Here is a 144179-nt window from a genome sequence, read left to right as displayed (position 1 = left end):
TGGTTGTGATACCTGTGGAGAAGAATTCGATTTCGCCATCTGGGCGAAGGTTTTTTTAATGTTTTTAGGGTTTTTGGGACATCCGCCGTAGCTGGCTGGATGATCTCCTTTGCAGTTGGTGCAGGTTGCCTTCTGCTCCTGCTTCCTCTCGCATTTGGAAAAGTGGTGCGATCCCTCGCATTTAACGCAACGTGCGTCTGCGAAACAGTTATTTGCAGAGTGTCCAAACTGCTGACAGTTATGGCACTGCGATTGGGAAGTCCTCGGCTTTTGGGACTCGATTTTCACGATCAGGTGGCAGATCGATTTTACATTGTATATGCCGGTTTCGTTTTTCGGCATTAACACCTTCAGTAGTCTGGAGGGCCCGTTCTTCATTTTTATGAAGAAGCACTCTATGGGATGGAAGCCCTGATCCTCAAGGTCTTCCTTTACATCTTCGGGCGCTATACCCTCGAGCCCCCGGATTATAATATTTATGTTCTTCTCTTCTGGGAGAAGATATGTGTGGAATTGAATTCCACTTTCTCTAAAGAATTTAGTGATCTTCCGATGGTCGCTCGGCTGCTCTGGGGTTATTCTCACTCCCAGGTGAATCCTCCTCGCGTGAAGGATATTAATTTTCTTTTTCCGCAATTCCTTCTCAATGGCTGGCCATTTTGATGGCTGCCTTAAGATCACGGGTACCGTGCCCTTTTCGGCTTCTTTAGCCTTAGGACTTTCTTGTCCTGAAGGCTTTGCCTTTTCCGGCGACTTCACTACAGTTTTTTTAAAAAAAATGGGCGGAAGAGTTGGCACTGGTTTCGGTGGCGGCAGAGGTGGAAAGTCTACATCTTCCTCCTCCTCGGTGGCGGTGTTGTCCGTGTTGTCGGTGGACATTTCCTCTTCCGATGACGAGTTGCTTTCCGAGTCCGACACTTGTGGACTCTCGATTCTCAAACGCTTGCCGTTTTCTTTTTTTTCCCTGTTCTGCAGGTCTATTGACTCCTGCAAGCTTTTAATGTGGGCTGTCAGACCCTCGTTCTGCTTCCGCTGTTCCTCTATCTCCATTTTCGCAGCGGCTAGCTGTTTATTGATTTCATCCAGACTGCGTTGCAGACTGGCGATTAGTTTCTCTTGCGATTGGTCCGATATTAATCGGACCTCTGGGGCTTTCTGGGCCCTCGTCTCCATAGCGATTTCTGCTGAAAATTTTTCAAAAAACAAAACTACTTTCTACCCACAAAAACTTAACACTATCCACGCTTATCACTAAAGGGTACCTAAAAGATAACCACTGCTGAAAAAAGAAAAAATCTTGTAATTTATAAATTCTCAAAAAACTTTTAACTCTGCTGCTGTCCAAGGACGTCTGCTGCGTTCGGCTGAACTCTCAAGAATGAGGTTCCTTCTCGGTCACCTCGTATTTATATTTGCTTATAATATACATATGTTCCTTATCTTCTATGAAAATACATAACACATATGGTTCTTATCTACGTAAAATCCTTCTTATCTACGTAAAATCCAATCCTTTTATTAGGGTCATTCTGAGCAGCGAAGATGCGCAAATGCATCTTCGTTTATTATTCAACAACAGGACATGTTGTGAAAGAAAACATTTGACCTGAGTCGGGTAGGACGAGATATGGAAAATTATAAAGACCGAAATATTTATGAGGGTCATACGGAGGAACGAAGATGCGCAGATGCATCTTCGTTTATTATTATTTAGGACCAGGATTTATGCTGGTCATTAAAAGATACCGACGGCGCGGACGGTTCCATAACTCCTCCCTCCTTAAGATTGAAGTTGTCCTCAACTTTGTCTGTTACTGTCTTATTTTTTTATGGTTATTTTTACAGATTTTTTTTTTTACAACCAGATTTTACGAAAAGTATTATCATAATGAAAGCGAATACGATTATGGGTAATGATATGGCTACTGATAAGTTAAAATTATTTTCCTTAAGTGTTTCCAATTTAGTTATGTTTAACAAATTTAATGTCTTATTTTCTAAGTTTTGGATATGATGCATGGAACTTGGTTCCATATAACTTATGTTCGTCATAGGATACAATTGAGGTTCCAAAGTAGGTATATAATTGCTAATTGTTGTTCTTAAGATGAAGTACTTACTAATCGAGAAATTACAGTTATTTGATTGTAATAAGAAATTTTTAGACTCTATGTATACAGATTTTGATTCGTTACAAAATGTTTGTAAATACTTATCTTTAATATTTATTAACTTAAATACTTATCTTAACATTTATTAACATCGTATTTGAAATTTGGGTGATTGATTTTTGTGTGTTTTTAAACCAGAACTGTATCCTTGTAAATATTGTGATGTTTTCTTAGCTTTTTCTGTCGTTGAGGGTGTGTCTTAGAATTATGTTTATCAACTACATATCTCAAATCTAACTTATTCTTTGGAATATTCTTTTTATATTTGTCGTCAAGAGGAACGTGTTTCCTGTTCAGATTGGACCTAGCAATCCATTTTTCCTTCTTGTTTTGGAGGTTTTTTAGTATCTCAGTTTTGCTTAGCTCAGTTTTTCCAAAGAATACTTTGAAAGGTGTTTCGTTAGTTACAGAGTGCTTATTATTATTATAGTAATACAAGTATTGCTCTATTGGATCCAAAAGTTTTAAATTAGAATCTTCGTGCTTTTGCCTTTGCAAGAATACACGCAGTTGTTCGTTAAGTGTTATATGAGCTACTTCTATGTCGGAGTTTCCTGTTTTATGGTACGGGGAAGATAAATGATAAGAAATTCCTTGTTTTTCTAACCATTCTTTAGTTTTTATACTAGTGATAGCACCCTCGTTGTCAAAAACTAAGTATTTAGGAGAGCCTATTCTGTTAAATATTGACTGTAACTCGTTGATAATAGTGTCCCATTGTTTGTTTTCAAGTTGTTGTACTGTAAGAAACTTACTAAATTTATCTATACACGTGAGATATGGGTGTTTATTGTCCCGAAACCAAATGTCTAGGTGGTAGATTTCTCTAATATCTGATGGAGTTAAAGTCATCTTAAATGGTCCCTTTGGAGGATGTCTGTCGTATTTAACAGTCGCACAGATAGTGCACTTATTAATATAATTGGAAATTTTTTGTTTCATTTTGGGATAAAAATACATTTTGCGTAGTTTATCATATAGTTTGTTAATCCCTAAATGGTTTGTTTCTTGATGTTCTTTAGCAATGATCTCTAACATATCTGAGTGTGAACAATCTTTCAAAACATAACTACAATTCTCAATAGTGAGTTGAGGATGATTTAGTTTCCATTTCTTATATTCATTCTGAAAAGTTGATAATATAGTTTTACTGGGAACTTTAAGTCCTACTCTTCCTACATCTGGAATGTGGTTTTCTAGTATGTGCTGAGCTTCTTTCGCAGTGAAACGTTTGTAGTAAAATACTATCCTTTTGCCACTTAACAAGGTTTTGGTACTGCTATGGATACGTTTTCCATTTTCTATAATAATCTGTAATTTAAAACAGTTTAACGGTTTTTCTGAAATGCTTATGAAATTTGTATTATCTTCCTGAGCTGTATGTTGTGTAGCCATGGAATCTGATTTTTTATGTTCAACGTCTATTGCATTTATTTGGATTCTTGACAGAGCATCAGCTACGAAATTAGATTTTCCTTTTATGTATTTGATTTCATAATCGTACTCAGCCAATTTCAATTTCCACCTGAAAAGTTTAGGGGTATCTTCCTTTATACTTTGTAGAAATGTAAGTGGTTTATGATCTGTTTCGAGTACGAATCTTCGTCCATATAAATAAGGTCGGAAATATTTGACGGCCCAAACTATCGCTAAAAGTTCTTTCTCGATAGTTGCAAGTCGCGTCTCAGTATCGTTAAGTGTTCGTGATGCATAGCAGATGGCTTTATCTCCTTGTGATAAAACGGCTCCTAATGCAAAATTTGAAGCATCTGTTGTCACAGTGAACATTTTATTAAAATCAGGATGTGTTAAAATGGGTTCATTCAGAATGTAGTTCTTTAATTTCTCGAATGATTTGATATATTCCGGGTTTGTCGGATTCACTGAGTTTGTTTTCTTCAAAGTGAGCGTCAAAGGTTTAGCTATTAATGCGTAGTCTTTTACAAATTTTCGATAAAAACCAGTTAATCCTAGAAATGACTTTACTTCTTTCGTGGTCCTAGGTATCGGAAAATTGCGAACGGCTTCAACTTTCTTCGGGTTTGGTTTGATACCATCTTTAGTAATAATATGCCCTAAATATTCGGTAGATTTTTTTAAAAATTGAGTTTTGGACATTTGAATCTTTAAATTAGCAGAACGCAGAGTAGATAGTACTTTGCGCAGAGCGACTTCATGTTCTTGCAGTGAAATGCTAAACACTAAAATATCGTCCATATACACAATGCATGTTGAATTAACGTATTCCTGTAAGATTGTGTTCATCAATCTTTGGAAAGTTGCTGGCGAATTTTTTAATCCAAATGGCATTCGGGTGAATTCGAAATGCCCTTCATCAGTCGAAAAGGCCGTCTTATGTCGATCCTTGGGGTCTATTTCGATCTGATGAAATCCCTTCGCGAGATCAATTGTTGTAAAATAGTTAGCATTACCCAATTTTCCTAGAATATCATCAATTTGTGGAATTGGGTATCTGGCTTCGACTGTCACCAAATTGATTTTTCGAAAATCGATAACTAATCGATATGTATCTCAATTTTTGGGTACCACCAATACGGGCGAATTATATGGACTTGAAAATGGCTGTATAATTCCTTGTGCCAAATCTTCTTTAATTTGTTTTTTTATAAAGTCTTTGGTATGAAAAGGCAATCTATAGTTTCTCTGGTAAATTGGCTCACCGGTTTTCAATTTCAAAGTATGTTTTATTTCATGCGTGAATGTTAACTTCTTATTTGAATCGTATTCCAAATCATGAAATTCATTTTTAATTCTCTCTATTAATTCTACCTCTTCAATAGAGTGAGTATTAGGATCTGGTTGTTGATCTATTTGGGTCTCAATGTTATCAATAGCGTTTGAGAATTCCTGAATGATTTGAGTTGGAATATCAGTCCCAAATGGTATTACATTACCATTGATCTTAAGTTCGGAACGAGATATATCAATACTGGCTCCTAATGCTACTAAAATATCCATTCCGATTATAGCATCAAAATTTTGAAAAGAAATATTGGCTATTTTCCAATTCATAATAGCTTTAACACCAAACTCTTCTGGTGCAAATGTCCTGATTAACTCAATGCATTCGATTTTTCCATCAAGTGTATGGAGGTAAGCTGGCTCTCTCAATTTTTCCCTACTAGAATATTGTACTTTTGCGGCTGACATAATACTTGTTGATGATCCAGTATCAATCAAGCAACGAAATAAATGACCATTGATAGTTAATTTAAGAATGGGTAAAATTGTTTTTGACAATCCGAGGCAGGTAAATGAAAATCCTGTATCATGTATATGTAGTGATGTGTTATTTGAATTAACCGTATTCATAGACCTATCAGTTGGTAATGAATGATCTACAGGTTGGTTATGATAGTTTCTCGAACTTGAACCTCTATTTCTTGAAGGATTATTATTAATTTGCGAATTGTTACTAAAACGCGAAATATTGTTTCCCATTTGGTACTGTGGCTGTTGGTTTAACCACTGGGGATTCATAGTATAATTAACAGGCGTACCTGAATTGTGATTTAAATTTCTATTGAAATTTTGGGAATTTGGCTTCCCTCTAAATTTATTCTGTCCAAAATGGAGGTAGCCTGTTTCATGAAGGATTACTCTAATATCCTCCAAAGTAGCAGGATTTCTTGCTAAGAGAACACTTTTGAGTGGTTCTGGGCACTTATTTATATATATGTTTTTCGCCATGAGATATCTACTTTTAATTATTTCATCTTTTTGGCTTATAACGTATGAACTCTCATTTAAAATTTTTTGGCTTATTAAGCAAAGGCACTTACAAAAGTAATCATATAGTCGGCTTGCTGTTGTGAACATCGCACTGCATAGTCGTTCCTGTAGCTGCAATTCCGTCTCTGCTGTATCGAAATGAGTGATGAGCGTCCTTTTCACGTCGTCCCACGAGCTCGGATTATACGTCAATATCGCCTCCCTTGCTCTTCCGGTGATTCGCAATAATATTTGCTGTGTCAGCTGCACTTTAAATTCACTATGATTCAAATCACTTTTGATGGCATCTATCGCCCTGATAAATGGATACAAATCGGACTGACTTCCATCGAACGGAGGGATGGATGAAATAAACGATGATAACTTGTTGTAGTCCATCCTTTCTTTTATTTGAACTGAATCGAATTTTTTGATTAATTCCTCCAGTTTCTCGTCGTCGCACAAAGACCAAAAAAAAAAGGTTTGGAGAAGACTTACGAACGAGATTCTTTTTCACGGTTTTACTGATCTTGCGTAAAAAATGAATTTTCACTTTATCTTTTTAAAACCGCGAACCGACTGCGCCAGTTAAGTAACAACACTTAGTGTCATTGTTACACAGTTGTTTCTTTTAGTACTTCCGCACTGTAATATCGAAACAAGGCTATTGTAATATCGAAACAAGACTGAGGTTCCTTCTCGGTCACCTCGTATTTATACATATTTGCTTATAATATACATATGTTCTTTATCTTCTATGAAAATACATAACACATATGGTTCTTATCTACGTAAAATCCTTCTTATCTACGTAAAATCCAATCCTTTTATTAGGGTCATTCTGAGCAGCGAAGATGCTGGAAGATGCGCAGATGCATCTTCGTTTATTATTATTTAGGACCAGGATTTATGCTGGTCGTTAAAAGATACCGACGGCGCGGACGGTTCCATAACTCACGGGGCCGGTTAGCAATTATACTGCCATTCCTGTATAGGTGTTCTCCATCCTTTTCCTTTCGACTGTACGGAGCTCTTTTCGCACGTTAGTTACGGATGACACTAATTTCTGTCATTTGTTTTTCGGCTGAATCATGCGCTCCACCAGAAGATGCAAGTATTGTATGGTGGTGGTGGCTAAAATAAAAAAAAAAGAAATTGATTTACATTAATCCACAAAACACTATTAAATTCTCAAAAACTTATGCATAATTCTTTTTAATTACAAAGTACGCTTATAACATAGCCCGATCACGAGAGCTCCTGTGCCAGACGCGTGCAAATGCATTCAAGATTACGGCGGTCTGCACGGGGCACTGGAACATAGGGGACCATACCGCTAGGCTCGGCTTACCCTACAACTCGCATTGCCGAAGCTGCGGAGAAGGAAGGTAAACCCTCATGCACTTTCTCTGCGATTGTCCAGCTCTGGCTCGAGTCAGGCTGCGGACACTGGGTAAATCATTCTTTGGGGACCTTAGTGAGATTTCTAGCTGCAGGGTCGGAGAGTTGCTTTCCTTCGTGAATGCTACGGGCTGGCTCTGAAGATCCGAGCCAGCTGGACTCTGCTTCACTGTTCCTATAACAACAGTCACGGTCTTAGGAGTTTGTGGCATCAAAACGGCGCACCAAAGCGCTAATTGGGCTCCTCGGAGCGGCCACTGATACCTACCTACCTACCTACAAAGTACGAAATAAATTTAACATTGATGCGACTTTTGACGGAATTCTTAATTAAAGCGACTAACTAGGACATTTTCTGGAATTTTGTATGTTGAAAATTACGCAATCAGGTAAATGCATAAGTGCAACGTAGCGTCTGCTGATCATCTATTACCTGACACTTGCAGGCAATTTTCTCATGCAGTATCTGCAACGTTTGCATTTACCTCGTTTATGAAACATTTTATTATGTCGGGACGTGGACTCTGATACTTGATTTGCACGCTTGTTATATTGGTCTTCCACGCCGCACAGCGGCTGCAATAGAACACTGCTCTGCGTCTTCTTTCTCGCTTGGGTAGGTTGGGCATGCCGGCGAGTAGTCATGCCCAAACCTGTGTCAATATTTGCGGTGCCCACTGTGACCAGATAGAAATTGCGGTAACTGGTAATAGTAGACTTGGTGGCGACGATTGATCGACATACGGATAATCGGAATCAGCTTATGCGTCCATCGGCCTTTTGTTGAGCTATCCCATCAAATCTGCTATCTGACCAGAGATTATGCCCTTTCCTCGCTCTTGATCAATTGTGCAGCGTCTTAGGTTGTCGTTCTCCTGATGCAGATTCGTGAAAACTCTTCAGCCAATATGTCTACCTAACGCCGCGTCGTGGAGAAGATTGTCGAAAATAAAGCCCCAAGATTAGAAAACATTCCAAATACCGCTCTCTTATTCTCAAAATGGTTCTTTCAAATATTTGCGGCGTGATTCAAAGAAGGGATCTTCTAGGAAAAATGAAGGCAACAGAAGATAATGGTAATTTCGATGACAAATCAGCTTTTGGGCGATCCTTCGTTTTATATGCGTATTGAACGGCATCGGCAGACTTTTCAAACGGGTCATCTATAATAGACTTATGGAATCATAGAAAGGGCGGGTGGTCTCTCAAATAGGCAATTCAGATTCGGAAAGGCGAGATCTACTATCAATGCCATCAGTACGGTGACGAAAATTGCGAAGGCAACAATGGAAGCTTGCTCGGTAGTTACTCTCAATGTAAGGAATACTTTCAATTGGCAGTTCTAATTACCAAAAGAAAGGAGCTATCGATATAGATTAGGATTGGCAAACATACTATACATTCACAAGTAGCGCTGAAACATATGTGAGCCATGATTGACCAAAAACTGAACTTCAATCCACATCTTGAAAATTTGGCGAGAAAGGCATCCGGAGTTACTACATTGTTAGCGAAAATGTGACCAAATACAGATGATCCGTGGCAAAGCCGCCGGCTCATTATCTCGAGAGTTGTTAGCTTGATTTTGCTTTATGCAGTTCCAATCTGGGACATGGCATTAAAGCATATATTAAAAAGGAAAAAAATGCAGGCTCATACTGATCGAGTGCATTGCGGAGATTTCGCCCTTACCGTACAACATCAGAAAAAGTAGCATGTCTGTTAGCAGATATGGTCCGCATAGACATTTCCGTGAACGAGGATCGACACCTCTATGACACAATATATTCAATCGGCGAATCCTATCCCTATCGTCAACAATTGGCACAAAGTGAAGCAATACTTGAGTAACAGAAGAGATTCCTTGCTGCATAAATAACTCTATGCAAACCCCACAGAAAGCTTTTTTGGCTATTCCGAAAGGAGATTTGGAATTTGATTTGAAACTACTATTTCGGCGTAAAAAAACATATAGTCATTTTTTAATACGGGCAGTCTATTCCGAATAATTCTTCCCACTAAAAAATATCTCAAAAAAGTACTTGGAAAGAGGCCTTCTAATGTGGTTTCCCCCCTTAAACGACGCCATGGAAAGGTTAGCTACGATCTAACCTAATTCCTAAGTGGACACAAAGGCTATCATGTATACCTTTACCGTTTCGGGCGTTACGACTCACCATATTGTCCGACATGTGATATGATTGCGGAGGATGTGGACCATATTATATATAAGTGTCTGAGATTCCCGCACACAGGGCGCTGGTAGAAATTGTCATTCGAGCGCCATTGTCACCCGAGAATACCGTGGGCCAAATGCTTGCCTCTGAAACAGAGCCAGACTGAGTTAATGACTCGAGATAGGAACACTCTATTTGGGTCCGCCAATATTTGGCAGCATTCGCATGAGTGCTGCCTTTTTTCGACGTACTTTACATGCATTTTGAATTTGAGTCTATTTTTCGAGCATCACACTTAAGTATTTTACCTTCTCCTTGCTTCTTATACAATATAGAGTCTGGCTTCCAACTCGAATTTTGAAGTATGCCACGGCCTTTCGGCTTGTTTATCAATACGGCTTCTGATTTGTGTTCTGCGAGTACTAGTCCGGCAGTTTCCAGCCAACCCTTGATTTTCCAGCTGCTGGCTTTTCTTTTTTTCTTTCAATCTTTGTCCCGTTCACAAGCGGGTTCAGCTCGTCGTGATCGGTTTCGCCATTTGGCTCTATCAAATGCCTGATCTAAATGCAATCTCTTCTGGTAAATACAGGCGAAAGACTCCATCATACATGATGTTCCACAAGAGTGGACCCAGTACCGGCCCCTGAGGGACTCCAGTTGAGACACGGTGGTAATTTGTACCTCTGTCGCTCTCGTACTTTAGTAGTTAGACACTATCTTTCTTATGTAGCGTGAAGTGTTCATTCGGATGGGGGACGTATTGATGGTCGACCAGTTTACTGAGTTAAAAGCATTCTTTATGTCCAACGTGACCATTGCGCAGTACTCTTTTGACCCCCATCGCTACCTTCTATGAGAGTGGTAGCGGTGTCTACTATCACATTTATTGCATCGATGGTGGAGCGGTCCTTCCTGAATCCAAATTTCACATCGGAAAGAGGAGGGAATATTTGCCAACAGACTGCGCGAGACAATCTATCCCCTCGTATCTATAAGGCATATTGGACGATATGACGACGGATCGCCAGGTTGTCTCCTTTTGGCAAGAAAACCGAAAGCTGCTGTTTCCATTTTTTAGGGAATATACCAGGCAGTTTGTAATTGCTTGTATAAATATGTCTGGTCTCGTCTGGGCGACCGTTTTCACTGCTTTGTTGGGAATACCATCAGGTCCCGGTGCTTTCTTCTTCTTTATTTTTTTTTGCATACCTGGGGCAATTCATCTTCGGTGATATGCGGTATGGTCTCTAAACCAATTGCACCGATTGCTTTGATGACTGTTCGACTCTATAAGCTGTGCCCCAGTGGCTTACGTCAGCTTCGTTCCAGAGGTTTTTAAGGATTCTGTTTTTGCTTTGTTTGATGGCTTTCTGCAAGTCATGTGTCAATTGTTTGAATGTGGGGAGCCGCTCATGGAGGTGCAATCTTCTCCTCCAACGTTGGACGCTTCTTCGGGCTTGCAGGTACTTTGCCCTTAGCGTCTTGGATTGCTCACTCCACCAGTAGTATGGTGAGCTTCTTCTCGTGGGAACTCTCCCCGGCATTGAAGCATCGCACGCGTTCGCAACAAACTGAATTAGCTTTTTTTCTGCTGATCCTTGGTTCATACTAGCTGAGTTCACCGCCAAGTTAAGGCGAGAGAGAAGAGGCCATCCTTCCATTTTGAACCTGTCAGTTTGAGATTCTGTGCCATTTTGTGTTCTTTGATTCCAAACACTACCGCCTGATAATCACTGTGAGTGATTTCTTGGCTAACCCACTACTTCATTTTAGGCAGAAGCGAGAAGCTGGCGAAAGTGATGTCAATAATCGAACCCATATCAACTTTACGATATGTGTTTCCCTCACCGTTATGTGCAATTATTAATTCCAAAGACGCAAACATTTCCAGTAGCCTTCGACCTCTGACGTCTACCATGCTTGCTACTCCTCTCTGTTGCCCACGCGGTGAAATCACTGTCGATAACTAGTAGACCCCCAGTATTTGCGTTTGTCGCCACATTTTCTACCATTGTCTGGAATTGTCTATTGTCCAACCAGGTCTTGCATAGCAACTGTAAAAGTTGATCGCCCTTTGATTTCTAGGAACGCTTGCTTCCCACATGCCCACATAGCGGCCTGTTTGCTCTTGTAATGAATCCATGTATTATTATCTGGGTTTTTTGTGTGGTTCGCTGATTAGAACCACGTCCACCCTTTGGCCTACTACAGTTTGTGCCAGGAGATCCTAAACCGCTTCGTAGTGATTGAGGTTTATCTGTATTACCTTTATGTTGATTTCGTAGTGGGACCCTCCTGAATACCGCACATTCATTACTGCCAGTTATGTAGCTAGCGTCTTTTGTCTGCTCTTTTCTACAGAGCATACATGATCTCCTATTTAGGGTCGAAAGTCATAACCGATAACAGCTATGACGATGAGATCCGCGCACGGTTGTTGGCAGCCAACAGAGCCTATTTCAGCTTACAAAAACTTTTTCGCTCGAAACGTCTCACCATAGGGTCAAAGCTCTTACTGTACAAGACAATGCTCTTGCCAGTCCTCATGTATTCCTCGGAGATTTGGGTTCTTAGCAAGAAAAATTGCGAACTCTTGGCCGCGTTCGAGAGAAGAATCATCCGAAGAATGTTTGCCACTCTACATGAGGATGGACGATTCCGTAGCCTACATAACGACGAAATCTATGAGCGATACCATGACCGTCTGGTTGTAGATAAAATCCGGCTCAACAGGTGGGCGGGTCACTTAATCCGTATGGATGAGGATGATCCAGCCCGAAAAGTTTATAAGGGCAATATCAATGGTAGAAAAGAAAGACTAGGCAGACCCTGCCTGAGATGGAGCGATGGCGTAGGTCAGGACGCCAGATAGTTTTTAGAGATATCGAATTGGTGGACCTCGGCGCAAAACCGGGATGTCTGGAGTTTCTTATTAAGGCAGGCCTAGACCGAATACCAGTTGTTGCGCCGTTGATGATGACGATACATGATGGTGACCTTCGCATCTTCTACCTAGCTTGGAATGATCGTCCTTATTTTTACAATGATTGGCAATGCACGAATTCTATGCATTTAAAACACTTTGCGATCTTCGTCAGTTCCTGGATGTGACAGACAGCCCAACCTACATTTATTTTTCCTGCTTCCAAAAGCTTCTACACGCTCTCTGCTGGAACAACCAGTGCCGCAATTTGTGTGCCGTCGAACGCTTTACGCAAAGATGCCGTCTCTAAGGTTACTGCTTCCTCAATCTCGAACCGAGGGCGATTCGCTTATGTCCGTCCATCTTGATAGTAATCTCATCGATGTCTTTACATTCGATGGTAATACGATGGGTTAGGGTTCTAGTCTCTGTTTGTACGCCCAGGGCTTCTTTGATGCTCCTTGTGAACTCAGCAGATTTTTCTCCTGGAATGAAGTACATAACTTGAATAATAATAGATTCGACGCCTAATATTATATATGATCGAAATTTTAGCTAGTCGAAAACGTAATTACAACGTAAGATCAATTTTTCACATCAGATATAATGAACAAGATGAGATGATATGTACATACATGCATGCCATTGTTGGAAGCAGGAGCAATGTAAGTTCTAGAGTCTCGAATGAAACGACTTCAATTTCGGAATTGAATCTTTTTAAGGTTTTGTGGGAAATAAAACGTTATTAGTATTGTCACACCCGATTTAGTCGGAAATGACTGGATCGATTGTCACGAAAGTTGGTGAGAATGTGCCACGTCGGGGGTACCACAGGGATCCATCCTAGAGCCAGACCTCTGGAACGCTACCTATGATAGTCTACTTAAACTCGACATGCTAAAGAGTCACGCCTGGTCGGTTATGCAGATGATGTCGCGGCTCTTGATGCTGGACGCACTGTCGAAGAGACTCAAAGCATACTTAATATGTTGATGCGACGGAAAAAAAAACACTGGAGAAACACTGGAATAAACGGAAGTAGTCATCCTGACTAAAAAGAGAATTTCGACCCATATTGTTCGGCGAGTCGATAATCGAGTCAAAACCAACGGCAAAGTACCTCGGGCTGATTCTTGACTCAAAGATGAGCTTTTTTGAGCAAACCTAAGCAGCAACGAACAAGGCTGCAGCTGGAGTTTCGGCGTTAAGTAGGCTCATGACAAACATTGCGGGTCCTATGTCTAGCAGGCGACGTCTCCTGATAAATTCAACGCAGTTTGCCCTGCTCTATGGCGCAGGGGTATGGGCTGACACTCTTGGCAAGGAGGTATATCGTAAACGTTTCGCGCAAGTACAGAGACGGGGAGCTTTGCGGGTGGCGCCTGCGTACCGCACTGTCTCTGAACCGGCCGTGATGGTGATCATGGGAGTGATCCCCGTTGCCCTTCTTGCTAAGGAGCGTCAAGCCATATACAAGCGCAAGGGAGATGAGCCAAGGGGTTTAGCCAGCTCAGGCTCAAACTATCGGTTTCTACTGGATATAATTCGCACCCTTGGCGTGTTTTCCTAAACATATAAATGGAGCGTTTTCCATCCGATGCCACTCACGGTCACGCTGCTCCCAGGGCAGAGGTGAGGCAGCGTCTGAAGAGTTGCCTCTGCCCTGGACGAAACCGTTTGTCCTACAATTTTTGAATGCTTGGGTGCCATGCCCCAAACGAGGGATCCGCGGACCAAATAAACGTGGGAGTAAGTTGCTCTCCATTCGGTCCGGTCCAACAACAAGTGGTTGTGGACTTAGGATCCCTCACTTATCCTAAACAATTAATTTAACCAAGGGAGGTTGTTGCTCGTGAAGAACGGTAACGCACTCTAGGCAAGTGGCAGCTCTCTTGGCAAAATGAAACTACAGGCAGATAGATTGCGCGGCTCATCGGTAACTTAGGTGTGTGGCTGAATCGGAAGTATGGTGAGACTGACTATTTCCTTAGGCCCGATCTCCGGATAGTGTGTTTTCCAATAGAGATGCGAACAACGCCCATCACACTTTTTTTCTTGTGGAAGGTGGGATGGGGTTCGTCAGCAGCTCTATTTAAACACAGGGGATCACTCTCCATGAGCGATACCATGACCGTCCGGTTGTGGATAAAATCCGGCTCACTCGGTTACGGTGGGCGGGTCGCTTAATCCGTATGGATGAGGACGATCCAGCCCGGAAAGTCTATAAGGGCAATATCTATGGTAGAAAAGGAAGATGAAGCAGACCCTGCGTAAGATGAAACGATGGCGTAAGTCAGGACGCCAGACAGCTTTTAGGCATATCGAATTGGTGGACCTCGGCGCAAAACCGGGATGTCTGGAGTTCCTTATTAAGGCAGGCCTGGACCGGACACCGGTTGTTGCGCCGTTGATGATGATAATGAAAAAACAACAATTTTCAAAAATGTTATGATGGTTTTAGCCTTTTAAGTGCACCTTTCCAGACCAAGATTCTTTCATTGGGGCTAGTGCAGGGTATTGATATAAATAATGTAATTTGTAAATAATGCTATAATGCTTCCCGTTACCGAGTTTGCGGATCTAAATCCTCAGCTTTGATTCTCTGAACTGCCTTACACATTGTTCAATATGTCTAACGTCCTTGATAAAAATTGAAAAAGTGGTGACCAGCAACTCGTCACATCAAAAACCACAATAGTTTGTTGATTTACTATCTAATATTTCGATTCTCCAATCTATTCTTTATCAATGGAATTTTCGGCTCAGATACAACCCATATTAAAGTCTATTTGCATAATCACGTGAAGAATTAATTCCAGCATGTGAAAGTAAGGAAATAATTCAATTTACATTTTGGCATATTACCTTGGAACTGTGATGAGTCTGGAGCTGGTGTTCGACACCTTTGCTCCCCTTTTCGCTGTGGACATTGTTGTCCATCTTTTCTCTGGTTGGTTATCGTTCCTCTTTTTTTTTTTTTTTTTTTTTTTTTTTTTTCAACAACGTTATAAAACTTATATCTTATACTAGTTATAAATTACTTACAATACTAATAATAATAATAATTTTTTCTTAACTAACTTTTACTTAACTAATTTTATCTTAACTAACAATATTAACAATATTACTTTATAATACTAATTACCTTAAAATACTATACATTCTTATAATACTAATGCCCTTAAGCTAGGATAAGTTTCTTTTTTCTGTTTTTTTGTTTTTAAGATATTTAAAGTTTTATTCTTGTGTGTATCTATTTTTTGGAATAATTTCAGGGCTTTATCTTTAATGTACTTATCTATGGTTTCTAATCTTAGATCGCTATGTATATCTAGGTTTCTTATATAATGCGGGACATTGAAAATTTTTCTTATAGCTATATTCTGACATATTTGCAATTGCTTTTTATATGTCTTACATGTTTGGTAGAAAATACTGCTCCCGTATAGCAGAGATGGGCGAATTAATTGTTTATAAATTAAAAGACGATTCTTAATGTTTAGTTTCTTAGATCTAATTAAAGGGTAAAGGGATTTCAGGGTACCTGTGCATGCATCTCTTTTCAACTTTATGTGTTTTCTCCAATTTAGTCTGCTGTCGAAAGTCAGTCCTAAATATTTCGCGGTTGGTTTCCAATCGATGGGCTGATTTTCGATTTGGATTTTTCCCGGTTTCTGTTCTCTCTTTCTTGTGATGAAGATTGCCTGGGTCTTCTCCGGGTTTATTTTTATCTTCCACTTTTTGAAGTATTCCAACATTGTGTTGGTTGCCTTCTGAAGATTGCTAGTGATGAGGCGTGCCTGTTTCGATGTGTGGAAGAGGCATGTGTCGTCCGCGAATAAGGAGATCCCTGTGAAGCGGTTAAATTTTCTTGGAATGTCCGCCGTGTATACTGTGTATAACAGCGGGGAAAGCGGCGATCCTTGGGGTACTCCTGCCTCAATTCTTTTTTCCGTTGATTGGTGCCCCTCCAGTGCCACCCTAAAACTTCGATCTGCAATAAAGGATTGGATCAGTCTTATCATAGAATCAGAAATTTTAAATTTCTTTAGTTTGGCTACGAGCCCTGCGTGCCAGACTTTATCGAAGGCTTTCGATATATCGAACATTAATAGTCCGGTCGATTTCCGCTTATTCAAACCACTGCGAATGTGCTGGACTACTCTGGCCAGTTGAAGCTCGCATGAATGATCTCGTTGGAATCCGTATTGTTCCTCTGGGATGATGTTGAGCTCGTTGAGTTGATCCTGCAGTCTGCTCCGTATTACCCTCTCTGCAATTTTTCCAATTGTTGGAAGTAGGCTGATGGGTCTCCAGTTCTGTGGGAAGGTTGGGTTCTTTCCCGGTTTCGGCAGAAGGATGATGATGGATTTTTTCCATGCTTTTGGATATGTTCTGAGACGGAGTACTGCGTTTATTACTGCAGTGATTGATTCGGCGATGTTATTCGGTGCATTCTTGATGCATTCGTTTGTAAGCATATCCCATCCTGGGGCTTTTTTGCTGCTTAGTCCATGAATTATGGTTTGGACTTCCGCCTGATCTGTTTGCAGTTCCCAGTCTTCTCTTTGTGTTGAGTCATCTTCTGTCTCTCTTTCTGACTCGTACTCTTCTTCAGATTCGTCGTCCGATGCGGTGTTCTCCCTGAACTGGAGTTCGAGTGAGTCCGCGAACGCTTCGGCCTTTCCCTCTTTATAAAATTCAAGGCCATTGGGACCATGAATTGTAGGCATTTGCCTTCTCGACCCTCTTTTAAAATATTTGCTGAGCCGCCAGAAGTTGTTGCTTCCCGGCTCAAGATTTTGGAGAAAGTATTCCCACTGTTCGTTTCTGAATCGGTCAATGTCATCTCTGATAACATTAGTGAGCCGATTCGCTTCTCTTTTCAGGTTGGGATCTCCTGTCATTCTTCCTCTTTTTCTGATGCGATTTCTCTCCCTTATTCTATCTTTAATATTTCTTGGGAGCCGGAAGTATTGTTGGTCGTTTACTTCTCTCTCCGTTGAGCTCTCCTGCTTGGCTGAAGTTAGTTGGGCGGTTAGGTTTTCAATCTCTATCTCTACCTGCTCCGAAGTTTCTAGTTTTGAGGTTGTGGTGTATTGTCTTAGAATATGGCGGTAGGTGTCCCAGTTGGTGGTTTTTATCATTTTCGGTGGATTTTCAATATACATGTTGTATATTGAAAATAACACCGGTTTGTGGTCCGACGAGAGGTCGTCCAACACGTTGATTGTGATGTGGTTGCTGTAATTCTTTGTAATAGCCACATCGATTATGGTGCCGGTTGTGCTGCGTCCATAATGTGTTGCTTCCTCTGGTGCGTGAATAGTTGCTTCGTTTCCGTTTAGGAAAGCGAGCAGATCTCTCCCCGCTTTGTTGTTTCGGGTTGCTCCCCAGTCTCGATGACGCGCATTCAGATCCCCGGCGAGAAAAGTCGGTCTGTCCCCGTTGAGTAGCAGTTGAAGGTCCTCTGAAAAATTATCTGCTGATGGAGGACGGTAGGCTGATATGATTTTTATATCAGCTGGTCCTGTCCTTGCCTCTATGACTGTCGCTTCCATTCCAGTGATGAGTGGTGTTTCCAGGCGGTGATGCTGGATGCTTCTCTTAATGAGGACTGCGGTTCCTCCTCCACGGCCAGTAAGTCGGTCGTTTCTATATATGTTGTAGTTGGGTACTTTAAGTGGGTCTGTTGGTTTGAGGAACGTTTCCTGGATGAGTAGTATATCTACTTCTGCCTCGTAAAGGAATTCTTTCAATTCTCCCATTTTTCCTTTTACGGAATTTGCGTTCCATGTGATAATGTTAAGCTTAATGCTTACCATGGTGGATCTTAGTTGGGTTGCCTAGAGGGATCTGAGAGCTAAACAGGTTTTGGATCATTTTAGTCATCATTGACTCCATCATGTTTTGTATCTGTGCTTGCATGCTGCTCAGCACTTGATCCATTTGCACAGGCTTCGGGTTCGCTGAGGAAGAGGGAGTTTTCGGTGCTGTTGGAGTTTTTCCTGTCGGCTTATTGATTGGTTGTGATACCTGTGGAGAAGAATTCGATTTCGCCATCTGGGCGAAGGTTTTTTTAATGTTTTTAGGGTTTTTGGGACATCCGCCGTAGCTGGCTGGATGATCTCCTTTGCAGTTGGTGCAGGTTGCCTTCTGCTCCTGCTTCCTCTCGCATTTGGAAAAGTGGTGCGATCCCTCGCATTTAACGCAACGTGCGTCTGCGAAACAGTTATTTGCAGAGTGTCCAAACTGCTGACAGTTATGGCACTGCGATTGTGAAGTCCTCGGCTTTTGGGACTCGATTTTCACGATCAGGTGGCAGATCGATTTTACATTGTATATGCCGGTTTCGTTTTTCGGCATTAACACCTTCAGTAGTCTGGAGGGCCCGTTCTTCATTTTTATGAAGAAGCACTCTATGGGATGGAAGCCCTGATCCTCAAGGTCTTCCTTTACATCTTCGGGCGCTATACCCTCGAGCCCCCGGATTATAATATTTATGTTCTTCTCTTCTGGGAGAAGATATGTGTGGAATTGAATTCCACTTTCTCTAAAGAATTTAGTGATCTTCCGATGGTCGCTCGGCTGCTCTGGGGTTATTCTCACTCCCAGGTGAATCCTCCTCGCGTGAAGGATATTAATTTTCTTTTTCCGCAATTCCTTCTCAATGGCTGGCCATTTTGATGGCTGCCTTAAGATCACGGGTACCGTGCCCTTTTCGGCTTCTTTAGCCTTAGGACTTTCTTGTCCTGAAGGCTTTGCCTTTTCCGGCGACTTCACTACAGTTTTTTTAAAAAAAAAATGGGCGGAAGAGTTGGCACTGGTTTCGGTGGCGGCAGAGGTGGAAAGTCTACATCTTCCTCCTCCTCGGTGGCGGTGTTGTCCGTGTTGTCGGTGGACATTTCCTCTTCCGATGACGAGTTGCTTTCCGAGTCCGACACTTGTGGACTCTCGATTCTCAAACGCTTGCCGTTTTCTTTTTTTTCCCTGTTCTGCAGGTCTATTGACTCCTGCAAACTTTTAATGAGGGCTGTCAGACCCTCGTTTTGCTTCCGCTGCTCCTCTATCTCTATTTTCGCCGCGGCTAGCTGTTTATTAATTTCGTCCAGACTGCGTTGCAGACTGGCGATTAGTTTCTCTTGCGATTGGTCCGATAGTAATCGGACCTCTGGGGCTTTCTGGGCCCTCGTCTCCATGGCGGTTTCTGCTGAAAATTTTTTTTTTTTTTCAAAAAAAACTATTCTCTACCCACAAAAACTTAACACTATCCACGCTTATCACTAAAGGGAACCTAAAAGATAATCACTGCTGAAAAAAGAAAAAATCTTGTAATTTATAAATTCTCAAAAAAACTTTTACCTCTGCTGCTGTCCAAGGACGTCTGCTGCGTTCGGCTGAACTCTCAAGAATCTTGGCATATTAAATGATCATAAATATTTAAATGTGCTCAATTATGTAGACTCGTCTAAGCAAATTTTTACGTATCTGATAAACAAAAGGCATAACAAGTAACTACTCGTGAATGGAGGCAGTCAACTTTCAAGAAGCGCAAAAAATCTTATTACAAATGGAGTCAACTTTTTTCTCGGACTAGATTCTTCAGGTGATTGATAATTTGATACCTACCTGACCTTCGGTGATACCCCACAAAGGTTGCAATCGCGATGTTCTGATAGAATTATCGTTAATAAGGTTTTCGCGATTTTCAAGATTAAGGGAAAGGTCGCACGCACTGGCCTCATTCAATGCTGGAGTAGTTCATATGTAAACGCTTCTATGTGCGTCGTTTTTCTCTAGAATCTTTTAATTAAACAATTCAGCAAAATACTAGTCCCAAACAAGTTGGGTAGAATCGATGGAGATACCTCTGAAGTGCATACAGAGTTGCATTTCTACGTTTCATGCATGTCTAATCTCATTAGCTGAGTTGCTAATGCAGACTAATCGCATTTGAGGTAAGAGACATGCTCGAAGGGAAGGTGATGCAACTTTTTCAGAAAGGTGGGCGGTTAATATTCTGCTAGATTTGCTCCACTGAATGGTGTTATATAGTTAATTCCACAACTCAAATCATTTGAGGGAGTGTAATATGACACGTTATTTGAAAATCAGAACGGAGCCATAATTTTGGCAAACAGCTTTCCACGAGCAAATAAAGGAATGAAGTCGTTTAGTAAAAGATATTCCGACACCACCCCTAATTCACTTTACATTGACTCGATTCGATTAATCGGTCTTTACTATTCATATATGCTAAATATGTTTGTAGAACATTTGAAGGTGGGACAAATGGATTCATTTCATTGCTCTGAATAGCTAATTGCTTGCTTTTATCATCGGCATTAATACGTATAATGCAGTTATGAATTGTTGCCGGTAATATTCATTTGAAGATTTCCATGAATATTTACTTGCACTTCATTTTATTTCATTTGAATATAGTTGGGTGCAGCTTAATGATCTTGATCCCTTATTTCTATATTCTCCCTATTCAAGTCAGGCTGGCATCCCTCAAGGGTCAGTCCTCTCTACTACCCTCTTCTTCCTGTTCACTGCAAACCTACCCAAACCAACCTCACATCGAAATCCAATCCGAATCCTCCAATACGCGGATGACCTCATCCTTTACACTTCCACCAGAAACATCCTGGCCGGTGAAGTCCGCTGAATTCCTATTTGGACGATTTTTACCGGTACTTCACCCGCTCTCCCGCAACTCTCCCTAAAACCACAGAAATGCGAGACGATCCTACTCTTCGATGACGCAAGGTTGATGCCGAAAATAAGGAGTAACATTTCAAACCTATTCTTGAAAATCTACAACGCCACAATCATCATCATCAACGGCGCAACAACTGGTATGCGGTCTAGGCCTGCCTTTATAAGGAACTCCAGACATCCCGGTTTTGTGCCACAATCCTAACCGTAAATGAAGTCACCTACCTTGGGGTAACTATGAATTCTCGTTTATCCCACCTCCCACATATAGTGAAAGCACTAAGCCGTGCAACTGGTGCCTTTAAATCCCTTTAACCAATCCTGAAATACTGCAGCCCAACACCTCCGAAAGTCAAGCTGTTTTGCTATAAACAGCTCATCCGTCATCTCCTTATTGACGGTATCCTCCATGGCGTTGAGAACCTGGGTGAGATTATAATTGACCTCCTCATGCTTTTTCTCCAGCCACTCCTCCATGGACGGGATTAACCTGTAAGTCCAACGACCCTTTTTGTGACTGATCCCATCGCTGTTGCCATCTGCTTCTCTCCCTTTCGACTTTTTTCACCTGCGATAAAGCAGAGATGGACCTAGTGCTATAAATGTTCGTCATTTCGGTTGCCAAGATGTCAATCGGCATCATTCCCGAGATGACGAACGCTGCATCGTCTGAGACGGTCCTGAAAGCAGAACACACCCTTAAGGCTGTTCTTCTGTAAACTGTACTCAGTTCATATGCATTGCCTAAAACTTGCAGCGCTTTTCCCCAAACTGGGACTTCATACAGCATGATAGAACTCACCACCTTGGCTATGAGCAGCCTGCAGGTATGCCGCGGTCCTCCTACGTTCGGTATCCCTTGCCAGAGCCATACTCGTGGTGGATGCTTTTTCGCAAGTATGCTCTATGTGCTGCTTAAAATTAAGTTTTCGGTCTATCATCACCCCTAAGTATTTGATGGCTGGCTTGGAAGTAATGATACCATTACCGCTTCCGTTTTTTCCTCCGCGAGTGCCAGTCCAGCACTCTCTAACCAAGCCTTAACAACACTGATTGCTTGGCTTGCGTACAACTTAGCATCCTCGAGGTGCTTTGCGACCACAACCAGTGCTATATCATCGGCGTAACCCACCACCGTGGCCTCCTCCGGAACCGGAAGGTTAAGTACATCATTATACATGATGTTCCACAGTAGTGGGCCCAGTACAGAGCCCTGTGGGACACCCGCGAGGACAATGTACTCCTTGGGTTCATCATCGGTATTATACCAGAGTGTCCGCTCATGCAAGTAGCTATCGATAATAGCGGTGAGGTAGGTGGGAACACCAATCGCCGCCAGAGACTTTCGTATAAGGTTTCAACTGGCCGAGTTGAATGTGAATTTCATATTGTCTAGAAGACATATGGGTCTATAAGGGGACGGTTCCCCTGGCGGTTTGCCAGCCTCAGGCAGCAGCACCAGCTTCTGCCACTTCCATGGTGCAGGAAAGATACCCTCAGACATGCACGTTTCGAACAGCTCCGCGAACATATCCGGTCTATTCGGTATACCGTCAAGACCCGGGGTTTTGCTGTCGCCTTTTCGACTGCAGATCTTCAACAGCTCGTCCCTGGTGACTGGTGGAATCGGTATCACATTCAGGGGGCCTTGGAAGGTGTAAGTACACCTCTCTTGCTGGGGAAATAACCCCTGGATTATTTCTAACAAGAGTATAGGAGACGTGATCTGCGGAGATGGTTGGCCTCTGAATCGTCCTGTCACGAATTTATAGGCGCTACCCCACGGATGTCTTCCAAACAGAGCTCCTTAAAACATTCCCTCTTACTGCGCTGGATGGTGAGCTTGAGGTTCTTGCAAGCTTCCCTATAGGCATGCTCTTTTTGCCCTTGATTGATCCTACCTATTGCCTTCTGAGCTGTTCGTCTGGCTCTGTGGCAAATCGACGAAAACTAACAAGTTCACTATTCCGCCAATAATTGGGTCTTCTAGTGGGGAATGAGCATCTCCTAGGCACTTGCTTTAGAGATGCTTTGTGTAACATGGAGAGCTCTATCCGTGGAGGTCCCTGCTTTGCTAGGCAGGTCTAGCCACACTTGCATGAATGTTTGCTCATTCATCGCTTTTGCAGACCTTCCTGATATTCTTTTGGATTTCGGCTTCCAGGGTGCGGGTCTCCTACCTTGTGGTTCCGTCCTTAGTTCAAAAGTGATTGCCTGTTGGTCGCTGTACGTGAAGTTCTCGCTAACTTGCCAGGACATGTCACGTGCTAGCGCAGGGCTGACAAAAGTCAGATCTACAATTGAACCAGTTCCCCCCTTTCCGATAAGTGTTTACATCGCCTTCGTTGGCTAGAACTACATCCATTTGGGCAAATGCTTCTAATAAGCACCGCCCCCTTGAGTTAGTCTCTTTGCTGCCCCACTTGATAGCCCTAGGACCTCGTCTGCTTGCGTCGTGAACAAGATCGTCTAACAGATCTTCAAACTCAGGCAGTGTGAAACTCGGTGGGGCGTAGCAGCTGTATACGAATATACCGCTTATTTTTGCCCACACAAAGCCAGTAGCCGCCTGATCCATGCTATATTGTATGGCTTGACGAACGGACGCCCATATCGCCACTTCCCCAGTCGAATCTGTGACCCATACACCACCGTCAAGATTTCTGTACGGTTCACTAATGATAGCAATCTCCATTGCGGATTCGTAAGTGGTCTGCGCAAGCAAATCTTGTGCGACCCTGCAATGATTAAGGTTTATTTGCATTAACCTCATTTTTTCACTGCAGCTAACGCCTTCCTATATTCCGGGCATTTACAACTTCCGGCAATATGCCGCTTATCCCGTCTCTCCTTTCCTTCGCACAATATGTATTTGGAGTTTGCATTGCACTCCTTGGCAATATGTCCTTTCTCCCCACACTTTCGACATCGATCGGACCGATCGATGCCGCAAGTGCATGCCTTCGCGAAGTGTCTGAAAGTTAGACATTTGAAGCACCTCTTTAAAAAGATCTGATCCCTTAGTTGGCAAACAACCCATCGAATCCCCAACCCTCCAGCCAATAACTTCTGCGCTGACTCTACTGGCAGTCGCATTGTGCCCGTTTGAGTACCGCCATAAGCTTTTCTTAGGCTCACGATAAATCCTTCTCTGAATTCCTCCACCTTGAATTGTTGCTTTAAGGCAGTGCAGATCTCTTCTCTGGATGTTACCGAGATCCTTGCACTGGATATTGATCTCATGTTTTTGGGAACAAACCGCGACATTCTCCCCAAGTGAGTTTATAACTTGATTACGAAAGCCGTCTGTTTTCCCCACGCTGGATTTTGTCAGCTCAAACATGAGATCCCCTTTCTGGGCCCTCCGGATTTTGCTGACAGTTCCGTCTATGTCTTTTAGGTCGGGGTCAGATTTCACCTTCTTCAGTATCTCCGCATACATTAGATGTCCTCTGTTGGAGATTACAATTGTCTCCGCACCCTTGGTTTCTTGTTTCTTTTTTTGTTCACGACGTTCGTCCAACCACCACTCTTATTTTCCTTCGGTTTCACTTCGTTAGCCGACATTCCTACTTTGGGCACTTTGGGCCTTCTGAACTTTTAGTTACGTTTGGTGGACTGGTCAAGATCTCTTTTTTCCTTTTTGGTGCCTGTTGATTCCCCAAAGCTTCCCCCTCTTTGTCTCGCACTCTCTTACTTGATTGAAGATCGATGACCTTGTGCTTTGGTGTCACTTGGGTCGCCTGTAACATTGTTTGGGCTGAAATGTCCGGCTTTTCCTTAGGCTTTCTTATTTCCTCCTGCGACCTATTGTAAAGCACCTGATGGCTCTCACCATGTTCTAAATGGCTTCGAGCACGTTGTGCTTGTCCTTAATGAATTCAGACAGCTCAACTATTTGAGTCCCAAGCTGCAAAAAAGATAGTTCTTCTGGGGCAGGGCTCTGCTCCCGGTGAGTCAGGTTACTCCTTTTACTGACTCCTTCACCTTTTTCAATTGCTGAGCTCCCATGAGGTTTCTCTTTTGCCGGCTTTGGTATTGGAGGAGATCGTAAAATTGATGAGCTTCTCCTGAATAGATCTATTTGCTGCTGCTGAAGTACCTCTTGATCAAATCCGATGGGTATCGAAATCGCCTTTTTCGGCTAGCTATCTCTTCCTTCTCCAAATCTAAAACACTTGTAGTATTAGATACCACGGTGGCCAAGTTGTCCACCACCGAAGCACTGCGGTCAAGGGATATCGACGGCCGGGAGCCCGCTTTCTCACTCCTAAAAGCCGCTGGTACTGTGGTTCCGCGCCTCTGCACTATAACTTTACTCCTTCTGAATTCGTCCATGTTGGTTTTATTTTCTGGGTGTCCTGTCTATAGTCATTTTGGTCCACGCACCAGAGATGAGAAAACACTAGCCCATGCACAGTCAGAAAAGAAAAATGAAGGAACACATATTTACAAATCAATAGGTATGCCCCAATCCGCCACCTGAGGTCGCGCCTGATGGGAGATCTGGCAAATCCTCACAGGTCTGTCCGTCTGTCTGTCTGTCTGCCACACGCACTTTTCTCAGAAACAGCTATACCGATTGACACGAAATTTGGTGAGAAAGTGGGAACTGTGAACACCCAGACATGCAGTAAGTGATATCCTTCTACGTTGAGATTTAGGGGAGGTCCCCATACATGTAAAAGTGGGGTGTAAAAATTTTGCTCACCGAATATAGTCATGTTGGGTATCAAATGAAAGGTCTCAATTAGCACTTTTCGAAGCCGGTCTTAGTTTTGGAATTTGTTAGAAAGGCGGGGAAGGGGAGGGTGGAATGCGATGATTTCCTAAACGGACCCATTCTCAGAAACTATCCAACCGAAAAATCTGAAAAAACTCATGAAGCTGCTTCTATATGGTGTCCTGGCCCCAAAATACTCTTCATATCGATATCAGCTCAAATTAAGTTAATAATAGTGTATTACCATATTCTTGGGGAAGTTGAGTAAAAAACACCCTTGAGTTTATGCCAGAGTTATAAAAGTTTGTAGTAGTATAGGATATAATATGAAGCATGTTATTATCAAGTCTGCAACCCAATATATACTCACAGAAGAAGCAAACAAACCCTGTCATACCTGAAGAGCCGAGCTTCTGGTTTCCCGACTTGTTTTCTCTTCTTTTGGAAGAAATGTGGAAGGCAAAACACCACTGATTTGGGTCGTAGTTCGACAGCATTTAACAGACTTCTTCGTCCAGTACAACCAGGAAGCTTCTACCCAACAATCTGTTATCTAGGCAACCGAACGGGGGAAAGGTACGAGGAAGAAAAAGGGACTGATTATTCCGGGTCCAGAGTTTTCTTGGGAGTCCGGAATAGACAGGCTTTAACAAATAAAATTGAATGAGTAATTTTAGAGAGACGAGGACCTGCATTATATTCCCTCGAACCCAGAGTTTCTCTCTATGACCTTTTCTTCTATTCTCGTTACAGATGCCGTATGCGTAAGAACTGTCTATTTCTAATTTTCTTGGATTCTCTAATAACTTATAATTGCGTTTCTTGTTCGATGAAAATATTTAGTTTTTTTTTACATATTTATTAAGACCTGGCCTGTCTCAGAGTATTATCTTCAAAATGCGAATATGCTAGTTGGATAAGTACAATAAAAACCCAAAAACCTGTTATGGTATAGTCTCAACTGAGAATTAATGTATTTCCCATTATCTGATGGGGTTCACCGTCTCAAAGCATTCTGTTTTCAAATTTACATCTCCAGTGAACTAAGTTATATTTTACTAAGCCCACACAAAACAAAAACTATTATTCTTCTGTAATTACAAGTATTCAGCGATTTTACATCATTGTAAATGTTTCTGCGTAAGTGACACAAACGGGTTATTCGACGACACAACTATGTTCCCTCATATCATAGCGTTATAGCCTGTTTTAAACCTAAACTTCGAGGCAGAATCCCATCGGTTATCAGACTCAGCGTCTTGATTCTCAGTAATGAATCACTCTCGATATATTCTGAACACTTCCATAGTTTCTCTGGGTTGCTTGAAAAAAAAACCCGCTTGAGTCGCCAGTTCTTTTCTGTAGTGGACCCCTAAGAAGGGGTAAGAACCAGAATTTACCATTTTATCTGCCCGGAATAGAAGTTTCAATGAACAAAATAGGAGGATAGAGCGGTCGATACAATTTCCACCCTAGTCCCGGATTTCCTCTCTAACGTCCTATTTTTAATGGACGACACCAGGAAAAACGAAGCAAATATACAACATGAGTTTTTTCAATGAATATTCAGTTTGGCTATCAATGTTGAAGCATGACTACGTGGTGCCCATAATTTCCTCTTCTTCGGATCATCGTCTTCTTCTATGAATAAGTAAAATGAGGGTTCAAGGTTTCTCGGCTTAAGTTCCTATGGAACCGAACTTATCTTTTTGATCACTGCTAACGACTTCAAACGATGTAAAATTATCTGTTGGTTTTTTGTTAGTACTTTTCGAGGTCGGTCTTCCGGTCTTGGTTTTGCCATTTGTTGGAAAGGTGGGGAGTGTGGGTTGAAAGTGATCATTCCTTTAAGGGGGCCAATCTCAGAAACTACCCAACCCAAAAATTTGAAAAAAATCAGGAGGCTGCCACCATATGGTGCCTGGGCTCCGAAATACCTTTCATACTGATATCCGTAGAAATAAAGTTAATAATAGTATGTTACTATAATTTTTAGTAATTGGCTGCAAAATCTCCCTTATGTTCATGCTAGCACCAATATAGGATATAACATAGATCATGATCTCACCAAGTTTGGTGAAAATCGCACCATTACTAACAAAGTTATACTAGGTCAAAGCTGTCGCTTCCTTGCAAATTCAAGACTATGAATATCAATATCATCCGAAAGTGGATATTCTCACATAATATATACATATATTATATTACGTGCTACGTACTAAGAAATACACAAAACTTTTCGTACCTGAAGCGTCCAGCTTCCGGTTTCCCGACTTGTTTAGTTTGAATTCCGAAACGGATGGAAATTCTTTCTTTTGACTCGATTCTTGAATTAGGCCAAATTGGTCAAATTATAATGACTTTTCTTTATATTTCTTTCTAATTTGGAAATTGGAAAACTCTTGGTCCTCTTAACTCCGTGCTGAACAACGTTGGAAACAAGGCCTAGAAATGTTAAGGTGGGGCGAAAACCCCAAAGGCAGCAACTCATTACAGCTGTATGTAAAATAGTACTTTATTAAAATCGGTATACTACCTGTCTGTCTCTCCGCTGCTCATTGTCGTTGGTATACTTACGCAGGCTATGGCTGCTTCCCCAATATGGGCTCCTCACTAATTGAAGTTGAAGTCTTTCAGTATGATTTTTATGTCCATACTGGGGCCAGATCTTCGGGGTCCATTCGACTGGCTCATAAAAAGTTTCCTTTTTCCAGTTTCTTTCTGTGGGGACAATGACGCTTATGAGTTTGTTGTTTCGAAATTTGGTTCAAACGCAGAGTGCATAGTCATTAGCTTTTTAAAGCCGAAAAGAGCAGGATTTAGTTCTTTGGCTAAACCTACTTCGAGCACATAACATAATAAATAGCAGCTATAATATATGAAATAATCACTCTCCCGCACGAAACCTACCATTGTTCCGCCCATTTTTCTACCGTAGTAATATCAGACTTATGGCGGGGAAGGGAATTGGCTAGCTACTGTGCAGCTTTCGATTAGCCTAAGAAACGCAAATCCCATAGAAAAATTTGCAAATCGATAGTTCTAAGGCGTCGTTATATTTCCACTTTATTCCCAGATTTCTACCTTGGTTTCCCCAATCTCGACTTTAAAAAATGACTTTCAGCGATCACCACATGAAGGTGAAGCTAGGGTTTGGTAGTAAAGAAATTGTTGTTAGTTCAGTAGGCACTTTCCAGGTTTTGTGTTTTTTTCATGGGTACTAACCTACCCTTTCTCCCTGAGGTCTATAATATCTTGCTCAGCAAAGGGAGGTCCAAGTGCACGAAAAATCCGCATGAGAAAATATCAAATTGCCATAACCAGGTCCGGGAACAGTTCACCAGAAAGGACCTCCACTATTCAAGAAAGGCTTTAAGTACAGTATAAAGAGAAAACCATCCTTAAGAAAGAAATCATCATGAACATTGAAATTAAAGACATCTGCCAACTACTAAAAGGTAATTAATAACAAAATAAAAACCAGATATAATGGAGGTGTTAAAAAATGTTAAATAGGAGGGAAAAGTCAGCTCGTCGCCAGACAAGCCGAATGAAATGATGCGCCCGCTGCGAAGGCATAGATACTGCAAGTTATTGTATTTTTTTGAGAATTGTGGGGTCCTAAGTCCGCATCAACTTAATGCTGGACCAAACCAAATGAGGAGCAACTTACTCCCTCTTTTTTTGGTACACGGACCACTCCCTTAGGGCTTAGCACCCAAACTTTACAAAAATGTCAGGCTTTATGGGTTCTTACCAGGGCAGAGGTAAATCGTCAGACGCTGCCTCACCTCTGCCCTGGGAGCAGCATGGCCGAAGCGGCCATTTGGTCCGGTCCAGCATTAAGTTGATGCGGACTTAGGACCCCATAATTCTCAAAAAAAATATTTTCAGCTCCTTCCAAGCTCTGGTCAATAAGGCGGATTTGCGCTCAATATAATTCGTAGTCATGTCGTGTTCTGCGAATTATTCAAAGGAGCACTCAACATCTGCGAATCGCTTCGGTCACGCTGCTCCCAGGGCAAAGGTGAGGAAGCGTCTGACGATTTGCCTCTGCCCTGGTAAGAAACCGTAAAGCCGTCATCGCTTGACATTTGGCATTGAGATGTTCACCAAAAATCTGCTCCTCTTCAGTATCGGGGAACTCCTTTGGTGTATCTCCTCATCCTGGAGCGAAATTTCGCAGTTAGTATTTTGTCTCATGCTGGTTTCCTGGACAAAGGGGCGGGCCTAGCGGATGCATCAAGCATCTATCGGACACAGGATTCTCATTTATTTGCAGCAGATGTGCCAGAATACAGTAGTCCAGTACCACAAAAAGGAGGATAGTGCTCTCAGAGTCATGTAATTGTACCTCGCTTAACCCCAGAATCTCCAGGCTATTTTGCTGAAATTCTCACTGACGAGAAACGTTAGCACATTTTAAAATCCAGTTTTGATCCGCCTAAGAAAACAGTAGCCGAAAGATCAGTCCAATTCTGAGGCGTGGTAGCGGTTCTCAAAGGATAAAGAAGTTATCGAGATTTGTAGGGTGATTGTCCACAAATATCTATTCCTTTGAGTGAATTTTACAACCTCATCTCACAGGGGAATCTCTGCCTCTCTCTGTAGAGCACCGACTTCCGTCTTAATAGTCTAATAGTCTTAATAGTAAATACCAGTCAATACCCACCTACTTCTTAGGATACCAGCGTGTTACATGGCCATTCAAACTGATTTTCTCTTAAATGGGCTTGGGAACGACAACATTTGCTAATCGCTGCCACCGGGAAGTGGTTAGGGAGAATGCATGGGGAGGTCACTTATAATCTTATCCTGTTCCTCTCAGGACACTCCATAGATTTTAATTAGTTATATCACTTGATTCTCCAAAAAGCACTCGTAGAGCAAACTTTAGTGGAATAGGTACTACCGAAAAATATGATACGGATGATGTTCAAATGTTAGGAGGAAGCGGATGCAATCAGCTCTCTGCTCGAATCTGTCCAAAGAAAATTTAGAGCAGTGGATAAGATGATGAAAGCACTGTTCCTAGAGTCGCGGATGGAAGAAGGAAACCTAGCGGGAGGTTGCGTATCTGAATCTGCCTTGTGCAGGGGAGAGTAGAGAAGGGTTGCAGTGCTTAAAAATGTCTCATAATGACGTGCCCAGTCCAGTCTATTTTGAAAATTTCCTCCCTTTGAAAGAAAATTAAAGGAAGACAGACATTAACAGGTCTTTATAAGGTTTTACTTTATATCTAGGTTCAGAAAGCCAACGAATGCTTAACAGATCATTCCCTAAGCTTCAAATCGCGATTTCTATCTTATACTAAATTTTTTTATGTTCGTCTAAAAGTTTTATTCAATTTCTCTTCAGTTTTCAAGATTTTGTGTAAAACAACACCTTATTAAAATCGGTTTACTGTCTGTATGTCTGTCTACGACCATGGGGTTGATCGCATCCCAGTCTTCTTGACATGCTAACCACCGGATTCTCTGGCACGAGCACCTCTCCTAGAGTCTCCTTTAGGTTCTTCCTTTCCTCCACAAACCTTGGGCAGTGGAAGAATACATGCTCTGGGTCCTCTGGGACTCCATTGCAGTTTGGACAATCGGGTGAGGTGAAGAGGTACTCGCGATCCATGCCGCATGAGAAATCAAGTAAGATTATAATTAATCTCACCGTGCCGTCTCTCCAATCACTCCTTGATCGCAGGGATGAGCCTGTGTGTCCACCGACCGTTTCCCGAGCGTTCCCAACGCTCTTGCCATCGGCGTTCTTCGTTTGCGATAAAGGAGAAATAGACTTCCCATTGTATATATTCGTGATCTCATCTGCCAAAATGTCAATGGGCATCATTCCAGAGCTGACGAATGCGGTATCCTCTCAGACAGTCCTCAATGCGGAGCACACCCTTAGGACTGTTCTTCTGTAGACTGAACTCAGTTTGTTAGCTTTAAATGCAACCTGCAATGCCTTTCCCCAAACTGGAGCTGCATAGAGCAGGATCGAACTCACTACCCACGTTCGGCATCATCCTTGCCAGGGTCACACTTGCAGTGAATGCTTTATCATAAGCATACTGCACGTGTTGCTTATAGCTAAGCTTGCCATCAAATACTTGGGAGTGATGATAGATAGAGGTCTAGAAGTGATGATATGATTCCCAATTTGAATACGGGCAAAATTTCTTCTACATCGCTTGGTGATGAGGACCGCTTCCGTTTTTTCCTCCACATATGTCAGACCAGAACTCTCTAGCCAACCCTTTACCACACTGATCACTTCGCATGAGTATAACTCAGCATCTTCGAGATGCTTTGCGACCACAACCAGCGCTATATCCTCGGCGTAGCCCATCACCGTCGCTTCCTCCTATTACCGTCACATTCAGAAGTCGCTGGAAGCTCTCTATGCCCTCCTCTTTCTGTGGGAATAACCCCTGGATAATTTTTAACAGGAGTGAAGGGCACGTGATCTGCGGAGTTGATCGGCCTCTGAATCGCGCCATCACGATTTTATAGGCGCTCCCCCACGGGCTTACGTCCGCTTCCGAACAGAGCTCCTTAAAACTTTCCATCTTGCATAGGCGCGCTCTTTTTGCGCTTGGTCGATTCTGCCTACCGCTCTCTGAGCCGCTCTTCTGGCTCAGTGACAGGCTGATCGAAGACTGGCCAGTTCAGTATTCCGCCAGTAGTTTGGTCGTCTACTGGGGAATAGGCATGGACGCGTCACACGCTTTGGCGATGCATTGGGCCACATGGGAGAGGCGCCTACTTTATTAGGTTGGTCCAACCACACCTCTATGAAGGTCTGCTCATCCAGAGCTTTAGTAGACCAGCCTGACATCTTTGTCGGTTTCAGGCATGATGGTCTTTTGCCCGGTGACTCCACCCATAGCCCAAAGAAGCGTGCCTGGTGATCGCTGTGGATGTAGTCATTGCTGACGCACCATGACATACCACGTACCAGTGCAGGGCTGACAAAAGTTAAGTCTACGATTGAGGCAGACCCCCCTTTTTAAAAGGTGTTTAAATATCCTTCGTTGGCCAGAATGATACCCAACTGTGCGAAAACGTCTAATAGACTGCGGCCCCTTGCATTTGTCTCTCTGCTACCCCACTCACGTGACCAAGCATTGAAGTCACCAACAATCACGTCGACAACAAGACTGTCAAGCATTTCCTCGAATTCCGGCAGTGTCAGGCTTGGCGGGGCGTAACAGCTGTACACATATACCCCGTTTATTTTCGCCCACAGAAAGCCGCTATATCTCTGACCCCCAGGTGCATTGTATGGCTTGTCGACCACATGCCCATATCGCCGCTCCACCAGTCGAATCTGTAACCCATACCCCACCATGACGGTTTCTATTACATCCTATTACGTCGAATTTAAGGGGGGTCCCCATAAATGCCAAAGGGGGGTATACATTTTTTTTCACCAAATATAGTCATGTGGGATATCAAATGAAAGGTCTCGGTTAGTACTTTCCGAAGCTGTTCTTAGTTTTGACATTTACTGAAAAGGCGGAGAGTGCGGGGGGGGGGACGAAAGTGATCATTTGTTTCATGGGGCCATTCTCAGAAACTGCCCAACCGAAAAATCTGAAAAAAATCAAGAGGCTGCCACTATATGGTGGCTAGGCTCAAATAAAGTTAATAATAGTATATTACTATAATTTTGAGTAATTGGATGCAGAACCTCCGTTGAGTTCATCCTAGCATCACAATTTTGCAGCAATGCAGACTATAATATAGAGCTTGATTCTATCAAGTTTGGTGTAACTCGCACTATTACTAACAAAGTTATAATAGGTCAAAGTTGTCATTTCTTTGGAAATTGAAGATTTTGAATGTCAATACTACCCGAAAGTCAATATTCTCACCTAATATATGAGTATATTACGTGTTAAGTACTAGTGGGACAAATTCACACTTAAATGTCTTTATAAAATAAATACACAAAACCTTTCATACCTGAAGCGTCCAGCTTTCCCGACTTGTTTTATATTCGTCTGAAAGTTCTGTTCAATTTCTCTTTAGATTTTAGTTCCTTCGTTGTTTATAGCATTCGTTGAGATCATGATTCTTATTTTGCCTTTCTTTCCAAACGGAACCAACCTGTATAATGTCTTCGCAAATGGTTTTCAACGCCCCTACCCCCGCCGCATTCAAGTCAATTGCAATTGACCTTATTACCTATCAGAGCTTGGAAACTCCCCCAAATCTGATATGTTATAAATTTTTCAAGGATCGAATAATTCCATCGTTACCGAGTCCTTCAAAAAGGTCACAATACATTAAGTGAATCACCATTAGTTTGATGACCTCTTGTTATTTCTGAATCGATTTCATATTTAGTGGACATCCCACCTGATTAGTTCCCACCCCGCCCAGTTGAAAGACCTGATTATGGATGGTACTATTCCTTCTAACAGTCGGTGATTCCCCCGTCGGTCCCTGTATTTCTTGAGTGCTCCTCCACGCTCATATTGCACTTTGCACTCACTTACACTCATACTAGACTACTAGACGGGCTAGAACCCCATTGATAAAGCTCCACGCCAAGCAATTACTCGTTTACTTACGACGTTGTTCTTACCCGTCAAGTCGCAGTCTAATTTCGAGCCTCAAACGGTTAGAAGCGTATTTAATATCGTTACGGACGTTTGCCAATCGATTTTCCAGTTTACACGAGAATAAAGTCGTAGCTAACAACGGAAAGTGAAACTGACCAGAACATAGTGAACTTGTTTATCATAAAATTGGAAGAATTCCGTTTATCCCGGCCGGAGAGATACTAGTATCTATCGAAAGTGGTTATTTTGCATATTTGAATTATTGAAAAAATGTCCGCCAAAAAGATTCCGCGTCGCCAGGCTATTCCCATCCTATATACCCGTGGGACCCACTATGACGTCGGTTTCGACATGGTGAGTTATTTTCATTCAGATTCCATTATTAGAATAATTTCTTCGGAAGTTCGCGAATTGTTCGATATTTGGTTGAAGAGATGTTTGGAAGCTGATTTGGTCAGGAGTGATTTGTTACACAAGCACATGCAACATTTGAAGTGGTTAGCCTTCCACTTGAACGTAGTGTTTCATGTCACTCTGTTCTGGCGATTCTATCGATTTTCATTCTTGCTAATTATATATTCTAATTAAAACAGAATATTGGAAAAAAACGGTTACTTTCCGGGTTGTTTTTCTAGTCGGTTATATGAACATGATCATCTCATCTCTGAGATTTAACTGGTCTCGCTTTATTGGACGATAAACGTTATCATTAAAACACGTCAATCAAAAAATCTACCAAACAATAGTAACCGAGATACAAGCTCTCCGTGTACATATTTACGCATTTGAAAAGAGAATGCCCCAAAGATATTTGTATGTATCATTGCTAATTAACTGATAACTGCCTTTGATAACATGTCTGGGTGCATAAAATGAAAGAAACATTTGAAAATGGCATAAGTCACTTGGAGATAATAATTCGCTTTCAAGATTTAGATAGATTCACGCCATATGGTAATAGATGCGTAATTTATAAGGCTAGCTCCCAGGCTGATATTAATAACCCCAGCAGAAACTGAAGATTCCAACTTTCAAAGAATTCTCCAACACATGTTATCTCTGCAACGAAGTCTGTAATATGTACACACATCTGTGCTCATGGGTATAATCGCTGAATGAAAAATCCTCCCATAATCTTCAGACTCACTGAATTTTCTTAGCCACACTTCATCATCTGAGCTCTATCTTTTGATGTTTATATATTTAATCTGATAATGTTTGTCGCTTGATATCACTTGGTATATGTCTAATTATTTATGTCTCTTTAACGGTCTACTAACAACTTCTATTTACACTTTTTATTTGAATTTAACGAGGTCAAATGGCGATAGTCATAACACTCATAATTAGCAAAGTATGTACTATGCATGACCAAGATAAATGGATCTTTGGCTGATGTAGATAAGTTCGACCAGGGAATATAAATGAAATCTAAAAATTCTGACCACTTTTGACAACAGATTCGGAGCAACAATTTCTTCACTTTGCCATTTTTTGTCCGGAAGTAAAGCAACTAAATTCAGTATCTCCAATATTGAAGTAATTTAAATAGCATTTATTTGTATTTCGAAGCAATTGATATAACGGAAATAGGATGGATAGTTGTGCAGTCTGCACATAGGAATTCCAACCTCTTCAGTTTGGCCAGAAGCCTTTACTACTATGTATCCCGTCAACAATAAAATTAACGTTGAAAATAATAGTACCAAGGGAAATTGCACTACCTTCTGAATGAAAGAGGGACAATGGCTCGCCTCTTTCATAGTTGTACTGCCATATCCTTCTTCTTCTTCAGTCTGTAATGAAAACTACAAGAAATAGCATGATCAAACCATCATCCTGAGTGGCCGAAGACGACCTAGAGGGAAGAGCTATCCCAGAAATCTAAAAAGTTGGTGAAATTGACCGTGAAGGTTCGTCTGCACGCTTCTGTGCTAGCCAGGCTCGCGAATGTGGGGGGTCCTTTGAGCGCTTTGATCCCTCACGTGTCATACGTACAAAATTAACGTATCTATACCGATTCGTGGGTCCGCACCGGATCTAAAATTAGACAACGAACAAGGAATTAGCGACGGCTTAACAAAATAGACCAGAACGTGAGCTAAACCTCACTCACTACAAGATTGTTCCAGCGAGAAACTGAGGAAATTCACATCAGCGGCGGGAAAGCAATTACGTCCCCTTTGGCTGACTATGTTTTCTTTCGCTTCTTCTCTTTCGCTTTCACTACAAGCTTTCGTCCCTTTTATCCTGGTCGACTCGTCTTGAGTAGCGACGCCATTTTGCTCAGTTAAAGGCCTGATCTGGGTGGTTCTAGTGTGTCATTCCAAGGTTTTTGCGGTCGGCCTTTTGGCCGTTTCTTGTCAACTTCAATGTTCAGACCAATCTTGGTAAGTGAGTTCTCATCAGCGCGAAATGCATGTCCATACTGTTAAAGACACTTCTGTGACAATTTCCCTATGTTTGGTGTGACCCAATATCGCTTGCGGATTGTTCATTTCAGAGTGGTCGTGACGCGTTACACCACTAGCCCAAAATAACATTTTGGTCTCCATCACGGCAAGCCGTTGTTCATTGCCAGGACTACATGCCGATAAGGCGAAAGACACTACCGTCAATTGTAGATTTGAGCCATTCGTGGATAGACCGATCATAAAGAACGCCTGTTGTGAAACCACAATTTATCCAAGCTGCACCAATGTGTGAAGCAACTTCATAACGCAGTTCACCATTGATTAATAACATTGATCTGAGATCTTTAAGTCGTTCAATTCTTGGCAGGTGAATTTCATTGCGGTCGTTGGCATCGTCATTGAGGCTCTACTGTCCACTTTGCGCCTTGGACTTCAGGATGTCCTTTCTCCACCGGTTCCACCGGTCTTAGTCCGTCTGTCCTCTCCTTTTGAATACCCTTTTTGGTATCTGAGTGTCGTCCATGCGTTGAACGTGGCCAGCCCATTGCAACTTCCGTAGTTTTAATTTGGGAATTTCAGGCTCGTAAAATATTTGATGCAATAATACGATAATCGTGGTTGTATCTTATTGTCATTGGTCGTCCTGTCCATTACCCACTATTATTCTTCCCAGAACCCTTCTCTCGAAGATATTGCATGTACTATGCATGACCAAGATAAATGGATTTTTGGCTGGCTTAAGTTAGACAAGGGAATACAAATACAATCTAGAAATTCAGACCACTTTTGACAAGAGGTTAAATTTTGAGATTCGGAGCAATAATTTCTTCATTTCGAACGTTTTTCCTTCGGAAATGAAGAAACTACATTCAGTCTGTCTAATATGTGCAGTGATTGAAGTAACATTTAATTAAGTTTCGATGTAATTGAGATGACGGAAATAGAGGGCGACCCGTCAGCGGAAGAGCCCGCCTGCCAGAACCCTCCCCTTCCTCAAGAGAAAAACTAGTTACCGTGGTGAAACCCATACTGGACGCAACAGACTCTTCGGTCAGCGGTAATGAAAGCGAAAAGCCTAAAACCTTCACACCTGTGGAGGGTAAGGTTTGGTTGTACTCTAGGGCCCATATTCACGCTTTCCGCGGGGATTGGTGTTGCAGAAGGTGATCAAATCAACGGGGATGATCTCGACGAAGCTGATCGCTCCCAAAGGACTACGGACATGAAGGCGGGAAAGGAGAGGATGTATGTGAAAGCTGCCGCTTATTTTCTGTTCGCTGCCGTGGAAGTTTCATCTAAGGAAGGTAAAATGTCAAAGAGACAATTTAACATCCTCCCCCATCCATTGACCAAAAATGTTGAAGCCTGGGACGAAGCTAATATTTAACAATCACGGTTTTGTAATGGGAGAAAAAAAGAAAAAGACTAAATTTATTTATTAAATGCCGAATACAAAGTTTTTATTACTCCCCGGCAGATTTCGCTTTGGACCTCAGCGGAGCGCCTCAGCCTGTCTATCGACCAAGCTTTCGAGATATTCCCTGATGCGTTCCAGGATAATTTCATCTATTACCTTTGCAATGCCAGTTACCACGCAGATAACTCTCCAATTTTCATACTCCAAATGGGCGTTTTCTTTTGGAACCTTGATGATTCTTCCAATCTCTGCAAAAGGCCTCCCATTCCTAAGATTTCCGTACTAGAGGAAGTAGCAGATCTGCGGTAACTGCAGATGCAGCAATGAATAACTCTGCGGGGAAACCGTCAAATCCAGCGGCTTTACTTTGTCTGAGTTCAATTTATGGGCGAAATCAGTTCTCTTCTTATTGGAGGAGCAGTCCGTATCCGCATGTAACGACGACTAGTCATTTCATCCATAAGAGGAGGAACCCCACCAGATGTGATACGGTTAAGAACCATGATGAAGTGTTCTTTCCATTTCTTTAGGTGCTCGTCATCATGGATGAGGAGTCGTCTGTTAACGATCTTTGCAGGTTCATCGAAAGATTTGCTACTACATGCAAGCAGTTTCATGATGCGATATACACTTCCGAAATCGTTCTTCCGCTTCTTCTGCTTTCCTGACCAGCACAATAGCAAATTCTGTCTTGTCATGGCGTACACTATGCTGAACCTCTCGCAATTTCGCTCGATATCGGAGTTCGAGCGGTTCACACCCGCCACCCCTCGCAGTACTCAGTAGAGATTTCAATTCCTTCTGTTCATCGATCTGCTTCCAAAATTCCGCAGTCAGCCAGATTTTATGATGCCTCTTCGGGACGCTGCCGACAACGCATTTTTTAAGGGCGCCCAAACTTCATCAATATTCTTAGACGAGTTATTCAATATACCTTCCGTCCGATCAGCAAGATAGTTCTCCCTCTGTTGAGCGACAACTGGATCCAAGAAGACTGAACATTGGAAAATTAACTCCCAAAGGATTGTTCAAAATTTTATTCTAGAGGAAAATCATTGCGCATGTTCGGCCGTCTACGGTAAATGTGCAAAAAAAATTGTGCATAAGGTTTGGTGTTATTGACGCGTATGTGATTACACACACAGTACAGCAGTACATTGCTGTGCGGTCACGTCGTTGCCAGCACATGACTACGAGCATGTGGCATTGCACAGGTTTTTCTAGCTTATCACACAAGAAAACCATCTGAGCGCCATCGACACAGCGATATAGCAATGCATTAATCATATGGGTCACAGGCCAGTTAGATATCTTATCCATACCAGACCAGTTAGCTATCTTGTCCCAACCCCACGAATACGCAATCATATTCCGTGCCCCACTGCCACTTGATTGGCTCTTCCTGTATTTAGTCTTGTTGGCTGGATCCTACAAACGGTCGATGTTGAACTTGGGGGAGTCGCAGCGCTCGCTATGTTGAAAATCTCCATTAGCGCGTTTCACCCCACAACTGTAATGCTACGTCATTTGGGCTGGAATCTGACAATCAAAGATTCTGCCAGGAATTGGCTTTCAGGTCTTGAGAGTGTGCCTTCCGGTAGTCGTCAGTGACATTCCGGCCGCAGATTTAGGTTTGCTTCCACGAGGTTTTCCAGACTACAGGAGCACAGTACCCCAAGAGGGAAAGGACTACTCTCCATCTGACCCCACTTAGGTCCAGAATATCCAGTTTATATCGTCGGAATTCACGCTCAATTTCGAGAAAGCGAGCATTCTGGAGGATCTCGATATCATTGTCAATAATCCAGAAACCCATTGCAAACTTTTTCGATAGCCACAAATCAATCCCTATCCGAGGTATGGTTAGCGGTGTTGTTGTCTTTTACGACAAGCAGAAAATACATAGGGGTATTCTTAAACCCCCAACTGAGAATAGCCCCTTGAAGTGAGCTTTTTTTGATCCTAATTCCTCATTTTACAATTGATGATCGATACTCGTACATCGTTATATTCGACGAAACAAATTTACGTCTTTCTTTCGTATATGTGGGAACCCTCTTACATAATAATAATAATAATAATAATCGTTGGCGCAACAATCCATATTGGATCAGGGCCTTTAAGTGTGTTAGAGCACTTCATTCAAGACCGTAACGGTACACTAGGAGGCAATGTGGTCAGCATTGCGCTCGCCCGAGATTATTACCCTGATTTGACTCAGGTACTCATTCACAGCTGAGTCGACTGGTATCCGACGTCAAATCACGATGCAAATTCCACTGCCACCAGTGAGATTTGAACCGCGACCTTCCGTATGACAGCCTAGTGCTCTAACCACTGAGCTATCCGGACACAACCCTCTTACACTCAACGAAAAACGGCTCTGTTGGCTGCCAACAACCGTGCGCGGATTTCATCATAGTGGCTGTTATCGGTTGTGATTTTCGACCCCAGATAGGAGAAATTTTCAACGGTCTCAAAGTTGTAGTCTTCTATCTTTATTCTTCCCATTAGACCAGTGCGGTTGGTTGGTTTTTGGTGCTGATGTTGCCGTCATATACTTTGTCTTGCCTTCATTGATGTGCAGCCCAGGATGAAAGCAGTTTGTATGTCTCGGGTGGTCCTTCCCATGATGTCGATATCGTCAGCATAGGCCAGTAGTTGGGTGGACTTGAAGAGGATCGCACCTCTTGCATTTACCTCGGCATCACGGATCACTTTTTCCAGGGCCAGGTTAAAGGGGACGCATGATAGGGCATCTCCTTGTCGTAGACCGTTGTTGATGTCAAATGGTCTTGAGAGTGATCCTGCTGCTTTTATCTAGCCTCGCACATTGGTCAGGGTTTGCCTAGAAATCTTGTTATAAAAAGTGCCTATCATCGAGATTTGAGGGTTGAATCTCAAGAGTACCAAGGCGCGCCATTTCTCATGTATGATACATACCTCTTAAGTTAACAATTTTCAATTTAGAATAATATATGTATATAAATTATAGTTAGTATTTGATAGATTTAAATCTTTTTAAACAAAATGTAGAGTGGTCAATTTATAATCGTTATATTGACATTGCAACATAATATATACATTATGCTCGCGTTTAGTGCTTAATCAAAATTATGCAGTTGCATTATATATCATAGTATAATGTACATGATATGATACATAGATGCATACAAGAAATTTTCTACGTATCTACACTGAACGTGATCAAGTGTTTGCCTGAATCCTTTCACTTTTCATTCGGCTAATTGACAGGTGCATTGAGGAGTTACCTCTGTGTCCTAATAAATTTAAGCAAAAAGACAAAATAGAGGTAAAATGCATACATTGCAGGGCCTTGACCTCAACATTCTAATGTTCAAGAATAAATTGATTAGTGAACGACATTCACACTTGAACAAGAACTTGCTCTAGAGTCGAGGAGCCAGATATCTTTATATAAAGTTTATGTAAAATAGTTGACAATCATGCATGTTCGTGTAAAATTGTATTTTATTTAAATTAGATTATTTTGTTTAAATATTGATATATCCGCGTTTACATGCAAATGCTCCCTTGTTGGAGGGAGAAGAATTTTCATTAAAAATTGAAGATGGCGATGATGGTTGAGGGGGAAACCACATTAGGAGCAGGACACATGACACAGGACAATCAAAAAGTTCAACTTTATAAACCGCACATTAGGGAGTTTTCAGAATCGATTTATTTTTATTGCATAAATTCTTAACTTAGCTATCCCAGAATATCCTGTAAAAATTTCAAAGCGAAAATCGTGTTGCTTTAGATTTTATTAGCGTGTAACCGAGCGTTTATCGCGTACAGCGCCCAGGATGAGGTCACTTTATCTTTTCACGTAATCTTGCAGCGCAATGTAAATAGCGTATTTATAAATAAATATAAATTATCAAGAATATGAACCAACATTTGGGACAATATCATATTTTTAAGGGAGCCTTTTGTTGCATTATTTGTTACAAAAAGTGGTGAAAATTGAAACTGCTGCAAAATTTTTGGTTTTGATTATTTTTCGCCGAATCCTTCATCGGAATAAAGTCGCGTAACTTTTTTATTTTTACCTTAAATTTTTCGAAAAAATCTCAAAAGTTGCTTGGAATATGACTAATATAATACCTAACTTTGGTTGAATCCCTGTTAATTTTTCCTATTAAAAAAATTCCAAAACATGCGTAACAAGTTCTGGACGCTTCCGGTATGAAAGATTTTCTGTATTTCTTGTATGAGTGAACATTTGTCCCATTAGAATCTAGCACATGTGTGTGATACTGACATTCAAAATCTTGAATTTGCGCAGAAACGACTACTTTGACCTATAGCGTACATTACTGCAAAATTTGGTGATTCTGGGATGAACTTAAGGGGGGTTTTACAGCCAATTACTGAAAATTATAGTAATATACCATTATTAACTTTTTTTGAACAAATATATAGTATAGTAATATAGTATAATATAGTGGCAGCTTTCTGATTTTTTCAGATTTTTCGGTTGGGTAGTTTTTAGTTCCATGAAAAAAAGATCCCTCTCGGCTCCCTTTTCAACAGATGACAAAACTAAGTCCGGTTTCGGAAGTACTAAACGAGACCTTTCATTTGATATCCCACATGACTATATTTGGTAAAAAAAAAATGCGGTCTTTCCTCTGATTGAATCAGCATTCTAGTTTAGAATTGTAAAATTAGAATCTACTATTTTGGTTTGTTGTGGGCTTTGTTTCGGGAATATGTGCATTAAGCTTTGAACCCTTTATGGTCATCATCATTTGCATTATAGATGGGAATTGATTTTGGATGTTTGCAAAAATTTGCTCCGTTTGCACTGGGTTTGAGGCCTTTGGCGGATTATTTGGTTTTCTGGGATCTTTTGTGTATTTTTTTTTCGTTGGTTTTGGGTTTGCTGAAGTTTTCGCGGTTTGTGCAAAAGTCCCTTTGTAGTTTATAGGGTTTGGAAGACAACCTCCGTAATTAGCCGGGTGGTCAACCTTCCAGTTTGTACACTTAGCCTTTCTGGTCTCATCCATTTGTTATGTGCGGTCTTCTATTGTTTAGTGTCTAGTGATTTTTGGAACCTTTGATGAGCTCAGTCAGGTTTTCATTTAGTTTCCGTTGTTTTAGAGCTCTTCTTGGATTGCCGTCAGCTGCTTGGTTATCTCCTTTAAGCTTCTTTGAAGGCGGGCTATTATGTTACTATATTATATCCTTGTCATCTGGCTCGTGAGCTTCGGATTTTGCTGAGCACAGTTCTCCATCTTTCCACTTCTTTTGGTTAGATTATTAAATTAAAACTCATTTACCTAAAAACAAGAATTTCTAACTTTGAGAGAGGTGAGTAAGCAGCTCTTCGAAAGGGGAATCGCCAAGGCTGGGCTATACTTATAGTAAAGACTTTAGACACTAGTTGGGACGTAAAAATTGAGTGTTAAATGGAAGCGGCTTTTGAGGGAATGTGGATATTTTCTTTTCTATTTTCTCTATTTTTTTTGCTTAATTATTTACCTTCATTTCTTTTCTAATTTTCTTTTTTTTAATTTTTTTCTTCTTTGTCTTCTTCACTTTTTGCTTCGTTTTCTGTTTTTGCCTTTGAATGGCGTTATTTGAATTTTCTGTGTGCTGAAATATTATTAAAGTATTAATATTATTAGAATATTAATTTATTAAATTTTTTTAAAGTATCGACAATGGATTCTCTTAACTTGAGAAGGATCCTTTTTGTCCACTCGTCCTGCATTAGGTTAGCGGATGCATTGAAGAAGAGAGTAATTTGCCCGAAATGCATGCATATACACAACATAAAGTTAGGTTTTCCCGCAAATTGGAAGTTGGAGTTTCTCTTCGTCAATTTTTTCGCTGAATCATTTTTAAGCTTTTGTGTATTAAGATCGGTTTACTGTCTGTCTGTATTTTTTCTTTTCTTTTGGTTGGGGGAAATCCATCATGGATACGCATCTGGAATCTAGGACCCGCATGTCGGACTCCTACCGACTAAAAACCTCCCATATTTTCTTCACACTTCACTCTAAACGAGCTGCTACCGCTTTGCGTGGTATTAATTGCAGTAGCTTCCCTTCTATGTCTCCGCTGTACTTCTGCTGCTTTTAGTTGCTGGTGGATCGGTTTCACCATTGCAACTATCGCGTCCCATATTGTATTTGATTGCACCATGTACCTTATCAGATTTTCCACCGTTGAACGGGTATTTAGCTCTTTTTCAAGTTTCTCCTTGAGCTTTTACATCTGGGGCAAGCGAAGTAAACGTGTTCTGCATTTTCAGCTGTATCTTCACACGTAGGACAATCAAGCGATTCATCTAGACCGAACCTACAAAGGCAACTCCTGTATCCATAGTGTCCGGTTAAGAACTGAGTCAGATCGTAAGTCGTCGGTCGAGTGCGGGGGGCTGAAAGTGAAAATCTGAAACAAATCAGGAGGCTGGCACTATATGGTGCCTGGGCTCTGAGATACCTTCCATACCGATATCTGTTCAAATAAAGTTAATAACTATAATTTTTTGTAATTGGCTGGAAACCCGCTCTTAAATTCATCCTAGCACCACGTGATGGAGATATAATATAGAGCATGATTTTACCAAGTTTGGTGGGAATCGCACTATTACTAACAAAATTATAATACGTCAAAGTTGCTGCTTCTTTGAAAATTAAAGACTAGGAATGTCAATATCACCCAAAAGTGGATACTCTCCACCTAATATATGCATATATTACGTGCTACGTACTAAGAAATACACAAAACCATTCGTACCTGAAGCGTCCAGTTTCCGGTTTGCCGACTTGTTTTAATGTTTTAATGACCTCAATTTTATTTCTGCTGCATTAGAATTTTATTATGTTTTTTTTAATAATGTTAAATATTCATTAAATTCCGAAATTTACCACATAGTACATTCTAATCACAGTTACATCGAAAATCCGTCTAAGGGTTCTATTAAATGTAATATGTAAAAAGATTAAATAGGTGCAATCTTTTTAGACACAAAAATGCACCTAGTTGCGGACCTTGACCATCAGATTTGAATATCCAAGAAATATCTCGTGAATTTGATTTGCGAACTGCATTCATACTCTAATAGATCCGCTTTCCATACATACATTATATCCCTGTATGTTTCGGTGTTTGGACGGAGTGAATAATGGTTGTAATATAATTTGAATGCGCGACTAATCATGCACGCTTATGCACAAGTGCATTCTTAGTTATATAAACTGAATTGGTAACGGCATTCAAAGAGACGCTATAATATTCGATTTATGATACGCGTGCAGCTTTAACAGGCTTCAGAACATAAATTAGACTCTACACTTACGTCTGAGTATACTTGTTGGATGAATAGTTTCAGTGAAAGTACTTCCAGAACTGTTTGTTGTAAAGTTTGCTACAGATACTTGCTCGTTAGCAAGATACTCTACACTTTGAACACTATGAAAAATGTCCTTTTTACGTCGATGTTTTCGATACACTTTGAATGTTATTGTTGTTGCTTTAAGTGCCTAGCGTTATGCATATATGTATTACCTCCTAATTGAGCCAAAACCACCTACGAATAGCGACAACCTCTTCAAAGTGTTAATATTGTCGTAAACGCGCTGAACTGACGAATCGAGTGGGCACTGACAAGTTTGACAGGTTCAAAAAGACTGCGAGAAAATCCGGCGAATATTCAAGACCAGATTTCGTCACGATTTCGTAAAGTATCCATTTCTAAATAGCGATATAATCTGCGAAGGAAACAGATGGCCGTGTAAAAGCAGGATTTGTGATTGTTCCGAGAGTGCGAAATAAGTATAACCGAAATCAAATAGTGTTTTTAATCAAAAGAAACGAACCCGGAACGCTTATAACATTGGTGTCAGAAGTGGGATTAAAAACAAAAAGTGACTGTGAGTGACTCTGAACTGTGTGAAAAAAAACAGAGCAGTGTAAATAGTCGGAAATGCCGCGAGATATTTATTCGCTTAAGGTGAGTGAGCTAAAGGCTGAGCTCGCGAAACGAGGATTGCCGACGCGAGGTAATAAAGCCAGCCTTTTAGCGGAATTAATAGAAGCCCTCACGAACGAAGGATTCGACCCGGATACCTACGAATTCCCGGAAGCGAAAGAATTATCGGATGACTCGGAAACTGAGCAATCCCCCGAGCAGGCGCCAACCAAAACCGACAAAATAATGGAAATGCTGTCAGCTATGACATCGACGATGAATCAACGATTCGAGGAGCAATCAACATCAATAACAGCATCAATAAATCAACACCTCGAAGAACAAACCGTGTCGATGAATCAACGATTCGAGGAGCAGGCAACAAAGACGACGGTTATTACCGATCAACTGACGAAAATCGATTCGAGGTTCTGCGAAGTCCGCGAGGAAATCCGGAAAACGGAAGAAGGCCTAAATGATAAAATCGAGAAAGTCGACAAACGAACGTTGCAGCTCAAGGAGGAAGTTGATGACAGAATCAAGGAACTAACCCAGCGGCTCGAGGGAATACAGCAGAATGGTAGCGTGACAATTGAACGAGCAGCGGTAAAGAGCCTGAAAGCCCCAATATTCGACGAACAAATTCCATGGGGCGTATACAAAACGCAATTCGAAGCAGCCGCCATTCATAACCGTTGGACCGATGAGGAGCGGGCGACCGCGTTGGTATTGGCATTAAAAGGACCATCTGCCGCTATCCTCCAAACACTTCCTGCAGAGAAACAGAAGCATTATGGTGCTCTTATTACAGCCTTGGAGACTCGATACGGTGACAGCAACCTAATCTCCGTCTATCGATCTCAGCTACGAGGACGAGTGCAGAAGCCTGGTGAAACACTTCAGGAACTTGCCCAGGATATCGAGAGGCTGGCACTTCTTGGCTACCCAGAGAGTCCGGAAAGCCGCACCGTGCAAGGAGTCGACGCTTTCATCAATGCTTTACGAGACCCCGAGCTGAAACATGCCGTGACGATGGCCGAACAGAGAAATTCTGTCCAACAGGCGCTCTCGTACAGCCTACGCTACCTAGCCAGCAGAGAGGAGTGCAAAACCGCTGCAAAAGTTCGAGAGGTAGCTGAAGAACGGGTTCACGACTGCGAGTGTCGACGAGCCGAAATTTTAAAGGAGTCATCGGCAGCAGGAGCACCAAGATGCTGGAATTGTGGAGAAAAGGGTCACCTAAAACGTGACTGTAAAAAGCCACAACGGGCATACTTCTGCCAACATTGTGCAGCTATGCGCAGACGAACGGCGCACAATTCTGCCTCTCCCGCCTCTCCCGTCGAGGAAGCGGGAAACGAGTAAAAGCCAATTTCGTGGGGCAGAAGTTGGCTAATAGAATCTGTGGCCCCGACGACAACACCATCATAATCGCCCGTCTTCACAAAAACGATCATGACTTGAGCTTAAGCGGACGGATCAACGGCGAATGGCGAGTTATAACTATCGACACTGGCGCAATGAAGTCGATTCTGAGGCCAGACATAGCGAATGTGAGGTTATTTGGATCCAGTAACTACGTGCTTAGAACAGCGACAGGGGAAGCAGTACCAGTACTAGGAGAGGTCAACCGAAAGGTTCAGCTTGGCGACCTGGAATTCAGGCACGATTTCCTAGTGGCGAATATTACTGACGAATGCATCATCGGAATGGATTTCCTCAAAGCGCACGGCTTCTCACTCGACTTCAAAGAGCGACTCCTTAAGTGGCAGAACGTCGAAGTTCCGATAGAAATCACACATATGGAAGCTAAAAGGCTGCGAGTGATCATAGACAGCAATACGACCATTTCACCGTTATCGGAAAATTTAATATCTGCAAAAATAGACGGCTATCCGCAAGGCCACAGGTTCTATCTCGTGGAGCCAACGAAAACGCCAGCCGTCAAAAATCTAATGCTGGCAAGAATACTGATCAAACCACGCGACGACAATGTAATACCGATAAGAGTCCTAAACACATCGGAAAGGCCAGTAGCCATAAAACAGGGTGACGTAATCGGTCTCTGCGAACCAGTGGCAACGATAACGAGGCTGGAATCGAGTGAAATGAAAGCTGAGGTGCCATTGCGACAAGTATCTACTGAGGTTCTGGAACCAAACCGGTTGCCAGCTGAAGAATATCAGAAGGCGGCGAATCTGGTGGACGAGTTTTCTGACGTCTTTGCCGAAAGCAGCGATGATCGCGGAAGGACGAAGCTGGTAACTCATCGAATCAACACTGGAGATTCAAAGCCTATCCGGCAGGCACCTCGTCGACTACCACTCGCTAAGCAACCTGAAGTCGACAAAATGATGGCCGACATGGAAAAACAGGGAATCATTGAGCCATCAAATAGTCCATGGAGGTCACCGGTGGTCTTGGTCAAAAAGAAGGACGGAAGCACTCGATTCTGTGTAGACTATCGGCAACTAAATGATGTCACTAAGAAGGATAACTACCCGCTGCCGCGCATCGATGACATTATGGATACACTTGCAGGATCAGTATGGTTTTCGACTCTGGACCTAATAAGTGGATACTGGCAAGTGGGAATCGAGGAAAGCGATCGAGAAAAGACTGCCTTTTCTGTTGGATCGGGGCTATGGCAGTTTGTGGTGATGCCATTCGGTCTATGCAATGCTCCAGCAACGTTCGAAAGGCTGATGGAATGCGTACTTCGAGGACTCAGCTGGCAAATTTGTCTAGTGTATCTCGACGACATAATCGTGATCGGTCGGAGTTTCGAGGAACATCTGAAAAATCTTCGAGAAGTATTCCTAAGGCTACGATCTGCAAACCTAAAACTTAGCCCGAAGAAGTGCACCTTGTTTGCTAAGGAAGTAAAATATCTGGGCCATACAGTTTCTGCCGATGGAATTAAAACCGATCCGGATAAAATCAAGGCAATAAAGAATTGGCCAACACCGAAAGACAAACGTCAGCTACGCAGTTTCCTGGGGCTAGCCACATATTACCGACGATTCGTGAAGGGCTTCGCGCAAATCGCCAAATGTTTACATCAACTGACGGAGAAGCACCGGCCATACAAATGGGACGAGCAATGCCAGAATGCGTTCGATACACTCAAAGCTAAACTGATCGAAGCACCCATGCTGGAATATCCACGACCGGGAGTAACCTTCACCATCGACACCGATGCCAGCAATATCGGGATAGGCGCAGTACTGTCACAGGAAGTGGACGGCGAGGAGAGACCAATTTCATTTTACAGCCGAGTACTGTCAAAGAGTGAAAGGAATTATTGCGTCACCCGCAGGGAATTATTGGCGGTTGTAGAGGCGACCAAACATTACCACAAATACCTGTATGGCCAGAAGTTCATAGTCCGGACCGACCATGGGGCACTACGATGGCTGTTAAATTTTAAAAATCCGGAAGGACAAATTGCCCGATGGATCGAACGATTGCAAGCCTATGACTATGAAATCGTACATCGGAAAGGTCGCACCCACAGCAATGCTGACGCACTATCTCGACGGCCTTGTCCACAGGATTGCAAACATTGTTGGAAGACGGAACACAAGGCGACCGAAATCGAAGTCAACGCGTTAGCGGTAGAACCAGAAATTGGATGGTCTGCGGAAGAAATACGCAAGGCTCAACTGGACGACGAGGACATCGGTTTAATCATTACAACGAAGGAAAAGGGTCAGCGTCCTGCCTGGGCGGATATATCGGACAAAAGCGCCACGTTGAAGAGCTACTGGGCACAATGGGACTCCCTGCATATTGAAAATGGTGTCCTGAAACGGAAATGGGAATCACCGGACGGTCAGCAACATCGGATGCAGCTACTACTTCCACGCTCCAGGGTAAAGGAAGTACTGGCAGAACTGCACGAAGGCGCAACCGGAGGACATTTAGGTGTCAACAAAACTTTGGCGAAGGTCCGTGAGCGCTTCTACTGGATGCACGCGCGAGAAGACGTTGAAGACTGGTGCCGTAAATGCCATGCATGCGCGTCTGTCAAAGGCCCAAAACACAAACCTCGTGGAAAAATGCAGCTCTACAATGTGGGGGTACCCTTCGAGCGTATCGCCATCGATGTCGCAGGACCATTCCCGGAAACAAATGATGGTAACCGTTACACTTTAGTGATCTCGGACTATTTCAGCAAGTGGCCTGAAGTATACGCAATCCCGAACCAAGAAGCAACCACGATTGCCGAACAGCTGGTGTTCAATTGGATAAGCCGTTACGGGGTCCCGAACGAAATCCATTCGGACCAAGGAAGGAATTTCGAGTCGCAGATATTCAGCGAAATGTGCAACTTGTTGGGAATCCGGAAAACTCGTACGACACCGTTACACCCTCAATCGGACGGCATGGTCGAAAGATTCAACAAGACCCTCAAGGACCATCTTGCCAAGGTCGTTAGCGAGAATCAACGCGATTGGGACCGCCATATTCCCATATTCTTGATGGCTTACCGATCAGCAGAACACTCGACAACCGGGGAGTCGCCCGCCACAGTAATTTTTGGAAACAATATTCGGATGCCAGCCGATCTGAAATTCGGAACACCGCCGGGATATTCAGGCATCATGTCGGAGTACGTTAGCGAACTGAAAAACAAATTGAATTATGTACACCACTTGGTAAGGAAACGGTTACGAATTACCAGCGACCGCATGAAGACACGGTACGACAGGCGGGCTAATACCGCAGGTTTCCAGGCTGACGATCTGGTGTGGCTCTACAACCCGAAACGACAAAAAGGTTTATCACCGAAACTACAAGCGGACTGGGAAGGGCCGTACCTGGTGATTACCCGCATCAATGACGTCGTTTATCGTATTCAACGGCACGGAAAACCGAGAGCGAAGATGAAAGTGGTACATATCGACCGTCTGGCACCATATACGGCTAACGACCCAACACATTAGAAGCGGCACCCTTTCGGGGCGAAAGGACTAAAGGGGGGGTAGTGTCGTAAACGCGCTGAACTGACGAATCGAGTGGGCACTGACAAGTTTGACAGGTTCAAAAAGACTGCGAGAAAATCCGGCGAATATTCAAGACCAGATTTCGTCACGATTTCGTAAAGTATCCATTTCTAAATAGCGATATAATCTGCGAAGGAAACAGATGGCCGTGTAAAAGCAGGATTTGTGATTGTTCCGAGAGTGCGAAATAAGTATAACCGAAATCAAATAGTGTTTTTAATCAAAAGAAACGAACCCGGAACGCTTATAACAATATTAACAAGCTATGTTTTTAAATCACCAATTTTTTTCTTCGGTATTAGTATTTTCAACTGTGAAGTACAATGCTAGTTAGGTATTCTTTCCTAGAACATAATTCGTGGGGGAATCTAAGGTATATTGCCAAGAATCTATAGCGATGTCGTGTAGGTGTGGCTGAGGAGCTATGCCCTATATAGGGGCTAGCTATCGAATATCAAACATAGTTGACAGATTTTTCTCCTTTGTTATATAATATATGGGTTGAAACCACTTTTAATTTAATTGATATTAAAATGATAAATAAATATAATATATTTTCATTTTCAGGGACGAACCTTTGGCTCAATGATCAGGAGCTTTCTAGAATTATGTGGCCCACTGAATGAGACTTATTTGCCGCTATATGATCAACCGGAAGGAAGTAAGGATGCAAAACTTAAAGAATTAGAAATATATATATTCCATATGATGATTCCAAAAACATCTATGTTAAGTACAGTTGTGGGTTGTAAAATTTTTAAGGTTTTGTGTTTGCACAAAACCTTATTAAAATCGGTTTACTGTCCGTCCGTCTGTCTGTCTGTCCGTCACGCGCATTTTCTGTACAAAAGGGGGGTGTACATTTTTTTTTTATTAAATAGACTCATGTGGGGTATCAAATTAAAAGTCTCGGTTAGTACTTTTCGAAGCCGTTCTTAGTTTTGGCATTTGTTGGAAAGGTGGGGAGTGCGGGGGGTTGAAAGTGATCATTACTTTAAGTGGGCCATTCTCAGAAACTACCCAACCGAAAAATCGGAAATCAGGAGGCTGCCACTATATGGTGCCTGGGTTCCGAAATACCTTCCATACTAATATCTGTACAAATAAGGTTATAATAGTATATTACTATAATTTTTAGTAATTGGCTGCAAAACCCCCCTTAAGTTCATGCTTGCACCATGAAATAATAATAATAATAATTATCTCACCAAGTTTGGTGGAAATCGCACTATTATTAACAAAGTTATAGTACGTCAAAGTTGTCGCTTCTTTGCAAATTCTAGTCTATGAATGTCAATACCATCCGGAAATGGATATTCTCAAATAATATATGCACGTAATATAGTGTTACGTACTAAGAAATACACTAAACCTTTCGTACGTGAAGTGTCCAGCTTCCGGTTTCTCGACTTGTTTTCAATATTGAAGGTTTTACATATCTAAAACAAAACCTTATTAACTTCGGTTCATTGTCTATCAATTGTCAATTGGCAAGGGTTACATCTTCCGGGTTTAGATTTGTCATTTGCATAACGAAAACTTAATTCCACTCGACTTAATTAGACTCTAAAATGCGATTGGTGCACGATTTTTCGTGGTTATCATGATACCTCATTATCAGATTAACAGCAGCATATTTTTATTATCTTTATTAACTCTTTGTGCGCCCGCCTCTATGAATCTTTTCCTAATTGTATTTCAACTCAGAACTGCGACAACGCACCATAGGCAACCTTTAGAAAATAAATTTTTAGCTAAGTAAAAAGGGGAAACAATCGATTTTTAAATTTTAATTGTTGCCACTTTCTATAATCTAGACTATACGTATTTATTAAACTTTATTTTAGTAAATTTAATTATTTCAAACCAAAAAAAAACTTATAATTTTCAGTTGTTCTTGTACGAAGCATATTCCAATTTTTGGATTATTTAAATTAATAACTTTTAATAACTTTTTTAATAATTAACAACTTTTTTAGGGGAAATTTATAATCAAACTTTGGAAAGTGTGAAGAGATCATTTCCACAGTACATTCGTGAGCTTGAAGGAGTCGCAGATGGAGCACAAGTGGAATTTCATAAAGTAAGTAGACTTTTTTCCATTGTACACACCTACATACATAACTATATTTTTTTCTTGATGATGGGACCTACCAATAAGGACTGTCTTTTCAAATTTTCTTGAAGCATGTCCTCAGCGACCAGATGTCGATCATTTATTACAACATTTTTTAGCATATTTCACGGATGATGCCTACGATATTGGCTCTGGGTTTCGGCTCAATGGCGCTGACTCAAATGATCTTAACCAGTTGTCATCATCTCTCCGTGAAATAAGATGACAGTTAAGTGCGGTCGCCGCTTTACAATGCTGCAAATTTATTTGGGAAATGTGGCACCTCATCTACGTTTCAGATGAAGATGCCGAGGGCTGCATGTCCCCTTCAATGGTTTTAGAAGCCGACACTTGTAACGTGACGTTCCCCAGCCCATAGTAGAGCCGGCAGCCCGATTTTTCCCGAGCCTTCTTAACATCGGGTTCGGGAACGCTGATAGTGAGAAAAGTTCCCGGCCTATCGGCTCTCTCCCCTGTTTTGCTGCCTAGCAGCAACCAGGTGAAAGTGTTGAGGTTGTTCTGCAGTGCAAGTTGTTCCAGAACCCCAACACCATTTCGCTCTTCTTCTGGAAGCCAGAGAAAGCACTTTTTGATCGATGGAAGCTCAGAGACCCTTTTCAAGGTTAGTCGCGCACCCTCCCACACATCGTTGAAGGAGGAGCAGTACTGACTGAGCCACTCGTTCGTGTCTTCGTCGGCAAAGTTTAGCCGTAACATTTTACGGTATACACCTACCGACTCAAAGCAAAGCTTAATGCCTTGCGCGGACGCAGTCCTTACAGCTTGGAGGAGTTTCCTCCTAAGCTGTTCACACTGCACAGTATCGTAGCCGGATGGATTAGAGTCGTCATACAGGACCCATCCATTGGCTTCGATAGCCTTGGCTGCAAATCGGTTTCCCCTTAGCCGCAGGTGCCCCGAACGCTCCTTTCCCCTCAACCTTGGCACAGCTCTTGGGTTGTGCGTTGCCTGGGGGCGGTTTGCCTGGAGGCGGTTTGCCCGTGGGAGGTTTGCCCGAAGGCGATTTGCCGGAGGCTGTTTGCCCGAAGACGGTTGCCCAAAGGCTGTTTGCTGTCCGTGGACAGGTGCTTACCCATGGACAAGACTTTAGCGTTAGCAGGTGACACCGACTGGAGCCTGGAGTCAGGAGTGCTGACAAAAGGGGCCTGCTTCGGCTCGTCCGTTAAGGACTGGGTCCCAATTGGATTGGTTCCCACTTGAGTAAGTGGGGAATCTGAGTCTAGACTCAAGCTCTCCATCAATGAGCTTAGGGTTGCCCCTTCACTCGGGGTTGGATCGCCACGATCGAAGTTTATTTGTGTTTGCTTAATAGGTTTATGTTTTTGTTTTTTTGTTTTTTTCATAATTGGCTGCCATGGCCTCAATTTTATCGCGGAAAGTGGATCTCGGCAGAGCCCCTTTTTGCCGAGACAAGGCTAGTTGAAACTGGGGGTCGCCTGGTACCCAAAGTTCACCGTTTACGGCCACATCTTAACCCCTGTGACCATTCAGCCCTCGGAACGGTAGTCACACCTTGGCTTGGGGTTTTGATTACCGCTTGGCTTCAGATGTCAACTGGAGGATCTTCCTTACTGAACTCCCTCACCACGACAAGGTAGGTAATCATCGAGGGAGACATACCCGAGCTCTTTAAGAGTGCAGCATTGCCCGGTATGCAGCATTCTTCCGTTCCGTTGCTAGCTTATATTCATCGTCGAACCAGCCGTTACGACTCCTTGCGGCTGAGGCCAAGTATCTTTGTGGCCGTATCAATAGTACCGTTCTCCAGGTGGTTGTGAAAATCGTTTGTTGATGCTTCGTCTCTAGGACATCTGTTAGCTGCGGTTATTGCGGCATCCATTTTCCCCTTATAGGTGTTACGGAGGGCTTTGTTGTGTATGGTTTCATTATTTACTCTCACCTGATTGTCAGAGGGGATTGTAGGCGATGTTATAATTCGAGCCCAGAGCACTATGCCAACGAGATAATGATCCGAATGTATATTGGCCCGTCTACATGTTCTGGCATTCATCAATTTGGTTGAAAGTGGTTCCATGTGGAGAGGCTCATGTATGTCTGTGGAACGCTTTCCGCGCAAACCAGGTATTGATATTTATTATTTATTTATCACTGGCATCCTTATATAAGCTATTCGAGCTGACGTATCGCTTAAATAGAGGGTCGTCCCTACTTGACTGTTAAAATCTCCAAGTACGATTTTAATATCATACTTGGGGCAGGATTCGAGGGTCCGCTGAACAGCCTCGTAGAAGATATCCTTCCGATAACAGTAGGCTTCATTTTTTGGCTGACTAGAAAACGTACTCCGAGCACATGGTTTACTGGATGGCCGTTATAATATATGTTATAGTGGCTCTTCTCCAGGAAACCGGTTTCTGCCCAACCTATTCCCTGTAACACCGTTACATCAGCCCTATATTGGGACAGGATATCGGCAACCTGCTGAGACATATTGGGTCTGTACCGTCTATCCTGTCCGAGGTTCCTTCCGTGGCTTCGTAACATCGTTTTTCCGTATAGGATTTTCAGCCCTACCCAACCTCAAACCTGGGGGACCAGTTGGGACAATTTGTCCCCTTTTTAGGCACGGGAGGCTCGCCTTCATCCTTCTTCGTCTGCAGTTTCTCATTGAGAAAGAACTCCCAGCAATCACCATTTGGAGATAGTGATAGGGTTTGGTAGCAGAGCTGTTGGTGTTGGTTCAGCAGGCGTTTCTCAGGTTTTATTCTCAGTCTTGGGCACCAACCCAAGTTTCGCCCTGGGACCTATACTACTCTTTGACCGCCTTGGGTTGGATTATACTTCTTCTCATAATATCGTGAAATGATAATATCATTGGGAAGATTCTTGTGCATTGAAACCAGATCCTTTGGAAATACTGCGAAAAGAATTACCACTACTAACCATAAACATATGTAAAAGTAATCCAGTATGCAATATTGTTTAGCACTATTTTTATTGCCATTAGCAACCTTTAAACTTGAAATTTCAGTAATACGTTTCCAATAAATTTTGGTTTCGTCGAAAGCGTGCCAATAAAAAAGAGTTGCATTAAAACACTAGAAAAGCAGTAGTGTATAATCGTGCATACCCATATAGGAGTGGAACGTAGAACTATTGAATTTTCATGATTCGTAGCCAATTAACGCGATAATACGTATGCACTTTAGTTTGTATACATTATGGGCACCGAAATGCAAATTGCTAATAATATCATTAGTTGGTTGTGTGGTAATAACATTGTATGCTAAGCTTGTAATGGGTTTTAATTGAATTTTTAAAACTTTTACGAAACTGTTGGAACATTTAATCATGTTAAGAAGAGAAGCCTTGATTGCTCAAAAATTCCTGATACAAAGTTGCAAAAGCACCAAGTATTACATGTGCACATATTAACATATAATTTCAACTTTTTATTGGTTAAGAAAACGTTTTCGATCTAAGGTGGACGTGGCGCAAACAGCTTTCAGATCAAATCCCATAATCAGTTTGTTTCCACCGATATGGGGCCGTCCTATCTTGATTTCATGGCTTATAATTGGGGACTGTTACAAAGTAGCTGGAATAAATTATTTTATGAAGCATAGCAAAAATATGGCAAAGAACAAGCAAGGGTAATGAACTTTGTAAGGTTACAGAAGGACCGATGATAAGAGGAGAAATCAACTACCAAAGTCAGTGAAAAATTCGCTAATACGATTCCACGGGCTAGCTAGCATCTAAGTCTAATTGGGTCGGGCATTGGTGGGTTTACTTGATGTGCTCTTCTCCAGAACCTGAGTAAATTGATTTCTTAGTATGTCTAGCTTTATCAACACGAAACATTGAACCTAAAGGAAATGACATAAAGTGCAACAGTTTTGTGAAATTGGAAGCTGGGCGTTTAAAAAAAAATTTCCATCTGGTGGAAGCCTTCTTCTTCATTGTCGGCTTCATATCGAATGAAAATATGCGACTACGATCCCCTTCGCAACTGATGTCAGTACCTCTTTTATTACAAACAACCGCCAACTTCTTTGTTGAAATACAAATAATATCAGGGAGGAAGACGGCTTACGGTTTCGTCCAAGGCAAAAGCAACTCATCAGGCCCTGCCTCACCTCTGCTTTGGAAGCATCGTGACAGAAGCAAAACAAAACATGACTGCGAATTATAACAAGCGTAAATCCGCCATAGTTCGACCAAGGCTTGGTAAAAGCTAAATTTTCTTTGAGGATTGAGCCGTCTTTGTCCCTGATTTTTGAACTTTTGGTACTAAGCTCGAAACGAGGGGTCCGCAGACCAAAAAGATGGGAGTAAGTTGCTCTCCATTTGATCTAGCTTACATCAAATGGATAAATATTTATGTTACAACCCCTCAATCTATAGAATTTTATCGGTTCAGAATTTGAGTCAAATCAGGGTAATAATCTCGGGCGAGCACAATGCTATTCCCATTGCCTCCTGCAGCGTACTGTAGTCTACTGTTATGGTCTTGAATAAAGTGCTCTAACACACTTGGCGCCCTGACCCAATTGGATTGTGGCGCCAACGATTATATATGGACAACACATCTATGAACTTTTGTCATGCCCTGGTGGAAGAGCACTTTTTCCACAACTAGATGTGATTGTTTTTAAGGTTTTATATAAAACAAAACCTTATTCAATGTCTGTCTTTTCGCAGCTAACCCTGATTCGATGCGATCATCGAATGATCATCCTGGCATGCTAGCATTCTCCACACGAAATTTTCCAGTGATAGTATTTCACCTAGAGATTGGTTTCTCCTTGCTTCCACGAATCTCGGATATTGGGAAAATACGTGCGCAGTGCACTACGAAACCCTTTTGCAGTTTGAACATCGGGTGATGTGCCATTATAAACCTGTACTGGTGCTGATGGTATCCTCCATGACCCGTGAGAAATTGCGTGAGATTATATAATTGATTTTCCCATGCTTTCCTCCAGCCACTTCCCAATGCTTGGGATTAACCTTTTTCTTAAATGATGCTTTTTTTTCAATTTGAGATCTCATCGCTGTTGCACTTACTTATAGATGTTAAAGAAGAGCAATAAACTCAGTACGAATACTTTGGAATACTCGCGAAAACTACGTTCTTCTGGTATACATCGTCGGTATCATACTAGAGACTCCGTTCTTACAAATAGTTAAACTTTCGTATAAGGCTCTAATTAGCCAAATTGAAAACATTTCTCCCGTTCAGAGTCATTATGATGCAATATTTGCTATACATTTCGTCGTCGTTTCTAATGACTGCGGAATTATCGTTACATTCAGAGGTCGCTGGAAGTAACAGTGCCCCCTCTTGTGGCCGAAATGACCCTTGGATGCTTCTCAACAAGACGGAAAGGCACTTGATCTGTGAAGATGAGCGGCTTCTTAATCGTCCACTCTTGATTTTATAGAGTCTCTCCCACGAGTTTAAATCCGCCCACGAACGGAGCTTCTTAAAATGTTCTCTCGTGCTTCGCTGGATGACCAACTTGAGGTTTTTGCGGACCCCATTTTAAGTGAACTCTTTTTGTTCCTGATTGATTCTATCTACCGCCCCCTGAGCCGTTCGTCTTATTCGGTAGCAAATCGATCGCAGGCTGTCCAATTCAATATTTCACCAGTAGTTGGGTTTTCTCATGGGAAATGTTCATCCCCTAGGCACAAATGCATCATTTGCTTTGCGATTCATTGCCTGCTATAGATAGCTTCATCCATGGGGGTGCTTTCCTGATTAGACTGATCTAGCCACACCATCCATTAATCCACTCCCCCACTTTTCACTTTTGGCTTTTGACGTGCAGCTTTTTTGCCCTCTCTCCAAAGTTAAACAAGTCGAAATACCGCAAGTTCAGCGCTTCAGGTACAAAGGTTTTAGGTTCATCTCTGTGGGCAACCCTCTAAGCACGTTTTTCCACTCGTACATAGGAAAGAAGGATGAAGACGAGTCTCTAACCAAATTGACCACGTGTTGATCGAACGCCGCCACCTCTCAGCCTTGATAAAGTCATAACATACAAGGGGGGCCAATATAGACTCGGATCACTATTTCGTTGGCATGGCTCCGAGCTCGAATAAAAACAACACCCAGAATCCCCTCTGACAATCAGGTGAGAGTTAACATTGAAGCCATCCACAACACAGCCCTCCGCAATACCCATAAGAGGGAAATGGATGCCGCAATAACTGCAGTCAACAGAGATCCTGGAGGTGAAGCATCAACAAATGATATTCACAATAACCTGAAGAACGTTATCATAAATACGGCCAAAAAGATACTTGGCCCCAGCCGTAAAAAGAGACGGAACGGTCGGTTCGACGATGAATGTAAGTTAGCAAAGTAACGGAAGAATGCTGCACACCGAGTAATGTTACATTCTCAAAGAACGTGGGCACACGCAGAGAGAACCAACAAGTCTGTGAATTCGAAAAGTACAGGGAACAACCGCACCAGGCGCGCAAGTTTTACCAACAAGTCAGCAGGATGAAGCCTTACACACCTCGACGATTATCCTGCCTAGACAAAGAGGGAAATCTGATTTCCGGCAGAATGGGTATATTGGAGCGATGGGTTGAGTACTTTGACGAACTATTGAACTACCATAACTTCGGCCAGTTGTAGGTCCCGCCACCAAGTATAGAAGAAACAGTGCGTGCAACTCATCGGCTAAAAGATCATAAGTCGTCAGGAGCCGATGGAATTACAGACGAATTGGTTAAATATGGAGGCGACCAATTACACCAAGTGGTTCATCAACTAATGCTCAATGTGTGAGACTGCGAATCAATGCCTGGCTACTGGCAAAGAGGTTTTATCGGTCTCATACATAAAAAGGGAGATATCACACAGGCAGCAATTATAGAGGTGTCACGTTGTGGAGTACCATCTATAAGATATTCTCCGCTATCTTGCTAGGCCGGATAACCCCATACGTCCAGAACATCATTAGCCCATACCAAAGAAGCTTCACTCTAGGCAAATTAGCAACAGATCAGAATTTCTCTGTGCGGCAAGCGATGGAAAAACTGTTGGAATATTGACATCAGTTGTTCCATCTCTTCATCGAAATTGATAAGACTGACTAGGCTGACCCTGACCAATGTGCGAGGCCAGATAAAAGCATCAGGTTCGCTCTCAAGATTATTCGACATCAACAGCGGTCTACGACAAGGGGATGCCCTATCATGCGTCCTCTTCAACCTGACCCTCGAGAAAGTCATTCGCGATGCCGATGTAAATGCGAGAGACACCATCCTCTTCAAGTCCACCCAACTACTGGCCTACGCTATCGATATCGACATCATGAGAAGAACAACCCGAGACGTAGTCTACCTTCATCCAGATCGAGCAGGCGGCGATTGGCGCGAGATCTTGGGCTGCACATCGATGAAGACAAGGCAAAGTATATGGTGGCCACGTCAGCGCCAAAAACCAACTAACCAAAAACATCAAACCGCACTGGTCAAACGGGAAGAATAAAGATAGGAGACTACAACTTTGAGACCGTCGATAATTTTTCCTATCTAAGGTCGAAAATCACAATCGATAACAGCTGCGATGATGAAATCCGTGCACGGCTGTTGTCAGCCAACAGAGCCTATTTCAGTTTACAAAAACTGTTTCTCTCAAAACGTCTCACCATCGAGTCAAAGCTCTTACTGTACAAGACAATGATCTTGTCACTCCTCATGTATTCCTCGGAGACTTGGGTTCTTAGCAAGAAAAATTGCGAACACTTGGCCACGTTCGAGGGAAAAATCCGCCGAAGAATTTTGGCACCCTACATAAGGATGGATGATTCCATAGCCTACATAACGACGAAATCTATGAGCGACACCATGACCGTTTGGTTGTGAATAAAATCCGGCTCAATAGGTTACGGTGGATGGGTCACTTAATCCGTATGGATGAGGATGATGCAGCCCGGAAATACTATAAGGGCAATATCTATGGTAGAAAAAGAAGACCAGGCGGACTCTGCCTCAGATGCAGCGATGGCATAGGTCAGGACGCCAGTCAGCTTTTAGGGATATCGAATTGGTGGACCTCGGCGCAAAACCGGGATGTCTGGAGTTCCTTATTAAGGCAGGCCTAGACCGGCTACCGGTTGTTGCGCCGTTGATGATGATGTTGAGTTCGAGTCGGAGGCCAGCAAACAACAGATTCTCCAGAGGAGGCAGTTACCCGGACGACCGCGTATGTAAGTTAGTGCCCGGATGGGGCCTGAGGTTCTCGGGAGCCCCCGTGTAGTCTAAATCGGTCTTGATAAGAAATTCTAAACGTCCTGGCTTTGCGCCAAAATCCACCAATTTGATATCCCTAAAAAATGTTCGGCGTCCTGCCTTTCGCTCCACCTATAACCCTTATACACTTTCCAGACTAGATCATGTTCTGCCATACGTATTACGTTGGCTTTTATAAGTTGAAATTGACTCTGTTGTCTGCTAGGAACAAATTTCATCATCACGGCTGTTACCGACTAAATGCGTGGCTTTATTTGATTACCGAAATAATCTCTTTTTGCTGGAGAATTTATGTACATTGTACCTCTAGGATTTAAGGACTAGATATTGCCTTCGGGGGAGAGGATCCTCCATAGTATCCCTACCCTTCACAACCTTTGATCACAATGAAGTATATGGAGCCGCAATCATTCTATTGGCGTTTTTTAACACTTTGTATCCTCATCTAACAGCCCAGTTCAATTTTATGATGTTTTCTACCATTTGATTGATGCTGGATGCAGATGTACCTTATCTGACGGACGGTCTGAGGATTATGCTGATAGTTTGATAACTGAGAGGTAGATTTGAACCCTCATTTCATTTTACACTGACTGACGATTACTACAGCTCAGCAGAAATCTAACCCACCTTACTTAAACGAACAGACTAGTAACTGCCGTACAAATATCAAAAAGAGTGGGTACACCGCAGAAGGTATATTTTGTCCTTATACTATAGTTGAAGGTCGAACCTCTAAACCTCACCTGAGGCGTGAATGGAGAACGCATTCGTTAGCAAGTCTCGCATTGAAAGTAACTTTGAAAAGCAAAAGTCATACTACGAGTATCGTATATTAGGTCTCAAGAGCACTAGCTTTGGTTAAGGTTAAGATCGATTTACCTTACTACCACTAACCGATTTTAATTATAACCGAAAAGATCTCATAAAACCAGTCGATATTTCGACATTGCTGCATTTATTAAGATGTCATTCCTATTAAGCACTAATCATTGCAAAACACCATAAGATATGATCCGGCTGCTAGGAACTGCCAAACTGCTAAGGTAGTAGCCACTTTTAGCCGGTTCTAAATGTCGACTAACTGCAAAGAAATCTTGCGTGTGAAATTCCGCGTCGATGCATGATAGTTCGCTACTCGTCTATGATGGTTTGCCATTTCAGAAACGCATTGGCCAGTCAGCACCGATGGATTAATTAGATGCAACAGCGTGTCGACAACTTGAAATTTTGTCCTTTTTCAATTAAGCCATGGTCTTCGGGGTAATTACAAAACACACGCTTTTCCGTATCGCACTTGATTACACGAAACATTCGATGTTCGTTTTTCCTGCATTATGTTTTCTGATCAGTTCAAGGAAAATTGATGGAATCGTATCGAAATAGGAGAAAATTTCATGCAATTATTTCATTTGTGATGTCGACTTAGAAGGAACCTCAGCACTTACATATCGCACCTGTGAAAATTATGATGTAATTAATATGATCAGCGCATGTGCTTCAATGTCAATAACGATAATTATGACAATAATGCAAATATGCATGTAATAATTAACACATAATATCTTTGCTATGCTGGAGACCATTGCACCAGCATTTATCATGCAAAGGCTGGATAAGCCCAATGTTAACAGCCTAGAGGACAATTATTCAACAGCCACATCGTGAGGGATAATTAACTGCAATTCATATTTCTTGACAGAATAGATAGATACTTACGTGTAAAGATTTGATACCTGGAGAATTCAAAAAATTCATACCTAATAATGTGCGTGTCAGATTTCATCACGCATTGCATACCAAAGGATTAGTATAATAGCAGCAAATAAAAGATTTCAAAAATTAATGGTCGGTATTTCGGTATTATTTCTTTAGACTTAGTGTTATTTTAGCATATTAACTACTCATGGTATGAAGGGTCCCAACTTAAACTTTGCGAAATTTCTCTATTATAATTTTTCAGATTTTTTGTATGAATTAATGAATGTGCTTTATGTTTTGAGTAAATTAGAACCCTGTCAAACATGGTTAAAACGCTGTCTGATTTTTTTCTTTTCTATACAGATGGAAAGCATTGAATGTCACAGTGCAAGACATCCCTTCCCACTAAGTAATTCAGCAGAACCATCGTAGGACATTATTGCAAGAAGTTGGAAATATTAGTTCCTCTTCAATATTGTCATTACGAATGAGAGCGCTATAAACTCTTTTCAATTCGGGGAAATACACTCTTCCTTAGTGTGCCCTCTTTGTCTCGGTTCTGTCTCCTGCAGTCCAGTATAAATGTATCTAAAAACCCTACTTATCACATCCCAAACTTGCATTTCTACGATCTAATCAGGGATCGATCTTTGGAAATCGTCAGGAGCGGATGGAATTACAGTCGAACTGGTTAAATATGAAGGCGATCAATTATACCGAGCAGTTCATCAACTTAAACTCAATGTTTGGGGCAGCGAATCAATCAGCCTGATGACTGGCAACGAGGCACTATCTGCCCCATACCTAAAAGGGGAAACATCACACAGTGCAGCAATTATAAAGATATCACGTTACCGATTACCATCTGTATCTATCTTGCTAGACCGGATAGCAACATACGCCCAGAACATCATTGCCCCATACCACTCACTAATAGCAAATCAGCAACAGATCAGATTATCTCTCTGCGACAAGCGATGGGAAAACTGGCTATGCTAGCAAAGGAGGCCTAACGGGTAAAACTAAACATGGCGATGGCAGAAGTCGGCACTCGAACTAGAGTAATAAGAATGACTATGCCAGTCCTGACCAATCTACAAGGACCTGACCATCAACAACAATATAAGACAAGGGGATGCCCTATCACGCAACTTTTTAACGTGGCCCTGGAAAAACTGATCCGTGATGGTGATGTAAATGCGAGAGGCAACATCCACTTAGTCTACCAAACTACTAAAATATATTGATGATATCGACATTGTTGCCTTCATCCAGAAGAAGAAGAAGAAGCATCACATGACAGGATTAGACTTTCTACTATATAAGAGCTCATTTCTTCTGCGTTCCTTGCCATATTGCAGTACTCTGACTTCCTCAAAAAAACACTGTTCTTTTCTGGTTATGCCGCTGCACATCTATTTTCTCGTGCAACCTTAGAGAGAATTTTTTGGTGATGGCTGAACGTTAAGTATTTATTGACGATCCAGGATGATTTACGTGCAAGGGTGTGCAGGCGAAATGTAGTGTCACATCAGCCCATCTAATTGTATGTACTTGTCTTCTGCGGTTTGTTCATTAAGTTTGGTGTCCCGCTTCACAAATTCCTCTTCTGAGATTGCTAGGAGTCTTGGGAAACGTAGCCTAACAGCCTTAGATGATAAGCAGGAGAAGACGCAAAGAAGAGCTGGGATTCGAACCAGAGGCAACTCAAGGAATATTCCTAGCCTGTCATAGAGCTTGACCAAAGTGTCAGGAATTTTTTGGCTAAAATCTAAACCTCATATAAGGATGATCTTTTCAAATCGAATCTCCTCATTGATATCGAAGGTCGTTAAATGTTTCGATTATTCAAACTTAAACAAAATTCCGCTGATATCGGCAGGACAATCTGCGCGATTTGTTTTAGACTGAAGTTTGCTTACAAATTTCCACGAGAAATTTAACATAACAAACCGAGGAACCGGAAGCTGAGCGCTTCAAGTATGAAAGGTTATGTTGAGTTTTTGTTTATCAATATTTGGGTACATCATGGTTCCATATATATATATATATATAGCTTGTAGTATATATGCGTTGAATATACCCGGCCATAAATTGAATGTGGTGCTCACATTGTGTCTCTTAGGGAGTAGCAATTTGACGCGAAAGGGACAAGTTTGACCTACCATAATTTTGTTAATACTAGTACGATTTCCAATAAACTTTCCAGTTTCATGTTTCCTATTAAAGCCTACCTTACCGATCTAAAATGAACTTAATACTATTATTAACTTTATTTGAACAGATATCGTAGCGGAGAGTATCTTGAGGCTTAGATACGATGTGTATGGACCAACATGATTTTTTTTTCAAGATTTTAGTTTGGGTACTTTCTGAGGATGGGTCCCTGAAATAATTGCCTCTTTTCGAACCCCCACACTCCTCCCCTCTGCGGCCATATTCAGTTCCTACCAAATTTCTTATCAATAGTGGTAACCTTTTCTGTGAAAATGGGTGTGACAGACAAATAGGCAGGCAGACAGACAGACGGTAAACCGATTTTAATAAGATTTTGTTTTCAACAAAACCTTAGTAAAACGTGTCACATAAGCTAACTTTGCCATCACACTTTGAAGAGCAAAACATTGCCTCAGTAACTGCAGATGCGAAGTCGACAATTATTTCATAGCAAATGCCTTATTTTAGTGAACTATTAGCTAACCAAGTCAAACCGAATGTCTACGTTCAAAAGAGACAATTAATAACGTTGCAGATATGGAAAATTTTTTTCTTATGTAAGAATATTCGAATGGCATAAAATCGATTCAATGCCTGTCTGTCCATTTGTCTTTCTGTCTGTCTGTCACATCCCACTTACTCGAAAACAGCTAAACCAATTGTCACGAAATTTGGTAAGACGATGTGAATCCCTTCACATATAGCCAGTTTTTTTTCACAGAATATGGTTATGTGAGGTATCAAATGAAAGGACTCGGTTAGTACTTTTCGAAACTGATCTTATTCCTGTCATGAGGTGAAACATAGGGAAGTGAGGGCTCAAAATGTGTGCCCCAAAAAGTGAAACAGGTCCGGTTTTCAGAACTTATCCAACCGGAAAATCTGAAAAAAAAAATTCCAGTGGTGCATCCCCACAAAATCTAGGCCTCAAAATACATCCCGTTCCGATATCTCCACAAATAAAGTTAATAATTGTATATTACCATATTCTGGAAATTTACCCGGAAACCCCCTTAAGTTTCTCCTAGAAATACCAAATTAGTATCAGCATATAGGACATAATCCTAAAAAGTTTGAACGCAATCTAACTATTATTAACAAAGTTATTGAATGTCAAAGTCATTCTAGGGCGTATATGACGTCATAAATATATGCATAAAGTTAACTTATATGAACGCTGGGGTCCCTGGAGACGCTTACGCTTTTCTTTTTTATTTGAATATCAATATTACTGGAGACAGGCATGTGTGTGTATACGTATCCTCCTGAACTCCTCCGTCCTGAACTACGCCATTGCTCCATCTCAAGCAGGGTCTGCCTCGTCTTCTTTTCTACCATAGATATTGCCCTTATAGACTCTCCGGGCTGGATCATCCTCATCCATACGGATTAGGTGATCCGCTCACCGTAACCTATTGAGCCGGATTTTATTCACAACCTGACGGTCATGGTATCGCTCATAGATTTCGTCATTATGTAGGCTACAGAATCGTCCATCCTCATTTAGGGGGCCAACTTTTGTTCCTTCTTTTGGTTTTGGCACTGACGTTGTCACTATGTACTTCGTCTTGCCTTCATTAACATGCAGCCCAAGTTCTCGGGCCGCCTGCTCGATCTGGATGAAGGTAGACTATACATCTCTGGTCGTTCTTCCCATGATGTCGATATCCATAGCTTAGGCCAGTAGTTGGGTGGACTTGAAGAGGATGGTGTCTCTCGCATTTACATCCCCTTGTCTTAGACCGTTGTTGATGTTGAATGGTCTCGAGGGTAATCCTGCTGCCTTCATCTGACCTCGCACATTGGTCAGGGTTAGCCTAGTCTTATCAATTTCGTTGGGATACCGAATTCTCTTATGGTCGTGTAAAGTTTTACCCTGGCTATGCTATCATAGGCGGCTTTAAAGTCGATGAAGAGATGATGCAACTGGTGTCCATATTCCAACAGTTTTTCCATCAGTTGCCACAGAGAGAAAATCTGATCTGTTGCCGATTTGCCTGGAGTGAAGCCTCTTTGATATGGACCAATGATGTTCTGGTCGTATGGGGCCATTCGGCCTAGCAAGATAGAGGAGAATATTTTATAGATGGTACTCAGCAATGTGATACCTCCACAATTGCTGCACTGTGTGATATCCCACTTTTTATGTATGAGACAGATAATGCCTCGTTGCCAATCGTCAGGCATTGATTCGCTGTCCCACACTTTGAGCATCAGTTGATGAACCACTTGATGTAATTGGTCGACTCCATATTTAACCAATTCGTCTGTAATTCCATCGGATCCTATCTATACTTGGTGGTGGCAGTATTTGTCCGTCGTCTTCAGTTGGCGGAACCTGCAACTCGTCGATATTTTGGTTGTTGAGCAGTTCATCAAAATACCAAACCCATCGCTCCAATATACCCATTTTGTCGGAAATCAGATTCTCTCTTTGTCTTGGCAGGATGAGCATCGACGTGTATAAGGCTTCATCCTGCTGATTTGTTGGTAAAACTTGTGCGCCTGGTGGGTTGCTGCCTGTACCTTTCTAGTTCACAGACTTGTTGGTTCTCCCAGGCTTCCTTTTTCCGTCTGTGAAGTCGCTTCTCCGCTCGACGGAGTTCGTGATAAGTCTCTGCGCGTGTCCGCGTTCTTTGAGAATGCAACATAACTCGGTACGCAGCATTCTTCCGTTCCGTTGCTAACTTACATTCATCGTCAAACCTGCCGTTCCGATTTTTCTTGCGGCTGGGGCCAAGTATTTTTGTGGCCGTATCAACGATAACGTTCTTCAGGTGGTTGCGAAAATCATTTGTTGATGCTTCATCTCCAGGATCTCTGCGGTTATTGCGGCATCCATTTCCCTCTTATAGGTGTTGCGGAGAGCTGTGCTGTGTATGGTTTCAGTGTTAACTTTTACCTGATTGTCAGAGGGGAGGGCGGTGTTGTTATTTCACCTCGGAGCATCATGCCAACGAGATAGTAATCGGAGTCTATATTGGCCCCCCTATATGTTCTGACATTCATCAAGGCTGAGAGGTGGCGGCATTCAATTAGCACTTGGTCAATTTGGTTGAAAGTGGTCCCGTCTGGAGAGGCCCCGCGTATGTTTGTGGACCGCTTTCCGCGCAAACCAGGTACTTCCAACAACCATTTCGTGTGATACTGCTAATTGAATAAGTCCGTTATCATCCCTATGTAAACTATGGGAGCCGACGTATCGCCTGAATACGGGCTCATTCCCTACTTGACTGTTGAAATCTAGAAGTATGATTTTGATATCATACTTGGGACAGTCTTCGAGGCTCCGCTCAACTGCCTTGTAGCAGGTATCTTTCTCGGACTGCTAAGCAGAATTCGGTGTGTACAGGGAGCACACGTACCATGAGAAAATGCCCAAATCGTTAATCCGTTATCGTTGCCAGGGTCGGCGTTGTAAAATCCATCCTGTCCGAGGCTCCTTCCGTGGATTCGTAACATCGGTTTTTCGTATAGGGTTTTCAGCCCTACCTAACCCCCAACCTGGAGGAGCAGTTGATACATTTTGTCCCGTTTTGAGGCGCGCGAGGCTCGCCTTCCTCCTTCTCCGTCTGCAGTTTTTCATGAAGAAAGAACTCCCAGCGATCACCACGTGTAGGTGGAGATAGGGTTTGGCAGTGGAGCTATTGGTGTTGGTTCAGCAGGCGTTTCCCAGATTTTATGCTGCATCGTGGGTACCAATCCACGTTTCGCCCTGGGACCTATACTAGCCTTTGACCGCCTTCTTTACGGAATGATTTTCTCTACCCGTAAGGGTCTCCTAAAGAGAAGTTCTATTTGTTTTCTCCTCTCTCCTCCTTGAAAGTTAACAATGAGACAATCCAGCGTGACACTAAGGTATCTGATGAACTTCTTGGACTCTATCACAGACTGCTCCAAACGAAACCTTAAAATCACTTTCAACTTATGACTTCTGATTAGTATAACTTCAGCCTTGTGTTTCGCCAGTTCTAACCCATGTAATACTGAACTTAGCCATCTTCATTTGAATGTGGAAAATATCAGAAGACATGTGTGTATGTACTACTATTATGATAATGCATTCATGAATAATTAGATAATCGTAAGCTTCATTGTGGTCGCATTCCATTGCAACAATTTATTCAAGACCTGTCCTTATAGCGCGGAGCATAGTCCCGAAGAATTATTGGCATAATATATTCAAATCGCATTTTGTAACTGAAAAGCGGAGTTGTTTCTTAGAGGTGAGAAGACTAAACCGATGAGAGAATGCAATTAGAAATTTAATCCTAGCAATTGCTATTCACAACCATCACTGCACATTTTTGCAGCACCATCCAGAAGAATGAAATTATACTAATTTATGATGGAAGCCAATCGTTCGAAGAAAAGGCTTGTATTGGATAATTGATTAGATGACTACCTTTTGAAAAATGCCTTATATGTGCAACCAGTTGAATGACTGACAGTTTACCCTAAGTATTATGAAAAGATGCAACATGCAAATGGCTAGTCACTTATCTATACAGCGTAAAAGAATGGAATTCTGCCTCTTCTTACGTGTGACAATGCGCTTTACGTGAATTGTCGAAAATGAGCCCTGTCTCACTTTAAGTGTGCACATTTTGACTCCTCGCGCACTTTGCAATTCATGTCAAAACTAATATCAGATCCGGAAAGTACTAATTGAGACCTTCCATGATTATATTTGATGAAAAAAAAAATTTACATCCTCCTTTACAAGTATTGGAAGCCCCCCTTTTAAACTGTACCTAAATTTATGTCACTTACTGTATGCGTGGGATTTCATGGTTCCTATATATCCACTGAGTTTCGTTCGAATCAATCCAGCCGTTTTGGAGAAAAGTGCGTGTGACAGGCGTACAGACAGACAGACACACAGTGTATCGATTTTAATAAAGTTTTGTTTTACATAAAACCTTAAAAACAAAATATCCAGGAAATTGATAAGACTGGCTAGGCTGACCCTGACTAATGTGCGAGGCCAGATAAAAGCAGCAGGATCACTCTCAAGACCATTTGACATCATCAACGGTCTACGACAAGGGGATGCCCTATCATGCGTCCTCTTTAACCTGGCCCTCGAGAAAGTGATCCATGATGCCGAGGTAAATGCAAGAGGTACGATCCTCTTTAAGTCCACCCAACTACTGGCCTATGCTGACGATATCGACATCATGGGAAGAACGACCCAAGACGTACAAACTGCCTTCATCCAGATGGAGCAAGCGGTAATCGGCGCGAGATCTTGGACTGCACATCAATGAAGGCAAGACAAAGTATATGATGGCAAAGTCAGCACCGAAAACCAACCAACCAACAACATCAAACCGCACTGGTCAAACAGGAAGAATAAAGATAGGAGAATATAACTTTGAGACCGTTGAGAATTTCTCCTATCTAGGTTCGAAAACCACAACCGATAACAGCTACGATGATGAAATCCGCGCACGGTTGTTGTCAGCCAACAGAGCCTATTTCAGCTTACAAAAACTGTTCCGCTTAAAACGTCTCACCATAGGGTCAAAGCTCTTACTGTACAAGACAATGATCTTACCAGTCCTCATGTATTCCTCGGAGACTTGGGTTTTTAGCCGCGTTCGAGAGAAGAATCCTCCGAAGAATTTTTGGCCCCTTACTTGAGGATGGACGATTCCGGAGCCTACATAACGACCAAATCGATGAGCAATACCGTCAGATCATGGTCAGGTGGATAAAATCCGGCTCAATAGGTTACGGTGGGCGCTTACTCACTTAATCCGTAAGGACGAGGGTGATTCAGCCCGGAAAGTCTATAAGGGCAATATCTATGGTAGAAAAAGAAGGCGAGGCAGACCTTGCCTAAAATGGAGCGCCAGATAGCTTTTAGGGATATCGAATTGGTGGATCTCGGCACAAAACCGAGATGTCTAGAGTTCCTTATTAAGGCAGGCCTAGACCGGGTACCGCTTGTTGCGCCGTTGATGATGATGATGTGGTAACTACACTAATTTCAAGACAAAACAGAGCTATCTATAGACGTTAGTGATAACTTCTTAAGTCTGTATAGCTAACACAACTGCCGGTTAAATGTTGGCAGCAATTTAACTATATTAAAAATAAACGATAATTTCGCAAGTGTCTTAAGTCCAACATAGTTAGGACTATCAGAGAGCTAAAGATTGAGCGAAAGACAAAACACTGAGCGAAAGTCGAATAAAGTTCAACATATATAGCTCATTCGATGCATTCCATACAGTGGGAGAAACTGTAAGACGATTTAAGTTCAACATAGTTAAGGTCATTCACATTGAAGGTCCTTGGGCAGGTAGGACCCTAAACCCCCTATTGTAGCCTTTGGAAGAAGATTTTAATAAGATAATAAACTCAACGAATAAAATTTTCGTGTCAAAAATGGTTCAGTCAGTTGTTTTATTATGCCATTGTGAGAGATGGCTGGCAACTTAATTTATCCTGTAGACCCCTATGTGCTCTAGTGGGTCGTCCAAGATTGTAGAAAGATCCTGAAACCTGAATAAATCTGAATCACCTGAACATGTCCATTGTATTTAATGCCCCAGTCTAACGAAATATCCTGATTCGTTTGCTAATCGCAGAATTTTCGGTCACATAGGAAATGTTCCATGGATTCCGCTGTTTCATTACAGAATGGACACATATCATCTTGTAGAAATCCTAAACATATGTACAGCTGGTGAATTATGGTCAGTCAGAAAGTCCACAACGCTTGTGCATGTCTTCCTGCTTTTCGACAGACCAAACACATTACAGATGGATAGGCGCCTGAGTGCCTATGTCGACGTAAAAGTCCATTGGACGAGCCCCCTCAGGTGGCTGTGTACCATCGTTTCCGGTTCGATGAAGCCTACACTTCTCCCTAACTGCGCTATGTGACTCGAGGGTGACCCACACGTCAGTCACTCTATGAAAGTGAATTCCATGCAACGGAATGCCAACAATTCAGTCCTTGTCCTTCCTTAAAGGGCTCTTGCCACTTCCGCCCTCTGGTCAATACATCTACCGGATTTCCACAGAACAAAGTATCCCGAAGGGCCGCTGCAGACAGATGTTAACGATGGTTTAGAGCTTTCAAGTAACAGTCATTTCCTATATGTTACTCTTATTATACACAGAGAAACCTCAGCTTGATATTAGTGTGGAGGTATCTATATTTGCAAATTTTACGCAAAACAGCGAAGGCGGATCTAGCGCTGTTATTGCATTGGGTCACATCAATCTCCATACCACCATTGACATAAACAATACTTCTGAGTTATGCTAATTGGATCGATGTTCGGTCCATTAACGCAAATTGGAAGCGCTCGATGACCAGTTAAACCATGAAACAAGGTTGTGTTGATGTTTATTTTCAGTCCCACTTTAACTTGGTGAGATAGTCAATAGATGTCATCAGCTTAGTCGGGATGTTTGAGGAAGATCCATGTCCTCCAGAAAAAAAAAATCGTATCAGCAACAGAATGCAATTTTTCCGGACTCCTTTGAGCTTCAAATTCCTGTCGCTCTGATAATAGTTATTAGTTTTTGCTCCCTGTTCACAATGTCGAAAGCCCGCAGCGCATTAATGGCTGAGATGATTTCTGTTTTGTTTGGAGGAGTAGTACGTATCGACATGTTACAATGACTAGTCATTTCATCTTGAAGAGATGGAGCTTCTTCAGTGGATATACGGTTGGAAGCGATGATGAAATTGTCAATCCGCCTACTAAGCTGTACGTTACCTTAAAACAGGCGTCTACGGTTAACGTCCCTTTCAGGACCATGTGGAGAGATTAGATTTATGTCTGGTATTTGCTACCCTTGTCTACCATGTGGAGAGTTGCGACCACCTAAAAGTTCTTCTGTGATGCATTATACGATAGTGAAATCGTTATTTTTTGCGACAGTTTCTTCTTTTCTAATTAGCGCAATAACAAATTCATTTTTATCATGGCCCACGCTACGCCACAATTCTCGAGTTCTTCTGGGGTACCGGAGCTCATGTGTCCCTGTTCGCAGCGGAAATGAAAGCTTTCAGTTCCCTATGCTCGTCGATCCGCCTCCATGTCCCAGCAGTCATGTAGACCTTATAGCGTCTCCTCGAGACGTAATCAATAGACTGCAGCGAAGAGAAGACCACTTTTAATAACGCTCTATCCCCCCATCTAGAAAACAACTCCTATGTTAAACCAACTGCATCCTACCCACTATCGATAATATCTTCAGAGTGAAATTATGCGGTGTTTCCAACGATTAATTAATTGAAATAATAAAACTTGTTGTTTCTTTTTCGTTGGTGTGTGTATTTATTCTTGCAAATACCGATATTTCGGGAACCACTTGTTCCCTTCATCAGTGCAAACAAGTTTCTTGCACTGTTTGCACTGATGAAGGGAACAAGTGGTTCCCGAAATATCGGTATTTGCAAGAATAAATACACACACCAACGAAAAAGAAACAACAAGTTTTATTATTTCAGATAATATCTTGCCTGCGACGCCGTTCTAAAATTGCAAGTCATCGGTTTCGGGACACATATTTTTTGAATCAGTCGTGTCTAGGCAAGTGACTGGTAGCTGTAAACCACGTAGAAACTTTTTAAAATGTTTTCTCTAACCTTCATTTTAATCTTCTTTCTTTTTCTTCACCCTTTGTCCCGTTCACAAGCGAGGTCGGTACGTCCTGATCGGTTTCGCCAGTTGGCTCTATCGAATGCCTGATCTGGGTGCTATCTCGAGGCTTTTAAATCCCCATCTAGTGTATCAAGCCACCGTTGTTTCGGCCTGCCTTGTGGTCGTTTACCATCGATTTCGATGTTCAGACCAATCTTTTCAAGTGAATTCTCGTTAGCATTAAGTACGTGGCCATACCATTGAAGACGCCTCTGTCACAATTTTTCCACAATCGGTGCAACCCCATAACGATCGCAGATATCCTCATTTCGGATGTGATCAAAACGTGTCACGCCACTAGTCCAACGCAACATCTTCGTCTCCATTACCACAAGACATCGCTCATTATCTTTTATAGTTGGCCAACACTCAGAACCATAGATAACGACAGGACGGACGATATTGCGATAAATTTTAGATTTAAGACGTTCGTTGATTCGTTGATCACAAAGAACACCAGTTGTGGAACGCCACTTCACCCAGGTTGCGTTAATGTGTGAAGCAATTTCATAACGCAGTTCTCCATTGGTTGACCTGAGGTATTTAAATCGCTCAGTTCTGGGCAGATTACTGCCGCTGACAGTGATTGTATCTGTTTCATGAGAATCGGTCGTCAAAAATTCAGTTTTGTTTAGATTCAATCTGAGACCGTGTTGCATGGGGCCAACATTCCATTTTTGGAGAAGTTTCTCGAGATCATTTTTGCTATTTGATGCTAGGAAAACATCATCTGCATAAAGCAGTGCGTAGAGCGCTGGACGTTGGATATCCCGTGTGACGGTGTCCATAACAAGAACAAAGAGGAGTGGTGAGAGGACGCTTCCTTGATGAACACCAACAGAGACACGAAACGGTTTTAATACACCCGCCATACTTCGAACTTTACTTTTCGGATCATGGTAGAGTAATTGAACCCAGCGCACGAATTCTACTGCCACTAAGTGTTGTCGTAAAGCATACTAGATGAGTTCGTGTGGCACATTGTCAAACGCTTTCTCTAGATCCAGAAACGCAATGCAAAGAGGGCGATGCTTCTCACGGTGTTTCTCCATGAATAACCGCGCAGCGTGCATTGCGTCAGTAGTTCCGCAGTTTTTGACAAATCCGGCTTGATTCACGGTTATTTCAACGATTTCGCGAATACGGTTGTCAAGAATGCGTTCAAAAATCTTCATGGTATGGGAAAGTAACCGGATCGGACGGTAATTTGAACATTCTGCTGGACTACCTTTCTTTTTCCATATTGGAACAGTTGTACTCTCTTGCCAGTCAGATGGTGTTCTTCCTTCCTGAATAACCCGGTTAAAGAATTCACTGAGCCATAGTGTTGAGTCCCAGCTCTTCGCTTTCCAGAGCTCAGATGCGATGTCGTCAGGTCCTGTTGCTTTCCGAGATTTCATTTGTTTTATTGCCGCCTCGACTTCAGGTGCGCTGACTGGTGGAACTGCTCCAAATGTCAGCAATGATTGTGGAAGTGGAGGATGAGCAAATTCTTCAGTTGAAATCTGCTCGAAGTATTCTCGCCATCTATCCGTTGCGGCTCGACGGTTGGTAAGCAAAGCACCGTTCTTGTCATTAACGCAACAGAAGTGTTCGATATCCTGTGTGCGTTCATTATGGCTTTTAGCAAGTCGATACAGATCTCTCTCGCCATCCCGAGCGTCGAGTTTATCGTAAAGAGTTTTGAAATGGTTCGCTCGGGTGACAGCGACTGCTTTCTTTGCTTCCCGGTTGGCATTCCTATAAATTTGCCAATTGGCCAGCGTTTTATCGTTGAGAAATTTGTGGAATAGACGTTTCTTTTCACATCATTCCAAAGCCAAGTATCTCGGTTGATGTACCGCTTACCTGTCTTAATGACTCCGAGGGTTGCAGAGACCGCTTTGTGGATCGTATTTTTCATTTGGTTCCACGAGTCTTCCACATTCGTAATGATCGGTAATCGTGTGAGTGAGATCATTTCTTTTTTGTTCTCACGAAATCGCCACCATTTAATGCGCCGCGGGTCAGTACGTTACTCACGCTGTTTTACCGGTGGTTTAGTTCGCAAGACGACAATCAAAAGCCGATGTTGAGGTACAATGGTGCCGTAGCGAACGACTTTACAATCAATGACGGTGGTAAAATGTCGGCGTCTTATGAGAATATAGTCGATTTGCGTTTTACTCTTGCCACTATAAAATGTGGGAAGATGAGACAATCGTTTGATGAACCATGTATTCATAAGTACAAGGTCATGGCTGTCCGCAAAATCGATTATACGCTCGCCACCCTCATTGCGCGCTGCGAACCCCTTTCCATGGCACCTGTTACTGTCTGCCTTTTTACCCACATGACCATTAAGGTCGCCGGCTATATGATATATCTAACCTTCATTTTAATATTCGCTGCATATGACCAAAAACGATAAAAGGTAATTTTGGATTGTTTCTGTGCGTAATTGACCTGGGGCAGATTTCACAGCTCGAGAGATGAGCTTAATGGTAGAAGCAATTCTTGACCGGTTAAACTAGTTTAGAAGAATTTTGTCAGTTTTACTAATTATAGAAGTCAAAATCGGGACCAAAATAACGCCAAACCCAACGTCTATGATTCTGTGCTCTGTGATGGTCACCTGGTCCGACCTCAAGCATGGCGGATTATAATTCATTCCCAGTGAACCACCAAACAGTTTTTTTCTTGGAGGCACACCTTTTGCATGCATGTTATACGCGACAGTATTACTTTAGTCATACACTTGATTAAAATCTCCACCCAGAGTAGCTTTTGACAGCTCTAGGCACAGATAGGTACCAAGTTTCCTTCTGGTTAAGTAGCCCAACCTGCCTATTCCCCATCATGGTTTTATCAGCAAGTGCCAATGACTAAGTCAATCAAATTATCTTGTTGCATTATAAACGTATATTTTGTGCTTCCAGAAGAAGGTGGTGCGTTGACTTCTCTGTCGTATAATTTGAAGTTTGCATGGTAGACCAGCCCACTCAACGCCGTTTCCACTTGTTTGAAATATCTTAATATCTACATAGTTCGACGAAATTTTACTAAATGCAACTTATTTTATTGGGCCGGTGTATAGATTTAATTATCCACTCAAAACCACTGAATCGGAACTCAATTTCCGCTGACAACCCACTAAGCAAATTATCACTTTTTATTCATTGATTTAGTACTAATGGTTCTCTCTAATGAATTGCGTAATTCAGAAGTTCATGATCTTAACACCTCACGTAGGACCATTAGTGGGCATTAATACATACTTTTAAATGGGAACAAATTGATCGACCAACAATAACAGTTATCATATATCCACATCTATAATTATGCAAATTTGATTAATAACCAGAACAATTTTTGCAGCTTTTCCTCCTGCATATGGACGACATCACCCCGATAGCCCTCGGACAGGAGAACTTAATTCCGGCTGCGCCAGTTGGTTGTTCCGATATTATTGTCAATAATGATAGCTTTGTAAGTATAAATAAAAATTAGAAATAAGATTAAAACTATAAATTATAAGATATAATCTGGCTTAGAGCGCCGTTGTGGTAGGTAGCATTTTGATTATTGGTTATCGATTCTGATTAGCCGTTTCATTGCCTTCTTTGTAGTATTGCATGTTACAATATGAAAGCAAAGCGACCTACTTGGAAAGCGATTGTTGAGTGTTTCAAGTATTCTGTTTTGTAAAATATTTAACAATAAATAGAAGTACAAGAGAGTGTCCAAACTTAGGGGCTTGGCCCATATCATTTTTTGGAAGCATTTTGTCGTTATGAATGCCATTAGGCTCATTTCCATTTTCCATGAGGCTAAATAGTTTTCATATTTTTTGGGCACTTCTAATTCGACGTCTACCGGGTATAGTGCACCAGCTGGGCTGAAAAGTTTGAAGGCTAACAAGCAGATGGCGTTACTGGTATTCAGGTCATATGATTTTTAGTTTACCCTGACTTTCAAAAGACACGTATACAGCTGTAGAACTATTAATTCATGGGATAGAGCATCTTGAGTGAAACAACTTTTGTTATTTTGAAGAAAATGGATAAAAAGGAATTTTGTGTGTTAATAAAGCATTGCTTTTTGGCGAAAAGATACTGTTGAACATTTTCCGGAATTTCCACCAGGAAAATCAACCGTTGAGAAGTGGTTTGCTAAGTTAAAATCTCGCAGAATGGCCACCGAAGATGACGTACGCGCAACTATTCCTAAATAGTCTCCGGCGTAAGGTTGTCTTGTAGTGGATTTCTTGAAGGATATCGCCCGGGAAGGAGATAAGGTTACGGAGGTTGAGGGAGCGTGTGGATACAGGTTCGCACTGTCAATGAGATTGTTAGAAACTCTTTGATTCTTCATTCAGAGGGAGAGCCTAGCTTTGAGGTATTGGTTAATAAGCCGCCAGTTGGCGTCCCTAAAGTCCGCAGCCGTTAGCGACGGTGGGTAAATGATCCCACCGGGGAGTTGGATGTCAAGGATGATGGCATCCTGGCCAATGATTTACGTTAATTTTGGAAGTGGTCTAAGTATGAACAGCTATTCCTCATATTGTATGTAGGGAGTGTCGGGCTAAAATGGGAGATATTACGGGCAGCGGGGTATGTGGCAACCAATGTCGAGGTGCCGTTGCAAGGTAGGCCAAGTGGATGAACGCCTTGAAATCACACGTTTTCTAGTGGGTGGGATTTGGTTGCTCTAAGAAGTAGGGGATCGTTTTTGGACGTTCTTCCTCGCCATAACATTGGCAAAGTTAGAGCACTAGCTGTCATATTTGACGATGCGATATTAGAGGTGGCAGATTGATGCCGAATGACCAACTCGATAATCCGGGAAGTCGTTGATTATGGGCACCAGATACGCATTCCTTGGCTTATATATACATATATATATAATATATATATTCATATATGTATGTTGCTAACCTTTGTTTATTATTCGGAATTTTGAGAGTTGAATTCTGTAATTTTCCCCAAGTATTTTAATATTTTCCGTCTGTGAAGAAAGTTTCTCTCTTTCTTAACTTATGGGTATCCCAAGAACTCACTGATACCGCCCCTATTTCGTTAGAACACTTTCTAGTCAGCGTTATCGTAAAAAGGTATCATTAGCGTTTCTCCATGATTTTACCATTAGATTACCCACTACTGAAGATGCTGGATATCAACTATCGGAATCCTGCTTGGTCGCTCTCAAAAACTACCTGTAATAGGTTTCCGAAGTACTGCTTCTCTGCTTCTCATTGGGCTGCAATTAGGTACAAGAACAATCGCAAATTTTCTCATTTGACGTACAGCTCCGCCCTCGTGGTTAACAATATCGACTCGGGATGATCGTTTGATTACCTCGCTAGGTACCAACCGAATGTGTAATCATTTCTGCATTGTACCGGGGGATTTAAACCTGGATCCTGCAAAAGTAACTTGCACAATGCAAAAAAATATGTACCGTAATAAAATGGAAACACCTTTTCTTTTGACTTTGCATCTTTCCTAAACCCCGAATACTACACTAGAGCTTATGAATTCTAATATTATGCAAGTACTTCTATTGCCTTATAAACCTCATTGGGGTGTGGTGCATATGCATATGGATAAAATGGATAAGTGAAAATGTTTGGTCCTACCTTAGTGGAAAGATATGGTCGGTTTCTTCTCCATAAAGGAATCCAATATGGAATTCTGAAATTCATTCCTTCAACTATTCATAAATAAGCTCCCGATCACAAAGTAGCTTAGCTTCCTTAGGTAAATCAGTTAAGCACCTGACTATTATAAATTGAACTTTTATTTGCTTGATGAAGAATTCAGATGCTTATCAATCAATTTACTGCCCAAAGAGGCTGTTACCGACGAGAACATCAAAAAAGTTCACAACATAATTTTGGATGACAGCAACGTGAAGTTGATCGAGACAGCTGAGGTCTAAAGATAACAAAAGAACGTGTTCTGGACATATCGTGCATGAATGTTTGGGTATGCGAAAGCTCTGTTCAAAATAGGTGCCTTGCAAGCTCATAATCGACCAAAAATAATAACTAGTTGACGATTCTGAGCAGCGTTTGAAAATCTTCCTCCATAAAAAAAAGACGAATTTATGCATCGATATGTGACAATGGACGAAACATGGCTCTTTTATTTCACGAAAATCTAAATGATCGTCGTCTGAGTGAACTGCACGTAATGAACCGACTCCAAAGCGTACAAAGTCACAGCATTCGGCTTGCAATGCTATAACATCATGTACCCCTTTTGAAGAAAAAGGAAATGCTGTTTCATCAAGACAGTGCACCGTGTTACAAATCAATGGAAACGATGGCAAAATTGCATGGATTCCACTTCGAATTGCTTCCATATCCACCGTATTCTCCAGATCTGGCGCTCGGTAACTTTTTGATGTTCTCAGACCTCAAGAGAATGCTCACTAGAAAGAAATTTAGCGCCGTTGCAGAGGTAATTGTCGAAACTGAGCCCTATTTTGAGGCTAAAAAAAGATCGTATTATCAAAATTTCTATATTAGCCTACAAACTTTTCAGCCCACCTGATATACCCCGAAAAGTACTTCACCTAGGGCTAAGAAACTGAGACGCATATTCGGAAAACTTAGCGTACTTTCCACAATATCTAGTTGGCCGTTGAAATGAATTCAACATGCGAGAAAGATCGAAAAGGTCTAGTAGAAATGAGTGTCGAAATAAACAAGATGTAATTTTGAGATGTTGGGTACTAAATAACGATAATGTGTGTCCTTTCACAGTATATTAGAATTCCGTTTAATTGTTAAGCGCCAGCTTTACACCTAAAATCGTACGTGTTGCCGATCTGTTGCCAACCTGTCAACAAGGACGCATCCAAGCTGGCAACAGATGGACAACAATGCCAGATTTAATGTCGACTGTGTAGCTAACTCTTAAAATTAAAAAAAAAAATCTTGAACATGGAAATGGTCTAATAAATAATTGTTTAAAGGTCCATAATAGGCGCTTCTATACTGATGTGCCTTAATCGTTTCTGAGGAGCTCACGAATATTGGTATTTGATAGATAATATAAGTATGCATAGGTAAATTACATGTATGTCTTGTTTTGTATTCCTCGCCAACATCTCTAAACTAGCCTCACGTTTACTACATTTTCATATATAATTTCAGCGTATATTGGGCCATACAGAAGATGCCTTATCAGCACAATTGAACCACTACTACTTCGTTGTTGCGGACATTATCAGCGATACACCTCAAGGGAAGTATAACGTGAAGGAAGAGAAATTCATGTCATTATGTTATGCTGGACACTTGCCTGGTTATACGATGAATTTCAACCGCCATGGACTGGTGTTCTCAATCAACACCTTATCGGCGGCTAATTTACGAAGTGGTAAAACGCGTAAGTCTTCTTTCTTATTATATAAATATTCAAATTCCTTCAAATTTCTACCGTGTGAAATAGTGAATCGTAACGTAGAAAAAGGATAACCAGTCGAAGCAGAAATCAAGTCGGAAACCCGCGAAACGGCATGAACACTTTAATATAATATTTCGTTAGAGTAATGTATATGAATTTAATGTCAGATTATTCGTTTTAATGTGATACTGATATTATATGTTGCCTTAGGGTACAGTTACGTCCTGGTGGTTTAACGTGAGTACCCGCCATGTCAGCCTAAACCCATTACTTTCTTATTGAGTTTGTGACCACAATCAAGCCCCCGTTGTGACATTCCAAATGACACCAGTTTATACTAAGGCTCAGCACTCATAGTGGTGAATGTGAAACCCATCGAAACCTCTACCGAACTGAGGAACACGGCACTGGAGTTGTACAGCGCAACACCACGCTTGAGACCCGAAGGACTCTGTCCGCGATGTAGACATAATCACAACCCCCATGAAATGGCAAAAGTCTGACCCAAGAACACATGCCCCAGGAATTCTCTTGAGACATATGAAGTCGGGACGCTATTCCGTTTCCCTTGCTACGAGATAAGCGCTTCTGAGGCTTCGTGGCCGAATCCACTGTAACTCGTGTAGACTCGCGTTTGACCCCCCAGGGCCTTGAAGCATATGCCTACTGCGTCACGACCAGCAAGTCAATGTGAATACAGGGTTTCTCGGTGCCACCACGTGATGGTTCTCCTTAGCAACTGGTGAGGTTTTGATTTAGTTGACAGAGTCAAGTCAGTTGAAATTTAAAATTTGTACAGGGTGCGGCAGCATAACTTCCTTTTTTAAAATGCGCTAGTGGTCTCGTTCAAGAGGGGATACTGTAAAGTTTTGTCCCGACACGGTTCAGTCGCCATCAAGCGTTGGAATAGTGAGGAGCGTGCCTTTGCCGTTGAGGTTTACTTTTCAAGCGGATGTTCGGTTATTGCAACACAGCGTGCATTTCGGAATCGCTTTAATTTAGCCCCGTTGGCTCCCGTCCCAGACCGCAAATCAATTGTTACATGGGTCACTACATTCAGACAAACTGCAAGTGCGACAAAAGGAAGAACTGGAGTCCCTCGGCCCGTTAGATCATCTGAGAACATTGAAGCAGTGAGAGCGTCAATGTTGCGATCGCCACGGCGTTCTGCGCGCAAACACGCATCTGCCCTTGGACTATCCGATCGTTCTCCGAGAAGAATTCTTCGTGATGATCTTCATTTTCATCCCTATAAGATGGCGATAGTGCAGGAACTTTCAGAACATGACTTCAATTCTCGGATGAACGCGTGTGAGCTTCTTCTTGATGTCGTTCCCGAGGGTGCTATTGTTTTTTTAGCGATGAAGCCCATTTTCATTTGTGTGGGTCGGTTAACAAACAAAACATGCGCTACTGGGCTAACACCAACCCTCGAGAATTGCATGAAAAGCCTTTGCATTCACCCAAAGTCACAGTGTGGTGTGCAATTTCCTCAGCTGGAATTATTGGTCCCTGGTTTTTTGAGGAAAATGAGGTTACAGTGACAGTGAATTCGGACCGGTATGTAAACATGCTACAAAATTTTTTTTTCCCACGGCTAGAAAATTTGGATTTAGGAGACACTTGGTTCCAACAAGACGGTGCAACAGCACACACTTCAAGAGCATCGATGGCTGTTTTGAGGGAACACTTTCCAGAGCGCCTTATCTCAATTAGAGGCGATTTGGAATGGCCGACACGCTCTCCCGATTTGTCCCCTTGTGATTTTTTTCTATGGGGTTTTTCGAAATCCCGTGTTTATGTGAACCGTCCAAGAACCCTACAAGATTTGAAGACCAACATCCAAGAAGAAATTGCCAACATAACACCTGCTAACAAGAGTCATGATAAACGCCAGAAATCGGTTTACGCAATGTATGGAGAATGGGGGACGTCACCTAACAGATTTGATTTTCAAAACAATGTAAATAAAAACTTTAGACATGTACCGACATCATAAAAAATAAATAAATATTTTCCGATGCATACAATAGTTTTTATTGAGTTTTGAAAAAAGGAAGTTATGCTGCCGCACCCTGTATCTTCAGACTTCCGCCACGGAAGAGAAATTTATCGTTGTAGCTACCCTGCTTTGCTTTGCCGCGCTACATGGCGGGCGGAATTGGTTTCTGAAAAGGGGAGGAAGAAGACGAATTCGAGCGGGAGTGAGGTGACGTTTTTGCGTATTGTGAGGTAGCGAAATTGTGTGTGGCGCCGGAGCGTCTCTTTTAGCGCACGGAGCGTAGAGGGGAAGTAGCGAATTCCCACCGCATCTTTTTGCCACTGCTGCTATTTTTGGTCTGATGTAGCCTAAAATGTCGGCTGGTCGGAGAGTGTGAATCGTTCGACACGGAGGGCCTCATACAGTAGTCTTGACGCTCGTCACTACGTAAAATCTTCCTTAGGTTAACAATGTGCTAAGTATGATCCCCTGATTGTGACTGTTGTGAACGTGGAGGGAGGGAACGAACAGTTTTTGGCCTGCCCAGCGTGCCAGGGAGAGTCACGATTTTTTTTTCATTTTACCTTTGACTCACCTCACCCGATTTTTTTAGTGCGAGCGGAAAAAATCCGAAATTCTGAAATTTCCTCATATTTTGGGGGTTTTGGCTCGAGGTGGGGATTTTTGCTTAGACAAACCTGTCCCGTAGAGGCCAGGTTGGAGGGGCCGAACAAAAGGAAAAAAGGAACTATTTGCTTCTAAGTGCTGTCTGACAAGCAGACAATTTAGGACGTAATGATAGGTTGTAATTTCCTGTTCTTTTCACTCACTTCAATTCCCTGTACACATTCAGGTTTTTTTTGAAAATGGAAAAATCTTTGATTAAATTTTTACGCGAGATATCCGTCTGTTGACAGGAAATAGCCTTTGATTGAAATTTAACTCCAGGAAATCTTTCAACGGTCTCAAAAGTTGTATTCTCCTATCCTTATTCTTCTTCGTGTTTGACCAGTGCGGTTTGATGTTGTTGGTTGATTCGTCTTCGGTGCTGACGTTGCCACCATATATTTTGTCTTGCCTTCATTTGAGAACGTTGACAATTTCTCCTATCTAGGTTCGAAAATCACAACCGATAACAGCTACGATGATGAAATCCGCGCATGGTTGTTGTCAGCCAACAGAGCCTATTTCAGCTTACAAAGACTGTTCCGCTCGAAACGTCTCACCATAGGGTCAAAGCTCTTACTGTACAAGACTATGATCTTGCCAGTCCTCATGTATTCCTCGGAAACTTAGGTTCTTAGCAAGAAAAATTGCGAACTCTTGGCGGCGTTCGAGAGAAGAATCCTTCGAAGAATTTTTGGCCCCCTACATGAGAATGGACGTTTCCGTAGCCTACACAATGACGAAATCTATGAGTGATACCATGACCGTCCGGTTGTGGATAAAATCCGGCTCAATAGGTTACGGTGGGCGGGTCACTTAATCCGTATGGATGAGGATGATCCCACCTGGAAAGTCTATAAGTGCAATATCTATGGTAGAAAAAGAAGACGGGGCAGACCCTGCCTAAGATGGAGCGATGGCGTAGGTCGGGACACCAGACAGCTTTTAGGGATATCGAATTGGTGGACCTCGGCGCAAAACCGGGATATCTGGAGTTCCTTATTAAGACAGACCTAGACCGGATACTGGTTGTTGCGCCGATGATGATGATGATGAAATCTTCCAACTTTAGCGTTAAGAAACCTTCTTAGTTATAAGCCTAGCTCTTTTTTTAAGGTTTTGTGTAAACACATGCATCCATACATGCAAAAGGGGGGTGTAAATTTTTTTTTCATCAAATATAGTCATGTGGGGTATCAAATTAAAGGTCTCGGTTAGTACTTTTCGAAAACAGGCTTAGTTTTGGCATTTGTTAGAAACGTGGGGAGTGCGGGGGGTTGAAAGTGATCATTCCTTTAAGGGGGCCATTCTCAGAAACTACCAAACCGAAAAATCTGAAAAAAATCAGGAGGCTGCCACTATATGGTGCCTAGGCTCCGAAATACCTTCCATGGTGATATCTGCACAAATAAAATTAATAATAGTACATTACTATAATTTTTAGTAATTGGCTGCAAAACCCCCCTTAAGTTCATCCTAGCACCACGACATTTCACAACAATATAGAGTATAACATAGAGCATGATCGTACGAAGTTTGGTGGAAATCGCACTATTACTAACAAAGTTATGATACGTCAAAGTTGTGGCTTCTTCGCAAATTCAAGACTATGAATGTCAATATCATCCGAAAGTGGATATTCTCACATAATATATGCATATATTACGCGCTACGTACTAAGAAATACACAAAACCTTTCGTACCTGAAGCGTCCAGCTTCCGGTTTCCCGACTTGTTAAAATCGGTTTACCGTCTGTCTGTCTGTCTGTCTGTCTGTCTGTCCGTCTGTCTGTCTGTCTGTCTGTCTGTCTGTCCGTCACACGCATTTTTCTCGGAAACGGTTACAGCGATTCACACCAAATTTGGTAGAAAGGTGGGAACTGTGAACGCTCACGCATACAGTGAGTTACATCCTTTTACGTTGAATTTAAGGGGGGGTCCCCATACATGCAAAAGGGGGGTGTAATTTTTTTTTCATCAAATATAGTCATGTGGGGTATCAAATTAAAGGTCTCGGTTAGTACTTTTCGAAAACAGGCTTAGTTTTGACATTTGTTAGAAAGGTGGGGAGTGCGGGGGGTTGAAAGTGACCATTCCTTTACGGAGGCCATTCTCAGAAACTACCCAACCGAAAAATCTGAAAAAAATCAAGAGGCTGCCACTATATGGTGCCTGGGCTCCGAAATACCTTCCACACTGATATCTGCACAAATAAAGTTAATAATAGTATATTACTATAATTTTTAGTAATTCGCTGCAAAACCCCCCTTAAGTTCATGCTAGGACGACGAAATTTCGCAACAATATAGGGTGTACCATAGAGCATGATGTTACCAAGTTTGGTGGAAATTGCACTATTGCTAACAAAGTTATAATACGTCAAAGTTGTCGCTTCTTTGCAAATTCAAGGCTATAAATGTCAATATCATTCGAAAGTGGATATTCTCACATAATATTGTATATGCATATATTACATGCTACGTACAAAGAAATGCACAAAACCTTTCGTAACTGAAGCGTCCAGCTTCCGGTTTCCCGACTTGTTTTCACGTGCAATAGGCAACGGAATAATCGTAAAATTGAATATTGTCTTAAAGTTTAGATATTGTTGGCGTGAAAGAAGTAAAAATAGAATTTCGATTTCATTTCGATTCGGAAGAATAAATAATTTCATTATGAATTAAATCTGAGGTGGTTTGTGCTCTGACCTCCCCCGGAAGGCGTCGGTCCTCCCGTTGTTTTTTTTAGGGTTCCCCCATTATGTTTGAAGGGGTAAGAGGCGAAAGATTAGGTTGAGGTGGACCGCCGCAGGGCCACCATGTCATTTGGCCCCACATGAAGAGGAAAGGAACACGGGGCCACTTGTCACATAGATAATAATAATAATCGTTGACGCAACAACCCATATTGGATCAGCGCCTTAAAGTGTGTTAGAGCACTTCATTCAAGACCGTAACGGTACACTACAGTACACTGTAGGAGGCAATGTGGTCAACATTGCGCTCGCCCGAGATTATTACCCTGATTTGACTCAGGCACTCATTCACAGCTGAGGCGACTGGTATCCGACGTCAAATCACGATACAAATCTCACTGCCACCTGTGAGATTCGAACAGTGACCTTTCGTACGACAGCCTTATGCTCTAACCACTCAGTTGTCCGAACATAGATCAAAGATAAACTCTGAGAAAATCTTAGTTTGTTCTGTCTTCATATGCGTAGAGCTAGCGTAAATGCGCTGATCTAATTCTTCTCCGTCCATCCCACGCGCGTTAGGCTTTTGCGATTTAGTCCTCTGGAATGAAACCTTCGGTGGTATCACTCCACCTCGAGACATCACGTCTTTAATAAAGTAGTTTACCCCGGGTGGATTTAGTTTTGTCGACTTTTGAGTCGAGGCACGTGATAAAATCTCTGTGTCCTGACAGAGAGATAATATGTGAGAACCAAGAACCCAGGCCCACATCTAGCCGAACTGCTAGCATTCGGGTTAGCTTCAGTACGTACCGTCCGGTTCCATATATTATCTCGCGCAGTCGGTATTCACAACTGGGAAACCTGTTAGGGGAGATTGTTTGATTGACAACCTTGGTGCCAAGGTGATGCAACGCTGAGTTCTCATCGCAACAGAATTGGCGTCCAACATGACGCAGCAGCGTTGCGTGCGTTACAGGTTTTCCACCCAACCTGGGGCCACAGTTGTTGCGTACGTAAGAGCTTCCTCAAATATTCATTCCGGATTAATGGTGATAGATATTAATGGAATCACTGAACGAAATTCCTCTATTGGAAGCTTGGTTAATGCAAACACGGACACCATCTACGGCAATGTTTGCTGTCCTCTGAAGTGAGGAGGGAATAAGTAAATGCATCCAAGATCTTTCTTTCAAGCACAATCGATCTGGCAGGGATAATACCTGTGGTGGAAAAAGAAGACGAGATAGGCCCTGCTCAGATAGATCAGTTGTGGCGCTTTTGGTGATGATGAGATGAATTTGCTATTTCGACACAAAAAAAAATGTATGCTCTTTTTTAAGATGGGGAGTCTATTTTCCTGAATTGCATTGTAACGGTCGGCAAACTTGCACAGTCACAGATAAAAATCTAGGAGATATGGCTCGGTTATCGTGTTTGTTCAAAAGCTGATAGGTCTAAGCCGATGTGATCCTTTAAAACATAAAGATCCTTGAACCAATGAAAATTCAGCTCAGTTTGTAATGAGTGGAATTTCAAAATTTCATGGACATTGGCAGTGCAATTTTTTCTTCACATTTTAAAGCTAGCATATACGAAGATTTCAAATACGTGTAGAAACACGCCTTTCCACAGCAAAATATGAACACAGTCTTCGTACGGGTTGTACTACATAATCGTATTATTCTTCAGACATTTTCAAATAAGTTTCGTTCATCTGCTTTATATAAATCTTTATTTTTAAGGTTTTGTGTGAAACAAGGCTTTGTGTGGAACAAAACCTTATTAGAATTGATTCAATGTATGTCTGTCTGTCGATCTGTCACACTCGATTTATTCAGAAACCGCTGCACTGATTTTCATGAAGTTTGGTGAGAACCGGTGGTCTGGGAATCCCTTTACATATAGCAAATGGCCCCATTTTGTGTTGAGTTTCAGGCGGGCTCTCCATACATGGGTTATTACATGAAAGGGTTCAATAAGTACTTTTCGAAACTTGTCCAATATTTGACATCGAGTGAAACGTAGAGGAGTAAGGACTCAAAATGTGACTCTCAAAAGGTATAATAGATCTCGTTCTCAGTACCTATCCAACCGAAAAGATCTAAACGAAATATAGGCTTCAAAATACATCCCGTTCCGATATTTGCACAAATAAAGTTAATAATACTTTTATATTATTTTAGAAATTTATCTGAAACCCCCTTAAGTTCTTGCTAGAAGTACAAAATTTTGCCTGTGGTATAGGGGATAACATAAGGCGTAACTTTGGGGAGTTTTAAGGAAACCTCACAATTATTAACAAAGTTATAGAAAGTGAATTTTGTGCATTCTAAAATGCGTATGACGTCATCATAACATATCAATTCGTCAATACCACAACAAAGTTAGCTCATATGAATGGGAGGTCGCACATAAAATGAACACAAAACCTTTATACCCGAAGCACCAGCTACCGGTATTCCGACCTGTTTTTGGCTTGGGAATGATTAGTGCTATTTACGATTCTATATTTTTGTACATGTGGTATTAACAGGATTAACTAACATTTTACTTTTCAGCTCGCCATTTTATTACACGAGCGCTACTATCAGCCCAGAATTATGATCAGGCAGTAACCATTTTAAGAGACAGTGGCGTAGGAGCTGGGGACGGATGCTCAATAAATATGACCTTTTTGAAGTAAGTTATTATTAAATGATTCAATAAAAACCCATGATTCTCTGGTTCCACAGCACCGAACGCGTGTTTCTGTTGAGCTATTTTTTTTTTAAATATACACTTTGAAATCAAATCAAGAGTGCATAAGTCGAGCTCATTAATAAGAGCACATACATATGTGTATACCCGGTTGTTTGTCAGAGGAGACCTGCTCATCATTATATGTGCAGCCTCCGATAACATTCACCTTTACTGGAATATATCATGAACCACTAACTCAAATCTACTAATTATCCTTCCAGCAATAATGATCCGTTCACCTTCTACAACATTGAGATGGGCCCAGTAGAGCAAGGAGCGAACGAGTCGCCATTAGATATCAAAGTTATTAACAACAACGAACACAACTTCCACTGCAACAGGTATTTCAATATTATTGCAATCACGTCAATGCCTTAAAATAATAATTTCTCGATGGTTGTTCCAGTTACTTACGACTACCGGTCAAAGAAGTTGGAGGTGCCATAGTGGATTCAAGTGTGGCCAGAATGGAGACCTTCAGCTCGTACCAGCCTCCAAAAACCAAAGAGGACGTAATCAAGTTATTGGGAGACCAAACCAATCCACCTCATACAGTATTCCGGGAGAATGGAGACGTTGACGAGTATGTAAAGACCATCGCCTTGGGAGTATTTGATTGCATAAATAAGACGTGCACGCTGTACTCTGATAACCCAACTACCAATGAGCCTTTGGCGGTTATATCCATGCAACTATGAAAGGATGTATCTTGCTTGTCACACTAGACGCTTCACAGGAATTCAACAAGGTTTCCTGGAGAATATATTATATATGTTGCCTATGTATACGATAAATGTGTAAAACATTCATGTGAATGTTCGTGCCTTCTAAATAAATTATTCTTATTTATTTTGTGTTACCTAAATAGTCGTAAATGTCTTGTAGGTTTGGGAATAAATGTTATCATGGAATACAAAACGAAATCCGATTCTGTTAGTCTATTGTTTAATTAAACTTTTACCTGTCGTCATTGAGATCATTTCTGCTTTAATGGTAAATATTATTGAATGGGATTATTTGTCCTTTTAACTCGCGGTCATCCGATTATTCCAATCCTATAATCTCTCTCAATCAGATACTTTTTAGGGGAATCCCCATTTTTCACAAATTTTTATGTTGGCATAGCAGCATTGTTTTAGCTTCTTTGCGGTCATGCATTTTTTAAGGTTTTGTGTAAAACAAAACCTTATTAAAATCGATTCAATGTCTGTCTGGCTGTCTGTCACACGCATTTTTTTCCAAAATGGCTAAACCGATCCGAACGAAATTTGGTGGACAGATGGGAACTATGAAATCCCACGCATACAGTGAGTGGGATAAGTTTAGGTGGAGTTTAAAGGGGGGCTCCCCATACATGCAAAGAGGGGATTCAAAAATTTTTTTACTGGATATAGTTGTGTAGGGTATCAAATGAAAGGTCTCGATTTGTACTTTCCGAAGCTGATATTAGTTTTGGCATAAATTGCAAAGTGCGTTAGTAAGGAGTCAAAATGTACGCACTTGAAGTGAGACAGGACTCATTTTCGGAAACTATCCAACCTAAAAATCCGGAAAAAATCGGAGTGGTGCGCCTAGATGAAATCTAGGCCTCAAAATATGTCCCATTCCGATATCTGCTCAAATAAACTTACTAATAGTATATTACTACTTTTTAGAAATTTACTGAAAAAACCCCCTTAAATTCATCCTAGGACTTCCGAATTTTGTACCAGCATAGGGGACAATATTTTGTATATATGCGCTAAATTTCATTAAAATCAGGCAATTAACGCCAAAGTTATAGCATTTCAAACTTAGCAATTTCGCGCGAGTTTACTGCTTCCAAAGCCATGCAAATCAGTTGCTGACGTCATAATTACCCGGAATAATTGACATTCACGTGGAATATTAAAGTCACATTTATGAAGAATCTATTTATCTGCAGCCCTTTTTAAGGTTTTATATAAAACACTTATGTGAAATCTAATCTTCGAGAGATGTCCCATTCCGGTATCTGCTCAAAAAATTTACTAATAGTATATTATCAACTTTTAGAAATTGACTAAAAAACTCCCCTTAAGTTCATCCTAAGTCTACTAAATTGCACCGACATAGAGGACAGCCTTGTGCATACACATGCCAGGTTTCATGAAAATCCAACTATTAGTGGGAAAGTTATAGCAGTTCAAACTTATCAATTTCGCGCTAATTAACAGCATTCTAAGCCATACAAATAAGATGCTGACGCCATAATTAACGAGAATAATTGAAATTCGAGTGAAATATTAAAATTTCATTCAAGAAGAATCTAATTCTCCCTAGCCCTTTTTAAGGTTGGGACGTGCGCTGATACGTCGATCACAAAGAACACCAGTTGGGGAATGCCACTTCATCCAGGTTGCATTAATGCGTGAAACAATTTCATTACGCAGTTCTCCATTGGCAGATAGCGTTGACTCGAGATTTTTAAATCGCTGAGTTCTAGCAATGGCAGTAACCAATGGAGAACTACGTTATGCTCCTCACATAGGGAAACACAAAACCTTTTATACCTGAAGCGTCAAGCTTCCGGTTTGTATATAGTTTTCTATTGGTGTCGGAATCCGGAGTGTCGGTCAACAAACATGATGATGAAACTATTGAAAATGTGGCTCCGGACAGGGTGTTGGCAAAGTAACTCGGAGATTGGAACTGATCAATTATGATAATGTTGGAGAGGCTATATCTCTGCCGTGTACGCAGGGAAGATCCAAGGAATTCCCGCTCTCAGGGCCTATACTTTAAGCAAAGGCGGTATGTTTCAGGAAATAATTTCCGGATATTACAAATTTTATCGCAATGGAGAGAAATCTTGCTTGAAAACGCTATGACATCTGTGGAGAGATGTCTGCATTATTACCGTTAATCGATAGATTGGTCGAATTAAACTTATAATTGCGTAGAATCTAGACGGCTGCTTACAAAAAACGTTGGCTACTATAGAAGAACAGTTAGTACCTGGACATGAAAACAATAACGAATCGCTCACGATACTGGCACCAAATAAGAATAGAATATATTGAATTGTCCTCCCTGCTCACTAATAGCAACCGGAAAATGCCTTGCATCTTTTCTCTACCCTACTGCCCCACGTAGTTCCTGGGCGGCCCGCACATCAGCCGTCCTTGGATAGTGGTTTCCATTGATTGATATAACCGACAGTAAGTTATTGTTCCTCCTTAATGTAGTTTTACCAATTCCGCATTCTTAGTAACAAGCCCATACCTTCTCCTACACACCCTATTTGTCACTTGAACCTCCGGGGTGGGGTTGGCAAATCGAAATTTATTATCATCGAATCGGAATACGGCCACTTTGTAGTGTTGTAGCTTGTTCAGGGGTGACCTGCGCATTTTTCCGGGGAAGAGAGAAAAAGACCTTCGCTTCCGCCTTCATATAATATCTTCTTTCCCACTGCGGGATAGGGTTAAAAATTAAACCCTACCGTTAAAACATGAAAATAGTCCCAATTTGATATCCCATGACTTTTTACTCCCTAACGGGGTTAGGGAGATGGAACTTCCCATTCCTTCTATATATCCTCTCCTCCCCACAGGATATGGTTGAAAATTCAATCTCTACCGTAATGATATAAAATAAACCCACTTTAAGGAGCCACAATTTTTTAAAAAGTGAAGAATGTGGTCCTTACTGGTTTTCATCGGGATTGAGAAAGGGAATCCATCTTCTACCATAAACTCTTTACCCACCCCTATCCAGGGATGAGTTTAAAAATTCACCTTTTACTTGCTTTTCTACTTCATTATCCTCCTTTCAAATTCCAATTGCTTATCCCCGACGTCATATTACTCCAAAAACATCAAAGAAGTTTGAAATATTAATTTATTTAATTATTTTTTGAAATTATTAACCAAAAAACCTCACTTCTAATTATATATTTTTCAATTATAATTACGGAAATTTTGGAATATTCAAAACTGATAGAGTTTTGTTTTGTTGCATAGCTTGGCCATATGCCTGATCATGCTGTTTGTTAGTTTGTTAGCGATTCACACGCGAGATCCCTCGTTCGAACGGGGAGGCGGCCCAAAATCAGGAAATCCAAAAATTTACAATTTCCAAAAATGTAAAATCGTGAGACTCCCACGTAAGATACCTCGTTTGAACGGGGAAGCGTCCCAGATTCAGGAAATCCAAGAATTTCCGCGCTACGACATCGGGGAAAGTCCGCCGCTGGAGGATCTAACTGAAATCGAGGAAAATTGAAAATTTGCACGATACCCGGGTCCGAAAAATGGCCAAAAATGCAAAATTGTGTGATTCCCATGCGAGATACCTCGTTCGAACGGGGAGGCGTCCCAGATTCAGGAAATCCAGGAATTTCCACGCTACGACATCGGAAACGCGAGATATCGGGGAAAAACCACCACTGGAGGGTCTAGCTGAAATCGAGGAAAATTGTAAATTTGCACGATACCCGGGTTACAAAAATGGTCAAAAATGCAAAATTGTGCGATTCCCACGCGAAATACCTCGTTCGAACGGGGAGGCACCCCAGATTCAGAAAATCCAAGAGTTTCCACGCTACGACATCGGGAACGCGAAATATCGGGGGAAATCCGCCACTGAAGGGTCTATCTGCAATCGAGGAAAATTGAAAATTTCCACGATACCCGGGTCGGAAAAATGGCCAAAAATGCAAAATCGTGCGATTCCCACGCGAGATACCTCGTTCGAACGGGGAGACGGCCCAGATTCAGGAAATCTAAGAATTTCCACGCTACGACATCGGAAACGCGAGATATCGGGGAAAATCCACCACTGGAGGTTCTAGCTGAAATCGAGGAAAATTGAAAATTTCCACGATACGCGGGTCCGAAAAATGCCTAAAAATGCAAAATCGTTGGTTTGCGATGCGAGATATCTTATTCGAACGAGGAGTTGCCCCCAGATTCAGGAGATCCAAGAATTTCCACGCTACGATATGGCAGGAACGCGAGACTGGGCGAAATCCGCCGCTGAAGGACCTATATTTTGTCGCAAATTCGGGTGGCAGCCCAAAGCGAGGGATCCGTGGGTGAGAAACAGTGGAAGAAAGTATCTTTCCAAATGGCCCGGGTCACCATCAGGTGGATGTTTGATCCAGGACTCCACATTGCCCAAAAAAAATTTGGTAATTTATTCTTGTCAGTTTCAAGCTGATTTGGCTTTCCAAAATGCGGTTAATCTTCGATCTTTCCTCACTTCAAATAATTCGGAATCAATGCCGACACACACGTTCGGCTACAATGTTGTCATCATTAATTACACACAAATTTCGACAAACACTCGCTGCTCTGTGTTCAAGATCGAGCTCGTATATTAAACAATACCCTCGATGAATTTTATCGACCACCATGTTGAAGACGTCGCAGTTCAAGCAAGACAGACCAGGGACCAACTGCCGCTACCTCAGCAGTCTTTCAATATCAATTCAGAGTTGACTTTATAGGGCTGAACACTAGCCTCCCCAAAACTTAAAAATATATAAATGAAAGCCTATAATCATGATAATGTTTTATTGAAGACACAGTTCGCTCTACTTATAGATTCAATTCCTACTTTTGCCAAAAAATATGATTACTACTAAATAAATTATTAAACAACGTTCGAGGACATCAATTTAATTTGCAAACTATTAACAGCATCAATTTGAAATAATAGACTTTAACAAGAAGATAAAATTTATGAAAATAGAAAATGATACATAAAGAGACGAAATGGAAAGGCGTACGTATATGTATGAGTATGGAAAGAACAATTCAGCTGATAAATTATAAAAAGTGTGTCTGTCTCTGTCTATGCATTATTGTTCTCATAATTATTAATTACAGTGCGATTTGATATTATTGGTTTACGCTTATCATTATCATCATTACTTTTACCTATGTATTGCTAAATTTAATCCTTTTTACATTATCCTCTAAACGTTTAGGGTCTTGTTCATCGATATATATGTATAAATATATATATATAGATATATATAACTTTCCGCTGTTTTGCGATACACTTAAGCAAAGAAAGATAATACCTAGAAGAAAAATGTACTCGTATTGAATTTATGACTCTAAGATTCATGAAAACCGATGAATTTAAAAAAAGGATCTTTCATATGCTATTGCTCACAGTTTAATTCGCTTTCAATTGAAACATCTTTAATCTACGTTGTTTTATTAATTTTTGAAATTTCAGATGACCGGGAGTATCTTGAAAAGTTTCCATCCAAACAGGTTTGAAGATTTTCTCATGTGGGATGCTCGGGTTTCCAGTGACTTTTCCTTACTATTTCCTCACGCCTATTCATAGTTATTTTATAAATCATTCTGATGAGTGAATTCTACATGTAACGTTGTCGCTTATTGCTAAGATTTTGAACATCCATATTAACATCTAGGGGACTGGCTGGACGTTTACAGTTTCGAGCTATTTCACTAGCTACAAATGCGTAGAGTTCGGGGCCCCTGCAAAGAAACGTGCAAAAACGTACCACTTAGTTCCATACTCTCAATAATTTTGCACAGACACTAGAATTTCTAATTATAGTTTCATGTGGCCATAATTTTGTAAGGAAAGGAAGGGAATTTCTTGTTTCGGAACACATACCTCGGTCTTCTGACTAATGCTTCTTTGAACGTGTGAAGATCTGTCGGTTCAGCAGGCATTTGATTTGGTCCGACTAAAAATTGGTTACTACTGTTAAGTGGTGATTCTGGCTTTGGCGATAAACTGAAACGAATAAAGGAGCGCGATGGAATTAAATATTGAGTGCACTTTCTCCGCCTTCTTAATTCTTAATTGGAAAAAAATTGTGGGACGTACCGTAACTGAGAAACCCGTGTGACATGTAGAGGTGGTGGCGGCTTACCAGCTAAATACGCAAGTAAATCTTCTCGACGTATGTAACGCCTTCTTTTACTGCGCGCCCAATCAGCAATTTCTCTAGTCCGTCTTTGGTACCCGTATTGTACGGCTACATCGCTAGTTTTCTTGATACCTTCACATGATTCTGAAATTTAACGAATAGTCAAGCGATTATAACTTGAATTCGACTCGTTGGGTTTATAAATATGAAAATATAGAAAAAAGGGATACTGACCTTTATATAATGTAGTAACAGTACCTGCTGCTGTTTGAAATGGCAACCATAGAGCCGCCGTGTCGCTTTCATTGTACGCGCAGCGCTCTGGAAGAGTAAATTATGATTAGATTGCGTGTTATTTTATATTTCTAAATATTTATATTTCCGACAGCTGGTAGATTGTGCTTTGCGAAATGTATTCTTTATAAAATCTGAAGTTTCTTAATTCGTCCCATTGATACCCAACCGAAAAACCGAGGAAAGGAGAACATACGGCCCATAAGAATTATCAGATAGACGTTGGGGCGAAAAAATCGTAAGTGAAACTGTGAGAAAATGAATTGCACACTTGCCAACAGCATATAACTCCACCGGCGCTGAAGGAGAATGCACTTCAAAGATTATAAGCAAGCCAAAAAAGATTCAAGAAAGAAAGGCCAGATAACTACAGGGCTCCAATTGATGGGAGAGAATAATGCTGACATGCTTCTAAAGGTTGAGAAACGCCCAAAATTTTCCCAACCTGGGGAGGTATCAGTCTCATGCTGGAACTCCTAAGTGGCAACATATAGCTATGAACAAATTTTAAAGTTGATTCATTGTGACAGGAAGAAAACACGACGATTAAAACATAGATCATCATAAAATAAAGGACATCGATATTAGATTGTGATAAAAGCAGCATGTTGAACCTAGGATGGGTAGCGAAGAGAAGTGCACCAAGCAATCGGCATATATAGGTTTTATGAGTCAAATTCAGAATTTTCTACTAATAATTCAAAATTTGTTCTATCTTCTTCTTTTTCAGCCTTTGTCCCGTTCACAACCGGGGTCGGCTCGTCGTGATTCTATCTGGATGCAATCTCGAGGCTTTTAAATCCCCACCCAGCGTATCAAGCCACCGTTTTTTCGGCCGCCGTTTTGGTAGTTTACCATCGACTTTGATGATCAGACCAATCTTGGTAAGTGAATTCTCGTTAGCGCGAATTACGTAACTATACCATCGAAGAGGCCTTTTCACAATTTTTCCACGATCGGTGCAACCCCATAACGATCGCGAATATTCTCATTTCGGATGTGATCAAAACGTGTCCCGCCACTAATCCAATGTAACATTTTCGTCTCCATTAGCGCAAGACGTCCTTCATTGTCTTTTATAGTTGGCTAACACTTAGAACCATAGAGAGCGACAGGACTGACGACAATGCGGTAAATTTTAGATTTAAGATTTTCGTTGATACGTCGATCACAAAGAACACCAGTTGTGGAACGCTACTTCATCCAGGTTGCGTTAATGCGTGAAGCAGTTTCATAACGCAGTTCTCCATTGGCTGATAGCATTGACCCGAGATATTTAAATCGCTCAGTTTTGGGCAGGTCACAACCGCTGACATGATTGTGCCTATTTTATCGGGATCGTTCGTCAAAATATTGCGGGAAGTAGCAAGTACTTCAAATTCAAGAACCTGGAAGGAAATCGGGTATGAGATGATCTGATCAGAGTTCCCACTTACTTTACCAAACCATGTAAGAGAATAATTAGTGGAAAGTGAAGGTGAGTAAACTTCACATCTACAACTGCTAAGCTCTACAGCGCAATGCGTGCTGATTATTAAGAGATCCTTAGCGCTATAAGGATATACGGAAAATACAACCAAACAATCATAAGTTACGATATCAATGCGTTGTGTCATGAATAGGGTAATGATAATCGTTGATGCGACAATCCAATTAGATCAGGGTCTTGAAGTGTGTTAAAACACTTCATTCAACCCCGTAATGGAGCACGACAGGATTACAGTACCTTGTAGGTTATGCCTGATGTTATCCTTTATGTAAGTGTACTTCTAGCCTGAACTTAAGGGGGGTTGCCGACTTTATTTGCACACATACATTTTTTGGTGGGATAGGTTCTGAGAACGAGACCTATTACACTTTTTGAGGGTCACATATTGCGCCCTCACTCCCCTACGTTTCACCCGATATCAAATATGGAACCGGAGTTTCGAAAAGTACTAATCGACACCTTTCATGGCGCTACTTACTGCATGTAAAAGAAACATCAGACCACATGCTGTTACCAATTTTCGTGACAATCGCTCCAGCCGTTTCCCAATAAATCGGGTCTGACCGACAGACACAAAACCTTGAAAATTAACTGTTTTTCTTAAATCAACAAATTTAGCGGAAAAAAATGCAAAAAATCCAAAAATAAAACATCAGAGCATAGTTACACAAAAGCAATAAAATTCCAATTCATTTCTTTGCTCTCCTGTTTTTATCATATAATAATAATTGTTGATGCAACAATTCATATGCCTTGAAGTGTGTTAGAGCACTTTATTCAAGACCGCAACGGTACACTACAGTACACTGTAGGAGGCAATATGGTTAGCATTGCGTTCGCCCAAAATTCGTACCCTTATTTGAGTCAAGTACTCATTCACAGCTAAGTCGACTGGTATCCGACAACCAGTCGCAATAACAAATGCCTTTGCCACCAGTGAGATTTGAACAAGCAGATTTGAGCAACAACCTAGCGCTCTAACCACTTTATCCATCCGGACATACATCATACGCATATTAAAATTCATCTTGGAACAAATTCCTAGTATCCTCTAACAATTACAATTAGCTAACATCTAAAAATACGACGATGAATGTAAGCTAGCTACGGACTTCCGTTCCGGGCCGCATACCGAGTAATGTTGCATTCTCAAAGAACGCGGGCACGCGCAGAGACTTATCACGAACTCCGTCTAGCGGAGAAGCGACTTCACAGACCGAAAAAGGAAGCCTGAGAGAACTAACAAGTCTGTGAACTATAAAAGTACAGGGAGCAACCGTACCAGGCGCGGAATTTTTACCAACAAGCCAGCAGGAAGAAGCGTTACACACCTCGATGCTCATCCTGCCGAGACAAAGAGGGGAATCTGATTTCCGACGGATGGACACATTGGAGCAATGTGTTGAGTACTTTGATGAACAACAGCACATCGGCGAGTTGGAGGTCCCGCCAACTGAAGACGACGGACAATTACTGCCACCGCCACGTGTAGAAGAAACAGCCCGTGCAATTAATCGGCTTAAAAATCATAAGTCATGAGGAGCCGATGAGCCGAATTGGTTAAATATGGAGATGATAAATTACGCCAAGTGATTCATCAACTTGTGCTCAAGGTGTGGGACAGTGAATCAATACCTGACGACTGGCAAAACGGCATTATATGTCTCATACAAAAAAAAAGGGGGTTACACATATTCCAGCAATTATAGAGGTATCACGTTGCTGAGTACCATTTATAAGATAGTCTCCGCTATCTTGCTAGGCCGGATAGCCCCATACGCTCAGAACATCATTGGCCGATACCAAAGAGGCTTCACACCAGACAAATCAGCAACAGATCAGATTTTCTCTGCGGCAAGCGATGGAAAAACTGTTGGAATATGGACAACAGTTGCACCATCTTTTCATCGATTTCAAAGCCGCATATGATAGCATAGCCAGGGTAAAATTGTACACGGCCATGAGAGAATTCGGTATCGCAACGAAATTGATAAGGCTGACTAGGCTGACCCTGACCAATGTGCGAGGCCAGATAAAAGCAGCAGGATCACCCTCGAGAACTTTCAACATCAAGAATGGTCTAAGACAAGGAGATGCCGTATCAACCTGGCCCTGGAGAAAGTGATCCGTAATGCTGAGGTAAATGCAAGAGGTAGGATCCTCTTTAAGTCCACCCAACTACAGGTCTATGTATGCTGACGACATTGATATTATGGGAAGGACGACCCGAGACGTACAAACTGCCTTTATCCAGATCGGGCCGGTTGTTGCGCTGTTGATGATGATCATAAAATACGAAGGGCAGCACGTTTCCTATTCCATATTATGTAATCCAATGTCTTTTAAAATAAAATTAAATAAATTAATTTCATTTAAATTTTATACAAAAACATTACGTTAACAAATTTAAGCGCCACCCTGAATTTTTCTTTTTAAGGTTTTGTGTAAAACAAAACCTTATTAAAATCGGTTTACTGTATGTCTGCCTGTTCGACACATTTTTCTCGGAGACTGTAGCAGCGATTGATACCAAATTTGGTGAAAAGGTGGGAACTGTGAAAGCTCCCGCACGCAGTGTGTTACATCCTTTTATGTTGGACTTAAGGAAAGATATACATGCAAAAGGGGGGTGTAAATTTTTTCTCACCAAATATAATCACGTTGGGTATCAAATGAAAGGTCTTGGTTAGTACTTTGCAAAGCTGGGCCTAGTTTTGACATTTGTTGGAAAGGCGGGGAGTTCGGGTGTCGAAAATTATCATTTATTTAACGCGACCATTCTCAGAAACTACCCAACCGAAAAATATGAAAAAAAATCAAGAGGCTGCCACTATATAGTGGCTAGGTTCCGAAATACCTTCCATACCAAGATCCCTTCAAATAAAATTAATAATAATATATTACTATAATTTTCAATTATTGGCTGCAGAACCCCCCTTAAGTTCCTCCTAGCACCACGAGGCTATAATATAGAGTTTGATCCTACCAAGTTTAGTGGAAATTGCATCTCCAATTTCTCTCGGACATGCGCGGAGTTGAAGAGCGGGGTCCCCCTCCTCCGCGAACCCTCCGGGGATGGAGGTAAAAGTTCATTTACTAATGATTTTCCTTTGATCTACTACTTTTTAATCCCTCCCCTTTTCCCTTCAAACTACTCGTGGAGATCACACTACATGTAAGGGGCATCTTCAGGTACAAACGCCGGAACGTACTAAGGCATGGAGGGGACCCCAAAACCCACGCACCAGTGATAACGAAGGCAGATAAGGTCACGCTTGAGGATTTGATCTGTGGTCGACCTTCCTTCCTGGATTCATTATTGATTAGTTTTTCCATCCACAAGCGGACGGGTATTTTTTGATTTCCTAATTTTCAGCCACGGGTGGCTATCATAATTAGCGGTATTCCCCTTTTAATTCAGGCTCTGTTGCGAATTCATTGCATCGAATAACACTTAAACTGAGGCGCAACCGAGTATTAGTAGACTTGTGCGGTTAAATTTCGCCATCTAATTTCAGATCTTTGGACAGTTATGCCCCTGTGGTTGATCATTGTCAATTCAGATGAATCATTTTGACCATCCCGCTCACCAAGAAGCAATTAATCACTTGAACGTCCACTGTCACAATTAATATCCGCATTTAATAATAAATGAACACCAAATTCGGCTGAAAATAATTTTCCTCAGTGAGAACATGTCATGTATCTTACATTTTGGTCAACCCTAACAGTTCCAGGAGAAGCGTTTACTGCCAGTTTCGAAGAAATTTTTTCAGGCAAAAAAAAAAGACGAATCAAATTGATAAAAAGCTGTCAAAATCCCTTACGCCATTATTTCGTCCCTTTTAGCACTCTAGGAGCGCTCTAGGACCCGCTTGGCAGGTGAAACACGTTCCCCCTTACACGTGAAACAGCTGTTATCTCCGCAAGAATCGCAAAATGCGAGCGGAGGCGGTCATACGACCTTCCACCCAACAAATTTTCGTGCGAGCCGTTGGATAACACCAACCAAAACAAAAGCCGTTCGACCAGAACGGAGCATCGAATTTCCAGAAGCGGAATCTGCCCCCGTGCTTTGTTTCGTCTCATCCGAACCACGGCCGACACCTTCCCGTTCCACCACTCGAGGATGCATGTCGCCTGAAATCTCCTCCGCCGACGAGAAAACAAAAATGTCGGACGACGGACGGTTCGCCGACGATCGCAATAAAAGCAAAAGCGACACACGTTTTCGACGACCACTCCGGCCGTCCTTGAAAATTTCATGACTTCGCGATCAATCGCAAGCGGAAAGAGAGAAAAAAAACAGATGTTTGTTGATGTTCCGTCAGCGATGATGCCAGTAACTCGCTGGAAGTGTGGCGGATTTTGCCCTACACCCGGACGAATCGCGACAGGTGTGCTCGCCGCGCACGGAAAGGGTCAAAGAGAGCTGAGGGTGCACTTACCGCGATACAACTGGGCGATGGACGTCGCAGAGTCCTGGAAGGCGCTCCAAATGTTCCTGGCGGCCGTGTCTCGCTGCGCCACGAACTCTATCTCGAGGTCTTGCTGCGAGTTGATCGCCTCCAGGCACTTCTCCTCGAAGCAGCTCTCCTCGTCCGATTGCATTTTGCCGTTGTTGTTGTCGTTTCCCTTCAAAGTTCTATTTTGGTTGACAAAAGAAAAAGTTCACACGAGCGTCGAGAGTTCAGAGCGGATAGTGGAAGTCCTTGATTTGTCGTGGGTTCGATTGAATTCAATTGCTGCGATTTGCGACCAGAGCATAGTTCACGCACAAACGCGACCACACCGCACCGTTACTGAATAATCCGTGGCCTTTGCAACAGTAAAAATGACGGCCACCATCCTCTGGCGAGGAGAATTGATACGACGAAAAAAGTTTTCACGCTATTGACGTTTTCCTTCCACTTTCTGCTGACGAGCTTCCAGCACTTGAATTGCACCGAAGCGAGAACCTTCACACGCAACCTCCTGTACTGCAATTAACGTGGAATTTGAATCAATCCTGAGGATGCGATCACGATCCAACCAGCAGTCACAAAACACTTCACTCAGAAGATCGAATTCCAGACAATGATTCTAAACGCCATTTTGAAAGCTTATGCACTGTCATAAATTGTGTTTTGATTTTTCCAATTGCCCGATGAGTAGTTTCGTGACAAATGTGTGAAGGAATCCATGGGGAAGTTTTGCTTGATTTCCCAGTGTGGTGTTCGGCGGGAAATTGCTAGGGACTGGTTTTCGAAATTCGCTGGCGGGAAAAACAAAGCTAAGATTGAAATTCACAGTGGTCATCCTGTTAGTCATTGGAAATTTGAAAAATGCAAAAATAATGAAATGCATATAAAGATTACACATTGATCTAGAATTAAAGTTTAAAGAAATCACTGAATTTCTATAAAGCAATTAGAGAAAAGGACAATCACAGGCAAGTTTTAACAAAATGAGCATCAGTAGCATCATTGGCCTAAAAATCATAATTACCAAGAGACGATGGACTTATAGCCGACCTAAATGAGGACCAGCTACACTAAGAAGTTTATCAGCTTACGCTCACACAAACGAGGGATTTTCCATTGCACATTATTATTAAATTGGAGGCGTTTGATATGAAATGGCATCTCTATAGGTATTAATGGGGTGCGCGGTGTCAGTACAACTTCTCCTTTTGCTTTGCCGGTGGGAATTGTTGCTTCGATCAAATTTGGCATTAATTCTCTTAAGTCTCTTTCCATTGCAAAGTTTTGGTGAATTGAGATTTCGGAGAAGTATGATCGATGAACCAATTTTCAAATTCAAACGATGCGGTGGCATACCGACTGGTTCCAAAGAATCCAACCGGATAATTGATTTCCTCATTCGTACCAGTATCAATAGTCATCATAATCATCATCAATGGCGCAACAACTGGTATCCCGTCTAGGCCAGCCTAGTGAGAAACTCCAGACACTCCGGTTTTGCGCCAAGGTCCACCAATTCCAAAATTCCTAAAAGCTGTCTGGCGTCCTGACCTACGTCATCGTTCCATCTCAGGCAGGGTCTGCCTTGTCTTCTTTGTCTACCATAGACTCTCCAGGCAGGATCATCCTCTCCCATACGGATTAGGTGACCCGCCCACCGCAACCTATTGAGCCGAATTTTATCCAAAAATCAGATGGTCGTAGTATCGCTCATAGATTTCGTCATAATGTAGGCTACCGAATCGTCCATCCTCTCGTAGGGGACCAAAAATTCTGATCTCTGACGAATGCATAATAACTGGAAGGATCATTGTCTTGTACAGCTTTGACCCTATGGTGAGATGTTTCGAGTGAAACAGTTTTTGTAAGCTGAAATAGGCTCTGGCAGGGCACCACCTGCTCGATCACCTTCCCCAGAGCCAGGTTAAAGAGGACACATGATAGGGCAACCCCGTGTGTTAGACCGTTGTTGTTACTGAATGGTATCGTGAGTGATCCTGCTGCTTTTATCTGGCTTCGCACATTGGTCAGGGTCAGCCTAGTCAGTCTTATCAATTTGAGCACAAGTTGATGAATCACTTGGTGTAACTGGTCGCCTCCATATTTAACCAATTCGGCTGTAATTCCATCGGCTCCTGGCGACTTATGGTGTTTAAGCCGGCGATTTCTTCTAAGCTTGGTGTTCGCACCACTTGTCCGTCGTCTTCAGTTGGCGGGACCTCCAACTCGCCGATATTCTGGTTGTTCATCAAAATACTCAACCCATCGCTCCATTCTGTCGGAAATCAGATTTTCCCTCTTTGTTTCAGCAGGATGAGCATCGAAGTGTATAAGACTTCATCCTGTTGACTTGTTGGTAAAACTTGCGCGCCTAGTGCGGTTTCTCCCTGTACTTTTCGAGTTTGCAGACTTGTTGGTTCTCCCTTCCATTTATGATACGTCTCTGCGCGTGCACGTGTTCTTTGAGAATGCAATATTATGCAGTATTTATCCGTTCCGTTGTTAGCTGACATTCATCGTTGAATCAGCCGTTCCGACTTTGCTTGCGTCTAGGGTCAAGTATATTCGTGGCCATATCTTTATCTCCAGAAATCTGTTAGCTGTGGTTATTGCGGCATCCATTTCCCCCTTATAGGTTTCGGAGGGCAGTGTTGTGAATGGCTTCAGTATTCATTCTCACCTGATTGTAGATGGTGCTGTAATACGAGCTCGGAGCACTATGCCAATGAGATAGTTATCAGAGTCTATATTGGCCCCTCTATTTGTTCTTACATTCATGAAGGCTGAGAGGTGGCGGCGTTCAATCAGCACGTAGTCAATTTGTTTGAAAGTGGTCCCATCTCTAGAGGCCCACGTATATTTGTGGACCGCTTTCCAGGTACTTCCAACCACCATTTCTTGCGATACTGCTAACTGAATAATCTGCAGCCCGTTGTCATTTCTATGTAAGCTATGGGGGTATACGTGCTCCGCTCCTACTTGACTGTTAAAATCTCGATTTTGATATCATACTTGGACAGTACTTGATGGGCCAGTCAACTGCTCGTAGAAGGTATCCTTCTCCGACTCTGCAGTCTTCTCTGTAAGAGCGTAAACGTTTATGACATTTATATTTCTAAATTTGCCTCGCAAACGCAGAGTACATAGCCTTGCGCTTATATTTTCAAGGCAGATAACAGCAGGTTTCGTTTTTTAGCTGACTAAAAAAATACTCCGAGCACATGATTTTCTGGATGGCCGCTATAATATATGGTGTAGTGGCTCTTCTTCAGTAAACCGGTCCCTGCTCAGCGCATCTGTTGCAACGTTTATACATCAGCCTTATATTGGGACAGGGTATCAACTAGCTGCTCAGCAGCATTCGGTCTGTACAGGGAGCGCACCTTCCATGAGAAAATGCGCAAATCGTTATTCCGTTGTCCTTGCCGGGTTCGTCGTTTTAAAATCCATCCTGTGTGAGGCTCCTTCTGTGGCTTCGTAACGTTGGTTTTCTGTGTAGGGTTGCCAAACCCGAACCTGGAGGACCAGTTGGTACAATTTGTCCCGTTTTTAAGCGCGGAGATTCACCTTCACCCTTCTCCGTCCACAGTTTGTCATTAAGAAAGAACTCCCAGCGATCACCACGTGTAGGTGGAGATAGGGTTTGGTAGTAGAGCTGTTAATGTTGGTTTAGCAGGCGTTTCCCAGGTTTTATGCTCTATCGTGGGTACAAATCCACGTTTCGCCCTGAGACCTATACTACCCTTTGAACGTCGATTTTCCGTCGCATCAATAAAAAGGGAAAATGTCCCTCAGTACACGAATTATAAGTATAGAGATATTATGTTGCTGAGTATCAGTCATAAGGAATTCTGTGCTATCTTGCTAGGCCAGATAGCTCCACACAGCCCAGATCATCATCGACCCATACCAAAGAGGCTTCATTCCAAACAAATCAGCAACAGATCAGATTTTTTCTCTACGGCAAACGATGAAAAAACTGTTTGAATATGGCCATCAATTCCTCCATATCATCATCGACTTCAAAGCCATCTATGATAACACAGTCAGGGTAAATGTGCACACCGGCATTAAATAATTCTGTGTACCCACTGAATTGATAAGGCTGACCAATGTGCGAGGTCAAGTAAAAACAGAGCGATCATTCACAATCTAGAATGGTATATGTCATAAATCCTTTTTAACTTGCTCTTGGAAAAAATGATCCCTGATATTGATGTTGTAATATTTTTTTCTGATGACTTACTCGCTATTATGAGAACACCTTTCTCTTTGTAGTCGATCATTATGATTTCTCGTGAATCCCGAAAAACTTTAGGTATGAGTTTTCTATGACTGGAATATCTTGAAGTTCTTTGTGTCATTGCAGGTTCATAATAATTAATACCAGTTTCGTCTCCAGTAACAATCCGAGCTAAAGTGTCTTCTCTGTTTCCATTGCAGAAGTTGAAAAACGCACGGTAACAGGCAACTCGTCGCATTCATATTTCTTCGAAGACTCTTTTATGCTCCGCATCTTAGCCGAAAGGTCGAAATCATTTGCTATCTTACTCTGGTTAGACTAGCAATCACCTACGGATATTATATTTGGTTTAACTTGAATGCTGGCCAGATGGAGAATATAAAGATCTTTGAAAGGAAACGTCTGCGCACTTGCTCGGGACTTAGCAGGACTGCTTTGTCAAATGATGGACATTATGTAACTAATGAAGTGCTGTATGCAGCTACAGCTGTGCCGAGAATCGACACAGTTATGATTAGATTAATTCGGAATCATATCATCAAATTGCCATTTTTTTGTGATTGGTTGTTGAACACACGTTCAAGTATTCATGAAATTCACCTGGTTGGACCTAACAGTCTTGAATGTTATGCTATTCGTTTCACCATTTCATCTAATGCCTCTCAGGTGATCAACCTTACGCTTTCTAGTGAATGGTACTATATTGGCCTTTGCTGTATTTATACGCGGCCCCACGTTCTTGCCCCAGTTGTTTGTAGCCATTTTGCCCATCTAGAAGACTTTTCCATCCCCTTGCGAGTCAGGGTATCTCGTATCATTGTGTGCGATTTGTTATCGAACGCTTATTTGATGCGCACCCTCCAATTCTTGACCAAGCCGCTCAGGATGTTCCGTAGGGTTATGGCTAGTACCTCTTGCGTGGTGGACACGAATCTTGACGTGTTCCCTCTATTATGTATTTTTAACTTATTGATATGGATGAATGTAAGAAGGTATAATACTTACCTCTTCGATTAATGTCGCTGTTTCCACAGAATTCATGGTCAGCTTCCGGTAAGGCTTGGGTCTCCAGGTCTCCAGTCAAAAATTCTAAGAGACATATATATTTTAAGTTCCTTTTTGTCGACCACGAATCTGCTCTTCCTCAATGTCGGAGCATTCTCCGTTTTCGTGGCGCTTCCTTGCGTTTCGCTATCCCTAGAGCCCTAAAAATTCTAGGTCTAGGTGCTCTTCTAACTTCTCCTCTTCTGTGGGCAGCAGGTCCACTTCCCTGCTTCGTCCTGCCCTTTCAGTCTCTGTGGTATAACTTCCGGGATAGACTATCTACTCGATGTATTCTTCCTTTTCTGCCTGTGCAAGTGTACAGGTATGCTGTAAAATCTGTGATTGCCTCCAAGGATCAGTCATCTAGCCCGTGGGAAATTTGCTTTTACTCTCAGTAATTGCGTGTGGAGATTGATGTTTTGAGCTGCGGTTTTGGGGAGGCAGACCGTCACCATGTATGCCTCTGGTATATCATCCCCAGCACATGTCGCCAGTTCTGTTCCCATCCACTCTGGTAATTCAGGGGCTATAGTCCTAAGCTAGTCCGCTGTGTCCATCCTTCACTAATCTCCGTGACGATGAGGTCATGCTGATTATTGTTTCTTTTGACCAGTCGAATGCTCTTCATGACGTTAGGGTAGCTAACGGCGAGACTCCTGGTTCCTACCTTCATCCTTGACCTTCCCGGGATTTTCCCCTCTCTTGGGCGTAGGTTTCTTGGGAGAATTCCTCTTTTGTGGGCTGATCCTCGCGTTCAGTAGCTATGAAAAGGGTACCATACAGAAGCAAAGAGGATTCAAGGATACGAATGGGTTCTGAGGTATTAGTACCCTCAAATCATTGCATTGACTAGGTGGTATGCCACCTTTCCATAATTACAGCCAAAAACTTTATTAGTTTGAGATTAATGCGGTACAGATGTAGGAGATCGATTAGCCAGGTGCGTGGAGTGCTATCAAAAGCCTTGGAGCAACGGATTTAGCAGTCTGTTTGTCTTACAACTACCGAGTCGATAATGAGTATCTATTCCTGTTCACGCTATCGAAAGTTTTCTCGAAATCGCATATTGTTCGGATGTCCGTCTTTGGTATATTAGCGGTCATCCCTTTCTTTCACTCTCTCGGAAAGGTCTCGGATTCCCAAGATTTCCGCACGAGTGGAAGCAGCAGATCTGCAGTAACTGCAGGTGCAGCGATAAATAACTCTGTAGGGAGACCATCAGGATCAGCGGCTGACCAGTGCAATAGAAAATTCCCTCTTGTTATGGCGCACTACCCTGAACTTCTCAGGATGTCGTTCGGAGTTTGAGCGGGCCACATCCTCCATCACTTGCAGCGGCTAATTACGTTTCGACCCCTTCTGTTTATCGATCCGCTTCTGCAATTCTGCAGTCAGCCAGATCTTATGGTGCCACATCGGGACGTGACCGGCGACCTGAGTAGCACCCGAGAAAAGAACATTTTTTATGGCGGCTCAAAGCTCATCGCTATCCTCCTTCTTCTTCTCTTTTGTTGTGTAGACGAGCTCTCCAGGTGCCATACTTGCTATACACTCTACTGTTGGCTAGAACGAGTTGCTATATTGCCAGATGTTGCGCTATCGACATCCTGAGGCGGGTTACTCGGTTTATTTGCCTTCCGATCGACAAGAAAGCTCTCCCATCATCATATAAGCGGTCGATGTTGGTGGTCGCAGCTCTCCAACCCTACGAGAAGTGGCGAACGCAATACGCAAGCAAACGTAAGCGCCCATCAGATGGTAGTCCCTTTCGAGTTCGATGTAGTACCTCTCTTTGTACACACATCCAGGCGACAACTCCTAAATCAAGTGCTGTGTGCAAAGTGGTCAATCTAATTGTTCGTACAGTGTTGATCAGTTGAAATCCAACTGACCTTATGGTGGGCTCTGTGCTTGAACAATGCGCTACCAATTAACGAATCCACAAACGGTCGACAAGGCCGTGCTTCCCTGTCACATGTCTGAGCCAGGTGTTGCCCGAGCCCACCCTACATCCAGATCACCTATCACGATCACAATCTCACCTTTAGGTAACCTCTATGGCAGCGAGAGGTCTGCTATAGAAACCGGCTCCCAGGTCAAAAGAGTGCGCCTCGCGATGGCCCTTAGAAATAACGCAACACGACTTTTTAGAGTACAAAAGCACATTGCCACACGCGGGAGACGAGAACTCTCTCCATCTTACTCCCCTTAGGCTCAGAATATTCAGCTTATATCGTTGGAATTTTCCCTCGAGCTGGAGAAAGCGATCATTCTAGGGAACCCCGTCCGTTTTGGATAGCCAAAGGTCGTGACCGTGAGGTAAGTTTCTATCCGAGACGTTGATCATGTTTCGGTACCAGTAGGTTACTAGCCTACAAATTTCTATTCCTTTTAGTCGCCTTTTTTGATAAGCAGGGAAGACTTTGAGTGTATTCTTAAGTCCCAACATACAAAGTCAAAAACATGATGAATAATTTTGCATTTTAAATTTTCCGACGACCTGCAATATCATGGAGTCATTGAGCATGGGTTCGAACGAACACTACAGCATATGCACAGGGTCTCCGTGGTAAAGTAAGAGTTCAAAATGCTTAGATCCATATCTATATATTTAAGAAATATTACTTACTACAAAAATGTTTCAATAATACAGTACGAATAAGTATACAAATTTGGAATATTACATTCGCTTTAATAAAGACAAAAGTGATCATACTGGAAAGTAGCCCTCAAAGAAAATATTGCTCTAATAATAAAACCGACAGTGAGCTGCCTTAAAATGAATGCGTTCAGGTGAATGACTCTTCTTCAGAACTAGATTTCGTCGCGTTCAATGAAACCTACCGAAAAAGGGTTACAAAAGGTTTTCACTCATCTTGGAAAAAATTGCGTATAATTGGATAAGTTGCACTAAACTTGAGCAGATCGATTTCGGTCCTCTCCGTCTCCTGCACGCGCTGCAGGTACGTAAATCTTTAGAGTTTACTTTATTGGTTCCATGTGTCACTAATATTACGTAATGATTGATAATGCGTATTACTTGTGGATATTATTTGAAAAATGAAGAATAACATTATGACTAAGCCCAAACTCGTACAAGGAATAAATATGTTTACGTCTCGTCTAACTTTCTCGAAAAATATCGTCCTCCAACTCTACAATAAAGTCGTAATCGTAACAAAATATTCATTCGTGGTTTGTTTTTATAGCACATTTTTCTTTTGTAATTTAAAATATAAAAAGGATACTTTGTCGCTTCCGATGGGGCCGAGACTATGGGTTTTTGGTGTGAGGGGAAAAGGGAGTAAGCAACTTGTTTCCTTTGTTGTCGGGGAGTTCAGTCTGTGGTTTGTGTTCGAATATGTTTGGGAGTTGGGACGGCTGGGAAATGTGGTTCGGGATTTAGTCTCGGTCGGATCGAAAGGAAAAACAAAGGGAATTCGTATGAACTAAAAATCTATACAATAACACAGCGCCTAGTTGATAACCAATACCAGATGCTAGATACAGGGTCAGTCGTTCCAACACAACTTTAATCATACTCATGACTAGACTCTCGCTTACTTATCAGATTCTCTCGCTCTTCTTCATTCGCCTCCACAATAGTGGCTGGCGGGGCTGTGCGGTTCAATACTTTGGTTTTGTGAAGTCCCTCCGTCAGGCCGGACTCTGTCAGCACTTCGACTTCGTCCTCGTCACTCTCGTTCTCGACAGTGAAGTACGGATGCGCCGAAGCGGGGCGGAACTTGTATCCGGTCAAAACGAAAAATACGTAGGTTGCCATTTCGCGGAACATCTCGTCAAGCCACACGTACTGGAAGGCAACGGTTATCTTCAGCAAGTACACGATGATACGTGTGAAGTAGATGTAGCAGACGATCATGATGTAGAACTGACGGAATAATTTTAGCTTCCGGAGATTTATGGCAGCTTTGCCGTCAGTGGCGGATGCATCGTCCAAATGCCGGATAGACCATACAACGGGGAATAGGATGGCGCCGCAGCATAGCAAATCGACAAATATGAAAATATATCGCCAGGTCCGATGTTCGGCGTCACCTTCTTCGCTCTCGGCGATGATGATTTCGGCTACGTTGGCTAAAACCTGTGAAAACGGAAGTGTTTACTAAATCATATATTTGTTGGCTTTTGCGGATTACCTGGAGTGGTATCACAATCATGAACAGTTTCTTGTCTTTGTCAGCGAGAATATGTTTGATGAACGTCCAGCCAGTTCCAATGAGGACAATAGTGATAAACAGGACAGCTCCCTTCAACCTGGCAAAATAAAATATGTTCCAACATTAAAGAGTTCACTGGACTGAGTGTGTGTGTTTGAGGTAGGGGAGAAGCAAAGCCTCTGAGGACTCAGACCTTAGTGGTTTATTGTACTCGATTCCCCCATCTAATGGAATATCCCGGATCCGTCTATATATCGCAGAATTTACGTTAGTGGATGCGATGCTACCCGCTGCAGTTGGAGCAGATCAGCATAAAAAATCTTATGTTTGATGCGTCCGTAGGCGGGGCATTCACATAGAAAATGCTTCGTGGATTCCGCTGCCTCATTACAGAATACACAATACAGAACGGTCTTTCAGGCAGAAGTGTATGCGATCCTAAGGGCAGTAACCTGGATGATTGACGAGCGATCAAAGTACTACTCAACGTCCTCAATGTAGCTTGACTATCGCTACAGATTGCGATGCGTCTGCCCTTCAACCGCTCGTCAATCATCCAGGTTGCCGCCCTTAGGATCGCATACACTTCAGCCTGATAGACCGTTCTGTATTGTCCCAAAGGAAGTGGGCTTTTTCTTGTTTTTATTCGAGAGGTAGACTCCTGCTCCAGAATCATTTTCTGTCTTTGAGCCATCGGTGTAAAAGACGTCAGTATATCCTAACACGCATTCTTCTGGTTCGTCCCAGTTTTCTCTCCATTTCAAGATAACTTCATATCTTGTACCAAACAGATGTATGGGGATCTGAGAATCGGAAGGCATTGCGAAAACTAGATTCAGTTCTCCCAATGCTCTGTGCCCCCAATCAAATTAGTCTATGAGCTGCTCTCATTGCAGTGCTCTCTATAAACAAATCCAAGGGCTACAAATTGAGCAATACATTCACAGCTGCGTCGGATATGGTGCTCATGGCACCGGTGATACCCAGACACACAGTTCTTTGTAGTGCGGCAAGTTCGCAGCGAAAACTCTTCTGTTTCACCTTAAACCACCACACTAAGGATGCGTAAGCGAACATCGGCCTAATGATAGCGACATATATCCACATTACTACCTGAGGCCTAAGTCCCCATGTCGAGGCAAAGGTCCGCCTACACAGCCTATAAGCTGTGAGTGCTTGTTTTATTTTTACCTCTACATGTTTGTTCATTTCTTCGGAGAGTTGAGGGGTTGTATTCCTCATTTCTGGAAGGCAAAGACCATTTAGTATCCTCCTTTTTGTAAATAATACCATTGTGGTTTTATTTGGATTTACTGAAAATCCATGGCTGAGACACCAATTGTGAATCAAATCAACGACGCGTTGTGCATTTCTACACACCATTCCGAGACCTCGACCAACAGTCGGCACAGCCACGTCAATCGCATAAGCTTGAACATGTATTGGGCAGATTTTGCAGTTCGCATAGTAGTGAGTTGATCAGAGTTTCGTCAACACCATGCTCTCTGGCGGCATCACAAAGCTTTTGGAAGGGCGCATAGTCAAAAGCGCTTTCTATGTCCATGAACACCCCCATCGCGTACTCACTCTTCAGAGTTGCATCCTCTATCTTTGAAACCAAAGAATGAAGAGCAGACTCACAGGACTTTCCACGTTGGTAAGCATGTTGGTTTTCATTTAGGGGGTGCGACTTTAGCGCCTTCTCGCAAATGCGATGCTCAACCAGTCTCTCCAGACATTTTAGCGAAAATGATGTTAGTTTGATTTGCCTGAAGTTTTTTGAATTAGAATAGTCACCTTTCCCAGGCTTTGGTATGAAGACTACCTTCACCTTGTGCCAAGAGGAAGGCACGCATCCCAGAACAAGACATCATCGAAAAATATTTCTTAGAAGTTGCTCTATACCCTCCTTTAGCATTGTTGGGTAGATGTCATCCATGCCAGATGGTTTGAAGTGTACCAAACTGAGACTATAGATATTATTTCCATAAAGCCTTATGAGGAGCATAGTGTGTCAACTCCTATGCACCACTGTTGAAAATGTCTGGCAAGCGGCTTCAACCCGCCCCAACAGATTTACCGAGAAGCCTGCACTCTTCTTCCACTGTTTTGCGTTCCATGTCCCTGGGTCAATCTACTCTCGTAGTTCTCGCCCTTTCTTAATGTGAGACGTATACACTGCCGCTGCCATCTTGTCAAGATATCCACGGAGCTCTTATGTCGACGAAGTTTTTCATTTGTTATTTCACATACCAGAGTACCTTGATGATATGACGCTAACACAAACTTCGTGGGCAATTTTAGTATTGTGCCGTTGTGTGTGAGATGCCCAAAGTGCTAAGGAAGAACTTGCTCTTTTCCAGTCCCTACAAATTCCGATAGCCTTGTGGATCGATACTGTCGCTCAGTTGGAAAAGAATCAGGCGAACACTAGCCAGTGTTTTCCTTTTTTCGGAGTAGATAGAATCCCAGTTAAAAGTGTGAGGAGAACAAATGGAGTGAGGTTATAGACACTTTGTTCTCTAGTCTACTGGAAACTGCGCGATCCAGGAAGCAACAGTTTGCAGGGGGTTTAGTGCGAAGGGATAAAGAGATGGGAAAATGAAGTATGATAATGAGTGATTTAAAGCGGCAGTTGAAGGAAGCCGCAGAGCCCAACGAGGAATGGAAAGACCTGTTAAACGGAAAGAGCGTGGGTAGTAGATAAGGTACACGTGAATTTGGGAAGCGAAGTAAGTTCGAGGGACACAAAAATGTAAGTTTGAGTACTATAGAGAGGGCTGGTGAATATACTCTGAAAATACGTGCAACTGAGCTGTAGGTTAGGAGCAAGAGAAAAGTAGGGAAAATGGCTCCGATAGGGAATGAGAGAAAGTTGTTCATATAGCTGTTGCAACACGGCGATTCCTTCAAACGCTAATTACTGGGACACGCTGAGGGCGGTGTGGCACGGCGCATTGTCGTGATGAAGGATTCAGGTACGAGCGATATCTGGGCGCACCCTGTTGACTCGTTTTCACAATCTTTCGGGTACTTGGCGATAGTGGACCTGATTTACGGTTTGCCCCGGTGGAACAAATTCTTTGTGGACGATTCCACGGCTATCAAAAAAGGTAATAATCATCGTTTTCACCTTTCACTTGCGGGGGGCGTGCGGAGACAACCATTGTGAGCTTTGGCGTTTGGTTTTCCGGTCGTATTGGACAAACCAGCTCTCATCGCCTGTAATAACTCGATCAAGCAGCGTGGGATCATCTTCTACTTGTTCCAAACAGTCTTCTGCGACGGTCATTCGATGCTGCTTTTGCTCCTCAGATCTCAGATCTTCGCACACAACTTTTTCATCCCGAAATCGTCTGTTATAATTTGTTTGACTGTTTCACGATTCATACCCAGTTCCGAGGCCAACATTCAAACTGCTAAACGCCGATCTTCACGGATTAGGGCGCGCACACGCCGCGCATTTGCGTCAGTCCACACCTCGACTGGTCTCCTATTCCGCGTCTCGTCTTCCACGTTTTCACGCCCCTCCTTAAACTCTTTGTGGCATCGAAACACCTGGGCACGACTAAGAGCACTATCTCCATGCACTTTTACAATTTTAGCCCAATCTGGCGCAAAATTTTATCGCGACGCGTTGCTGTAGATTTCGTTTCTCCATTTTCGTGGCGAGCACCACTAACACACGTCTACTCAACACGACACAGCAGGCGAACTAAACAAAACTTGGACTTGGAGTCGAAATGTACTCCTAAATACTACTGATTTCCGTCCCTGCTAAGGTGGGTAGCGTATAGCAGCCCCACCTGACGTTCCTAGTGAACATAATTAGCCCAGTCTTCCTAGCATTCACCGTGAGTCCATTGCGGAGGCACAGCTGTGGATTACATGCAGAGTTGCATTCAAGCGGTCACATACTGTGTTTATTACGGCTAGGTCGCCCGCAAATGCTTGCGCGAAGACTTTTTAGACTCCAGAAGCCACAGCAGGGTATCTATTAACTAGAGCCATAACAGCGGAGAGAGAACCCCTCCCTGTTGACAGCCCTTAAGACATCCTGCTTCAATAGACTTCTAGTCGACCAATATGTGCATTTTTTCCACTCTAGCATGTGAAGGATCGAACTGATTAGCAGCGGTTCGATTCCATGCTGTCTTGCCGCATCACAAATTACTGCGAATGAGGCATAATTGAAGGTACCTTCGATGTCCATGAATGCGCCTAAGGCGTATTCTTTTTCGGACATCGCCTTTTCAGTTTTTGCCGTAAGTTCATGAAGTGCTGTCTCGGTGGATTTGCCTTTCTGGTAGGCGTGTTGCCTATGGTGAAGTGGCGACTTAGGAGTGTGCGTATCTCTTATGAACCGATCTACTACTCTTTCTAGTCCTTTTAGTAGAAAGGACGTTAGATTGATAGGTTGGAAGCTTTTTGCGTCTGTGTAGGTAGGTTTCCCTGGTGCCAGTTAATCAGAATATAAGCGTGTGCTAGATATGTACGATATATTGGGTTGGGGAAAAAGAAATGTCGTATTTTGTCAATAGATGGCGACACTTAAACATATGTTGTGTTGTACTTATCGGCAATTTGTTCTACAAGTCACTCTTTGACAGTGTTGTGATCGTACGTTTCAGTCGCAAGTTATAGCGCGTCAAAGATGGAGTCCACCAAGGAACAAATTCGTCACATTTTACATTTTTACTACCTGAGAGGTAAAAATGCAACGAAGACGGCAAAAAAAATTTTTGTGAAGTTTATGGGCCCGATACTGTAACGATTCGCACAGCACAGCGTTGGTTTGACTGATTTCGTTCTGGTGTAGTGGATGTCGAATATACACCCCGTACTGGTAGACTAATCGTCGTAGAAACCGATAAAATCGTCGAAATCGTCCAAGTAGACCGGCATGTGAGCATTCGTTCGATTGACCAGGAATTGGGTATAGACCATAAAACCGTTTGGAACCATTTGCAGAAAATTGGATTCCAAAAAAGCTGGATGCTTGGGTGTCACACGCGTTGACCCAAAAAACTCTCTTGGACCGAATCAACGCCTGCGATGCACTGCTGAAACGGAATGAATTCGATCCATTTTTGAAGCGGATGGTGAGTGGTGATGAAAAGTGGATTACGTAGGACAACCTCAAGCGAAAAAGATCGTGGTCGAAGCGCGGCGAGTCGGCCCAAATTATCGCCAAGCCCCCTGACGGCCAGGAAGGTTTTGCTGTGTGTTTGGTGGGATTGGAAGGGAATCATCCACTATGAGATGCTCAACTATGGCCAGACCATCAATTCGGTTCTCTACTGTGAGCAACTCGACCGTTTGAAGCAGGCGATTGACCAGAAGCGGACAGAATTGGTCAATAGGAATGGTGTTGTCTTCCACCAGGAAAACGCTCGCCTCACATCTTTGATGACCCGCCAGAAGCTACGGGAACTCGGATGGGATGTCCTATCGCACCCACCGTATAGTCCGGACCTGGTGCCAAGTGATTACCATCTCTTCCGGTCCATGCAAAACGCTCCTGGTGCTTGATCGAACCAAATGGCGGAATCGATCACGACGAGCCGACGCCGCTTGTGAACGGGGCAAAGCTTATATCGCCGGAATACTCTCTCAGGTTGGAGAGCTTTAATGTAGTTGTTGAGCGCATCCGCATTCTAGAAAGCAATCATAATCACTTACGATAGTTAAAGGTTGTTGTTGTGGTGTGAATCCCTTTTCAAGGCGTCGTTAAAGATTCGAAATTTGCAGGTCTCAAGCCCACAAAGTTGTATCGCATAAAGCCGCGTTTTACGACAATTTTAAGTTCAAATCTCACCCGCGGCAGAGCGATTCGATATCGTAACTTAGTTGCGAATAATAGGGTAATAATCGCGGGCGAGTGCAATACTGATCACATTGCCTCCTACAGGGTACCGCGGTTTTGTAGTGTGTCGTTACGGTCTTGAATGAAGTGTTCTAACACATTTCAAGGCCCAGATACAATTGGGTTGTCGCGCTAATGATTATTAGAGAATACATTGGGTGTATTCTCCGACTCGAGTTCAACGGGCCACTGGGGTCAGATACTTACAAATGTGTGATGTAATAGAGGATTGCCCACGCCTCCACGTGCTCGCCGATGGTCTCGATGAAGTGGTAGTTGATCGCGTGGAACATCAACGACAGCGATTTGAGGAACACCAGCACAGCCATGATGTAGTGAATTTTGAAGACGACATGTCTGGAATAAAATTGAATTAAACGTCGCCCCAGACAATCGCCATGACTCCTTACCTGCTCTTCTTCAAAATAAACACCCAAAACAACCCCGACAAGAAGAAAAGTAGTGACATCATGAAATAGAGCGCTGGCAAGGGCATTTCTCCGGCCGACAAGAAGTTGCCACTGTTGTTTTCCTCGATATCAACCTAGAAGACACCGAATTTAATTAAGATACAATCAGTTTCACTGGAGGCTTAAATGGTCCTCACATTGAACGATAAGCTCAGTGGCATTGTCTGATAGTTTGGACACGCGTGGAAGTACAAATTATAGAGCCCTTCGTCCGCTTTCATGGCGACGTACATGGCAAACTGTTAGGAGAAAACACAGGAAGAAAGTAAGACAAATCAAGTGTTCTTTTCTGAGAGGAGGCATACGTTCATGCTGTAGTAGTTGAACTTGTCTTTCTTTTCCACGGTCATAGGCAGCTCCAGTTTGTTGCATGCTTGGTTTTCGACGCTATCCTTGTGTCCATCGGTCGGAATCGCTGCGAAGGAGAGAATCGTCAAGTTACGAATGCTCTATGGGGTGAAATTGCAGAAGAAGTTGGAATTATACTTACTGTCGCGTTTACGCCTGCGTTGCATGATGAAGGCTGAGTCACTCACTTCGGCGAAGGAGTGCCGTTTGGCGCGAATCGCCGATATACTTGTTCGATTTTTGAATATACGTATATTCCAGTCAGCGGAGCAATTTACGTGCACTCTGCGGAGAAACTTTGTTATTTACGAATTTCAAGTTATGGAGGGATTTGTAGCAGAACGCCGCAGACCACTGGGCCAAAACCCACGCTATCAGAGCATGACTTCGACATTATATCATTTTCTTCGCATTCCGCTTTCCCTAGACATTAAGCCAAACTTACTACCTTTTCCGTAGCATACTCACGTCTTATTTTTGAGATCCATCAGGAAGAACACGATTGGGCCGCTGGTCTGCTGCCCGACCGGCTCTTCCAGGATGCACTTGTCCTGGTGCGAGTCGAGATACGGATTCATGGCATCGGAAAGTGTTCTGTCCAGGGATAATCCGAACTGAAAGACATCCATTGGACAAATTAAATTGAAATTCCGCAGTAAATTGGCCGAAACAAGCAAACACCCACCACTTTGTTCTCCTGCCCAGGTTGCACCTGAAAACTGCTGAGTTTCACATCCAATATGCCGCCCTGGTAGAACCCGAACGTACTCAGCGCAATATACGGCCGCGTATCGTCCTGAAAACAATCATAAACTTCATTATTCAAAGCGAAAACCCACACGAAATCCTGAAAAATTCGAGGCAGACTGAAAGGCGGAATCAATCGATTTTTTTCTAGGACATGAGCGAAATTTTACTTGTCCGAATTATTTCCAAGTTTTCAAGGCTTACCCGCACTTCCAGATGATGTTTACGTCCATTACATGCCGCCAAAAGGACGGTCAATGTAAACAAAATTAATCTCATCGCTGTCTTTGCGTAATTTCGTTCCAATTAATGAATTTTCCGCTGTGTTTGCAGTCGCTGCCACCTAAAAGATGTGTGTCACACATCCAACAATAACATTGACAAGTGCACTCTGGTGGTGATTGTCTGCTGATATCGCAATTGTCAATTTTAGGCCATGGTAATTTCGAAAGGGAAGATTTTGATAAGGAGGTGGTACTCGCATAGGTGGGGAACTTCAATGCGGCAGTGAAAGGGAGCTCGATTGACGTCACGCTTTTCGATATTTTCAATGTTTCGAAATGCCAATAAAAGCTTTAAAGTTTAATGCTTGTGTTTCTACTAAGTTCAATTTCGAAATTGGTTTTAGAATTAACTACGGGCAGTACAATCTTGCCGGGGATTTTAGGTGAGATCTAAACCGAAAGGAAAGTAAAAGCTCTTTATTACCAAAAGTATTTAAAAATTCGAAGGTATTACAACTGACATAATCTTTTTCTTGTTTTTATTTAAATCTTAAAGTCTGCAGAATTACCAACGAAAAACACACGATTTTTCTTTTATTATCAGGATTCCCTCGTCGCGGTGAGAGCTCAGTGAGGAAGATTCTCTAGGGAATCCGAGTCAAAATTCCAAGCCAATATTTATTTATTTAATTTAACGAACAACAAACCGAGTAAAATCCAATTACTTATTGTCCTCAGGAGGAGGGGAAAGCAATAATCTTATCCTATGCTTAAAACTAGTTAAAATAGAGAAGTTAAAAGGACCAAGCTGTTGTGCGTTGTAATTTCGGCAAAGTCTAGGAAACGGGGAATGGAAGTAGACTTCGAATTCTGCGAAGGGCACGTTGAAAATGTCTGCTTACGTGTGTTATAAGACGCAGGACGGCAGGTGATGTCGTTAGCGGCGGAGCAGTCCGTCAGACCCGAGAAAAATTTAAACAAGTCGGGAAACCGGAAGCTGGACGCTTCAGGTACGAAAGGTTTTGTGTATTTCTTATTACGTAGCACGTAATATATCCATATATTATGTGAGAGTATCCACTTTCGGGTGATATTGACATTCATAGTCTTCAATTTTCAAAGAAGCAACAAATTTGAGGTATTATAACTTTGTTAGTAATAGTGCGATGTCCACCAAACTTGGTAAGATCATGCTCTATACTACAGCCTATATCACTGCATTCATGGTACTAGGATGAACTTAAGGGGGGTTTCTAACCAATTACAAAAAATTGTAGTAATATACTATTATTAACTTTATTTAAACAGATAGCGGCATGGAAGGTATTTCGAAGCCCAGGCACCATATAGTGGCAGCCTCCTGATTTTTTTCAATTTTTTCGGTTTGGTAGTTTCTGAGAATGGCCCCCTTAAAGAAGTGATCACTTTCAACCCCCCGCGCTCCCCACCCTTCCAACGAATGTCAAAACTAAGATCGGCTTTGAAAAGTACTAATCGAAACCTTTAATTTGATACCCCACATGACTATATTTGATGAAAAAAAATGTTACACCCCCCTTTTGCATGTATGGGGACCCCCCCTTAAATTCGACGTAAAAGGATGTAATTGATTGTATGCGTGAGCGTTCACAGCTCCCACCTTTCTACCAAATTTGGTCTCAATCGCTATAACCGTCTCCGAGAAAAATGCGTGTGACGGACAGACAGACAGTAAACCGATTTTAATAAGGTTTTGTGTTTACACAAAACCTTAAAAATGTGCATAAATCCAGATAGGATTCAGAAAGCAGAGGCGAGAGGGGTAGTCCACACAAAGAAAGCTTTTCTTAAAGAAGAGGGAACGGGTGAATTTACGTTGCACATTTTCAAGGGCAAGACAATCACAGTTACGGGAGAGTGACCAGATCACGGAGCAATACTCGAGGGTATTCCTCACGAGGGAATTAAAGAGAGCTAAGGAGGGTTGGATGAAGTCAAAATCAGAGGAGGAGCGAAGTATAAAGCCTAACAATTTTGTTGCTCGATTGGTGGGTGTCAAAACGGATCTTATTGTCAAAAGCGACTCCGAGGTCTTGAATGAAATTCAAGCATGATAAGGAATGTCTGTTAAGAGAGTAGGAGAAAGAAGTGGGTTAGAATTTTAGGGAGTAGCACATAGAGTGACATTTTCTAACGTTTAGCGCTAAACCATTAGTCGAGCACTAACGAACCAGAGTGCCCAGGTTAGATTGAAGGGAAACACAGTCCATAGGCGACGATATAGGGGAAAACGGCTTAAGGTCGCCTGCATAGAGCAAACAGGGACAAGTAAGAAGGGAAGGAAGGTCGTCAATAAAAAATAAAAATAACAAAGGACCCAGAATAGATCCCTGGGGGACGCCAGAAGAGGTTGAGGAGGAGCGGGAAGTACAGCCGTCAAAAGAAACGCGGCAGGATCGGTTGGAAAGGTAAGAGCCAAGCCATAAAACAAGTGGTATGGGAACGTTTAGGGACGAGAGTTTGGATAGAAGTATCTTGTGATTTACAGTGTCGAAGGCTTTAGTGAAGTCAGTGTAAATGGTATGCACTTCTTGCTGTGAATTTAGACATTTGGCGACAAAGATGGTAATAAAGCCGTGTTGCTCGTTGCCTATATGGTGGCCAAAGTGGGCGGACAACCAGTCGTTAACATATCTTTCCAAGACTTTGGAGCGGGAGGAGAGGAGGGAAATGGGATGGTAATTCTGGGCAAATGTAAGATCGCCACTTTTGTGTATGGGGATGATGAGAGCCTCTTTCCACAAGCCGGGAAAATGATTCTCTTCGAGGCTTTTGTTGAAAATAAGAGATAGGGGAAGGGAGATGGACTTACCAGTTTTGAGCAAAAATAGGTTTGGAATACCATCGTAGCCAGGTCCGACATTGGCATCAAGTTTGCCAATGAGGTACTCGATAAGGAGGGGGGTAAGAAGGGGAATGGTAGGCGGTGCGGGGCAGGCTACATCCTCCTCCCGATGGAGGGGTTTGGGAGGAAGGAGGGGGAACATAGACTGACGAAAAGTAGCGGCAGAGTAAATCACAAGATAGTTGGGGGGGAGTTAGCTGAGAAGCCAGAGAATTTAATTGACGGAGGGGATAACTGGGTATATTCGTTTCTGGACTTACGTTTAAGGATTTGACCGAGGAACAAAGAGATTTGAAAAAAAAAAATAAGTCAGCATAGGTTCTAGGAGACACGAACTCTTTCCTCACAGTGTGTTTTTGGCGTAGTTTTTTGTCAACTTCAGTGGTGAACCAGATGCGGTAAGAGCGTAGGCACTTAGGAGAGGATGGGATGTAAAAAGGAAGAAGATCAGATAAAATGGTATAGACGGTGTAGAGTGCTTGGTCACAGGTAAAAGGAGAGGGGAGTGGAACCCAGTTGATTGCCGCCAGGGCTGAAGCAGGAAAAATATGCACAAGATATGATAAAGGGGCATACGTTTAGCGGAAGGATTCGTATGGTGACAGAATCGTAGCTGGAGGAGTAAGAGGAAAAGATGGTTTCGGCACGGAGAGGGAACTTAACACCTATTAGGGTACCTCTGCCGATTGTCTCGCCAAGCGCAGCGCAGTCTTTGTTACAACGACAGATAGAGTAACCTTCGAGGAGTTCGAAATCTTAAATCCTGTTATCCAGGCAGGTTTCAGAAATGCAGATGCAATGATGTTGGAATGCTAAGACAGCCAGTTTGAAATCCGACAGCTGGGTCCTAGACCCCTTATATTTTGATAAAAGGCGGTAAAGTTGTCGGAATCATTTAAGTTCGGCGAGGCAGGCAGGCGGACCGGACTACCAAGCCAATTCCAAGCCAATATGTGGTTGAATGGTGTTACGATGAGAGTCCACCAAAACGGTTACAAGGGCTGTCAGGCACCAGATTCCGCGAACAGGTTTGCAGTCGTGAACATGACCGGAATGTTAGCAGTTCAGTGAGATGAGGGCCGAGGTTCCTGGTGCTCAAATATTATCAGTAGTCAACAAAATTAAACCCATCCGGGGTAAGCTACTCTACGTGAAGGCTCGAAGCGAATTAATTTCACCAAAAATTTCAATCCCAAAGCAGCTGAACTGTCAAATGGCCTAATAAGGGAGGGGACAGAATCACAAAAAAAAACATAAAACGCGCGGGACGGGCAGAGAAGTATTAGCTCTAAGTCGATTGTGGCATCCACGGCCCCTGTCTTCCTTCCTTCTTCATGGGAGGCCAGATGACATGGTGGCCCTGCGGCGGCCCACCCGAACCTAATTGTTTACCACCTTCAAACATAATGCGTAGGAACCCTATATACTTGAGAGGAATGACCTTCATAATTGTGATGGAAGGCTGACGATGCTGCCGAAGTGACGACCGTTGGGTTGGTAGAATAGACCGAGAGGAGCCCGGCGATGTAGAAGGCGCCGTAGTCGTCGAAAGTTCCCGGTTCGGTGTTGTGGGTGGTTCTTGCATTTCAGGAGGCGCCTGACTTGAGGATGAGCATAATGCTGAGGCTGATATATGCTCGTGACCGGGCGCCGCAAGTGGCAATGCCGATGGAGGCGACGGGGTCGGATCCGCTGTGATCTGTGGTGTACAAAGATGGAAATTCAGTGGTCGAAGAGGGCTCTGGCGACAGTGGGGAACGTACGGGAACCGCTTGAGACCAGCGAGTGTAACGGTCGATGACCATGAGGCAGTTTTCGTAGCCCTTATAAAGCGGCATCTTGACCAGATCTAGATGGATGTGGTCAAAGCGCTCGTCTGGATGAACCGTCGCGAGCTGACACGGAACGCATTGTTTGTTCTCGCGAAAGGCGACTGGGCCAGAAGAATTTAAGCGCTACCCTCTTAGCGGTGGTGCGTCCGCTCGGGTGGGAGAGCTGTGTGCCGTATCGAAGGCTTAACGAAGAAGGAAAGGCGGTATGTACGGCTTAGTGTTTGCATTGAGCTCTGCATAGTAGACCTCGTGGCTGTCGAGATTGAGGCGGTGCAATTCGAGGCGAGGACTGGTCAGGAGGTGAGGAAGGTGAATGTTTTTGACCTGGGCCTCGCCGATGCTATTCGCAGATATCGTTATGGCCATGGAGACAGTCTCAACCGGTGAGAAAGCGTTGGCGACTACGTTATCGCGCCTGGCGTATATTGCAGGGACGCATCGAATTGGCTGATAAAGTCCAGTTGCCTGCTCTGCCTGGGCGAAGCTTTGTCAGAGCGTAGCGCTGGTGCGAAGGTGAACGGGTGGTGATCGGTGTGAATGACGAAATTTCGCCCTTCGAGAATGCGTTGAAAGTACTTGGTGGCAATGAAGACTGCCGAGAGCTCGCGGTCGTACATTGAGTATTGCTGCTCGGTGCCAGAAAATTTCCTCGAAAAGAAGCCCAGGGGGACCCAGATGCTGTTAGGTCGCTGCTGATCGAGTATCGCGCCGAGAGCTGTGTTCGAGTCATCGGTCCGGAGAGTCGACGGTTGGGAAGGCTCGAGAAAGGCCGTGGCTGGTTACATGCTTCTTTTGCGGCAGTGTCCAGTTTTCCACCCTTTTAGTAGTTCAGAGAGAGGCGCCTGGCATTAGGCGGCGTGTGGGATGCAACGCCTGTAATAATTGTTCATCCCGAGGAAGCGCCTAAGTTGCGATGAGTCGGCCGGTTTCGGGAGCTCGATGATAGCATGCATCTTCGGTGGTGGTGGGCGGAAGCTTTCGCTTTCGAATCAGGTGAGGAGGACCTCTGAGAGACCGGCTTGGCACCTGCCCCAGGTAATCTGAAGTCTGGCTTGGCGTAGCGTTTCAAAAAGCTTTCTCAGGTGACGTTCATGCTGGTCGGCCTGGTACGCCCAAACGAAAGGGAGCTTTCTGAGGAGGTGGTTGATGGTGCACTGCATAGTCTGACTGGTGTTCTTCAGACCCAGCGGAATGTTAAGAAGTTCAAAAAGGCCGAAGGGCGTAGTCACCGCGGTCTTGCAGATGTCGTCCGGGCCATCGGGATCTCATGGAAGGCTTTCTCTAGGTCGATAACCGTGAAAACCGAACCACTGACATCCTGCTGGAGGTCTTCAATAATGGGCAGCGGGTAGCGATCTGGTCGAGTATGCACAGTAAATTGGCAGTAGCCGCCTGCGATCTACCACTCGCCGAGGCCCTTGGGTTCTTGGTGAAGGGGGCTAGCCTTTGGGCTTGACGATGCTTGGATGACGCCGCGCTCAAGAAGGAGGTCGAACTCTTTTTTTGGAGGGATTACATTTGTATATAGTATTATGCCAGCGTGCACTCCGAATCAGATCCATGACTCTTTCGATTATCGATGAACACCTTCTCCATATTTGTTTAGGGACAAATAGGGCAATGTAAAGGAGGTATACAGGGTGGCTTTTGGAATTTTAGTAGTAAAGTCAACTTCCTCGGCACCACCATGCACATTTTAAAAATGGTAGTGAACCAGTTAGGTTTGCAGAAATCAATTTAGAACAGTCTTCACAAAGAACCTTGGAATGTTGACGAAGGGGTGCACAATTTGTTATATGTTACTTTCAATGTTCTATCCAGTTGCTTGTGTTGACAGCAATAGCACAACAACAACATAAAGCAAATTAAAACATTTACTATAGACAACTTTGGATTAATGGGATTTGAGGGTAATGGTAGGTGAAGGGCAACATCTAGATGTACTTGCTAAACGGTAACGGAGAGGAGGAAAAGCAGGAATTGAATCTTTTGTGGGCAGCCAGGAAAACGGATAGCAGTGCGCAAGTTACTTTCCTGTTTTTTTAGTGTATTACGAACCCCAGTAATTTTTTTTTTCATTTATAAATTCCAGGACAAAAAACGACTTGTCATCAAATCATTCTGCGATTTAAAGTCATTTGAATTGTAATACGGGTTCGTAGAATTGTGAAAGCCATTTTCATAATTTTATTGCGGATGACTCCACAATTCCAAAGAAAAACTCTTTTAATCTTCTTAAAAAGTTTGGATTTTCTGTAAAAATTTCTTTAAAACTTTCCACGCTCTCAATATTTTATACAAACATATTTTCCCACAAAAGTTAACCGAATAAAGTCCTATTTCACGAGGAAAAAATAATTCAAGTTTGGAAATTCGCCAGAAATTTTCTTCGTCAAACAATTAAGTAGTGACAGATAATTCAGCAAGTTGTCTACTCTAATAACAAAGGACCACACGCTCGACATATTCAAAACGAATAATGTGAACTTTTCGAACTGTTCCGTAACAAGTTTGACACAAATAGTAACAGGAGCCGCCCACCCCCGCCACTAATCTAACTCTTGGCCAAACTTTCACCAAGACGCAAAACCGATTAGTCCCTTGCAAACACACAGATTATGTTTGTTTTTGTGTTGCCCTTGCCCCCTCCCCACATACGGTTACGTCCTGTTCCTTTTAACTTTAAAGATCTCATCCCCAGCAACAGCAACCGAAAAAGATGCCTTTTGAATAAGTATCTAATTACACGTGCTGGGAAGATATCATTAGTAAAGTACGACTACAGTACAAGGCAGTAAAGTTTGCTTTAGCGATGCCTTCCTAAGAGGATAATGATTTTATGCTATAACGGTAACAACGTTGGCCGTAGCATGGAAAGTAGCAAAAATAAACTTTATCAAAGTTTAGCTTCTCGTAAATAAGGGATGAGGCAAGGTCGCAGTGATGGTGGTCAGGTGTTAAGTAATTTTCGTCGTTAAGAAAATTGTTCGGAAAATGACGGTATTAGTACTTATTTTGGTATTGTAGCATATGTACCTGGCGGAAGCGGGGAGCTGGTAAAAGCCGAAGGGATGTCCTGGTGGATGGGGAAGGAACGGCAGAAAAGGCAGCTCTTTTGGCTGTAATGTGTTCAGGTATGCCGAAGTAATTATGGACTAGTGTTTGTTTGGGTTGAATGCGACCATTTGAAGGAAAAGAGGATAAAATATGGATTAAGTCATTTTGAGCCTTAGAGTAGTTCAGGGCCTAGTATTTTAGCACAAATATGCTTGATTGTAGGCAGGAAATAGGTGTCTATAAATATCTTAATAAAATAGGTGTAATGAGTTCATGGGGCGGGAGAAACTAAAAGATCTTCCATAATTGACAACTGTTCATGCATGAGATATATTTAGTTATACCTCCAAATTAGGATAGCGACGAAAATTGAGCATAGGTGGGTCCTCACACGAAAGTCATGGTTGCCAAAGATCCGTATGGATAAGGAAAAGCTCTTCCAACACCGCACTTTTAAAACTACAGGTTTCCCATGGACAACTGGGTGTTTATTAAGGAGGAGGAACCACAGGCGAACAGCCAAACTTTTCTGCTCCGTATAAACAGAGAGTGTCTAGAGGCACTGGAAAAGTTAGATTTCGAAGCGCCGTTCGGAATCAGGAACGCAAAGGTGAAAGTGTCCTGCTCCGTGAAACAGAACGATAACCTGGATCCAGTCGACGCCGCTAACGAACTATTGGAGGAGATGAAGATGGATCGTTGGGGACTGACGAACCCTTTACGCAAGCAGGTCATGCTGGGGGTAATGCAGATAAATTAGCAGCACTCGAAGTGCGCCTTCAAGAGAAAGACATCGACATCGGACCAATACAGAAGCCCTAGTTCGGAGGCAGCCAAACCACTAAAGAGCTCCAAAACAAATATTACAATTCATTCCGCAGCACAAAAGAGGCTTAAGCATGTGTTCTCGCCAGGAAGAATCAGCACGTTTTTCGGTGTCTGGGTTCCAACGACCTAGTTGTGGGTCAAATTGGAGCAAGTGGGAGCAGAGAATGCGTATTTATTGCTCGGCTGACATAGCTTTCAGCCGATCAACTCGCCTGAGGAACTGCGACATTTGACATCCAACATCGCAGCAAAAAGGCCAACTTGATGATAGGTTACGACGCCAATGCAAAACATACACTTTGGAGCAGCTCGGAAATCCGAGCCCGGGGTGAAAATTATACGGAAAAATAGCACTCGGAGTGAAAATTAGACGGGTATGGGGTGAAAAATATGGCTCCCCTATTCTTCTTATTTCTTTGAAATTTCTATTCGGGGCCCCCAGAAAACTCAGGACCCGGAAGGAATCTCCACCTCTTTCTCTCTCCCCCCTCCCCTCTCGGCAGGCCTACACTTAACCATTGCCACTTTAGCCTTCTAATTAATACGCTCATAGGTACGCCCGTGGGATTAGTTAGTTCTTTGTTTGAGATCCTGCTAGGCCAGACTACCTCGTTGACTTGTGTTTATGGAGACTTCAAGCAAAGGATGTCAAGAAAATGGTGGGAGTTAAACAATTGTTTCTACATTGATGTATAGACGGAGAGTCAAAGCTTACTTCAAAAGGTAACTTGCATCGCTCGAGTGAGTGTCAAATGTTCATTACAATGCATACATAAGTCACGAATAACAGGATGCCCTGAGCCGCAAAGGAGTGGGAAACACCCTGACACTCTGGATGGGCAAAATGCTAGAAAGCAGACAAATAGAGGTACAAACAGGTACAAATTCTATTATCATGAACACCACTCAAGGCTGTCCACAGGGTGGAGTATTATCGCCGCTGATGTGGAGTATGGTAGTGGATGAACTCCTGGACATGCTAACTAATACTGGAATACAAGTCCAGGGCAACGCGGACGACATTGTTTTAATCTGTAGGGGCAAATATGAAGATACCCTATGTGATAGTATCCAAACTGGTTAAGGGCCTGGTGCAGGAAGGTGGGACTGCGGATCAACCCAGCCATAACCACCATAGTACCATTCACTAGGAGGCGTAAGCTGGATCACCTGAAAGCCATAACATTACATGATATGGAGGTGAAACGAGAAACAGAGGTCAAATATTTGGGAATCACGCTAGACCAAAAATTACTCTGGAAGACACATGTCGGAAACACTTGTCGGAAAGCCACGAGGGCTCTGATAACTTGCAGATCCATAGCAGTAAAAAAATGGGGTTGCAGCCCGAATGTACTACTTTGGATATATACTGCAATAATAAGGCCAATGATTACCTATGGAGCGGTAATCTGGGCAGAAAGAACCCAACTCAGCACACAAGCCAGGGTGCCGGTGTCATTGGTCCAAGGAAAATGTACTTTGAGCCAATGGGCAGGTACACTAGCATATTCCAGGCGGAAATATACGCCACAGACAAATGTGCCTCCTTTAATCTGCAAAGGAACTACAGGGGGCAGAACATAGCTATTCCCACCGATAGTCAAGCAGCGATCAAGGCACTTAGGTCCAACCAGGTGAACTCTAAACTGGTATGGGAATGCCTTGAGAGACTGAATACACTCGGTTCGTCCAACAAGGTCTGGATACTTTGGCTTTCAGGCCATGCTGGGTTGGAAGGCAACGAGGCAGCGGATGAACTAGCCAAGAAGGGAGCAGGGATGCCTTTACACGGGCCAGAACCCTTCTGTGGAATCGGAAACGGTTTCATGGCTATGAATCTAAGAAACGAAGAGAAACGGTTGAGGGAACTATATTAGGCGGGCCTACCAGGGATGGAGCAGTCCAGGGTGCTTATTGGGGGATACGAACCCATGCAAACAAAAAGAACCTCCGAATGATAGTGGGAATTCTCACTGGTCATTGTCGGCTGAACTATCACCTAGGGAAGCTAGGGATATCTACGGACACTGCCTGCAGGTTTTGTGAGGAGGAGCACGAAACCTCTATACACGTCCTGGGACAGTGTCCGGCACTTGTGCAAAGTAGGTCGAGACATCTGGGAGAACACTTAATACCAAATGCAAAGCTGAAACATCTGGAAGTGGGGAACATACTAAAGTTTCTAACGGTTACAGGCCTGCTTGAGATACTATGATCAATAGGTACACTACAACCAGAAAAAGGGGCACCATAGTTCTTCAAGGACGCGGTGCGACTTTCCCTTAACAAAATAATCATAATACGAATAACTGCTTCCTGAGAATTGTCCTAAAATATGGAAAATAAACCCAAGTACTGATGAAAGCAGTATGAGTGTGTGTGTGTTTGAAGGGGGGGGGAGGCAAAGCCTTTGAGCACTCAGAAAATTTAGTGGTCCATTGTACTCGATTCCACCGTCTAACGAAATATCATGTTGAAATAATAAAAACTTGTTGTTTCTTTTTCGTTGGTTGGTGGTTCCCGAAATATCGGTATTTGCAAGAATAAATATCCACACCAGCGAAAAAGAAACAGCCAACAAGTTTTTATTATTTCAATTAATTAATCGTTGGAAACACCGCATAATTTCACTCAGAAATATCATGGATTCGTTTATGTATCGCAGGGTTTTCGTTAATGGATCTGATGCTACCCGCTGCAGTTGGACCACATCAGTGCCAAAAATCTGAGCTTTGAGGCGTCCACATCGGGGACACTCAAATAGAAAATGTTCCGTGGATTCCGCTTCCTCATTACAGGATGGACACGTATCATCTTGGATAATTCATATTCTGAACATATGCCCACCTGGTGAATTATGGCCAATCAGAATACTCACAGTTTTTGACAGCCAATGCTACTGACACCCCAATTGCTGGTTCCGGTCCGGTATGGAGGAAATTGAAGCCTTTTTTGCTTAGGCATCCGGGATTTCATTTCCCTCTACACGACAATGACTAGGTACCCAGAATAATTCCACGGTATTGAATCTAGAAATAGAGTTCAATCAATTTCTACATTCCTAAACAATTTTCGAAGTGATCAAAGTACTCCTCAGCACCCTCAATGCAGCTTGACTATCGCTACAAATTGCGACGCGCCTGCCCTTCAACTGCTCGTTGGGTTTTACCCCTCATCTCTGGAAGGCAAAGACCATTCAGTTTCCTCGTTTTTGTAAATAATCCCATTGTGGTTTTATTTTGATTTACTGAAAGTCCATGCCTGAGACACCAACTGTCAATCAAATCAACGGTGCATTGTGTATTTCTACACACCATTCCCAGATCTCGACCAACATCCAGCACAGCCACGTCATCCGTATAAGCCTGAACGTGTATTGGCAGATTTTGCAGTTCGCATAGTGGTGAGTTGATCAGCATACTCCACAGAAGTGGCGATAGTACACCTCCTTGAGGGCAGCCTTTCGTCGCTTCTATTGTTAGGTAGCGATCAACACCCACTTCAGCACACAGCGATCTCTGCATTAGCATAGGGTAGATTCACTTTATTAAAGTTTCGTCAACCTCATGCTCTCTGGCGGCATGACAGAGCTTTTGGAAGGGCGCATAATCAAAAGCCCCTTCAATGTCCACGAACACTCCCATCGCCTACTCACCTTTTGAAACCAAAAAATAAAGAGTAGACTCACAGGACTTTCCACGTTGGTAAGCATATTGGTTTTCATTTAGTGGGTGTGACCTTAACGCCTTCCCGCGAAAATGACGCTCAACCAGTCTCTCAAGACATTTCAGCGAAAATGATATTAAGCTGATTTGCCTGAAGTTCTTTGGATTTGAATAGTCATCTTTCCCAGGGTTGGGTATGGAGACTACCTTCACGTTCTGCGCTTAGCCCAGAACAAGACATCCTCGAAAAATATTTCTTAGAAGTTGCTCTAAGTGCTCTATACCCTCCTTTAGCATCGCTGGGTAGATGCCATCTATGCCAACTGCTTTGAAATGTGCAAATGAAAGCATAGCAACTCTCGCCTTTTCATTGGTAACAATCACTCTCGCAGTGTCCCAATTCCCCTTGCAAGATCTTCGTGTTGAAGGGTTTGGAATAGAGAGAGTCTGTACAGACTCAACTATGGAGGTCCTGAAATTAGCATCCGGTTTTCTAAGAGAGTCCAACTTGGCCGACTCATCCTTATTAACTACTCTGCGTAGCCTGGGAGTCTAACTTTCACCTTCCAGTTCCTCATAGTATGCTCTAAAAGAGTCTCGTTTCGAACGTTTTACGAGCCTCTTATATTCACCTTGTGAGTTCCGGAAGTTTAGTCAGTCTTCATTTTTGTTGCTTTTGAAAGCACGATTTTAAAGTCGTTTGGTTGATTTCCCGAGGCTTTGCAGTTCTCGGTTCCACCATGGAACCTTTTTACCACGTTGGCCTCGAGAAATAGGACAAGTCTCTTCAAAGCAGAGTGTGCGATTCAGAGTTTCCAATTGATCTTCTCTCGCCAAAGGAGTCCTTAGTCCCCTAGGGAGCTCAACTTTGTCGCCAAGAAGTTCATTGAACTTTGCCCAATCTGTTTACCTAGGATTCGGTCTTTGTATTGCAGAGCGTTCGCCTGCAATAGTCAGTCACGGTGATCAGAGAGTGAGATTTCACCTAGCCCTCGCCATTTTCTAATCAATTCTAACAACTTTGAAGTGCAGATTGTTAGGTCAATTACTTCACTTCGTCTTGGCCCCACGAACGAAGGAGCGCACCCTATGTTCGCTTGTGCTCTAACCGCTCAGCTATCCGGACACCTTGACCCTTGACTGATCCCATACCATACCAATTCTGTTAAAATGAACGCATGGCTCTTGAGCCAGAAATATATAAGGACATTGCCGCCAGTAGATAGGAAGAAGCTTTGGCATGCTGCAGGTTAATTTGACTCCTATGTTTGTAGCCATAAGTGAAGTCTAATATGAAAACCGCCGCTAACTGACAAATCTGCTGCGTTCAGCGTGTATCTCACCGAGGTTAGCAGCTTGTCCTCACCTTCCGCCGAAAGTTCCGCTTTCTTGCGTTTGATATGATATGGATATCGCCTCACTTGGTGGTTTACCTTTCTTAGGTTTTTCCAGGTATAGGCGGAGGAGAATTTTCTGACAGGCAAGCCTATAGTCCCTTCTCCTTTGCGGCTAAAGTTTCCTTCTGCCGAGCCTTTCTCTCCTGTATTTTAGAAGAGCTAGGCAACACTGTCACCGACAGACTGGCCGTAGTCAGGTTTCAGTTCCTCTCTTTAAGTGAGATGCTGTACTATCCTTATCCTCCTGAGATATTTGTAGTGCATTTTGGTAAAACCCCTTTCAGATTGAATTGCCACAGATTATTCTCATAAGTACATATGTATAATTAAAAAAATTTTCCCATAATTTTTCCCAGCTCCATGTTATTAAAAATGTCGCACGTATTTCACCGAATGAGAAAATATGTCATCTACTGAATTATTGGAAAGCAACAGGAATTTAAAATAAAATCCTGCGCTGTCAAACTGCAACCACCAACTGCCATGGTTTTTGGTCTTCTCCCTCGATTTACTGTAATCCAGGATTCAACGCATCTGGGATTCATTCAATTCGGGAGATTACCGCAAAATAAATGGAATAAATTTAATTGCATGTGTGAACGTTGATTCCATATGAGGATGCATCATAATTGCAAACTGCTGCATATTTGACTAGCCGATTGCGAACTGCAGTATTTGCGTAGTGCTTGTATCAGGCTTTCCAGTTCCACCATAGTTATATGGATATATGAACGGATACATTCGGATGATACGTTTGGTATTATGTAAATAATTGCAGAATATATACAAATATGTAGTATTGAGTTGGCAAAAAGCTATTTTGGTTGTACAGTATTAAACTAGCACTTCGTATGTTCCCGAGAGTTTCGAGCTAAATCATCCTAAGAATATCGCCCGTTGTTAAGGTATCTATTTATAATGATGACTTGACTACTATGGTTGCCCTTGGAAGTGCACACACTGTCGGCATTTGTCAATAAAAGGCAAACTACTAATTTTTCCCGCAATATTTATTTTGTCACATTTAAAGTCACCATCATCAACGGCGTAACAACCAGTATCCGGTCTAGGCCTGCCTTAATAAGGAACTCCAGACATCCCGGTTTTGCGCCGAGGTCCACCAATTCGATATCCCTAAAAGCTGTCTGGCGTCCTGACCTACGCCATCGCTCCTTCTTAGGCAGGGTTTGCCTCGTCTTCTTTTTCTACCATGAACATTACCCTAATAGACTTTCCGGGTGGGATCATCCTCATCCATACGGATTAAGTGACCCGCCCACCGTAACCGGTGCGGTTTGATGTTGTTGGTTGGTTGGTTTTCGATGCTGACGTTGCCACCATATACTTTGTCTTGCCTTCATTGATGTACAGCCCAAGATCTCGTCAGCATAGGCCAGTAGTTGGGTGGACTTAAAGAGGATCGTACCTCTTGCATTTACCTCAGCATCACGGATCACTTTCTCGAGGGCCAGGTTAAAGAGGACGCATGGGGGGGGGCATCCCCTTGTCGTAGACCGTTGTTGATGTCGAATGGTCTTGAGAGTGATCCTGCTACTTTTATCTGGCCTCGAACATTGGTCAGGGTCAGCCTAGTCAGTCTTATCAATTTCGTCGGGGTACCGAATTCTCTCATGGCCGGGTACAGTTTTACCCTGGCTATGCTATCATAGGCAGCTTTGAAGTCGATGAAAGAATGGTGGAACTGATGTCCATATTCCAACAGTTTTTCCATCGTTTGTCGCACAGAGAAAATCTGATCTCTTGCTGATTTCCCTGGAGTGAAGCCTCTTTGGTATGGGCAAATGATGTTGTGGGCGTATGGGGCTATCTGGCCTAGCAAGATAGCGGAGAATATCTTATAGATGGTAATCAGCAATGTGATACCTTTATAATTGCTGCACTGTATGGTATCTCCCTTTTTATGTATGAGACAGATAACGCTTCGTTGCCAATCGTCAGGCATTGATTCGCTGTCCCACACCTTAAGCGCAAGTTGATAAACCACTTGGTGTAACTGGTTGCCTCCACATTTAACCAATTCGTCTGTAATTCCATCGGCTCCTGGCGACTAAGCCGATGAATTGCACGGACTGTGTCTCCTATACTTGGTGGTGGCAGTATTTGTCCGTCATCTTCAGTTGGCGGGACCTTCAACTCTCCGATGTTCTGGTTGTTCAGTAGTTTAGTAGTTCATCAAAGTACTCAACTCATCGCTCCAATATGCCCATTTTGTCGGAAATCAGATTTGCCTCCTTGTATCGGCAGGATGAACATCGAGTTGTGTAAGGCTTCACCTTGCTGACTTGTTGGTAAAACTTCCGCGCCTGGTGCGGTTGCTCAGTGAACTTTTCGAGTTCACAGGCCTGTTGGTTCTCTTAGGCTTCATTTTTCCGTCTGTGAAGTCGCTTCCCCGCTCGCCGGAGTTCGTGATAAGTCTCCGCGCGTGCTCGCGTCGTTTGAGAATGAAAGATTACTCAGCATGCAACAATTCTTCCGTTCCGTTGCTAGCTTACCAGTCAAACCAGCCGTTCCGACTCTTTTTGCGGCTGGGGTCAAGTATGTTTGTGGCCGTATTTATGATAACGTTCTTCAAGTGATTGTGATGATCATTTGTTGATGTTTTGGTATTCTTCCACTCAAAATTTCATGGATTAGTTTTAAAACGATTCATCAACCAAATATGTACCAATTCAATTCTGCAAATATCCGAAGTGTAACTCTTTTGATTTAAACGAAAAATTAAAAGGTATCTTCAAGTATTCCACTTTTCACTTAAACAATTTGGTTTCTAGAAGAACACAGGCCCGATCTGTTCTATGCCGAGGTTGGAGGCAGAAGAAACCGGCTTATTTCCATGCGGTCCTTACTGTCCCAACCAACGGCACTTTCTCACCGCTGATGATTGAGTGGAGAGTTCCACGCCATCTACCCGTTCCGCATCCGCAACATTCGAAATAAATTTCAAATGCTGCGGATCCTGCCGCGCCACATCACTCCGCCCCCAGACGGAACCTAGGGGGTTTCGGCGACCGATCCCGGAACTCTGTTCCCCGTTAATCCACAAAACGGGCACGACGCTGCTTCGGGGCGCACACGGGTTTCAGTCTGGACAAAGAGACCGCCTTTTTGTGTCCACCGATCTCGAGCTGGAAGAAATGTTCTCCCCTCTCGAGAACGCGGTACGGGCCCTCATATGGAGGCTGCAGCGGCGTCCGGACGGCATCCGTCCTGACCAGAACGTGCGTGCATGTGTCCAGTTCCTTGGGCGAACAGGCAGGTGTGGGCGAGTGTCGAGTGGGTGGTGGCGCTTTCATGCGTCGGAGATTGTCCCTCAGCAGGCGCACCAACCCCGACTCCGTGAGACCCGATCTCTTGTCGAAGACCGGATCGCTTGGGAGTCTTGGGTTCTCCCCGTATACCAGCTACGCGGGGCAGGCAGCAAATTCCTCTCGGCGGGTTGTACGTAGGCCGAGTAGGACGAGAGGCATGACTTGAGTCCAGGACGGGTCGTCGCGTGCCATAATGGTGGCTTTCAGCGTCCGGTGCCAACGTTCTAGCATTCCGTTGGATTGTGGGTGGTAGGCAGTAGTCCGCTGGCATTTAAACCCCAGGAATTTGCCTAAAACCGAAAAAAGGGTGGACTCAAATTGCATTCCCTGGTCAGTGATATCCACTGCAGGGACACCAAAGCGAGGTATCCACTCTCGACAGAGGGCTTCGGCACAAGATTGCGCCGTAATGTCTTTCAGAGGTATTGCCTCAGGCCACCGCGTAAACCTGTCGATGATTGTGAGGCAATACTTGTAACCGTGTGAGTCCCGCAAAGGCCCTATTATGTCGAGGTGTATCGTGTGGAAACGCTTGGTAGTGCGGGGGAATGAGCCTACTTCTTTCCTTACATGCCTGGAGACTTTACACTTCTGGCATGCGATGCACTCTCTGGCCCAGGAATTGATATCCTTGTTCATGGAGGGCCAGAAGTATTTTCCGGTGATTAACCGATTTGTTGTCCTGATGCCGGGATGCGCCAAGTTGTGAACTGCGTGGAACACCTCCTTGCGAAATGTGGCCGGAATGTATGGCCGAGGTCCCTTTTCCGAGTCTTCGCAGCAGAGCGAGAGGTTTGAGCCGAAGATGGGCAACTCCAGGATCTCTGTTGATTGCGGCTATTGCGGCATCCATTGCCCTCTTATAGGTGTTGCGGAGGGCAGTGTTGTGGATGGCTTCAGTGTTAACTCTCACCTGATTGTCAGAGGAGGTTCTGGGTGGTGTTATTATTCAAGCTCGGAGCACCATGCCAACGAGATAGTGATCCGAGTCTATATTGGCCCCCCTATATGTTCTGATATTCATCGAGGCTGAGAGGTGGCGCCGTTCGATCAACACGTGGTCAATTTGGTTGAAAGTGGTCCCATCTGGAGAGGTCCATGTATGTTTGTGGAACGCTTTCCGCGCAAACCAAGTACTTCCAACAACCATTTCGTGTGACACTGCTAATTGAATAATCCGTAGTCCGTTATCATTTGTATTTTGGTGTAAGCTATGGGAGTCAGCGTATCGCCCGAATACGGCCTCCTTTCCTACTTGGCTGTTAAAGTTCCTAAGTATGATTTTAATATCATATCTTGGACAGGTTTCGAGGGTCCGCTCAATTGCCTCGTAGAAGGTATCCTTCTCCGACTCTGCAGTCTCCTCTGTAGGTGCGTGAACGTTAATGAGGCTTATATTTCTAAACTTGCCTCGGAAGCGCAGAGTGCATAGTCATTCGCTTATGTTTTCAAAGCCGATAACAGCAGGTTTCATTTTTTGGCTGCCTAAGAAACCTACTCAGAGCACATGGTTTACTGGATGGTTACTAAAATATATGGTGTAGTGGCTCTTCTCCAGGAAACCGGTTCCTGTTCAATGCATCTCCTGTGACGCTGTTACATCAGCCCTATATTGGGACAGGGTATCGGCTAGCTGCTCATCAGCTTCATCTCTGTACAGGGATGGCACGTTCCATGAGAAAATGGGCCAATCGTTATTCCGTTGTCGTTGCCGGGTTCGTCGTTGTGTAATTCGTCCAGTCCGAGGCTCCTGTTGTGGTTTTGTAAGAAGTTGTTTTCCGTGTAGGGTTGTCAGCCCTACCTAACCCCCAGCATGGAGGACCAGTTGGTACAGTTTGTCCCGTTTTTAGGCGTGGGGGACTCGCCTTCTTCCTTTTCCGTCTGCAGTTTTTCGTTAAGTAAGCGCTCCCAGCGGTCACCACGTGGAGGTGGAGATAGGGTTTGGTAGTAGAGCTGTTGTTGTTGGTTCAGCAGGCATTTCCCAGGTTTCATGCTCCATCGTGGGTACCAATCACGTTTCGCCCTGGGACCTATTCTATCCTTTGACCACCAATCGTAATGTCTATTGACATTACAAATGGCACCCAACGTGGGGTCCTATTCTACGACGTAAAGCTCATATTTATGGGGGACATTTTCCAATCTAATGGCCTGAAGATGCCAAGGCCCGGCGGGAACCTCAAACACTGCGCCTCACAGCACATCTGAGGCAGGAGAAGAATCGATTGAGGATGCGATTTGTCATGGATCTTCCCCTCGGGCTCGGAGTTTTACGGTTTTACGCGTGCTGGCTGTTGATCTTCCGGGAGGCTCGCGCGAATTCTTATGTTTGATGGGTTGTCACGTATCGGTAATGGACCGTATTTTTTTTTGTACAATGACAAGTGAGGGGACAAAGTGTTCGATGGAACCCTTCATATTCACGAGCACGTTAGCAGCTGGCGACAGAAAGCCAGAAGCTTCAATATTTGCGGGCAAGCATTCTCGGTCAGTTTCGCATTTTTTTTAGGTTTTGGGATAGCTCTCTTGGTCATGCCCCTTAGGATGGACCCTCGATCATCGCAATGATATATTGTCATTAACGACGGGCGTAGAAAGCTAGTATACTTTCCTTTCGACCAGACGGTTGACATTTTGATATCAAATAAGGACTTCCGGCAATTGATCCTTACTGGAAACATTTTCTTTGTCGATCTCAATCTGTAGACAATTTCACCGTGAATTCAGCCATCAAGGCATCGGCGTTTGGAAGGAATCCTAGAGGGTTGGATGTGTACTTCGCTTTTAAATATGCCGGTGGCGAAAGATGTGTCTTCTCTTGAGATGTAGTCTCCTCTCCTGTCTAGGGAAAACATCCGTCCAGAAGATGAATCCGAAAGAGATCAAAGGGCTAACTGTCTTTAGCAGAGGGCCTTGAACTTTTGTGGAGTGGGTTTATTTGATCGAAGGATAAAATATAGTGATTTGAAGGTGCCGTTTGCATGGTTTAGTGCGTTGTAACTTGAGGGTTATTGGATAAGTTGGAGGTTACTATGGCGACTAGATATACGACCTATTTAATGGTAGGAATGGGAATTGAATTTATGTTGACGGACAGGTTCTTGGTGTTAGAAGTCTTCTTCGGAGACATTTTTATTTTACTCTCGTCGAAGAATTGTTTGACATTTTGGGAATTAAGAGCTATCTCTTCCGAATATGAATTCAAACGAGCTTCCGTGCACATTTTGTTCTTTATGAGGGTTTAAAGTATGAGGTTGTCGGCATATTGGAGGGTCTTGATGAGAATATGATAAGCGTGGGTTTGAGATAATTCGCTGTGAAGACCAAGTTGATGGTTACTGAAAGGACGGATCCTGATGGGATACCGGCAGGACTAGTATACGGAGAGAACAGTTGCTGAGGTATCATTTGAGATCGCCGATCATCTAGCAACCTAGCCTGCAGAGGTGTAGTTTGAAGTTTAGGACGTTATTGAGCTTATATACGGAGTCCAAAATTATCTTTACGTCAAGGATATCGGTTTTGAGAATTAAGAGAGTGAATTCCATTCAATGACCTGCCCGCAGATCAACCATTGGGACAGGGGAGGAAGGGATTTAATCTAGATAAGCGGTATTCTGTTGGACTAGCATCACCTTGTACATACTGTGGTGCATTGCCTTGAACTGGCAGTTCTGGAAAACGAGGGGTGTGGGTTCTCATAGAAAACTACATCATTTGGTTCAGTCCCTACAATAACACTACTTGACCCTAGGTACTGTTTCTGAAACAAAAGGTAAATATATTATTACCGAAGGAAACTTAAAGAAGAAGGAATTCAAAGATGACTTCTCTCATTTTGGTCGACCCGTTGAATTTGATCACTAGTACAGGACAAAGTAACCTCAATATGTATGGAAAATCGCTCATTTTAAATGCCATCTTTCTGAAAACTCCTCCACAGAACAAAATGATGAGGAAAACTTCCATTACAATTTCAGATTACGTATTTGCACTTGAATTTCAATTAAAATTCATGGTCGATCGGAAGGCAATTATTGCATCAATTTTCCTGGTAATATGCATATGCAAATCACTTTAATCGCCAGGACGTAATCGAATTTCCATCAGCAACTTTTCATCACTCGGCGGAATTTCCCCAGCATGGTGGACGACTCGGGGAATATATAGAGAATAATAATAAAGGTTCCAGCGATATTCTCAAATCCTGGAAATAATAATATCAGGCAGCTGGGAAGATTACGTTTTTTGTTGTTTGATACTAAATGAAATTGGAAATTTAAAGTTCCCTGGGGCGGTACAGCCATACTGACCTATCTTGAGGGATTTCAATAATCGATTTCTGTCGATTCGATTTGCTGAATCCTAGAGGATAAAAGTCGGAATTTATTCAGAAAATCAATAGTGCTTTGAATATTTTATCAGACGTGGCGACCGACATGAAGGAAGAAGAAAAATAAGAGACAAATCAATTCCGAGGACTGAAATCTTGTTTGAAATCTTCTTAAATAAATCCAATTAAATCGTGTCGATGCCACATTTTCTTCTTCTTCATAACATATGATACGTTCGTCAGAAATATTCTCTATGGTATCAGTCTATGTCCTCCACAACGTCATCATATATACGACAATCCATAAAACATCACCCACATCACAAATCCATCTTGTTCAGGGAGCGAAGGGTCGATTTAACTATGTCGCTCCTTACCGTCTATCTGGCTGGGTATGTTCTAATAATCTGCACTCCTGACATGCACGGAGGGAATATCTATCGTTGCCGCAACCTGCCCGTCTTCAACGACCTGTCTGAAATGTTACCTATGCTCAGTGCATTCGGTTATAACGTAGTAGCTCCTTGGGCTTCTTGAAAGAAATCTGCCAGAAAGCGTTGAAAGGTTCAAGAAATTCGAGAAATTTTCCTTCCTTGTAGATACGTTATCTGTATGCCTGTGTACTTCTATGCACTGGGTATGCTGGGGGTAGTTCACTGAGTTCACTCAGCACATTTTACAGAACGTGGTATTTGATTTACTCATTTAACTTACGTGAAATGCATGAGAACGTCTGGCATAAATCACAAGGATTCATGTTTTTGCTGGGAAGAATTTTACTTAGGGAGTATGCCGTTGATGTTGGAAGCCAGGGAAGATTATTTTATGGGACTGACAAAAAAATAATTTTACAATTTTAATACATATTTGAGATATCTGGAATAATGTGTAATGTTGAGGGTTACGAATTGGCTAGCCAGCCTCTGCATAATTTGGAATAATTTTACTATTTTTACTACCAACACTCTTTGTCAGGATTCAGAGTTGATCCTTCGGTGCATGATTAAGGTCTTGTCTGACTATAACTGTGATAATACTGCACTAGGCACCAGAAATTAATAGAAACAGGTTTTAACTTTGTGCAATTCTCATTGGATGGATTGGCGACACACAAAATTGGAGAACATCCTGGAACCGGGGTCGTAGAGAGAAAATCATTACCCGGGGTGAAAATTATGCAGGCGTGTCCTTTAGCCCTAGCTTTAGCTATTTTATTGTACGTCTCTATTCCGAGCCCCTAAAAAAATTCTTGATCTATGGAGAAACATCCCCTTTTCCCACCTCTCCTCAGGCCAGAGCAATCTAGAATTATACCGCCTATCTCCTGCGTTTGGCATTATCCAGGACCATACTGTGGTTGGATGTTTTGTAACGAGCACACTGCAGGGGCTGGTCAAAGTTGTGTTTTTTACGCTTCCACATATCGGTCAGCTTAAAAGCGACAACGTAATCCTCATTGTTAGTGAAAATGCTCTTTTAGAATTTAGCCTGATGAGTTTTGATTCCGTTTTCTGCTTCGGGAGTTTCTCTTTACATGAGATGCTTTATACGAGGGTTGTTTAAAAAATAAGGTTCCCAAATTTTTTTCAGGCACAAGGAATTTTTTATTTGAAAAAATGGATGCACCATTGATCTTTAAAGTGAACTAATTATTAAAATCGATTCAATGTCTGTCTGTCGGTCCGTCTGTCTGCCTGTCTGTCTGTCACAGGCACTTTTTTTCAGAAACGGCTATACCGATTGACACGAAATTTAGTGAGAAGGTGGGACCTATGGACTCCCAGACATGCAGTGAGTGATATCCTCCTACGTTGAGATTTAGGGGGGTCCCCTTACATGTAAAAGGGGGGTGTACAATTTTTCATCACCAAATATAGTCATGTGGGGTATCAAATGAAAGGTCTACTTTTCGAAGCCGGTTTTAGTTTTGAGATTTATTGAAAAGGCGGGGAGTGGGAGGGGTGCAAAGTGATGATTTCTTTAACGGACCCATTCTCAGAAACTACCCAACTGAAAAATCTGAAAAAAATCATGAAGCTGCCTCTATACGATGCCCAGGCCTCAAAATACTCGCCATACCGATATCTGTTCAAATTAAGTTAATAATAGCATATTATCATACTTTTGGGAAAATTGAGTAAAACCCCCCTTAAGTTTATGTCAGAGTTATAAAAGTTGGTAGTAGTAGAAAATATAATATGAAACATATTATCTCCAAGTAAGATCAAAATCATACCATTAGTAACAAAGTTACAGTAGCTCAAAGTTGTCTTTACCGTGTAAATTTACAACCTGAAGTACTAATTTTGACATGCTAAATGAACATACATAACGGGCTCAAATATACTCACACAGGAAGCAAACAAAACCTTTCATACCTGAAGCGCCCAGCTTCCGGTTTCCCGACTTGTTTACATAGTTGCTACTTTTTACGCATTTTTTTCTGACGAGCAATCCTCTTTTGCATTCCCGTCACAAAAAAATCGCCGTCAATTCCTTGAGCAACCAGGAAGCTTCGTCTTGCAACTCGTCGTCCGCCTCAAATCGTTGACCGCCTAGGTGCTTCTTCAACTTCGGAAACATATGGAAATCGCTGGGTACCATGCTAGGGCTGTTAGAGGGATGAAAAGTGACTTCCCAGCTGAATCCCTCGATTAAGTCCTTCGTTTGTTGCGGGACATGCGAACCCGCATTGTTGTCGTGCAGTTTTACGACTTTGGTGGAAAACTGACCACTATTTTGGATTGCCAGTCTGAGGTATTTCAGGGTCTTGCAATAGTTTGTCGAGTCTATCTGGGTATAGACTCTCGTTGTCACGACTTTTTCTGCGGCAGCTTCTTCCTAAACTTCTTTGGTTTGGGCAACTCGTTGTATTTCTATTGGCGAAATTGTTGTTTTGTTTCCGAAGTAACGTAGTAGTAGGACGTTTGGTCCCCCGTAACAATGGAGTCTAAGAAGTC

General features: G+C 42.6%; 3 protein-coding genes and 1 long non-coding RNA gene across 5 annotated transcripts; 1 reads left to right on the top strand and 3 right to left on the bottom strand.

The window, feature by feature from the left end:
* Positions 1-34399: 34399 nt before the first annotated feature.
* On the top strand, positions 34400-90578 carry LOC119657119. Its single transcript, XM_038063879.1, has 8 exons — positions 34400-34765; positions 51767-51860; positions 53179-53282; positions 77522-77632; positions 81306-81540; positions 89462-89582; positions 89864-89983; positions 90049-90578. Exons 1-8 carry the CDS (start codon positions 34682-34684, stop codon positions 90338-90340), a joined length of 1161 nt encoding a protein of 386 aa, XP_037919807.1. The 5' UTR covers positions 34400-34681; the 3' UTR covers positions 90341-90578.
* Positions 90579-95164: 4586 nt separating this feature from the next.
* On the bottom strand, positions 95165-103421 carry LOC119657464 (UPF0472 protein C16orf72 homolog). Of its 2 annotated transcripts, XR_005250139.1 has the most exons (6): positions 102754-103421; positions 96757-96843; positions 96480-96666; positions 96264-96386; positions 95787-96121; positions 95165-95691 (listed from the first exon to the last, which is right to left on the bottom strand). XR_005250139.1 is itself a non-coding variant. In XM_038064381.1 (5 exons), exons 1-5 carry the CDS (start codon positions 102914-102916, stop codon positions 95998-96000), a joined length of 684 nt encoding a protein of 227 aa, XP_037920309.1. In that variant the 5' UTR covers positions 102917-103421; the 3' UTR covers positions 95165-95997. The 2 variants fall into 2 exon arrangements, 1 of the variants encoding a protein (XP_037920309.1); XM_038064381.1 differs by having other exon boundaries at positions 95165-96121.
* A 7225-nt stretch (positions 103422-110646) lies between these two features.
* Positions 110647-120052, bottom strand: LOC119657310 (protein GPR107). The gene is made up of 10 exons (XM_038064169.1): positions 119872-120052; positions 119606-119716; positions 119389-119534; positions 119063-119205; positions 118878-118987; positions 118710-118811; positions 118513-118646; positions 118310-118459; positions 112216-112333; positions 110647-112160 (listed from the first exon to the last, which is right to left on the bottom strand). The coding sequence occupies exons 1-10, from the start codon at positions 119944-119946 to the stop codon at positions 111588-111590; spliced, it is 1662 nt and encodes a 553-aa protein (XP_037920097.1). The 5' UTR covers positions 119947-120052; the 3' UTR covers positions 110647-111587.
* Positions 120053-136177: 16125 nt separating this feature from the next.
* Positions 136178-136686, bottom strand: LOC119656592. Its single transcript, XR_005250065.1, has 3 exons — positions 136634-136686; positions 136443-136445; positions 136178-136274 (listed from the first exon to the last, which is right to left on the bottom strand). It is a non-coding gene; the product is annotated as an uncharacterized LOC119656592 (long non-coding RNA).
* Between the last annotated feature and the right edge of the window lie 7493 nt (positions 136687-144179).

The sequence above is a fragment of the Hermetia illucens genome, chromosome 5, assembly GCF_905115235.1.
Source record: "Hermetia illucens chromosome 5, iHerIll2.2.curated.20191125, whole genome shotgun sequence".
NCBI classification, from domain to species: domain Eukaryota; kingdom Metazoa; phylum Arthropoda; class Insecta; order Diptera; family Stratiomyidae; genus Hermetia; species Hermetia illucens.
This window is presented reverse-complemented; position numbering and strand designations above follow the sequence as displayed.

Coding starts and splice junctions, on each gene's coding strand:
- LOC119657119 (XM_038063879.1), top strand. CDS start 34,682: ATGTCCGCCAAAAAGATTCCGCGTCGCCAGGCTATTCCCATCCTATAT. Junction 51,861..53,178: donor ATATGATCAACCGGAAGGAA/GTAAGGATGCAA, acceptor CAACTTTTTTAG/GGGAAATTTATAATCAAACT. Junction 89,583..89,863: donor ATAAATATGACCTTTTTGAA/GTAAGTTATTAT, acceptor TTATCCTTCCAG/CAATAATGATCCGTTCACCT.
- LOC119657464 (XM_038064381.1), bottom strand. CDS start 102,916: ATGCAATCGGACGAGGAGAGCTGCTTCGAGGAGAAGTGCCTGGAGGCG. Junction 96,844..102,753: donor CATCGCCCAGTTGTATCGCG/GTAAGTGCACCC, acceptor TTACTCTTCCAG/AGCGCTGCGCGTACAATGAA. Junction 96,667..96,756: donor TGTTACTACATTATATAAAG/GTCAGTATCCCT, acceptor GTTAAATTTCAG/AATCATGTGAAGGTATCAAG.
- LOC119657310 (XM_038064169.1), bottom strand. CDS start 119,946: ATGAGATTAATTTTGTTTACATTGACCGTCCTTTTGGCGGCATGTAAT. Junction 119,717..119,871: donor AACATCATCTGGAAGTGCGG/GTAAGCCTTGAA, acceptor GATTGTTTTCAG/GACGATACGCGGCCGTATAT. Junction 118,460..118,512: donor TTTATTTTGAAGAAGAGCAG/GTAAGGAGTCAT, acceptor ATTTTATTCCAG/ACATGTCGTCTTCAAAATTC.